General features: G+C 43.4%; 1 protein-coding gene and 1 long non-coding RNA gene across 6 annotated transcripts; one reads left to right on the top strand and one right to left on the bottom strand.

Annotated features, from left to right (window-relative positions):
• Positions 1-1,509: 1,509 nt before the first annotated feature.
• Positions 1,510-49,614, bottom strand: LOC140717395 (T-lymphocyte surface antigen Ly-9-like). Its single transcript, XM_073030944.1, has 6 exons — positions 49,463-49,614; positions 23,253-23,573; positions 20,832-21,134; positions 14,423-14,725; positions 2,695-2,844; positions 1,510-2,298 (listed from the first exon to the last, which is right to left on the bottom strand). Exons 1-6 carry the CDS (start codon positions 49,506-49,508, stop codon positions 2,243-2,245), a joined length of 1,179 nt encoding a protein of 392 aa, XP_072887045.1. The 5' UTR covers positions 49,509-49,614; the 3' UTR covers positions 1,510-2,242.
• Positions 49,615-49,619: 5 nt separating this feature from the next.
• Positions 49,620-103,808, top strand: LOC140717399 (uncharacterized). 5 transcript variants are annotated; one of them, XR_012096533.1, is made up of 5 exons: positions 49,761-49,916; positions 54,789-54,893; positions 55,914-56,079; positions 74,155-74,248; positions 78,172-79,013. It is a non-coding gene; the product is annotated as an uncharacterized lncRNA (long non-coding RNA). The 5 variants fall into 5 exon arrangements; XR_012096532.1 differs by having other exon boundaries at positions 74,155-74,276; XR_012096535.1 differs by lacking the exon at positions 74,155-74,248 and having other exon boundaries at positions 49,620-49,916; positions 78,172-79,012.
• Positions 103,809-121,896: the final 18,088 nt, after the last annotated feature.

The following is a 121,896-nucleotide window of genomic DNA, read 5'->3' as shown; positions in this document are numbered from 1 at the left end:
GCAGGTGAACGTTAATTTAGTTTTTTAATTTAATTTAAATTAAATTTGATTTTAAGGCACCATTAGGGTTTAGGGCAATGGATAACAGAGTGACTATCTACCATTACCAGTTACTGCCACAATACAGAGATTGCCCAAAAATGAACCTTCATGAAAATCTGCTGGCTAGATTGCATGACCTCAGCTTGTTGATGGAATCAGGCCTGCAGTCCTGGGAGTCGCCTGATGTCAGTGGCCGGAGGTGGGGACAGCGTAAGCTGTGTGCGAGGAAATGGAAGCTAGGCGAGCAGGCGGAGTCCATGCCAGGAAAAAAGCAAGTCCTAGCCAGCCAGCTCTCCCATCCATTCTGCTCTCCAATGGACATTAAATTGGACTACATCTGTGGCAACAATATACTCAACGTTGAGTACAGAAATGGACGGACTCCCGGATGTCGCCATTCAGCTGTTTATATTATGTAACAGATTTTCCCCCAAGCTATTGGACGACCAACCAACTGATCTCTGTTGTGCCTATTGTCTTATTATTTATTGTAATGCTTGCACTGTTCTGTATACTTTATGCAGTCCTGGGTAGGTCTGTAGTCTACTGTAGTTTTTGAGTTGGTTTACGTAGTTCAGTGTAGTTTTTGTATTGTTCATGTAGCACTGTGGTCCTGAAAAACATCTCATTTTTACTGTGTACTATACCAGCAGTTATGGTTGAAATGACAATAAAAAGCAACTTGACTTGACTAGAAGCAGCTCCTGGCTGCATGCAGTAAGCCCAGGAGAACAGTCAGATACAGGCTGTGAAGTGACAGGTAACATTCACACCACACAAGTACCAGGCAGTGACCATCTCCAATAAGAGAGAGTCTGACCACCTCCCTCTGACATCCCCATTGTCCAGTTCCCACCATGAACACACTGGGGTCACCACTGACCAGAGACTCAACTGGACCAGTCACAGCAACACCGAGTCTACAGAAGCAGGTCAGAGACCGGGGACCCTGTGGGGAGCGACTCACCTCCTCACACCCCAATGCCTCTCCCCCATCTGCAACTCAGAAGTGTCATGGAACACACTCCACTTACCTGGGCGAGGTCAACTCCAACAACACTTGTAAGGACTGAACCATCCTCCCTATCTTTGAAACCCACTCTGGTCCCTGGACCCCTCCGCCACTCTGTAACCCCTTACAGCTTCATGGACATCCAACAACAGAATAATTTTTTAGGCTACAATGACATTTAATGTCAGAGAACTGTATACAATATACATCCTGAAATTCTTTTTCTTCGCAAACATCCATGAAAACAGAGTGCCCCAAAGAATGACAGTTAAATGTTAGAAAGCGAACCCCCCCTCCTGCATCTCCCCCCCACACATAAACAGCAGCAAAACAATGATCACCCTCTCCCTGAGTAGCAAAAAGGCATTGGCACCCCCCCCCCCCCCACACCAACCGAGCACTTGAGCGTGCAGCAAAGCATTAGTAAAGACACAGACTTGCAGTACCCCAAAGACTGGTTTCAGAATGGTTCTTTAATGTTATTGTACATTTACATATTTAGAGCAGAGAGAGATGTAGACGAAGGGTGTGGAACCTGAAACATTAACTCTTCGTCTCTCTCCACAGACGCTGCCTGAGACACTCGATGTGTGACAGTGCACAGCTGAGTAATGTGCCCACTGCCTGAAACACCCATCAATAGACTCTCAGACTGTGCTTTCTCTGGTGAAACCTTAACTGGTTCATTTTGACCGAGAACATAAAATATCAGCAATAAATTATTTGCAATATGTAACCCTTCCCCAGCCCTGGGGTGTGGGGAGAGGAGCCCCAGGACTCTTCACCAAGTCTGACCTCCTGGGTGTGGGTCTCTCTGGATTTCCCATGGGCTCTTTGGTTGATTTCAATTTCAGGAATTTCCTCCAGGATGTTAACGGTTAAATGGGGCACGAGAACTGGGTGGATATCCCAGGAAAGACTGTAGGAAGATCACTGGAGATCCCATCAGTAACACAGAGCACATCACAGGTTCAGTTATAAACCTCAGTCTGGGAGACTGACCAGATCCAGGGGTGGGGTCACCACAGGTCACTGCAGAACCCTCGGTGTTTAAAGTGATTCCCCCCTCACCGGGATTGTGGTACAGGGACAGTGGTGCCAGTGGGATGCTCCGATGCTCTCAGTCTGTGCCATGGGTAGGCACCATTCCCCAGTATCGAACACACACTGCCCCGACGGAGTGAGTGTCTATGAGCTGTGTTCTCCACCAGATCGACTGTTCAAAGATTGAGTCACTGCTGGATCTGTGGGACAGAGAGCAGAGGTGAGGAGGCCCCGTCAGTGCCTTTCCTGATCAACACATACATCGCTCCAATCCGCTCCCTTAGCCCCTCCACTAGTCCTCCTCCCTGCTCCCACAGACCCTCCCCTCCTCCTCCCTACACCCCCAAGACCTCCCTTCCACCTCCCTGCTCCCTCCCCTCCTCCTCCCTATCACATGTATTCCTTTTTGATGCCTTTCCCATCTGGGTGGACTTGCATGAGTGGCAATGATGCCAGAGTATCCAGAGCAGAGATGACCCTGGATTATATGCAGCACGACACACGCAATAACCAGACTGAGTATCACAATAGGAATTGTACAACCAGTATGTGACGATCTGTAATCTGGTACTGGGGGGGTGGGGAGAGACACCTACCGTTAGATGTACCAGATTTCTTTCCCATATATTTGTCCCAGCGTGAGCGAAGATCATGCCGCTTTTTGTAGAGTATACCGCAACACAGAAGAATGAGTATAATGATGACGGGAATGATCCAAGCAATGTGTGATGTTCTGTCATCAGAATCTGGGGAGGAGAAAAGATTCTGTGATTAATCCCATTCTCACACTTCCCGTAACAAGGAATCGATGGATCTTCACCCTCTCACCACAGGCCAGAGAAAACTCCCCATCATGAATGGGGAAGGGGTGGAGAGAAGAGATTACAGAATTAATCCCATCCTCACACTCCCGGTTCCAATCATCCTCATATCACCCTCCTTAAATCACAGCCAACAATGTCAGCACCTAACACGAGGAAATCTGCAGATGCTGGAAATTTAAGCAACACACACAAAATGCTGGTGGAACACAGCAGCCCAGGCAGCATCTATAGCGAGAAGTGCTGTTGACATTTTGGGCAAAGACCCTTTGTCAGCACCTGGATTTCCACTGATGTTAAACAAGTTTCTTCGTACCGTCACTTGGTAACCACAGTGTCCTGTAACGCTGACTGTATCTCAATTGATGTTAATCCAACTCCCTCACATCATCCCACAGTCACCCCTCTCCCCCATTGTCCTATATTCCTGACTCTATCCCCAATTAAAGTTCAAAGTTGAAAGTACATTTTGTTATCAAAATATACATACATTATAGAACCTTGAGATTCATCTCCTGACAGGCAGCCACGAGACAAAGAAACACAAAATCAACCCCACAGATATGAAAAAAGACCGTTGAATACTCAATGTGCAATAGAAGCAATCCATCATGCAAACAGTAACTGCAAGCCAATCGTGCTTCTGAACTGAGATCTGCAAGAGAGCCCCATACTTCAGTGTAGAGCCATGTAAACTTTGTGGGGCAGCGATCTTAGTTGGCCCGTACTTCACCTCAGGCCCCGTCACCCAGACCTTTCTGACAGCCTGACGTTTCCAATCTGGCTCGGCGCCCAACTCTCCATCCCAACATCGGGTTCTGCCGCTTTGAGCAGCGATCTGAGGCAGCCCAAATCTCACCTTTTCTATCTGGCTCTCTGGTTAAATCTCCATCTGAACAACAGGCTCTGCCTCTTGGATACGCTTCACCACTTCAATTCAACCTGTAAATCTCCATCCGAGGATCATGCTTGGTTGTGTCTGGTGCCTGACCCTGCAGCATTGATTTCGTCTGTAAATCTCCACCTGTAGATCATGCTTAGTCGTGTCTGGCGCCTGGACCCCGTGGTTTTGATTCGGCCTATGCCCGATCTTTCATGTTTTTCACGCTCTCAGCAATGGGCCTGCGAACTCGCCTTGCCTCGGTTCTACCAGATCGAATTGCCTCCAACTAAAGGGAAGTTACAGACTATTGTGATGATTGCTTGCCAGAAGAAGTGTGGTTAACAAAGTATTTAAGTTGTTGTCATTGTTTCGTTAGCTGCCAGCCAGAAGCCACAGAGGGTCACCAGTGCCATCTTAACCAGAAGTCACGAGTAGAACACAGAGCCTTGTTCATTCTGCACTGTCCTACACACTCCTGAGATCGGAACAGAGAGGAGCTGTCTTGTTGAGCTGGGATTCGGGGAAGAAAACTGGAAAAGAACAGCTGAATGCAACACTGGAAAATGGGGGAGAGGAAATCTTGAGGGTTAATGAAAATGTGTGACCGCTGAATGTTTTGGTAGAAGGGAATGGAAAATGTCAAAAAGATAAAAGGGAGTGTGGAAAACCAAGTATTATTAAAACATGCCAGCAAGACGCTGAGCTAATTACTAACCACCCTACTCCAGCTGCAGGGCTTGTTGTAAAAAGGTACTTTTATTCAGTCTCACAAATGCTTGGATTGGTACATCTATTTACATTATCAGGAAATCTTGACTTGGAAGTCTGTAGCTGTCTGAAAAGGAAGAATTACAAATTGTATCGTTCAGAATCACCAATGTCTGAGAAGATTCTAAGGTGGCCACAGAAATAAGAGACAGTTGAATATCTGGGTCCGAGTGTTGTTTTGAATTCCCTGACAATATCAATATTTGAGTCCGAATGCTTCTTGATTTGCCAGGGCAAATATTGGTGACGAGATGGGATCCCTTTAAATGGGATATAGTGAACCCATGACAGAGAAATTAGTCCCTTGGAAGGGAAATGGACTGCCCATGAGTCTGTCCTGGAAGACGGGCTTCAAGACCAGGGACCTGGGACCGTGTCGGACAAGGCTGCATATGAGGATACCGGAAGAGAGAAAGGGGGCGACGATGAGGAAGGAAAGATGCTTGAAGTACAGGAGACCCCAGGGGATGTACCTTTCGTAAACAGGTTCACCTTCTTGGAAGCAGTCAGGACAGAAGATACTGCCAGTCTGAGAGGCAGACAGGTCTGCGAGCCGAAAATTGGCGCAGAAGCAGAGTCGAGGAGTCAGACATCAGGAAGAGTCGTGGTAGTAGGGGACTCCATAGTAAGAGGTACGGAAAGGCGTTTCTGCGGCAACAGGCGAGATTTAAGGATGGTGTGTTGCCTCCCTGGTGCTAGGATCCAGGACATCACGGACCGATTGCAGGGAATCCTCAAGGGTGAAGGTGAACAGCCAGAGGTGGTGGTGCATGTCAGCACAAGTGACATCGGGAAGAAGAGGAAGGACATTCTGCAGCGGGACTTCAGAGAACTCGGATGAAGGCTGAAAAGCAGGACTTCCAGGGTGGTTATCTCTGGTTTGCTTCCAGTTCCTCATGCTGGAGAGGGCAGGAACAGGGAGATAATGGATCTGAATGTGTGGCTGAGGAACTGGTGCAGGAAACAAGGATTTACATTCTTGGACCAGTGGGATCTGTTTTAGGGTAGGGATGAATTGTACAAAAGGGACGGGTTGCACCTTAATAGGTGGAGGACCAGCATTCTGGCAGACAGGTTTGCTACTGCAACACGGATGTGTTTAAACTAAGTAGTGGGGGGAGGGGATGAACTGGAAATATAAGGATGGAGTTAAAGGGAAAGTGAAAATAAGAAAAGTTAAAAAGGACAACAGAATCAACGGAGTAGAAAGCTCAAGAAGAGATCATACAGTATGGCCAAGTGAAATATTAATTGATATGAAAGGAGAGGGGAGTACCGAATTAAAAGTATTAAATATGAATGCACAAATTTATAGGGAATAAAGTAGATGAGCTTGAGGCTCAGTTGGAAATTGGCAAGTACGATGTTGTGGGAATAACTGAGACATGGCTTCAAGCGGACAGGGCCTGGGAAATGAATATTCAAGGCTATACATCTTATCGAAAGGACAGACTGACTGGCAGAGGGGCTGGGGTGGCTCTGTTGGTGAGGAATGATATTCAGTCCCTTGCGAGGGGGGACATAGAATCTGGGGATGTAGAGTCAGTATGGATAGAACTGAGAAATTCTAAGGGTAGAAAGACCCTAATGGGAGTTATCTACAGGCCCCCAAACAGCAGTCTGGATGTAGGGTGTAAGTTGAATGAAGAGTTAAAATTGGCATGTTGCAAAGGTAATGATACAGTTGTCATGGGGGATTTCAACATGCAGGTAGACTGGGAGAATCAGAATGGTACTGGCCCCCAAGAAAGGGAGTTTGTGGAGTGCCTCCGAGATGGATTCATAGAACAGCTTGTACTGGAGCCTACCAGGGAGAAGGCAATTCTAGATTTAGTGCTGTGCAATGAACCGGATTTGGTCAGGGACCTCGAGGTAAAAGAACCATTAGGAGGTAGTGACCATAATATGATATGTTTTAACCTACAATTTGAGAAGGAGAAGGGAAAATCAGATGTGTCAGTATTACAGGTGAACAGAGAGAACTATGGAGCTATGAGGGAGGAGCCGGCCAAAGTTCAATGGAACAATACCCTAGCAGGGAAGACAGTGGAAGAAAAATGGCAGGTATTTCTGGGAATAATGCAGAAGGTGCAGGATCGGTTCATTCCAAACAGGAAGATCCTAAGGGGAGTAAGGGGCGGCCATGGCTGACGAGGGAAGTAAAGGGCAGTATAAAAATAAAAGAGGAGAAGTATAACATAGCAAAGATGAGTGGGAAACCGGAGGACTGGGAAGCTTTTAAAGAGCAACAGAAGATAACAAAAAAGGCAATACGCCAAGAAAAAATGAGGTACGAAGGTAAACTAGCTAAGAATATAAAGGAGGATAGTTAAAAACTTCTTTAGGTATGTGAATAGCAAAAAAATAGTTACGACCAAAATTGGGCCATTGAAGACAGAAACGGGTGAATTTATTATGGGGAACAAGGAAATGGCAGATGAGTTGAACAGGTACTTTGGATCTGTCTTCACTAGGGAAGACACAAACAATCTCCCAGATGTAATAGTGGCCAAAGGAACTAGGGTAAAGGATGAACTGAAGGAAATTTATGTTAGGCAAGAAACAGTGTTGGATAGACTGTTGAGTCTGAAGGCTGATAAGTCCCCGGGACTTGATGGTCTGCATCCCAGGGTACTTAAAGAGGTGGCTCTAGAAATCGTGGACGCATTGGTAATCACTTTCCAATGTTCTATAGATTCAGGAACAATTCCTGCTGATTGGAGGGTGGCTAATGTTGTCCCACTTTTCAAGAAAGGAGGAAGAGAGCAAACAGGGAATTATTGACCGGTTGGCCTGACGTCAGTGGTGGGAAAGATGCTGCAGTCAATTATAAAAGAGGAAATTACGACACATTTGGATGGCAGTAGAAGGATCAGTCTGAGTCAGCATGGATTTATGAAGGGAAAATCATGCTTGACTAATCTTCTGGAGTTTTTTGAGGATGTAACTATGAAAGTGGACAAGCGAGAGCCAGTGGATGTAGTGTACCTGGACTTCCAGAAAGCTTTTGATAAAGTCCAATATAGGAGATTAGTGGGCAAAATTAGGGCACATGGTATTGGGGGCAGAGTACTGACATGGATTGAGAATTGGCTGGCTGACAGGAAACAAAGAGTAGCGATTAACGGGTCCCTTTCGGAATGGCAGGCTGTGACCAATGGGGTACCGCAAGGTTCGGTGCTGGGACTGCAGCTGTTTACAATATACATTAATGATTTAGATGAAGGGATTAAAAGTAACATTAGCAAATTTGCTGATGACACAAAGCTGGGTGGCAGTGTGAAATGTCAGGAGAATGTTATGAGAACGCAGGGTGACTTGGACAGGTTGGGTGAGTGGGCAAATGTATGGCAGATGCAGTTTAATGTGGATAAATGTGAGGTTATCCACTTTGGTGGCAAGAACAGGAAGGCAGATTACTATCTAAATGGAGTCAAGTTAGGGAAAAGGGGAAGTACAACGAGATCTAGGTGTTCTTGTACATAGTCAATGAAAACAAGCATGCAGGTCCAGCAGGCAGGGAAGAAAGCTAATGGCATGCTGGCTTTTATAACAATAGGAACTGAGTATAGGAGTAAAGAGGTCCTTCTGCAGCTGTACAGGGCCCTGGTGAGACCCCACCTGGAGTATTGTGTGTAGTTTTGGTCTCCAAATTTGAGGAAGGACATTCTTGCCATTGAGGGAGTGCAGCATAGGTTCACAAGGTTAATTCCCGGAATGGCGGGACTGTCATATGTTGAAAGACTGGAGCAACTGGGCTTGTATACACTGGAATTTAGAAGGATGAAAGGGGATCTGATTGAAACATATAAGATTATTAAGGGATTGGACACACTGACAGCAGGAAGCATGTTCCCGTTGATGGGTGAGTCCAGAACTAGAGGCCACAGTTTAAGAATAAGGGGTAGGCCATTTAGAACAGAGATACGGAAAAACTTTTTCACCTAGAGAGTGGTGGATATGTGGAATGCTCTGCCCCAGAAGGCAGTGGAGGCCAAGTCTCTGGATGCATTCAAGAGAGAGTTAGATAGAGCTCTTATAGATAGCGGGGTCAAGGGATATAGGGAGAGGGGAGGAACGGGGTACTGATTGTGTATGATCAGCCATGATCACAGTGAATGGTGGTGCTGGCTAGAAGGGCCAAAAGGCCTACTCCTGCACCTACTGTCTATTGTCTATTGTGAGATTGCCCTGAAATAAGGGAATTAAGACCGGGGACCAGGACTGTGTTAGACAACGTTGTTCCTTACCGGTGGTGACCAGTGTTCCCGAGTTCGAGTAAGAACAGGTCAGAAACTGGGAGAAGGGACAGGGAACACTGAAATTTTAAATTGAGTTAAAATAAATTGATCCTTTTTGGACCCAGATGTTCGTTGTCATAATTGGCTGATTATACAAGCCGATAACTGGGGTGTGGGAATATATTAACACCTGTTAAGTAAGATTTAAGATTGAAAAAGATGAGTAACCGCCCTGGTAGGCTGGCTGCCCCTTCGAAAGGTAAACAGTCGAGAATAGTGCCTCAGGAGCGATGCCTGAGTTGTCCAGAAAATCGTAAAATACAAGAGGGCAAATTTTTGGGTGACCCGCAGGTTCCCCCCGGGATCACTCGCTGATAAGGTTTTGTTGGAACCAGTGGACAGCAGGTATTTGGTTACATTTTCTAGTGATTTGTATGGTTGGAATTAAGGGGATTGGCCTTATGGAGGTTTTTGACCTGGTAAAAATAAAATATTGGAAGCAGACGACTGATTCAGGTAGTGGGGATCCCACTTGGTACCTTGATTATATGATGTGGTGTTTTAACAAATGGGAATAAGTGGCCAAACAGCACCAACAACCTAAAACCTCAGAAAGAAGCTACTTCTAACGAAAAACCCAGGACACAGACGGCTGCGGTTACAGGACCCGCCAACAGTCTGCACCCACAGTTACTGGCTCCTTTGGCTCCTAACACTCCTCCGTGTGATCTACCTCAAGACCTCTAGGAGGTCATTGAAGTAGCTGCAGCCACCCACCGATTCTACGTTGCCAATTGTTTCCACGCTAAGGGTCCGGAATGGAACTGTTCCCTGAATTAACACCTTTTAGAAGGCAACAGACAACAAAATCAAAGGAAATAAGAGCTGAGGCAACAGATAGCTCTACTGGGGAGATATTGGTCCATTTCCCCAAACAATGGTGGGAGAAATCCCAATTCTAAACCCTGGACCTCAGCTGAGGTACGGAACATGGTTCGCGCTGACTCTGACCTGTTAACAAAACCAGTGGCGTTCCATAATTGGCTCACACTGTCTTGCCAAATTTTCCAGCCCCTGGCAGTTCTGTGATATCTGTCTCTGTAGCTGACGTCAGACCATCTTTGCTGTACCTGGTAGGGCTCCCAAAACCTGTGTCAACCAACAGGTGGGAGTGTCAAGGACATCTTTAATCTCTCACTGCTGTAATCAAAGGTACCCAGCTGCTTCAAAAAGGCATCATTCATACTGGTGCCCAAGAATAAAAGAGTGAGCCGCCTCAGCAACCATCACTCACTTGCACTCACATCTACTCTGGTGAATAGCATGGAACGGTTAATGACTAGAATTGACTCCTGCCATCTCCCTGGCTCTCCACTCGGGTTTGGACCACCTGGACATCAGTGATACCCATGTCAGGCTGTCTATTGATTATAGCTCCATCATCTCCTCAGAACTAATCAACAAACTCCAAAACCCGGGCCTCTGCATCTCCCTCTGCAACCAGATCCTGGAGTTGCTCATCAGGAGATCACAGTCAGTGTGGAAAAGAAGCATCATCTCCTCTTTGTTCACAATCAATACTGGTACACCTCAAAAATGTGAGCTTAGCCCACTGTTCTAATTTCTCTAACCCTAACTGTAACCCTAACCCATGACTGTGTGGCTGGTAATAACTCAACTGCAATCTAAGATTTCACCAATGACACAACGGTTGTTGGCAGAATCTCAGACAGTGATGAGGAGGTGTACAGGAGTGGAGTGAGACAGATCAGCTGGTTGAATGATGTTGTCACAACAACCTTGCACTCAACATCAGTAAGACCAATAAATTGATTGTGGATTTCTGGAGGAGAAAGTCAAAGGAAGACACCCCAGTCTTCATTGAGGGATCAGCAATATAAAGTAGTGAGGAGTTACAATTTCCTGGGCATCAACATCTTTGAAGATCTATCCTAGGCCCAACAGCAAATTTCAAAGAGGGCATTAAAATGGCTCGATTTCATTGGGAGTTTGACAAAATTTGGTATGTCACCAAAAACTCAAGCAGATTTCTACAGATGAACTGTGGAGGGCATGATCAGCTGCATCATTGTCTGGTATGAAGGGGGAAAACATGCGAAAAATCTGCTGAGCATCGGAAACTCAGCCAGCTCCATCATGCGTACGAACCTCCCAGGCAATAACGACATCAAAAGAAGCTGCCTCAAAAAGGGGGCGGCGTTCATTCAGGATCCCCACCACCCAGAACATGCCCTCATCTCATTACTACCATCAAAGAGGTGGTATAGGAACCTGAAGACACATAACTCAATATCTTAGGAACAGCTTTCCCCCTCTGCCTTCAAATTTCTGAACAAATCATGAACTCTGAATTTTGAGGATGTAACGAAACACATTGATGAAGGTAGAGCAGTAGATGTAGAGCATATGGATTTCATCAAGGCATTTGATAAGGTACCCATGCAAGGCGTACTGAGAAAGTAAGGAGGCATGGGATTCAAGGGGACCTTGCTTTGTGGATCCAGAACTGAACTGCCTTCAGAAGGCAAAGAGTGGCTGTAGACGGGTTATATTCAGTATGGAGGTCGGTGACCAGTGGTGTGCCTCTGGGATCCGTTCTGGGACCCCTTCTCTTCATGATTTTTATAAATTACCCGGATGAGTGAGTGGAAGGATGGTCAGTTAATTTGCTGATGACACAAAGGTTGGAGGTGTTGTGGATAGTGTGGAGGGCTATCAGAGATTACAGCGGGACATCGATAGGATGCAAAACTGGTCTGAGAAGTGGCAGATGGAATTCAACCCAGAAAAGTGTGAGGTGGTTCATTTTGGTAGGTCAAATATGATGGCAGAATATAGTATTAATGGTAAGACTCTTGGCTGTGTGGAGGATCAGAGGAATCTTGGGGTCTGAGTCCATAGGCCACTCAAAGCTGCTGTGTGTTGACTCTGTGGTGAAGAAAGCATACGGTGTATTGGCCTTCGTCAGTCGTGCGATTGAGTTTAAGAGCCAAGAGGTGATGTCACAGCTTTATAGGATACAGGTCAGACCCGACTTGGAGTACTGTGCTCAGTTCTGGTCACCTCACTACAGGAAGGATATGGAAACTATAGAAAGGGTGCGGAGGAGATTTACAAGGATACACGTACAACAAGCTGGAGGAACTCAACAGATCGGGCAGCATCCGTGGAAACGAGCAGTCAACATTTCGGGCCGAGACCCTTCATCAGGATGTCAGGAGAGTTACAAGGTTGTTGCCTGGATTGGGGAGCATGCCTTATGAGAATAGGTTGAGTGAACTCGGCCTTTTCTCCTTGGAGCAACGGAGGATAAGAGGTGACCTGATAGAGGTGTATAAGATGATGAGAGGCATTGATCATGTGGATAGTCAGAGGCTTTTTCCCAGGCTGAAATGACTAACAGGTGAGGATACAGTTTTAAGGTCCTAAGGAGTAAGTACAGAGGAGATGTCAGGGGTAAATATTTTACTCAAAGAGTGGTGAGTGCATGAATTGGGCTCCCGGCAACAATGGTGGAGGTGGATAACGATAGGGTACTTTAAGAGACTCCTGGATAGGTACATGGAGCTCAGCAAATTGAGGGCTAAGCTTCCAAAGTAAGTACCTGCTTAGCACAGCATTGTGGGCTGAAGTGCCTGTATTGTGCTGTAGATTTTCTATGTTAACTCATAGAGTCAGTCCCCTTTCCAATCACCTATCACACATACCCATTACCGTCAGTCTCCTTTCCAAACACCTATCACACACACCCATTACTGTCAGTCCCCTTTCCAATCACTTCTCTCACACACTCATTACCGTCAGTCACATTTCCAACCACTTTCTCACACAATCATTACCATCAGTCCCCTCTCACACATGTCCATTACTGTCAGTCCCTTTTCCCAGTATTTCTTTTAGCCAAAGTTCTAGTCTCTATATCCCTGCTGTATTACAGAGTGGGAGCTCTGAACACAGTTGTTGTCTTCATATCCCTGGGAGACCATGCTGGGAGCACTGTGCACTGATCTGGTCTCCAAATCTCTGGACTGGACCTCACTGGGAACTCTACAGGTATACGTCACTTAACATCCATGATACGTTCTGTGAAATCGGACGTCATGTGATTTGGACGTTGTGCAAACACCGTATTATATACTTTGCCTCTTGATGCTGCTATCACTAGGACTGGTTTTGCTGCATTTGGAAGCTATGATGCACTTTAAAGTAATATTTTTGAAAGAAAATTAAACAGAGAGCTAACGCTACTACACCCAAGAGACGTGGGATACATGAGAATGGTTACGTCCGCTATGTCACTTTCTCCGATAGGGACTACAGACATATTTGCGATCGGACGTTTTCTGAATGGACGTTACACGGTGCACACCTGTATACAGTTCTGGTCCCTGCAACACTGAGAGCACCAGATACGTTTTGATGAGGGGTGCTGAGGGACCAAGGAATTCTAAAAATGGGGAGATGCCGACCTGGTGAAGCTGTTATACAGGATAATGTGTAAGCTCAACAGCAAGGTCAGAAGAAACTGAGCTGAGGGATCGCACCCCCCACAGATCAGAGCAGAGCTCTACAGTCCCCTCACATCTGGTCATGGACAACAGCTGATGGGAGGTGGAGTCTCCATGAACACCCTCACTGATGGTGTGACCCAGCATGTGAGTGCCAGAGATAAGACTAATCATTCACATCCATGTTCAGACAGAAGTGCTGAGTGGATTACCTCCCTCAGCTTCCTCCTGAGATCCTCCATCACGGAAACCGGTTTCCAGACAATTCAGTTCATTCCCTGTGATATCAAAGTACTGGATACAGCAACGGCTATGGGCCCAGACTACACCAAGGTGTGTTACTGAAGACCTGTGTTACAGAACTAGGTGGATCTCTGTCTGACCTGTTCCAGTACAGATACAGCATGCACCGAAATGAGGTTTTCTCATGTCCAGTCCTGTCCTCAACCGTGGTCTGATCCCAGAGAGACCACCTGCTTTTAGTCTTGGGGGAGCTGGACAGGAGGAAAAAGAGGTAGAGGTGGATGCAACATCTTTGACAGAATCTCTGCATCCCTCAAGGAAGGAGAAGGTGCCCTTTGTCCGAGGTGGAGGTTTTCCTGAGGTGCAGGGTCCACGTGTTGGGGGTATTGCCTATTGGAGGGTGCCGCCTTCTTCCCCTGTCATGGCCACAGTCCAAAGGAGGACACCGTCCCTAAGAGAAGGGACCGGGGAGACTCCCGGGATACAAACTCCTCTGTGGATCAGGGTGATGCAACCATGATTCATTTGAGAGGTGTCCACTATTTAAAGTTCCATCGACAATGGCAATTATCTCATCCTCCGGGGGAATTTCAGCTCCGCCACTGGTACACAGTGGCCGCTATGTGTACCTGTCAATGTCTCTGCAGATACTGACAGAATACTCCAACCAACACTCCCAAACTCTCCCCCTCTGTCCCCAAGAATGAATGTCTTGGACACCGACAAGCAGTCAGCGGGATTCAGTAAAGAGTGGAATGGCCAGGATCTACCGTCACCCATTAATTAGGGACATTTCAGGAACTGGTGAAACCCAGACCCCTTTGCAGTGTCTCACTTACCGTCCACCTCCAGTCGCACTGTCACCTTAGATTCAGCTCCAGAACCTACAGCGACATACACCTCATAATCACGGGCATCCTCTCTCCGCAGATCACGGATTTCCAGGCTGAAGTTCCCGGGATGAAGAGTTATCCGTTGCTTGTACTCCTCAGGACCGAAGTAGGAAATGTTGCCACTTACACTCTCTGCTATTCTGGTTCCGTTTGATCTCCACACCACCTGAGAAACACCCTGCCAAGGTGTGATCCCAACAGGTAAGAAGACCTTCATTCCCCGAGTTCCTTTCACAGTCCCCGCCCAGTCTGAGGAGACAAGAGGAGACAGTCAGCAGGTGCGCTTAGTAACTGGAGCAGGAATCAGAGTTGGGTGGGTTCTGAATGAGGACACAGTTTCAGAATAAAGGACCACCATTTCAGACAGAGATGAGGAATGATTTCCCTATCTCCAAAAGGACAGGAATCTATGCAATTTTCTCCCCAAAAGAGTTGTGGAGGCGGAGTCACTGTATTCAAGACTGAGACAGTGATTTGATGTGGAGAGGAGTTGGGGAAGGCATGGGAACAGGCAGGGAAGTGGAATTGAGATCAAGATCAGCCCAACCCTGATCTCAGTGAGCGGGAAGCAGGGTTGTGGGTCTTTAAGGCCTCTAACTGTTCTTTGGATAGAAATGTAGATGGGAAGGTTAGCCTGTTTGTAGATGAGATAAAGATTGGTGGTGCTGTGCCTGGTAGAAAGAAGTGCCAATAGATGCAATTAGACATGACTCAGATGGAGACAATAGTGGGGAAATGTCGCTGCATATTGATAGGGTGTTAAAGAAGAGCACTGGCTTAGTCAAGGTAATGAGCTCAAAAGTTAGGAAGTTATACTGCATCTTTAAAATCTCCAGCTTGGAGATCTGCAGTATTGCTTTCTGTTCCAGCCATTTCACTGTAGGAAGTATGTGAAGGCTCTGGAGAGGGCGCAGACATTTAACATCCAAGTGCCTGGTTTAGAGGGCGCATGCTATAAGGAAATTCTGGACAAACTTGGATTGTTTCCTCAGGAGTGGCAGAAGCTAAGGGAAGATCTGATAGAGGTTTATCAGATTATGTGAGGCATAGATAGACAGACAGTATCTATTTTCCCAGGTCTGGAATGTTCAAAACCACAGTACACACATTTAAGATGAGAGGGGCTAAGTTGAAAGGAGATGTGAGGCAAGTATTTTTACACTGAGGGTGGGAGGTGGGTGGTGGGTGCCAGGAACGTGCTGCCCGTGGTGGAGATGTTTAGATAGGCACATGAACATGAGGGAAATTGAAGGGTACGGACAACGTGTAAGCAGAAGGAACTAGTTTAGTTGGGCATTTGGTTACTAATTTAATTCGTTAAGCATAACATAATGGGACAAAGTGCCTGTCCCTGCGCTGTACTGTTTGCTGTTCTAAGATGTCTTAGATGACGAAGTCAGGAACAGGAAGGGAGCAGTTATTCTATTGGGGTATTCTATAGGCCCCTTGGTAGCAGCAGAGATCCCGAGGAGCAGATTGGGAGGCAGATTTTGGAAAGGTGCAAAAATAACACGGTTGTTATCATGGGTGATTTTAACTTCCCTAATATTGATTGGCACCTGATTAGTTCCAAGGGTTTAGATGGGCAGAGTTTGTTAAGTGTGTCGAGGACGGATTCCTGTCACAGTATGTTGACAGGCCGACTAGGGGTAATGTCTGACTTGGTAACGAACCAGGTCAGGTCACAGATCTCTCAGTGGGTGAGCATCTGGGGAACAGTGACAACTGCTCCCTGGCATTTAGCATTATCATGGAAAAGGTAGAATCAGAGAGGACAGGAAAATTTTTAATTGGGGAAGGGCAAATTATGAGGCTATAAGGCTAGAACTTGTGGGTGTAAATTGGGATGATATTTTTGCAGGGAAATGTACTATGGACATGTGGTTGATGTTTAAGGATCTCTTGCAGGATGATAGGATAAATTTGTCCAGGTGAGGAAGATAAAGAATGGTAGGGTGAAGGAACCATGGGTGACAGGGGAAGTGGAAAATCTAGTCAGGTGGAAGAAGGCAGCATACATGAGGTTTAGGAAACAAGGATCAGATGGGTTTATTGAGGAATATAAGGTAGCAAGAAAGGAGGTTAAGAAGGGGCTGAGAAGAGCAAGAAGGGGGCACGAGAAGGCCTGGGTGAGTAGGGTAAGGGAAAACCCCAAGTGATTCTTCAATTATGTGAAGAATAAAAGGATGACAGGAGTGGAGGTAGGACCGATTAGAGATAAAGGTGGGAAGATGTGCCTGGAGGTTGTGGAAGTGAGCGAGGTCCTCAATGAATACTTCTCTTTGTTCTTCACCAACAAGAGGGAACTTGATAACGGTGAGGACAATATGAGTGAAGTTGATGTTCTGGAGCATGTTGATATTAAAGGAGAGGAGGTGTCGGAGTTGTTAAAATACATTAGGACGGATAAGTCCCCGGGAACTGACTGAATATTCCCCAGGCTGCTCCACGAGGCGAGGGAACAAATTGCTGAGCCTCTGGCTAGGATCTTTATGTCCTCATTGTCTTTGGGAATGGTACCGGAGGATTGGAGGGAGGCAAATGTTGTCCCCTTGCTCAAAAAAGGTAGTAGGGATAGTCTGGGTAATTACAGACTAGTGAGCCTTACACCTGTGGTGGGAAAGCTGTTGGAAAAGATTCTTAGAGATAGGATCTATGGGCATTTAGAGAATCATGGTCTGATCAGGGACAGTCAGCATGGCTGTGCAAAGGGCAGATCGTGTCTAACAAGCCTGATAGAGTTCTTTGAGGAGGTGACCAGGCATATAGATGAGGGTACTGCAGTGGATGTGATCTACATGGATTTTAGTAAGGCATTTGACAAGGTTCCACACGACAGGCTTATTCAGAACGTCAGAAGGCATGGGATCCAGGGAAGTTTGGCCAGGTGGATTCAGAATTGGCTTGCTTGCAGAAGGCAGAGGGTCGTGGTGGAGGGAGTACATTCAGATTGGAGGGTTGTGACTAGTGGTGTCCCACAAGGATCTGTTCTGGGACCTCTACTTTTCGTGATTTTTACTAACGACCTGGATATGGGGGTAGAAGGGTGGGATGGCAAGTTTGCAGATGACAGAAAGGTTGGTGGTGTTGTAGATAGTGTAGAGGATTGTCGAAGATTGCAGAGAGACATTGATAGGATGCAGAAGTGGGCTGAGAAGTGGCAGATGGAGTTCAACCAGAATAAGTGTGAGGTGGTACACTTTGGAAGGACAAACTCCAAGGCAGAGTACAAAGTAAATGGTAGGATACTTGGTCGTGTGGAGGAGCAGAGGGATCTGGGGGTACATGTCCACAGATCCCTGTAAGTTGCCTCACAGGTAGATCGGGTAGTTAAGAAAGCTTATGGGGTGTTAGCTTTCATAAGTCGAGGGATAGAGTTTAAGAGTTGCGATGTAATGATGCAGCTCTATAAAACTCTAGTTAGGCCACACTTGGGGTACTGTGTCCAGTTCTGGTCGCCTCACTATAGGAAGGACGTGGAAGCATTGTAAAGGGGACAGAGATTTACCAGGATGCTGCCTGGTTTAGATAGTATGGATTATGATCAGAGATTAAGGGAGCTAGGGCTTTACTCTTTAGAGAGGAGGAGGATGAGAGGAGACATGATAGAGGTGTAAAAGATATTAAGAGGAATAGATAGAGTGGACAGCCAGCGCCTCTTCCCCAGGGCACCACTGCTCAGTACAAGAGGACATTGCTTTAAGGTAAGAGGAGGGAAGTTCAAGGGCGATATTAGAGGAAGACTTCTTTTTCACTCAGAGAGTGGTTGGTGCGTGGAATGCACTGCCTGAGCCAGTGCTGGACGGAGATACACTAGTGAAGTTTAAGAGACTAATAAGGTGTATGGAGGAATTTAAGGTGAGGGGAGGTTATATGGGAGGCAGGGTTTGAGGGTCGGCACAACATTGTGGGCCAAACGGCCTGTAATGTGCTGCACTATTCTATGTTCTGAGGCAACAAAGTAACAGAAGGCCAGGAGCAACTGGTTGAGGCTGGTGGGCATGATGAATGGACAAGGGCTGTGGAGGAGAGCTGCGATAAAATAAGAATACAAGTGAAGAATTGGAGAAGAAAGAAAGGTGCAGGCTTGCCACCTCTTACACATGCCCATTACAGTGAGTCCGCTTTCCAATCACCTCTCACACACACCCATTTTGTCAGTCCCCTTTGCAATCACCTCTTACACTTCCATTACTGTCAGTCCCCTTCCCAAACCTCTCACACACACCCATTACTGTCAATCCCCTTTCCAATCCTCTCACACACACCCATTACTGTCAATCACCTTTCCAATCCTCTCACACACTCCCATTATCGTCAGTCCCCTTTCCAAACCTCTCACACACATCCATTAACGTCAGTCCCCTTTCCGATCACTTCTCACACACCCATTACCATCCGTCCCCTTTCCAATCACCTCCTACTCACTCCGATTACTGTCAGTCCCCTTTCCAATCACCTCTTTCACACACACATTATCGTCAGTCCCCATTCCAATCACCTCTCGCACACCCATTACCATTAGTCCCCTTTCCAAACCTATCACACACACCCATTACCGTCAGTCCCCTTTCCAATCACTTCTCACACATACCCATTACTGTGAGTCCCATTCTGAGCATTTCTCACTTCCCACTGTCGTCAGTCCTCTTTCCCAGTATTTCCTACACAACCACGTTTTGGTCTCATTGCTGGATTTCACCAGGCTGGACTGATGGCAAGGCATCTGGGCTCTTGATTCTTCTGCAATGGCAGCACTCTTTTCATCTCCATCGATTATGGCAATTATCTCATCCTCTGGGGAAATTTCAGCTCCACCATTGGTACACAGTGGCCACTGGGTATACCTGTCATTGTCACTGCAGATAATCAGACAGTATACTCCAACCAACACTACCAAACTCTCCCCCTCTATTTCAAGAATGAATATCTTGGACATGGACAATCAGTCAGTGGGGTTCAGTAAAGAGTGGAATGACCAGGATCTGCCGTCACCCATTAATTAGGGATGTTTCAGGAACTGGTGAAACCCAGGCCCCTTTGCAGTGTCTCACTCACCGTACACTCCCAGTCGCACTCTTGCTTTACAATCGGGGAGAGGGTGGGAACAGGCAGGAATGTGTGCTGAGATAAAGGTCAGACCAACCATGATTTATGTGAGTGGGGAGTAGCCTCAAGTTGGGTTAAAGGCGTCTAACTGTTCCTTGGACAGAAATGTAGGTGGGAGTGTTGGCACATTTGTAGATGAGATAAAGATTGGTGGTGTTGTGGATGGTGTAGACGAGTGCCAATAGATGTAATTGGACATGGATCACTTGCAGACATGGGTGGGGAAACGTGGCTGCATGTTGATTGGATGGTAAAGAAGGGACTTTACATGCTTGCCCTCATCAGTCGAGACACTGAGTTCAAAACTCAGGAAGTTATGTTGCATCTTTAAAAACTCTGAATGGGCTGCATCTGGAGTATCGGAATCATTTACACACATGAATGTGGAGAGAATAAAGGCATATGGAGCATGAACAGTCAGAAGGGATTAGCTTAACTGGGTTCTATTAGCAATGAGTTTGGCAGCACATCATGAGCTGAGGATCTGTTCCATGAAGTTCCATTCCCCACGTTCTGACGTTCTCCTCCCTCCAATGGGAACCCGTTAAACCTGGGGTGGAGGGGATTTCTCAGCCGGACTTTGCTGAATGAGATTATTGTGAATGTTACGTTACTGTTAGAGTGAGTCAGGAACCATATTGCTGTGTGTGAGTGTGCTGTTGTGTCCGTATACTGTGTCACTCACTGGGACACTATATTCAGTGTAATGAATACACAGGGTCTCACTCACCACAGCACAGCATGAAGACTGAGGAATGAACACCTTGCTGAGCTCAGACCTCAGTCTGGGGAATAAAGAAGCAGTGTCCTGGCAAACAGACAGGACAACAGAGATCGCTGAACATGACAGACCAGGACTTTGAACTGGGGTTACAGAAGTCCCTGTGTAACTGCCCCACTGGTACAGACTGTTCGGCCATCCACCAGTCCCTCCCACTCCTTTGGCCCATCTCCCATACCTCCCTTCCCCATCTGCTCACTTCCTCCAGCCTCGGACAGACCAGGTTCCCCGTTGACAGTTCGATGGTTTACAGTCTCTGGTCCAGTCTCCGAGGATGTGGTGAGTGTGTCCTTCAGCCTCACACTGACTCAGTCACACTACACTGGGATCATGAGCCTAGCTCTGGACATGGGCAGTCAGTGGGGTTCAGAAAATAAAGAAACACACGTGATCTGCCTTAACGCATTAATTAGGGGTGTTTCAGGAACTGATGAAACCCGGGCCCCTCCGTAACGTCTCACTCACCGAACACCTCCAGTCGCATTTCCTTCTGAGTCTGTGCTTCTGAACTTGCTGTAACAGTCACCTCATATTCTTTAGCGTCCTCTCTCTGTAGATCACTGATTTCCAGACTGAAGCTCCTGGGATGAAGAGTTATCCGTCGCTTGTACTCCTCAGGACCAAAGTAGAAAATGGTGCCATTTACATATTCTGTTATTCTGGTTCCAACTGATCTCCATACCAAATGAGAAATGTCCAGCCCGGATGTGATCCCAGCAGGTAAGGAGATCCTCTGTCCCCAAGCTCCTTTCACAGTCCCCACTGGGTCTGAGGAGACAAGAGGAGGCAGTCAGCTGGTGACTCAGTGACTGGAGCAGGAATCGGAGTGAGGTGAGTGTAGGGAGGGTGTTTCGCTTCCCGTGGTATCTCGAACAAGGGCACAGTTTCTGAATAAGGAACTATAATTTCAAATGGAGATGAACATCTCCAAGGGTCAGGAATCTATGGAATTTTCTCCCCCAGAGAGCTGCGGAGGCTGAGTCAGTGTATTCAAGGCTGAGATAGAGTTTTGATCTGGAAAGGAGTTGGGGGGGGGGGTGGTGGGGGGAACAGGCAGGAAGGTGGAGCTGAGATCAAGGTCAGACCAACCCTAGTTTTACTGACTGGGAAGTAGGCTTCAGGGGGGCAGAAGCCCTCAAACTGATCCTGGGACAGAAATACAGATGTGAGGGTTAGCATGTTTGTAGATGAGATAAAGATTGCTGGTGTTGTGGATGGTGCAGAGGAGTGCCAGTAGATGAAATTGGCCATGGATCAGATGCAGACATGGGTGGGGAAACGTGGCTGCATGTTGATCGGGTGGTAAAGAAGGGACTTTACATGCTTGCCCTCATCAGTCGAGACACTGAGTTCAAAACTCAGGAAGTTATGTTGCATCTTTAAAAACTCTGAAAGGGCTGCATCTGGAGTATTGCAAGCATTTCCAGCCACCCCGTTAAAGGAAGATCATGGAGGCTTTGCAGAGGGAACAGACATTTACCATCAGGTGCCTGGATTACAGGGCATGTGTGGGAAGAAAAAGTTGGACAAATTTGGGTAGTTTCCTCTGAGTGTCGGAGGTGATACAAGCTTTTGACATTTTTAAGGACACAGATGAAGTAGACAGCCAGTACTTTTTCCCCAGGGGTGGCATAATAGCGTGGCTGTACAGTGCCAGTGAACGAGATTGAATTCCCGCTGCCCGTAAGGAGTTTGTACATTCTCCCCATGACCACATGGGATTCCTCTTTATGCTCTGGTTTCCTCTCACAGTCCAAAGACGTTCTGATTGATAGGTGAATTGGTTGTTATAAATTGTCCTGTGATTGGGCTGGGATTAAACTGGGGGCACAGCTCAAAGGCCCTGAAAGGTTTATTCCTGCTGTATCTCGATAAAATAAAAAAAATCAAATAAAATGTGTCTAATACCAGCGATTGTGCATTTATAGTGACAGGGGTAAATTCAGAGGTGATGTGCGGGACAAGGTTTTCTTTACACAAAGAGTGGTGGGTGACTGAAATGGGCTGCCGGGAGTGGTGGAAGAGGCAAAGGCCAGGGAGATTTTTGAGGGGCTGTCACATACACACATGAATGTGTTGAGAATAAAGGCATATGGAGCACGAACAATCAGAAGGGATTAGCTTAACTGGGTTCCATTAGCAATGAGTTTGGCAGCACATCATGAGCCGAGGATCTGTTCCCATGATGTTCCATTCCCCACGTTCCGACGTTCTCCTCCCTCCAATGGGAACCCGTTAAACCTGGGGTGGAGGGGATTTCTCAGCCGGACGTTGCTGAATGAGATTATTGTGAATGTTATATTACTGTTAGAGTGAGTCAGGAACCATATTGCTGTGTGTGAGTGTGCTGTTGTGTCCATGTACTGTGTCACTCACTGGGACACTATATTCAGTGTAATGAATACACAGGGTCTCACTCAGCACAGCACAGCATGAAGACTGAGGAATAAACACCTTGCTGAGCTCAGGTCTGAGGCTAGGTAATTAACAAGCAGTGTCTTGGCAAAATGGGATCCCTGAACATGACGGACCAGGCCTTTGACCTGGGAATACAGTGGGATCTAGTCATCAGTCTCTCCCACCAGGTCAGCCTATCTCCCGTTCCCCCTTCCCAATCTGCTCAATCCCTCCAGCCTCGGAGTCACAAGGCTCCCCATTGACAGTTTGATGCTTCAGCTCTGGGTCCAGCCTGCAGGATGTGGTGAGTGTGTCCCCTAGCCTCACACTGACTCAGCCACACTACACTGGGACCGTGAGCCCAGCTCTGGACATGGGGAGTCTGTGGGGTTCAGTAAACAGTGAACATGCAGGATCTGCTCTCACCCATTAATTGGGGATGTTTCAGGAACTGATGAAACCCGGGCCCCTCCGCAGCATCTCACTCACCGTCCACCTCCAGTCGCATTACTCTCTGAGTCTGTGCTCCTGAATTTGCTGTAACGGTCACCTCATAATCACCAGCGTCCTGTTTCTGTAGATAACGGATTTCCAGACTAAAGTTCCCGGGATGAAAAGTTATCCGTTGCTTGTAGTCCTCAGGTCCGTAATAGTCAATGTTCTTGTTTGAATATGTCACTAGCTTCTTTCTGGGTGATAACAGTCTCCACACAACCTCAGCAATGTCTGGTCCAGCCGGGATCCTAGAAGGTAAGGAGACCGAGCCTCCCTGAGCTCCGTTCACAGTTGTAGGGGAAGCCCCAGTCCCAGCTGAGGAGAGAAGAGGAGACAGTCAGCAGGTGAACTCAATGACTGTAGGTGAACCAGAACCGGGAGGATCGCAGTTACAGAAGCAGGCCATACGGCCCTTCAGCTAGCTTCTGACCCTGAGAGTGTCCCAGCACACAGTGGGGGGTGGGGGGAACAGAGTGAAGACTCTGTACACCTGGCCCTAAGGAAGGAAGCTGCAGCCTGCAGCCAGATATCGATGGTCATGACAGTGGGGCACAGACATGGCAAATGGGATCCAGTCCGGAGAAAAGGTGGTTATGATGTTTAGCGAGAGTGAACACAATGAGGGAATGCAGGAACCACTGTCTACACTGTCCGTTCACCCACTCCCAGTGCACAGGTCATGTACAGAATGGAGCTCGTCCACACTGTCCTTCTGCAGAGGTTGACCGTGGCACTGTTCCTTTCAGCTGACCCTGACAACTGTGAATCCAACAGTGACATTGTTGGATTAGTGTCTAAATTTGTTTCTTTTTATTGAGCTTTTCCTTGAGCTTTCAGCTTTATGTTCAAATAATCACCTCTTTGCGGACTTTTGGTAACTTGCAGTATGTTGGTACTGTATTAGCGTTCTGTAGTTTCTCGTCTGCGGAGCTGAATCGTGATTCAAGTAGTACTCTGCTCTTTCTGTCTGCCAGTATCTGCTCACAGGTTTCTGATGGAAAACCCATCTGACCGGCTTGCAGTATAAAAGAGGAGTTTGTGGTCATGTTACTTTGCAACACACAAAATTCTAGAGGAACTCAGCAAGTCAGACAGCATCGACATAAATGAATAATGGGAAATGAACCTGGCCAGGTGTCAGATCTCTCAGTGGGAGAGCATTTTGGAGATAGTGATCATAATTCTATCTCCTTTACAATCGCATTGGAGAGAGATAGGAACAGACAAGTTAGAAAACCGTTTAATTGGAGTAAGGGGAATTATGAGGCTATCATGCAGGAAATTGGAGGCTTAAATTGGAAACAGATGTTCTCAGGTAAAAGTACGGAAGAAATGTGGCAAATATTCAGGGGATATTTGTTTAGCTCTGTATAGGTATGTTCCAATGAGACAGGAAGTTATGGTAGGGTACAGGAACCGTGGTGTACAAAGGCTGCAATAAATCTAGTCAAGAAGAAAAGCTTACAAAAGGTTCAGAGATCTAGAAGATTATAAGGCTACTAGGAAGGAGCTTAAGAAGGAAATTAGGAGAACCAGAAGGGGCCATGAGAAGGCCTTGGCAGGCAGAATTAAGGAAAACCCCAAGGCATTCTACAAGTATATGAAGACTAAGAGGATCAGATGTGAAAGAATAGGACCTATCAAGTGTGACAGTGGGAAGTGTATATGGAACCGGAGGAAATAGCAGAGGTACTTAATAGTTTGCTTCGGTGTTCGCTATGGAAAAGGATCTTGGTGATTGTAGTGAACACTTGCAGCAGACTGAAAAGCTTGAGCATGTAGATATTAAGAAAGAGGATTTGCTGGAGCTTTTGGAAAGCATCAAGTTGGATAAGTTGATGGGTCCAGACAAAATGTACCCCAGGCTACTGTAGGAGGCGAGGGAGAAGATTGCTGAGCCTCTGGCGATGATCTTTGCATCATCAATGGGGACGGAAAAGGTTCCAGAGGATTGGAGGGTTGCGGATGTTGTTCTTTTATTCAAGAAAGGGAGTAGAGATAGCCCAAGAAATTATAGACCAATGAGTCTTACCTTAGTGGTTGGTAAGTCGATGGACATTGATAGGATGCAAAACTGGGCTGAGAAGTGACAGATGGAGTTCAACCCAGATAAGTGTAAAGTGGTTCATTTTAGTAGGTCAAATATGATGGCAGAATATAGTATTTATGGTAAGACTCTTGGCATTGTGGAGGATCAGAGGGATCTTGGGGTCCAAGTCCATACGACGCTCAAAGCAGCTGCGCAGGTTGACTCTGTGGTTAAGAAGTCGTATGGTGTAGTGGCCTTCACCAATCATGGAATTGAATTTAGGAGCCAAGAGATAATGTTGCAGCTATATAGGACCCTGGTCAAACCCTACTTGGAGTACTGTGCTTAGTTCTGGTCTCCTCACTACAGGAAGGATGTGGAAGCCGTAGAAAGGGTGCACAGGAGATTTACAAGGATGCTGCCTGGATTGGGGAGCATGCCTTATGAGAATAGGTTGAATGAACTCGGCCTTTTCCCCTTGGAGCGAAGGATGACGAGAGATGACCTGATAGAGGTGTACAAGATGATGAGAGGTATTGATCATGTGGATAGTCAGAGGCTTTTTCACAGGGCTGAAATGGTTGCCACAAGAGGACACAGGTTTAAGGTGCTGGGGAGTAGGTACAGAGGAGATGTCAGGGGTAAATTTTTTACTCAGAGAGTGGTGAGTGTGTGGAATGGGCTGTCAGCAACGGTGGTGGAGGCGGATACGATAGGGTCTTTTGAGAGACTTTTAGATAGGCACATGGAGCTCAGTAAAATAGAGGGCTATAGGTAAGCCTAGCAATTTCTAAGGTAGGGATATTTTCGGCACAACTTTGTGGGCCGAAGGGCCTGTATTGTGCTGTAGGTTTTCTATGTTTCTATAAAAAGTGAACATTTTGAGCCACTCTTCATCTTGGAAGGAAGGAGAAACATGTCTGAATAAAAAGGTTGGGGGAGGGGATGAAGAAATAGCCTGAAGATGATAGATGAAGTCAGGTGGGTGGCGAAAGGAAAAGGGCAGGCGAAGAAGGAATCTCATAGGAGAGAACAGAGGACAATGGGAGAAATGGTATGGGGGGGGGGGTATTTCTGTTCTGAAGGGATATCATTGTTTTCTGGGGCTGTGCCCTCTGGTCAAAGAGTCTCCCTGCTATAGGGAACATTCTCTCCATGTCCATCTATCTGGGTCTTTCAATATTCAATAGGCTTCAATGAGATTCCACCAACTCCCCCCCCCCCCCCCCCCACACATCATTCTCAAAATGTCTAGGCCCAGAGCCATCGAACATTAACCCTTTCATCTTCTTGGACCCTTGGCTTCAGGTGGAGCACAGGCCATCAATGACCTCCCATCTCCATCATCCTCCGTTCTGAGGCAGTTTCTCGAGGGTGGACCAACAATGTCCACATCATCTAATTTTGGCCTCGACCTCTCGCCTCCACATGTTAACATAATCAAGCGTCCAAAGGCAGATGGCGTATGAAACAATGAAAACTACATCCTGAATGTCTGTGGTCAGGAAGGTACTAAACAGAATTTTTCTGCAACACCTTCAGCAAGCTGTTGGCACAATATTAAGAGACCAGCAAGCAGGCTTCAGGAAAGATCACTCCTGCACAGACCAGATAGCTACCTTAAGAATAATGATTACAATTGAATGGAAGACTTCTCTCGACATCAACTTTGACAAAACCTTTGCTACCAAGACTGAAACACCAATGGAAACCAATGAAACACCATGGAAAACTGCAGAAATTTGTCAATATTTTTAGGAACTCCTACATGTCATGCAAAGTCATACATGTGGGAAAACTGGCAGAAAGCTTCAATGTCAACACTGGGGTGAAGCTGGGATGTTTGTGTCCTTTCTTGTTCCTGTTGGCAAGAAGCAGGATTGTGAAACAGACAAGTGAGAAATGAAATGGATCCACTGGACTATGTGGCAAATTGATGATTGAGGGTTCGCAGATAACATCACCCTACTGTCTCAATCTAACCAACAGATATAAGAGAGATCAGCACTCTTGACCGCTAACTCCACCATGCTGGGTCTAAGACCAAACATAGATAAAATGGAAGAGATGAAGATAAACTGCACCAGCAATAGACCCATAGTGATGAGAGGTAACACCCTGGAAGAATCATTTCATTCCCAAGATAATTCTCACAAACTTCCTCTGGACCCTCTCAATGCCAGCACATCTTTTATTCGATCAGGGGACCAAAACTCCTCACAGTACAGCAAGTGTGGTCTGACCAGTGATTTCCAAAGCCTCAGCTTTGCATTCTTGATTTTATTTTCTGGTTCTTAAAAAATGATTGCAAACATTGCATTTGTCTTCCTTACCAGCAACTGAACCTGCAAATTAAACATCTGATTTCATATTCTCCCTCACAAACTACAGGGTATGTACTATCAAATTGGAATCAGAATTGGGTATAAGATCACCAGAATATGTCGTGCAATTAGTTAACTCAGTGGCAGCAGGACAATGCGATACACAATAATAGAGAAAAAAAACTGAAATATATACAAAAAAGGATTAAGCTAAATAAGTAGTGCAAAAAAACAAATAAATAGTGAGGTAATGTTCATGGATTCAGTGTCTACTCAGAAATCTGACCGCAGAGGGGAAATAGCTGTTCCTGAATGGTTGAAGGTGTGCCTTTAGGCTTCTGCACCTCCTTCCTCATAGTAACAATGAGAACAGGGCATGTCCTAGGTAATGGGGACATTTCAAAATGGACACCAACTTTTTGATGCATTGCTCCTTTAAGATCTTCTGGATACTATGGAGGCTAGTGCACACAATGGAGCTAACTAAATTTACAACTCCCTGCAGCTTACTTCGATCCTGTCTGGTACAGGTGTCCTCCGCTTTTAAAACATTCGCTTTATGACACTTCGCTGTTACGAAAGACCTACATTAGTTACCTGTTTTCGCTAACACAAGGTATTTTGACTGTTACGAAAAAAGGCAGAGCGCGCCCCGAGCAGCCAAGCTCCTCCCTCGGAACTGCATTCTAGCCGCTATTGCTTAAACACGTGCCTGTGAGCATCTGTGCTTTACGTCAATTTATTTTGTGCATCCGTGAGCAAGATGAGTTCTAAGGTATCGGAAAAGCCTAAAAGAGTTCATAAGAGTGTTCCACTTAGCGTAAAACTAGACATAATTAAGCGTTTTGATCGTGGTAAATGAAGTATGGACGTAGTGAGTTTGGCTAAGGAGCCTGGGTTCACGGAAGTTGACGAAGATGATGTTGAAGAGGTTTTGGCATCCGATGACTAAGAACTGACAGATGAATAGCAGATGCAATTGCAAGAGGAAAGGATAACAATCGAAACCGAACGCAGTAGCGAACGGCCCAAAAGTGCAGTCATCCAGGAACTGAACGTGAAGCAACTGCGTGAGATTTTCGCTGCGTTTGACAACTCTGCAATGATTGCAGAAAAGTATGACTTTAATTTTGAAAGGGTACGTAGGTTTAGGGCAGGTTTGCAGGATGTTTTGAGTGCTTACAAAGAACTGTATGATAGAAAAATGCACGAGGCTAAGCAGTCAAGCATACTGTCGTTTTTCAAGCCTTCCACATCAGCTGATGAACCTCGACCTTTGACATCGAGGCAGGCAGACGTAGAAGTTATTAGTGACCTGCCTGCCCTGATGGAAACAGACAATGATAAGATGACACCCCAGTCTCCCACCACACCAACCTCCAACGGCTCAGCCTAACACACCATCATCAGTGTGCTCACTGTCTTCCTGATTCCGGTAAGTGAAACTACACTGTACATACATTATTTCTACTTTATATAGGCTGTGTATTTTTATGTGTTATTTGGTATAATTTGGCAGCTTCATAGCTTAAAGGTTACTGGAGTGAGTGCTTCTGCCAAGAAAGAGATTTTTGCTACGGTGGATAATGCTGCAATGATTACAGAAATGTACAGTAATTCTACTTTATATAGGCTGTGTATTTATCATATCATTCCTGTTTTTCCTATATGTTACTGTTATTTTAGGTTTTATATGTTATTTGGCATGATTTGGTAGGTTATTTTTTGGGTCTGCGAATGCTCACAAATTTTTCCCATATAAATACATGGTAGTTGCTTCTTCACTTTATGACATTCTGGCTTACGAACCGTTTCATAGAAACACTCTACCTTCGGATAGCGGGGGAAACCAGTAGCTCTCCGCACCCCCATACCGGTCAGTGATGCGGCCAGTTAGAATGCTCTCCAGAGTACACCTGCAGAAATTTGTGAGTGTTTTAGGTGACAAACCAAATTTCCTCAAACTCCTCATGAAATATTGCCACTGTCTTGCCCTCTTTACAACTGCATTGATATGCTGGTACCAGGTTAGATCCTCAGAGATAATGACACCCAGGAACTTGAAATTGTTCATCCTTTCCCCTTCAGATTCATCTCTGAGGGCTGATGTGTGTTTCTTTGTCTGATTCTTCCACAATCAGTTCTTTCATCTTACTGACATCGAGTGCAAGGTTGTTGCACTCAACTAGCTGGTATATCTCATTCTTGTATGCCCTGTCATCCTCATCTGAGATTCTGCCAACAATGGTTGTATCATCAGCAGATTTATAGATGGCATTTGAGCTGTGCTAGCCACAGTCATGGGTGTGGAGAGAGCACAACAGTGGACTGAGCACACATCCCTGAGGTGCACTAGTGTTGACTGTCAGCAAGGTGAGGATGTCATTTCCAATCTGCACAGACAGTGGTCTTCTGGTTAGGAAGCAGAAATCTGAGTTGCAGAGGGAGGTACAGAGGCCCACGCTCAGGAGCTATTTGATCAGAACTGCAACTATGAAGATCTCTGCTGCAGCTGGTTAAATGCTGAGCTGTACTCAATAAACAGCATCCTGACAAGGGTACCTGTACTTTCCAGAAGATCCAAGACCACCTGGTGAGCCAATGAGATCACCTCCACTGTAGACCAGTTGTGGCAACAGGCAAATTGCAGTGGGTCCAGATTCTTGCAGAGGCAGGCATTGATTCTGGCCATAACCAACCGTTCAAAGCACTGCAGATGTGAGTGAGTGCTACTGGATGATAGTCATTAAGGCAGATCACATTGCTCTTTTTGGGACTGGACTGCCCCTTTGAAGCAGGTGGGAACTTCTGACTGTAGCAATGAGAGATTGAAAGTGTCTTTGAACACACCTGCTAGTTGGTTGGCAGAAGTTTTCAGAATCCTGTCATGTACCCTATCAGGGCCTGTCTACCTGCGATGGTTCAAACTCTTGAAAGACAGCCTGACATCAGCCTCCAAGGCAGGGATCACAACTTCACCAGGTGATGCAGGGATCCTCGTAGCTGTAGTTTTTACTAGGATGTTACGAGGGCCGGAGTGCTCGAGTTATAATGAAAGACAAAACAACCTTTTTTTTTAGCCCGTTGGAGAAGTGGAGTCTGAAGGATGACATTATAGATATTTATCTATTTGAAAGCACACAAGATCAATTAGTTTACAGTGCAGATCAAAGCTGGTGGGTACAATGTCGTAAGCATCATGGAAACATGGCTGAGAGGATCAGAGGTGGGAGCAGAACATCTCAGGATATGCATCTCATTGAAAAGCCAGGAATATGGGCCGGGGTGGGGGGTAGACCTATTAGTTAAAGTTGTATTTAAATCAATAGTAAGAAACAACATAGGATCAGAGGATGTAGAATCCTTGTGGTCAGAGTTGAGGAACTGCAAAGGTAAAAACCCAATGAAAGTTGTGTACGAGCCTCTGAGTAGCAGCCTGGATGTGGTGTATAAAATACATCAGGACATAAGGCAGCACTATGGTGATCACGGGAGACAGAGGAAACCAAATTTAGCCATGACATTAATGTCCTAATTCTGCTTTGAAATAGTATGGAAAAGTCATGAGGAACACAGGATGAATAATCACATTCTTTTTCCCCAGGGTAGGGGAGTAAAAATCGAGAGGGCTGAGGTTTAAGGTGAAAGGAGAGTTATTCAGAGGCAGATTTTTCACACCATGAGTGATGGATGTATGGAACAAACTGTCAGAGAAAGCAGAAGGGGTGGGTACAGTTACAATATTTAAAACCATTTGGACAGGTACACGGACAGAAAAGGTTCAGAGGGATAGGACGAGCTCAGGGAGGAAGCAGACTTAAAGTGGACAAGTTGGGCTGTAGGGCTGTTTCCATGCAGTAAAGCTCCATGACTCTTTTTGCCAGTGTTTGCCCCGTGAGAAAGCATTCATAAGCAGTCCCGTCCAACACCCACACTGAGTGGTGACTTCTACCTCCTGGCAGTTTGCTGGTTAGGCTGCCTCAGCTGGATTCAGGGAGAGCCCCAGATAAAGGAGATTGCCGAAAAGGCCTCCGGGCACTTGTGCATTCACCGTCTATCAAAGAAGTCTCTGATCACGTGGAGCATGTCGTCAGTATAAGCTGAAAGGACCACCTCCACACTCGGCCTATGTAGGAGAGTGTAGAGGAGTTTCATTCTGGGTCTCTCTGTGCTATCTTTATTAACAAAAATAATACTTACTTGTCTAAGGAGTACTTTCACACAATGTAGTTCAAAGTGCTCTAAAATGGGGTAAACTGCAAACATGAATATAACATAAAATTAAAATTAACTAAGTAAAAATAAACATGAAGATAAAAGACAAGAAGATGTTAGTTAAAAGCAAGGTTAAATTGATAGGTTTTGAGCTGGCATTTAAAAGTGTCAACTGAGTCTGCATCCCTTGTTGTTTTAGGTGTTAAATTCTACAGTTTTGGAGCGCAGTTCAAAATGTAGGAGATAAAGTAGGTTTATGAAGTTTAATGCATTAAGTTCAAAGTAAATTTATTATCAAAGTATATATATGTCACCATATACTATCTTGCAAGCATACTCAATCAATCCATAATAGAATAATAACCATAATAGAATCAATGAAAGGCCGCACCAACTTGGGCATTCAACCAAAAGTCACCAAACTATGAAAATACAAAAATAAATCAATAATAATAATAAACAATAAATATCAAGAACGTGCAACAAAAAATCCTTGAAAGTGAGTCTATTGGTTGTGGGAACATTTCAACGATGGGGTGGTGAAGCAGGGCAGACATTCTGCTTGGACAGAAGCCTGGACTGCCTCCTGCCAAGACCGTGTATTCATGCCAGGAGCAAACCAATGAGGAGATACCTCAAATGACTAGTCTCCCTCCACACTCGCTGCCTAAATATCTGGAATTGAGGCTGAATTGTGACTGGACCTTGAGGAGCAGCCCTTGTAAAGAAGCAAATGGGGCTGTAACCTTTCACTCTCCACATCGGTACGAGGCACAGACACTTGAAAGTTGCAAAGATAACCCACAGCTGATGAGTCACAACATCAGCTGCAGAGTTCTACGGAGGACCAGCGGAGAACATTCTGCCTGGTTACATCATCCTCTGGTATAGAAGGTCAATTGTGTAGGATCGAAAGAATCTGCAGAGGACTGTAGACATAGCCAACTCCATCACAGACACAATCTTCCCCATCATCTAGAACAGACAAAGGGAACTATCATTAAGGACCCTCACCATCTGAAACACGACCTCTTTGAGTTACTACCTGAACACACGATCTTTGTTTCAGGAACAGTTTCTTCCCCTCCACCATTAGATTTCTGAACCATTCATGAACCCAGTAACAATACCTTGATATTCCTCTTTTACACAGTTTATTATTTGTAATTTAGTGTAATTGATGTTTCATGGCAGCAGTACACACCTTGCACAATGCTACTACCACTAAACAATAGATTTCACAACATTTGTCAGTGATAATAAACCTGATTGGCGGCGGATGGTTGTACGAGCAGCTGGTGTGTATCACAAGCTGTACTTTTGTGACCACTGACTCCAGGCAGACAAGCTCTGATGAGTATTGACAATGGCTGGGTTCACCAAACTTGTAAAGACACTGCGCAGCAGAAAGCAATGGCAAACCACCTCAGTAGAAAAATTTACCAGGAAAAATCATGTTCTTTGACCATGAGCGCCATGCCCATGATATGATACGGCACATAATGAATAAACCATAGTCGTAGAAAAGTACGAAACAGAAACAGGTTCTTCACCCATCTAGGCTGTACCAAACCATTTAAACTGCCTACTCCCATCACCCTGCACCCTCCATACCCCTACCAAGCATATACCTATACAAATTTCTCTTAAATGTTGAAAATGAGCCTGCATTCACCACTTGTGCTAGCAGCTCATTCCACACTCTCACAAACCTCTGAATGAAGAAGTTTCCCCTCATGTTCCTCTTAAACTTTTCACCTTTTACCCTGAACACATGACTTCTGGTTGTAGTCCCTCACAAACTCAGTGGAAAAAGACTGCTTATATTTACCCTCTCTATACTCTTCATAATTTTGTATACCTTTATCAAGTCCCTTCCCAATCTTCTACGTTCCATAGAATAAAGCCCTAACCTATGCAATCTTTCCTTACAACTCAGGTCCTCCAGAACCAGCAACATTCTTGTAAATTTTCTCTGTAGTCTTTCAACCTTACTTACATCTTTGCTGCAGGAGGGTGACCAAAGCTGCACACAATAATCCACTTAACCTAACCAATATCTTCTACAACTTCAGCATAACATCTCATCTCCAGCACTCAATCCTCTGATTTATGAAGGCCAATGTGCCAAAAGATTTCTTTACAACCCTATCTACCTGTGCTGCCATTCTCAATGAATTATAGACCTGTATTCCCAGATCCCTTTGTTCTACCACACTCCTCAGTGCCCGATCGTTCACTGTGTAAGACCTACCCTGGTTGGTCCTCCCAAAGCGCAATGCAATAATAAGGCATAGGAGTAGAATTTAGGCATTTGTCCCAACAAAATCTTCTCCGGCATTTCATCATGGCTGATCCAATTTTCCTCTCAGCCCCAATCTCCTGCCTTCTTCCCATATCCCTTCACACCCTGACTAATCAAGTATCTATCAACCGCTGCCTCAAATATTCATAAGACTTGGCCTTCACTGCTGCCTGTGGTAAAGAATTCTACAGATTCATCACTCTCCAACTAAAGAAATTCCTCCTCATCTCCATTCTAAAAGGACGCCTCTCTATTCTGTGGCTGTGTCCTCTGGTCTTAGACTCTCCCATCATAGGAAACATTCTCTTCATATCCACTCTATCAAGGGCTTTCACTATTTGATAGGTTTCAATGAGGTCACCCCTCATTCTTCTAAATTCCAGTGAATACAGGTCCAGAGTCACCAAATGCTCCTGATATGACAAACCGTCCAATACCAGAATCATTTTCATAAACTACTTTTGAACCCTCTCCAGTATCAGCACATCCTTTCTAAGATAAAGGGCCCAGAGCTGCTCTCAAAACTCCAGGTGAGACCTCACCAGTGCTTTATAAAGTCTCAACATTACATCCTTGCTTGTATATTCTAGTCCTCTTGAAATAAATGTTAACATCACATTTGCCTTCCTCACTACAGTCCAAACCTGCAAATTAATCTTTATGGAATCCTGCACAAGCATTCCCAAGTCCCTTTGCACCTCACTATTCTATATTTTCTCTCCATCTAGAAAATAGTCAGCCCTTTCATTTCTTCCACCAAAGTGCATGACCATGCACTTTCCGACACTGTATTCTATCTGCCACTTCTTTGCCCATTCTCCTGATCTTAGTCCTTCTGTAGCCTCTCTACTTCATCAAAACTAACTGCCCCTCCACTTATTTTCATATCGTCTGCAAACTTCGCAAAAAAAGCTATTAATTCCATCATCCAAATCATTGACAAGTAATTGAAAAAGAATCTGTCCAAACCGCATGGACTATCACTAGTCACTGATAGCTAAAAAGAAAAGGCTCCCTTTATTCTCACTCTCTGCCTACTGTCAATCAGCCACTGCATGGTAGAATCTTTTCTGTATTACCATGGGCTCACAGCTTGTTAAGCAGCCTCATGTGTGGCACCTTCTCAAAGGCTTTCTGAAAATCCAAGTACACAACATCAACTGATTCTCCTTTATCTAGGCTGCTTGTTACTTCTTCAAAGAATTCCAACAGAATTGTCAGGCAAGATTTTCCCTTGAGAAAACAATGCTGACTACAGCCTACCTTATCATATGCTCATAATTTCATTTCCTCTACCTCTCTCCCTTCTTGAAGAGTGGAGCTACACTTGCAATGTTTCAGTCTTCCGGAACCATTCCAGAATCCAGTGATTGTTGAAAGCTCATAATTTATGCTTCCACAATTTCTTCAGTCACCACTTTCAGATCACTGGGATGTACACCATGTGGTTCAAGTGACTTATCTACCTTCAGACCATTCAGTTTCCCAAGAACATTCTCTCTCGTAATGGTAACTTCACCCAATTCATGATCCCTGACACCTGGAACTTCCACCATACTGCTAGTGTCTTCAATAGTGAAGACTGATGCAAAATATTTATTCAGTTTGTCCACTATTTCCTTGTCCCCCATTACTGCCTCTCCAACATTGTTTTCCAGCAGTCTGATATCCACTTTCACTTCTCTTTTACACTTTATGAACCTGAAGAAACTTCTGGTATCCTCTTTAATTTATTACCTAGCTTATTTTCCTATTTCATCTTTACCTTCTTAACGGCTTTTTTAGTTGTCTTCTGTTGGTTTTTAATAACTTCCCAATCCTCTAAGTTCCTACTAATCTTTACTCTTTTATATGCCTTCTCTTTGGATTTTATGTTGGCTTTGACTTCCCTTGTTAACTATGATTATATCATCTTGCCTTTAGAATACTTGTTCCTCTTTGGGATGTACATATTCTGTGCCTTCTGAATTGCTCCGGAAATTCCAGCTATTGCTGCTCTGTCAGTGTTCTTTTCCAATCAATTTGGACAACTCCTCTCTCATGCCTCTGGAATTCATTTTACTCCACTGTAAAACTGATATATCTGACTTCGGCTTCTGCTTCTCAGATTTCAGGGTGAATTCAATCACTTGCTCCAAATGGCTCTTATACCTTAAGCTCTCTCTTCCATTCTAATTCATTACACAACACCTCACACTTGTCTGCATTAAATTCCATCTGCCATTTTTCAGCCCAGTTTTCCAGCTAGTCTAAATCCCACTGCAAACCATGATAGCCTTCCTTGCTGTCCATACACATCCAATCTTGATGTCATCCACTAATTTGCTGATCCAGGTTAGATACAACACTGAGCCTTGTCTTCTGCAAAAATTCTCTGATGACTCAGCAGTAGTTGGGTGTATAAAGGGAGGATGGGAGGGTGAATAGAAGGCCCTGATGGAGGACTCTGTCAAATGGTGCAAGCTGAAAGGACGTGGTGATGGACTTTAGGAAGACTAAGCCTGCATTCCTCCCTGTTACTATTGATAGTAAGGACCTACAAGTACTTGGCAGTGCCCCTGGATGACAGACCTGAGTGTAGCACCAACACAGAGGCTGTGAACAAGAAGGGCCAGAGTCACCTCTACTTCCTGAGCAGGCCTCTCCTTCACGTGTTCTACCAGTCTGTTGTCATTAGTACAATCTTCAATGCAGTGATGCACTGGGGCAATGGCATCAACAGGGGTGATGCCAACAGGCTCAATAAACTGATTAGAAAGGCTGGCTCTGTTACAGAAATCAAACTGGTCACACTTGAGGCTAAGGTAGGACAAAGGACCCTACAGAAAATCCTGGCAATTCTAGACAATGTTTTTCACCCTCTGCATGCCACCTTGGCTGAACAGAGGAGCACATTTAGTAATAGACTAAGACAATTGTGCAGCTCCAAAGAATGTTATATGAGGTCATTCTTACCCTTGGCCATTAGGCTCTATAATGAATCAACCTATAGCAGGGAAGTGATGATTCCCCTCCTGTTAATCTGTTGAGGGAACTTAGTTTTTATTCTTTCTTACTTCTTTTCTAATATTTGTATATCTGTGCACTTGTAATGCTATTGTGACTCTGCCATTTCCTTTGAGATCGATAAAGTATCTATCTAACCACATTATCATTCAGATTCTTGATACAGGTGCCAAACAACAAAGGACCCAGCACCGATCCCTGCAGTACTCTACAAGTTACAAGTCTCCAGACAGAGAGGCAACCATCTACTACCACTCTTTGACTTCTCCAGTGTCTTTTCTTTTCAAATCTTTTTATTATTATTATTATTATTCAAAAATAGCACAAGTACATCGAAGTAACAACACTTGCAATGCCTCAAAAAAGAAATTATCTTAAGGACTGAAAATCTTCGTGAATTAAAAAAAAACCTTACTAAGCAAGAAAAGTGAGGAAAAAAAAAGAAACCCATTGGAGGTCCAACCCCGGAGCCATGCATTATACAAAAAGCTTCTAAAAATAAACATCAAACCGCCAACAAGAAAAAAAGATACATAAAAAAAAATTACATTTAGATCGTGGAGGAAATCTATCAGTTAACTGAAATGATAATAACCAGCAAATGAGCCCCATCTCCTCTCAAAATCAAATAAAGGTTCAAAGGTTCGACCTCTAATTTTCTCCAAGGTAAGATACAGCATCACTTGAGAGAACCATTGTGACAAAACAGGAGCTGATATACCCTTCCATTTCAACAAGATGGCTCTCCTAGCTATCAATGTAACAAACGCAATAACATGTTGGTCAGACACAGAAATACCATGAATATTTTGAGGAATTATTCCAAAAAGCACAGTCAATTTATTAGGTTGTAAATTGATTCTGAGTGCTTTAGAATTCTCGAAAACACTGATTTCCAAAACTGTTTTAATACAGAACATGACCAGAACATATGTGTCAGTGCAGCTATCTCAGTTTTACATCTATCACAATACTTGTCAACATCGGGAAATATTTTAGAAAGTCGCTTCTTCGTCAAATGGTAATGATGTACAATTTTAAATTGAATCAGTGAATGACTAGCACAGATCAAAGAAGAGTTGACCAGCTTCAGAATCTGTGTCCAATCCTCCCATATAAAGTCAAATCAAGTTCCTTCTCCCAATCCTGTTTAATCTTAAGTAAAGGACACTTATCCCATTGTAATAATAAATTATAGATTCTTCCAATAGAACCTTTCAACGAGGGGTTCATATTCATAATAGTATCTAACAAGTCAGCCTCCAATATGCAAGGAAAATTACTTAAATATTTTTGTAAAAAATGTCTAACTTGAAGATATTGTAAAAAGTGTGAATATGAGAGAGAATACTTATCGACTAATTGTTCAAGACACCAATCTGCCTTCTTTTAATAAATCCAAAAAATAATTAATACCTTTATTTTTTCAAAGTAAAAAAAATTGGATCACTCCGAGAAGGTTTAAAAAATTACGATGAATTATACTACAAAGTTTAAATTTTTTAAGATTAAAAAAATTGTGGAACTGGAGCCAAATTTATAAAGAGTAATTAACCACAGGATGTAGGTTTAAATTAGCAACTTTAGCTAATTGTATAGGTAGAGTAACTCCTAATAACGAAGTTAAATAAGACTGTTTCACAGCTCTCAGTTCCAGGTCTACCTAAACTGGCCGATCATTCCTATCACCCCAATATAACCAAAATGACATATACCGCAAATTAACAGCCCAATAATACATTCTTAGATTAGGCAAAGCGAGACCTCTGTCCTTTTTCAACTTTTGCAAAGGACATTTACCAATTCTTGGTCTTTTATTATCCCAAATAAAAGATAGAATAATAGAATCAATCCGATCAAAAAACTTCTTAGTCAAAAAAACAGGAATATTCTGAAATAAATATAAAAGTTTTGGTAAAATCATCATTTTAAGTACATGAATACGACCAACAAGTGAAAATGTAAGTGGGCTCCATCCTACAGAAGGAATACTTCATAGAGTCCACTAAAGGAGGAAAACTAGCTTTATAAAGATCCTTATATTTTTTAGTAATTATAACACCTAAATATCTAAAAGAATCAGTAACTTTAAAAGGAATATTATCATATATAGAGACAGATTCATTTAAAGGAAGTAATTCACTTTTACTAAAATTTATTTTATATCCTGAAAAGTCTCCAAATTTGTCAAATAATTTTAGCAAAGCAGGAATAGATCTTCAGGCTTAGATATATATACACCAATAAATCATCAGCGTAAAGAGAGATCTTGTGCATGGTCTCATTCACAAAAATCCCATGAATATTTTCGGCTTCATGAAGAGCAATATCAAGGGGTTCTAATATTAAGTTAAATAACAAAGGACTTAATGGACAACCTTGTCTTGTCCCCCGTGATTGCTGGAAAAAAAGGAGACCTACAGTTATTAGTGACAACAGTAGCAATAGAAGCTTTATATATCACTTTAATCCAATTATTAAAATGAAAACCAAAACCAAATTTTTCTAAAACATTAAATAAATATTTCCATTCAACTCAATCAAATGTTTTTTCAGCATCCATAGATATACCAGATTGTGGAGTTTTAGAAGAAGGCGAATATATAATGTTGAATAATCTCTGAACATTTGAGAAAGAATAACGACCCTTTATAAAGCCTGTTTGATCTTTAAAAATGATTTTACCCAAAAAACTCTCCAACCGATTGGCAATTATCTTTGAGAGAATCTTAGCATCCACATTCAATAATGAAATAGGTCTGTATGAGGCACAATCAGTAGGATCTTTATCCTTTTTGAGAATTAAAGAAATAGAAGCGTCATAAAAACTAGAGGGTAAATCACTTATCACAAAAGAATCTTTAAACATCTCCAACATATACGGAGAAAACAACTTCCCAAATTTTTAAATAAAATTCTATAGGATAACCATCAAGTCCTGGGGCCTTACCAGATTACATTGAAAAAATAGTTTTATGAATTTCGGATTCAGTAATTTGGGCATCAAGAGTTTTTTGATCATCAGCAGAAATTTTAGGGAAAGCAATCTTTCATAAAAAAAAGCATTCATTTCAGAAGAGTCTACTGCAAATTGAGATTTATAAAGTTCAGTATAAAAATCTTGAAAAACCTTATTAAGTTTTTCATAATCCCGAGCCTTTTCTACGAATTTTCAAAATTTGCCTCTTGGCTCCAGCCGATTTTAATTGAGATGCAAGTAGTTTATTATTTTTATCTCCAAACATGTAAAATTGGCTCTTTAACTTAAGTAGATAACCTTGGAAGTCGCATAGATATTATATAAATCTTTAATATGTTTTGAAATTTTATCCAGTTGTGCTTTAGTCTATTTTTTAAGTTTAGCTGAATAATAATCTGACCACGTAAAAATGCTTTGAATGTATCCCATATAATTAATTTAGACATACCTCCTATATCATTAAAAAGAAAAAAATCTTTTATTTGGCTTTCGATAAAACTGATAAAGTCAGAGTTTTGCAATAAAGTCTGAGACATGGCGGACGGCCAAAAACGACATCATCAAATTCTAAGGACAAACCCAAAGGCTCATGATCAAATATAGCAATAGCGTCATATTCACAGTTTTTAACATTAGGCAAAAGACGGGGATCAACTATAATATAATCAATCCTCGAATATATTTTATAAACATGTGAAAAAAAGGAATATTTTCTGTTATCAGGGTGTAAATGCCTCCATAATTGGATCAACCCAAAATCCGTCAAAAATGAGTTAATAACTGACGCAGAACGATTTTGAAGTCGCTGATTAGTTGAACTCTTGTCAATCATAGGATTTAAACAACAGTTAAAATCCCCACCCATTATCAACATATACTCATTTAAATCTGGCAGTAAAGCAAATTTTTTTTTTAAAAAAAGGATCATCCAAATTAGGACCATACAAATTAACCAAAACAATCTTTCTATTACAAATCATTTCTTTAACAATTAAAAATCTACCATTAGAATCTGATTCAATATCCTCTTGAGTAAATATATTAAATTTAATAAAGATAGACACGCCCCTAGTTTTGCTCTGAAAAGTAGCAAGGAGCTGTATTCCATTTCACCAGTGAAAAAATCTATTTTGATCTCCCGCCCTGATATGCATCTCCTGAGCAAAAATTATATCAGGTTGGAATCGATTAATAGTTTTAAAAGTCTTTTTTCGTTTAATAGGATGATTCCAACCACGTACATTCCAACTTGTTACATTAATCCGTTTAACTGCCATACTATAATTTTATTCCAATTTACTTTATACGTGCACAGAACACATAACAATACGGGATTATCAAAGATGGCGGTGATGAAGAATACAGCCATATAGAAAACACGCATGCTCTGAAACCACCTAATGGGGAAAAAACTCCTAACTCTAAACCCACCCACACTCCCAAAAGCCCGAAACAAACGAACTGAGATAGATGCAAAGCCGTGGGCTGCTCTGTCGGTCTCGTCTCTCCCTCCCCCCAGCCAGTACACAAAAAAAATAAAATGACCTTGCAAGAAAGACTGTAACGTCTCGACAAAGGAGAGTGTTTACATTCCATCATGTATTAAACAGAAAAAGAACCAAAATAATATAATCTCTTAGAGAGAAAAACCAGCGCCATCTCAAGTTTAGCTTTAAATCCCTAAGAGAACTTTAAATTCGGTTATAGGGCGCTATAATAAAACAGATTTAAAAAGGTTAATAGTATATTTAACCGAACTAAATTTACGAAAATATTATTTAGTAATATCATAGTAACTGAACCCTCCCAAATATATATATAAAATAAACCCTATTGGTAGGAAAAAAAACTGCGGCACTCCACAAGTTACGAGTCTGCAGTCAGAGAGTCAACCATCTACTACCACTCTGGCTTCTCCCACAAAGCCAGTGTCTTAAACAATTTACTAGCTCAGCTTAAATGCTGAGCGACAGAACCATCTTGAACAATCTCCTATGTTAGCCCTGACGAAGGGTCTCGGCCCGAAACGTCGACAGTGCTTCTCCTTATAGATGCTGCCTGGACTGCTGTGTTCCACTAGCATTTTGTGTCTGTTGCTCCTATGTGAGACCTTGTCAATGAGTAAACCTGAATTTGTTTCTGTGCTACACTCTCCACTCCAGGTCACTGCACAGAAAACTTCACTGGGAATCTCCTCTCCTGCCAGATGGCACAACAGATCACCGGGGCACACATCATTGGCAGACAAAGATAAGGAAGTGTAGAGTGCAGGAGCAGTCCATACAATAACTAATAGCACACATCACAGAATGGTAAAGAGGGTACCTCCAAGGAACGGCTCACGTTGTGTGGGATTGGTTCCCAAGAGAGGTTTCAGCGCTTAGGTCTGTTGATTCATTCGGTCCAGCCAGGAAAATTCCACACTCATGAGCCCCCTTGCCAGCCACAGGGACAGGATGAGGGCCAGTTCACTCCCACAGGCAAAGTATCTCCCTCCTCTGACCACAGGCAACTACATTCCAGGCTCTTAATAGGTCTGGGTTAAAACTTGATAACTCTCACAGAGTAGCAGAACTGACACTTACCAAACATTGCATGTCCTCCTGATGGCAATGACCCCAGCTGAGAAAATTTAAGACCAGTGTACACTGTCTGGGAGGGTGTTCAGTGTACAGCTGTTTCTGCAGGGTTCTGAGGTGGAGAGCCATCAGCTGGGGACGTACATACAACAGTGACTTCTCAATTGGGAGGCTCAGAACCGAAGCAGAGACCTAGTGTTTTCTGCTACCCCTTCCTCTACGATCAATGCTGTCCTCAAAGAGATCTCCTCCATTTTGTGGACATCTCTCCCTCACCCCATCTTCCTGCCACCATAAGAGAGATACTTCCTGTTGTCCTTATTACCACCCCTCGAGCCTCTACATCCAGCAGATCATTCTCGATAACTACAAGAAAGTCTGCAAATGCTGGAAATCCAAAGCAACAAATACCAACACCGGAGACATTCTCCATAACTTTTTCTGCCACTTTCAACATGATCTTACCAACAGTCACATCTTTCCCTCTCAACTTTCCATTTTCTGCAGTGACTGCATTCTCCAAGACTATTGTCCATTCATCCCTCTTTACTGATCTCCCTGCTGGCACTTACCCCTATCCCTTCACCTCCTTCCTCATCACCATTCAGGGCCTGAAATACTGGTGAGGCAACACTTTACCTGCAAGGCTTTCAGGGTTTTATACTGTATCCTGTTGTGGCCTCCTCAACATCAGTGAGACGTGATGTAGGTTGCTCAACCACTTCATCGAGCACCTTCACTTCGTCCACCACAAAAGGTGAACTTTCCTGGAGGCCATTGATGTTAATCCTATTTGCCATATATAATCCAACACTTTGGTCCAATGGCTCCTCTGTTGTCACGATGAGGCCACCTCAGGGTGGTGCAGCAATATCGCAAATTCCATCTGGGTAGCCTCCAACCTGACAACATGAACATTGATTTCTCCAACTTCTGGTACTTTCTCCCCCTCTGCTTCCCCTTTTCCATTTCTGGCCACCCCTTCCCTTCCTTCCTTTCTCCTCACTTGTCCATCATCTTCCTCTGGCACGCTTCCTCCTTCCCTTTCTCCCATGCTCCTCTCTCCTCTCCTATCAGATTCCATCTTCTTCAACCCTTGACCTTTCATCTCATGTTCGCAACATTTATTGCCTAATTATTTATTATTGTTGTTTCTTTTTTTGCAGTTTGTTGTTATTTGCAAATTGGTTGTTTCTACATCCTGTTTGGTATGATCTTTCATTGATTCTATTATGTTTCTTGGATTTTTAAAGAGTATACCCACAAGAAAACAAATCTCAGGGTTGTATATGGTGATGTATACATACTGAGATAATAAATTTACTTTGAAACTTGAGAACCATCTATATATTTCTTCAGAAGGCTTTACGGGATACATTGAACTAATTCCATCCCATTCAATACCCTGGCACTGTGGAAGTCCCAGTCTCCATCAGGGGTCAATAACAACCCTATTATTCCTATAGCTATCTGCAACTTCTCTAATTCACACTGATTACTGGAGAACGACAGCACAGGACACAATACACAGTACAAAGGAGCAGCACTGTCAGTAAAAAAAAATAAATTAAACCCATAGCACTGAGTGATGATAGGATCAGAAGATGTAGAATCTTTGTGGCAAGAGTTGAGGAACTTCAAGGGTTACAAGACGCTGAAGGGACTTATGTATAGGGTGTAGAATAGCAGCCAGGATGAGGGTACAAAAGGCATGTGAGAAACACTGCCTTTCTCACATGCTTTTTCTCCCAGAAGATAGAAAAGGAACATGAGAAAAGTAATGTTACAATGATCATGGAGGACTTCCACAAAAGTACACTGGGTAAAATCAGGCTGGCAGAAGACTCCAGGAAAACAAATTTGTGGCTTTCCACAGCAACATAAGGTAGATCGCACAAGGGAACAGGCATGTCTAGGTCTGGATATTGCGTAAAGAGGTAGACTATCAGGGAGCTAAAGCAGATGGAACCCTTAGTAAGCAGAGATCACTATCTGACAGACCTCACCATGCAGTTTGAAGGAAACTGAAATTTAATGTTATGATATTAGTTATCGAGTCATTCAGCACAGACAGGGGACACTTTGATCCAACTGGTTCAAGCCAACCAAAATGCCTCATCCCAATTGTCAGTGTTTGGCCATTAACCTTTCCAACCCATGTACCTGTTCAACTGACTTTTAAAAGTTGCTATTTTATCTGCCTCAGCCACTTTCTCTGGCAGCTGATTCCACATAAATACTTCCCATTGTGTACATAAATTTCATCCAAGATGTCAGCACGACGCAGCTTGCAGCGGCCACTCCAGAGCTGAATATCTGTTACTTCTGAAGCAGGGTGCCCTGTGCAATCATAATCTAATAATAAACGGACATGGGAGCATGGAGGAACATCTGAAAATCTCCAGGAAGACCTTCTTCGTTGCTGCTGCTGCTGTGAGGTCCGGGTCTTGGCTGGGAAAAACAGGCCCCCGGTCCTCGGGGTCACGTTGCCGATGGCCGTTGGCAGGGCCGTCTTAATATGCTCGGTGGAGGATGGTGCTCAGAGAAGCTGTGCCTGAGGGGATGGTCGGAGGCTCGGAGGTTCGACGGACTCAGAGTCCGCTGCGATCAGGTTGCTTTCACTGTGTGCTGTGTCTGCGAGGCTGGGTCCGGCGGCACGTTCATTGTGTATTGCGTCTTCGAGGCTGAGTCGGGCGGCGCAGTGGAAGTCCATAGCGGGGGTATTCCTTTCTGCCGCCGGCCTGAGATGACGAGTCTATTGGGACCCTGAGGGCTTCTGGAAACTGTGTGGTGGTTTCTTTCCAACTTATAGTCTTTTAACATTTTAACATCTTTGGACTATTTTTACTGTGCCCATGGTCTGTTTTTTAAATCAATTATGCTATTGTTTGCACTGTTGTAACTATATGTTGCAACTATGTGGTTTTGTGCAGGACTTGCAGCTTTAGTTTTTGGTCTTGTTTGTCTGGTGCGATTGGAGCTCCTTTCCGGGGAACGCGCAAAGATGGTAGCGCGATATTAATACGCAGCAGCCTCTCCGGACTCTGGATTGGGGATTGCCAAACGTTATGTGGATTTTCTGGTGTAGTCTGTTTTGTCATGCATTTTTGCGATAACATTCTGGAGGAACGTTGTCTCATTTTTTAAACTGCATTGCATTTGTGGTTTGTAAATGACAACAAACTGAATCTGAATCTGATAAATTGCCCCTTGAGGGTTTCTTCAATCACTCCCCACAGACTTTAAACTTATGCCTCTAGTTCTTGATTCTCCAGAAGTGAGAAAAAAAGACCGTGTGTTCACCCTATCAATGCCCCTTGTGATTTCATACACCTCTCTGAAAACTCTCAGTCTCCTATGCACCAAGTAAAGTTCTAACTTCTACAACATCTCCTTGTGATGATCAAGAATAACTGCAGAGGCATGAGAAAGTCGTGGCCACAGTTGATTGGAAGGGGTCCCGGTACAGAAGAGAGTGCAGCAGCAATTGCAGGGGTTTCTGGAAGAAAGCAGAATTTCATCCCAAGGAAGAAGACACTAAAGGCAGGATGAGGAACTGGTGGCTGACAAGGGAAGTCATGGGCAGTAGAAAAGCAAAAGAGAAGGCATACAATATGGTAAAGATTTCTGGGAAGCCAGAGGTTTGGGAAAAGGATAAAACCCAACAGAGGATAATATCTGTAAGAGAGAAGATGAAAAACCACAGTAGTCAATAACAAAAGTTTCTAAAAGGTTTTATTTGGGGGGTATATAAAGGTTAAGAAAAAGGCAAGAAAGGTCACTGGACTACTGGAAAATGACACCAAAAATGTCGTAATAGAGAACAAGGAAATGGTGAAGAATTTTCTACCATTTAAGACCATAAAACCAAAAGTGAGAATGGCTCCAGGGGCAATATTTTGTTCTATATGTGGGGAGTTTGGGAGACCTCCAGTCTCCCAGATAAATACATCTGCACCAGGTGTACTGAGTTGCAGGTCCTGAATGTATTAGGGAAATGGAACTGCAGCTCAATGACCTTCATTTCATACAGGAGAATGAGGAGGTGATAAACAGGAGTGACAGGGAGGTAGTCACCTCTAGGTTGCAAGAGACAGGTAACAGGGTGACTGTCAGTAGAAGAAGCCGAAGTGAACACAGTGCAGAGTACACCTGTGGCCGTTCAGTTCAATAATAAGTACATAGCTTTAGAGTCTCTTGAAGGACAATGACCTACCGGAGAGGAGCCACAGTGATTGGGTGTCTGGCACTGTATCTGGTGCTTTGGCTCAGAAGACCAGAGAGGTGAAAAGGACTGTCTTTTACTGATTGATTGTCTCTCAGCTCAGAGAAACTGTCACAAAACTCTGCCTTTGAAATCTTGATTGCCGCCCTGATTACAAAGTAGCTCTTTTCATGCACCCTTGGTGTGGACTGTCCAAGAAGTGGCTCGAAGCTCGCTTTTCAAATCTTCAACATGGACCTGACTGAAAGGTAGCTCTTTTTCTGCAATGCTTCTTACTGACTGGTTGCTCCTGAATACAGAGAAACTGCTGCAAAACTCTGCATTAGAAATTTCAGTTATCACACAGAGTAGCTCTTTCCACGCACCCCTAGTGCATTTCCGGAACTGCTTCAGCCAGATGGTGGTAAATCTGTGGAAATTGTTAACATGGAGGTCTGTGGTGTATTTAAGTGAGAGATCAATAGGTTCTTGATTGGTAAGGGGTTGAGTTGCAGTGTGAAGACAGGAGAAACGTAATTGAATGACAGTGCAGACTCGACAGGCCAAATGGCCTAATTCAGCTCCTGAAGCTTATGCATTTTCACAATGTTCTTCCTAATCCATATTACATCTCTTGTTCCTCTCTTACCTCTACCACAATCATACCTGTGGCGTCGGTACCCTGGAACACTGAGCTGCCAGTCAGCCAGGTAATCGTAATATCACAATCCTGTGCAGTGTGCACCATCTGCAAAATGTACTGCAGTCACTCACCCAAGCTACTGTGACAAGACCTTGCAAACCTGTCACCTCTCCCATCAGGAAAGATAAGAGCAGTACAAGAGAACACCACTATCTGCAGGCTCCCCTCCAAGTCCCACAGCCTCTCTGGCCAGCTGGACAAACCATCTCCTTCTCCCCGCTGTGTGGACTTCTCCCCCTCACTGTGGTCCACAGAAACAATGCTTGTACCATCTACAGGGCATCTTCACCCTATCCCCTCATTTGACTCCACATCCAGTTAAGACACCTGCCTCCCTTTGCAACTGGATCTTTAACCTCCTGACTCGTAGACCACAATCAGTAAGGAAAGGCAGTGACGCCCAAGCACGATTATTCTCAGAATGTTTGCCCCATCTGCAACACTTCTCTCCAACCCTACAGTTACCTGTAAATCATTACTGTCATCATTAGATTACTCATGGAGGAAGAGAGAGTGAAAGGGAAAAGAGGAGGTTGAGACTAAGTTTATGGAGAGAGACACAGAGCTCTCTTAACTCGAGAAAGAGGAGAGTCTGATAATCCAATGCTTCTCAGCAAAAATAAGGAGGGGAGGAGGATGCTTTGTGTCTGCTTTTAATGGTGGTCTGGCAGACCCAGAGAATGACACAATGGGCAGAAAAGTCTTCTGCCTGCAGTGAACACCTAACACACTCACTGCTCCACAAGCAGAGCTGATCACTTAAACTAAACCTTGCAAATGGTGGAGAGAAAGTGAGCACACAAACACGAGGAAATCTGAAGATGATGGAAATTCAAGCAACACACACAAAATGCTGTTGGAACGCAGCAGGCCTGGCAGCATCTATAGGAAGAAGTACAGTCGACGTTTTGGGCCGAGACCCTTCGTCAGGACTAACTGAAAGAAAAGATAGTAAGAGATTTGAAAGTGGGAGGGGGAGGGGGAGATCAGAAATGATAGGAGAAGCCAGGAGGGGGAGGAATGAAGCTAAGAGTTGGAAAGTTGATTGGCAAAAGGGATACAGAGCTGGAGAAGGGAAAGGACCTTGGGACAGGAGGATTAGGGAGAAAGAAAGAGGGAGGGGATCATCAGAGGGAGATGGAAAACAGGCAGAGTGATGGGCAGAAAGAGAGGAATAAAAAGGAAGAGGGGGAAAAAACTATTATCGGATGGGGTAAGAAGGGGAGGAGGGAAATTAACGGAAGTTAGAGAAGTCAGTGTTCATGCCATCAGGTTGGAGGCTACCCAGCCGGTATATAAGTTGTGGCTTCATCTTGACAGTAGTGGGGGCCATGGATAGACATATCAGAATGGGACGTGGAATTAAAATGTGTAGCCACTGGGAGATCCTGCTTTCTCTGGCTGACAGAGAGTAGGTGTTCAGAGAAACGGTCTCCCAGTCTGCGTCAGGTCTCACCAATATTTATAAAAGGCCACACCGGGAGCACCGTACGCAGTGTTTCACACCAGCCGACGCACAGGTGAAGTGTCGCCTCAGCTGGAAGGACTGTCTGGGGCCCTGAATGGTGGTGAGGGAGGAATGGTAAGGACAGTTGTAAGCTGAACAAGTGCTACAAGGATAAGTGCCAGGAGGGAGATCGGTGGGAAGGGATTGGGGGGGGGGGGGGACGAATGGACAAGGGAGTCGCGTAGGGAGAAAATGAGACTGAGATTGCTGGGGCTCGGGGTGGCTGAGGAGGGAGGGCGCGGTCAATCGTTCCTCTCAGATCACAATGCGTTGAAAAGCAATCACTGTAAAATGCCTCGCCGCTGTACAACCAGTTCTCTAACCACTATCGGTGACCGCAATCTGACCTTACCCACACAGGCGACCCAGGCAGTAACACAGAGCACGGACCAGACCATCCTGACGAGAGCCCCGCAGCTTGAGGGCCTTCAGGCGACCTGGATTCTCGGGGAACGTCGGGAGAAACACCAGGAAGAGACTTCCGGTAAGGGCTGGCCGGCAGGGATTCAGTGAGACTGCGGCTTCCGTCTGGCGCCGCCCTGTCACTGCCCGCAGCCCTTGTCCTGTCTGTTCCATAATGCCACCCCCACACCGCTCAATCTTTCACTACCTCACTCTCACAGTCGGCCTCCGGCAGCCTCAGGACAAGCTCCGTGAGGTGAGTAGGAAATCGCAGCCACCGCTACAACCTGGTCACCTCTGAAGCTGAGGGCCGTAGATGTTTCCATTAAGTGGCTCGTCTCAAGGCTGCAGGACCGGACGGCATCCCAGGGCGGGTACTCAGAATTTACTCAGCACAACTGCAGGTGTGTTTACCGACATTTTTAATCTCTCCCTTTCCCAGTGTGGAGCGCCCTCCTGTTTCAAATTATCCACCATCGTCCCTGTACCAAAACAGGCCAAGGTAACGTGTCTGAACAACTGATGTCTTGACCCTTTTTCCTCCAAACATAACGGTGGTCATTATGGCCAAAAATTTCTCCAAAAAGTAAGATCTTTGCCCCATATGCATTTGCAAACTGTAGTGTGGCTTTTTATGGCGGTTTTGGAGCAGTGGCTTCCTCCTTGCTCCATATTAGTTTCTACATAGAATAATAGAGTACAAGAAGATATGTAAGTAAAAAGAAAAAAATAATAATAGCAAATACATTGTGTTAAAAATAGTTACAATCACAAAACCCTGCATTCATAAAAATTAGATCATAATATTGAAATATAATTTTGGTATAAAAAATCTAAACCCACTACCAAAATCAGAGCTGTTAGGAAAAGCAAGAAAAAAGGGGGAAAAGCCCTAATCATATTATAAAATACATTATTAGCCACCATCTGTACTTTTACAACAAATCAGAGGTTTTGCAAATAATTCAAGGATTGTCCTCTTGATGTATAAAAGTCTTGGCTAGATACAAAAAATGAACAACGGATCTTTTCTAAATTTAAGCATGACCTAACATCCCGTAACCATTGAGCATGAGTAGGCGGAACAGTGTCCTTTCATTTAAGCAAGAGTGCCCTCCTAGCTATAAGAGAAATAAAAGCCAAAATATGCAAATCAGGTGTCTCCAAAATAAAATCTTTTCCTCCAACAATGCCAAATAATGTGGTCAAAGGGTTAGGTTTAAAGTTTACCTTGAATAGTACCGAGAAAGTTTGGAATACTTTCTTCTAGTATCTTCCAAGACTTGGACATGTCCAAAACATGTGAATTAATGGAGCTTCTCCATTATTGCATCTATCACAGAAAGGAGATATATCCGAATAAAAGTGACATAGCTTATCTCTGGACATGTGAGCCCTATGAACCACTTTAAATTGTAAGAAGGAATGATGGGTACATAATGATGAAGTGTTAACCAATTTAAAAATTTCATTCCAAGTTTCCTCAGAAATTGAAGTCTTTAAATCTTGTTCCCAAAGATTTTTAATTTTGTCTGTAGGAGTGTTTCTCATTCCTAGCAACGTACCATAAATATTGGATATTGAACCATTATAAAAAGGTTTCAAATTAAAAATTACATCTAATAAGTCCTTATCGGAACTTATGGGAAATGTATATAGTTGAGAACGCAGAAAGTCTCTAATTCATAAATAACAAAACAAATGAGTTTTGGGTAAACTGTATTTAGCTGACATTTGCTCAAACGAAAGAAGACTTCCTCCAACAAACAAATCCTGGAAGCATTCATTACCCAATCTATCCCATTCTTTGATAACTGCATTGGTCATCAAAGGCTCACCAGCACCTTTACTTCCTGAGAAAGCTGAAGAAATTTGGCCTGTTCCCTAAAACCCTCACTAATTTTTATAGATGCACCGTAGAAAGTATTCTTCTACGGTGCATCACAACCTGGTATGGAAGACCGGAAGAAGCTGCAGAAGATCATGAACATAGCCCTGCACATCACACAAACCAATCTTCCATCCTTGGACTCACTTTACATCGCACTCTGTCGGAGCAGTGCTGCCAGGATAATCAAGGACACGATCCACCCAGCCAACAGACTATTTGTCCCTCTAGCCTCTCTGGGAGAAGGTTCAGGAGCTTGAAGACTTGTACGGCCAGATTTGGGAACAGCTTCTTTCCAACTGTGATAGACTACTGAACGGATCCTGACCCAGATCTGGGCTGTACCTTCCAAATATCCGGACCTGTCACTTGGTTTTTTTTTGCATTACCTTACTTTCCCTTTTCTATTTCTAATTATGATTTATAATTTAAATTTTATTATATTTACTTCGATTTGTACTCTAGGGAGTGTGAAGTGCAGAATCAAATATCTCTGTGATGATTGTACGCTCTAGTATCAATTGTTCGCTGACAAAGTAAAGGTTTAAAAAAATAGTTAGAACAACTGGGACTAGATAAAGAAAATCTCAACAGACCAAATAATTTCCTAAATTGTACCCAGATCCTCAAAGTATGTTTAACTACCAAATTTTCAGTTAGTTTACTAAAAGATAAAGCAAGTGAGGATCTGAGAAGAGAAATTATAGAAAATTTATTAACAGAATTAGCTTCCAAAGAAACCCATATCGGACAGTGCTCACGGATAATATAATATGTCCAAAACGTAAGATTTCGTATATTGACTGCCCAATAATAAAGCCTAAAATTTGGTAAAGCTAAACCTTCATTCTTCTTAGATTTTTGAAGATGAATTTTATTTAGTCGAGAATGTTTTTCTATATATAAGAAGATATAATAGAATTGAGAGTCAAAAAAAGATTTAGGAATAAAAACAGGTAATGTCTGAAAAAGGTATATAAATTTAGGTAAAATGTTCATTTTAATAGAGTTGATTCGGCCAATCAAGGATAACGAAAAAGGCAACCAGTTTGATAATGTAATTTTTACAAAATTCAGTAAGGTAAGAAAATTTTCATTAAATAGATACTTATAATTCTTGGTTATTGTTACACCCAAGTAGGTAAGTAGATTTCTTACAAATTTAAAAGGATGGTTAGTATTAATTGGTAACAATTTATTCAGTGGAACACCTACGCTCGGTCCGCCAGAGAAAGCAGGATCTCAAAGTGGCCAGACATTTTAATTCCACGTCCCATTCCCATTCTGATGTCTCTTTCCATGTCTCTACTGTCAATGTGAATCCAAACTCAGGTTGGAAGAACAAAACCTTATATACCGGCTGGGTAGCGTCCAACCTGATGGCATGAACTTTGACCTCTCTAACTTCCGTTAATGCCCCTCGTGTCCTTCTTACCCCATCCCTGACATATTTAGTTGTTTGTTTTTTTTCTCTCTCTCTGCCCATCACTCTGCCTGTTCTCCATCTCCCGCTGGTGCTTCTCCCCCCCCCCCCCCCCCCCTCTTTCTCTCGAGGCCTCCCGTCCCATGATCATTTCCCTTCTCCAGCTCTGTATCACTTTCGCCAATCACCTTTCCGGCTCTTAGCTTCATCCCACCCCCTTCGGTCTTCTCCTATCATTTTGCATTCCCCCCTCCCCCCACTAATTAAAATCTCTTACTATCTTTCCTTTCAGTTAGTCCTGATGAAGGGTCTCGGCCTGAAACGTCGACAGTGCTCCTCCTTATAGATGCTGCCTGGCCTGCTGTGTTCCACCAGCATTTTGTGTTTGTGGTTTGAATTTCCAGCATCTGCAGATTTCCTCGTGTTTGCTCTTTAAATTCAGTGGAAAAAGTTCACTTTATGTAAATTCAGTTTTTATCCTGAAAACTGGCTAAAACAAGAAAGTAGAGAAAGCACAGGAGGTAGTGAAGTCTCGACATTAGAAATAAAAAGCAAGAGGTAATCAGCATAAAGCGAAACTTCATGAATAGTCCCTCTCATTAGAATACCAGTAACATCATTAGATTCTCAAAAAGCAATGGCTAAGGGTTCTAAAGCCAAATTAAAGAGCAAAGGGCTCAGGGGACATCCTTGTCTAGTTCCATATTGAAGTTTAAAAGGTTTGGAATACTCAAAATTAGTAAGGACTCTAGCAGAAGGAGATAGATAAAGTAATTTAATCCATTGAATAAAATGGGGCCCAAAATTAAATAATTCCATTCAACCCGATCAAAAGCCTTCTCAGTATCCAATGAAATCGCACATTCTGCCATCTCCTTAGAAGGGGAATAAATAACATTTAATAAATGATGAATATTAAAGTGGGAATATCGATTTTTAATAAATCCCATCTGATCATCAGAGATGATAGATGGTAAAATATTTTCAATCCTTCGAGCCAGAACTTTAGTATCAACAGTAAGTAAAGAAATTGGTCTGCATGAAGAGTGTGGGTTCTTATTCTTTTTAAGGATAAGTGAAATAGAAGCTTTATAAAAAATATTGTTGCAACCTACCCAACTTAAAGGAGTCCAAAAAACTGCACATAAATGAGGTATAAACAGTGAGGAAAAAGCTTTATAAAATTCTGCAGAAAATCCATCAAGATCCGGAGTTTTCCCTGAGTGCAAGGAACGTACAGCCTCGGCAATTTCCTCATACAAAATAGGTTGATCCAACTGTTTTTGGTTACTAACAGAAACTGTAGGAATGTTTTATTGATCTAAAAAATTATTTATTACAGTGTTATCTTTGGGAGGGTCAGAACTATAAAGTTTAGAATAAAATTCTTTAAAAATATTGTTTATTTCTAAATGGTCAGTTGTCCTATCACCATTGGCTTTACAAATCTCTTTAATTTGTCTTTTAGCTATAAAGATTTTTAATTGGTTAGCCAATAATTTACCTGTTTTGTCTCTCTGGATATAAAGTTGACTTCTATCTTTTAAAAGTTGAGTTTCAATTGAATATGTTAAAAGAAGATTATATTCAGTTTCAATTTCAACATGCCTTTTATATAAAGCAGGATCTGGAGCCAAGGTATATTTTTGGTCTGATTGTTTTAACTGATTAGCCAACTCAGTTCCCTCTTTATTAGCTTTTTTCTTGACACTTGCAGTATAGGAGATAATTTGACCTCGAATAAAAGCCGTAAAGGCATCCCATATAATAAGACTAGAAGTCTCTTCCAAAGTATTCTCTTCAAAAAAAAGAATGATTTGTCTCTCCAGAAATTTTAAGAAATCTTTATCAGATAACAAAGTTAAATTAAAATGCCAAGATCTATTTATTTGAGGAAGACCAGAGGGATTTAAAGATAAAACTACTGGAGCATATTCTGAAACAGCAATTTCTTTGTATTCACAGAATCGAACTAAAGGACTCATTTGACTATCAATAAAAAAGTAATGAATCCTGGAATACGTATGATGGGCATGAGAAGAAAAAATGAATACTCCCTATCTAGTGGATGTAAGAAACAACATTACCTCAACGATAGTGCATTTCATTAAATAAGATTGAATAAATAAAGCTGATTTGTTAAGTGTAGCTGTTTTAAAGGATGACCTACCTAAAACTGGATCTAACCAACAATTAAAATCTCCCATCACCAATGAGTAAAGGCTCAAATCTGGCAGAAACAAAAAAAACTCAAAAAATCCCGGATCATATGTATTTGGAGCATACAGATTGGCAAATACTATTAATTTATTATCTAATTTTCCTGACACTATGACAAAACGCCCATTAGTATTAGACACTATGTTGGACAAAGGGAACTGTATTATCCATAAAAATTGAAACACCTCTAGACTTAGCCTGGAAAGAGGAGTAAAAATGTAGTCCTTTCCATCTACTGAAAGGACATCAGTTGTCATAATTGCGTATGTGTGTTTCTTGTAAAACAAAATAATTGGGGCCTTAAGTTTTTTTAATCTAGGCAAAAATCTTATTCTGCTTCACAGGGTGATTTAATCTTTTCACGTTAGGACTGAGTAAGTTAATAGTATGACCCATTATTAATACTTTTTAATAGAGAAATTAAAGTAATAACCAGTAAAATGAGCATTAAAACCAAACAATAAGCCTTGAAATAGGGTATCCAAGCAACAGATTTGGCTAACATCACAAAACAGCTCCCAGAAAAAGACACCCCCCCTCCCCTCCCAAAGTCAGAAAGCCAGCCAAAAGAAAGCTGGCAGCTACCGCTAATGACATCACCCTCCCAAAGCAACCTGCTGATTTGACTTCTAATTAATTCCGAGGTCAACTGTATTCTCGCCAGACTAAGTAACGGCCAACAAAAAAATTTAACCCTCATAACAAGAGCACAAATAGATTAATTATTACAGTTTCAAAACAATGGAACGAAAGATAGCCAAATTGAAGAAAAAAGCCTCGAGAAAAGTGTATGAAATAATAAAAAACTTACCAAAATTCATAACATATAATCACACTCGGTATTAACTCATTAAAACCTTATTCTCTAAGATTCATCGAAGTTTGGAAATTCCGAAGGATCGGGAAAGTTGGTGTTGATGGTGAAACCAGTTCGACCTTTACTTAATCTTCGAGGAATTAGTAATGTGTGTCCATGTTAACTCCTGCTTTGCCAAAAGAGCAGAAAGAGTTGGATGCAGAGTTTCACCAAGGAAAGGTCAGTGCCTTTAAGCCGTTTCATTTTCTTCATCGTAAATCCTTTGATCAAAGCATACTTCGACTGGGATCAGTAGTAATGCCATGAAGGAGAACTTAAATTATTTCAAGAAAAGTCTCCCAAGCGACTGTGTAAACTTTGGATTTTCGCATTAATACTTCTAAGAATTGTTTTTGCATTATCGCTTTAAGAACTGTTCAAGCTGCCGCACAGCAGCCGACTTCCAGTTAAGTTAGTCATTTGTCTACTTTGGGGTTTTTTGTAGCAGTGTTTAATAAATGTTTTATTTGTTATAAAAACTTGTCTCAATTATATATTTATTGTTGCTGGATCATAACAATGTAAACTTCTGACTTCAAATGTACATACTATCAAACACACACACACAATGCTGGAGGAACTCATGGACCAGGCAGCACCTATGGAAAGGAGTACAGTTGATGTTTCGGGCTGAGACCCTTATGCACCAGTACTGCTGATGGGTCTGGGCCCGAAAGATCGATTGTACTCTATTCCATAGATGCTGCCTGGCCTGCTGAGTTTCTCCAGTACTTTGTGTGTGTTACTTGGATTTCCAGCATCTGCAGATTTTCTCATTTGTGTACATACGATCAAAATCAGGTTTGATATCACTGGCATCTGTCATGAAATTTGGTATGCGGCAGTACAATGCAATACATAATGATATCAAACCTAAATTACAATAAGTATTTATAAAAAAATAAATTAAAACATTAAAAAAGTAGTGAATTCATAGATTCATCAGAATCAGCTTTATTATTACCGGCATTTGACGTGAAATTTGTTAACTTAGCAGCAGCTGTTCAATGCAATACATAATATAGCAGAGAGAGAGAAAAAATATTAATAAACAAGTAAATCAATTACATATATTGAATAGATTATTTAAAAATGTGCAAAAACAGAAATACTGTATATTAAAACAAGTGAGGCAGTGTCCAAAGCTTCAATGTCCATTTAGGAATTGGATGGCAGAGGGGGAGAAGCTGTTCCTGAATCGCTGAGTATGTGCCTTCAGGCTTCTATATCTCCTACCTGATGGTAATTGTCCATTTAGAAGTCTGATGTGGGAGAGGAAGAAGCTGTTCACGAAACTTCAGGTTCCTGTATCTCCTCCGTCATGGTAGCAATGAAAAGATATAGGAATTTGTAATAAATAATATGTACAACAGGACAGTCAATATAACATAGAAATACAATCATATCAGCGTGAATTAATGTCTGATGGCCTGGTGGTAGAAGCTATCCCAGAGCCTGTTGGTCCTGGCTTTAGTGCTGCGGTAACATGTCCCAGATGGTAGTAGCTGGAACAGTTTGTGGTTCGGGTGACTTGGGTCCCCAATTATCCTTTGGGCGCTTTTTATGCACCTGTCTCTGTAAACGTCCTAAATAGTGGGATGTTCACATCTACAGGTGTGCTAGGTTGTTCGAACCACTCTCTGCAGAGTCCTGCGATTGAGTGAAGTACAGTTCCCATACGAGGCAGTGATGCAGCCAGTCAGGATGCTCTCAATTGACGTGTCATGTCAACCAAGTCAAATACAAGAGGTCCAGTTACCACTTCCTGGAAAGCTGTCTCACATGCGAAGTGGCTATTTCAGACCAGACTGCTATGGCAGGGCTTGACTGCCATCACCACCTACAAAGTAAAACCAAGCGACGTATATGACTAAATTTCACTCCCAGATGAGTTCAGTGCCTGTTATGATAAATTTGACCGACGAAACATGGAGGACTTTCACAAGCTCCCAATGACCCTGTGATTTCAGTCTTTGAGGCCAACATGACAGCAACCTTCAGGAGATTGAACCCCTGGAAAGCGTCTGGCCCAGATGTGGTAACTGGCCAAGTACTGATCAACTGGCTGGAGTGTTCACTGATACCTTTGAGCTCTCGCTTCGGCAATCTGAGGTACCCACCTTTTACAAGCAGGCTTGACTTATACCGGTGGCCGACATGGTTAGAACTTGGTAACCTGCCTCAATGACTATCGTCCAGTAGCAGTTACATCCACAGGATGGTGAAGAAGGAACTGTAACATGAGGTTTCATCAGTCAGGTATTGAGTACTAGAGTTGGGATGTGATGATATGACTGTACAAGTCAGTAGTAAGATAACTCTTGGAGCACTGTGCACAGTTCTGATCCTGTCACTGTCGGAAGGGTGTCTGAAGCTAGAAACGGTGCAGAAAAGATTTGCAATGATGTTACCAGGCTTGGAGAGCTTGAGTTGTAAAAACAGACTGGATAGCCTATGTCTATTTTCCCTGGAGCACTGAGGTTGAGGGCTGACCCTGTAGAAGAATATATAATCATTAAAGATATGGATAACACGGATGGTCAGTTTTCTTTTCCCCAGGGAATGGCATTTTAACAATACACTGTACAGGTTTAAGGTGAGAGAGAAAAGTTTTAAAAGGAACCTCAAGAACAACTTTTTTCATGGAGACTGTTGGGTACATGAAACAAGCTGCTTGAAGCTGTATTACAATATTTAGCAAGTAATTGTACAAGTACACGATTAGAAAAAATATAGAGAAATATGGGCCATTGTTGGTAAGTATTGAGGATGAAGGAATCATGATTGATTAAAGTGATGGAACATTTAGCCAAGAGGAAGAAAAAAAAGCTTACTTAAGGTTTGGGAAGCAATGATCAGTTAGTGCTCTAGAGAGTTACAGGGTATCCATGAAGGAGCTAAAGAATGGACATAGCAGAACTAGTACGAGCTTCACTCCAGCTGAGGTATGGCCGGGAAAGCTCCTTTAATTAATCTAATTAGCTTAGGAGTAGGTAATGGAGGCAGCAGTTAGGGCAGTTGAGTGCTCTGTTTGCAGTATGTGGGAAGTCAGCGCAAGACAATTGTCCCTGATGATTACACCTGCAGAAGGTGCATCCAGCTGCAGCTCCTGACAAACCGTGTTAGGGAACTGCAGCTAGTAAAATAGTGCAGATCAACACGTGGCTGAAGACATGGTGCAGGAGGGAGGGCTTCAGATTTATAGATAATTGGCCAGTTTTCCAGGGAAAGTGGGACCTGTACCGACGGGACGGTTTACATCTGAACTGGAGGGGGACAAATATTCTTGCAAGTAGGTTTGCTAGAGAGGCTCCAGTGGATTTAAACCAGATATGGGGTGGGTGGTGGTGGTGGGAGGGGAACCAGAGTGTAGGAACAGATGTATGGAGGAAGGAAAAAAAAAGAAGACAGTAAAGTTCTTTGTACTGTTCGAGATAAACAGAGAGGAAGAGGTGGACAATTTCTTAAATGCATTTATAGTAATGCTAGGAGCATTGTAAGAAAGGTGGATAAGCTTAGAGCATGGATTGATACCTGGAAATATGATGTTGTAGCTATTAGTGAAACATGATTGCAGGAGGGGTGTGATTGCCAACTAAATATTCCTGGATTTCGTTGCTTCAGGTGTGATGGAATCGGAGGGACAAGAAGGGGAGCTGTTGCGTTGCTTGTCAGAGAAAATATTACAGCGGCACTCTGGCTGGATAGATTAGAGGGCTCGTCCAGGGAGGCTATTTGGGTGGAATTGAGGAATGGGAAAGGTGTAGTAACACTTATAGGGCTGTATTATAGACCACCTAATGGGGAGTGAGAATTGGAGGAGCAAATTTACAAGGAGATAGCAGATATTTGTAGTAAGCACATGGTTGTGATTGTGGGAGATTTTAATTTTCCACACATAGACTGGGAAGCCCATACTGTAAAAGGGATGGATGGTTTGGAGTTTGTAAAATGTGTGCAGGATAGTTTTTTTGAGCAATGCATAGAGGTGCCGACTAGAGAAGGGGCAGTGTTGGATCTCCTGTTAGGGAATGAGATAGGTCAGGTGATGGAGGTATGTGTTGGGGAGCACTTTGGGTCCAGTGATCACAATGTTATTAGTTTCAATATAATTATGGAGAAGGATAGGACTGGACCCAGGGTTGAGATTTTTGATTGAAGAAAGGCTAAGTTTGAGGAGGTGCAAAAGGATTTAGAAAGAGTGGATTGGGACAATTTGTTTTATGGGAAGGATGTAATAGAGAAATGGAGGTCACTTAAAGGTGAAATTTTGAGGGTACAGAATCTTTATGTTCCTGTTAGGTTGAAAGGAAAGGTTAAAAGTTTGAGAGCCATGGTTTTCAAGGGATATTGGAAATTTGATTAGGAAAAAGAGATATCTACAATAAATATAGGCAGCATGGAGTAAATGAGGTGCTCGAGGAATATAAAGAATGTAAGAAGAATCTTAAGAAAGAAATTAGAAAAGCTAAAAGAAGATACAAGGTTGCTTTGGCAAGTAAAGTGAAAATAAATCCGAAGGGTTTCTACAGTTATATTAATAGCAAAAGGATAGTTAGGGATAAAATTGGTTCCTTAAAGAATCAGAGTGGACAGCTATGTGTGGAGCCATAAGAGAAGGGGGAGATTTTGAACAATTTCTTTTCTTTGGTATTCACTAAGGAGAAGGATATTGAATTGTGTAAGGTAATGGAAACAAGTAGGGAAGTTATGGAAACTAGGACAATTAAAGAGGAGGAAGTACTGGCACTTTTAAGGAATATAAAAGTGGATAAATCTCCAGATCCTGACAGGATATTACCGAGGACCTTGAGGGAAGTTGGTGTAGAAATAGCAGGGGCTCTGACAGAAATATCCCTGTCATTGGAAACAGGGATGGTGCCAGAGGATTGGCGTATTACTCATGTGGTTCCATTGTTTAAAAAGGGTTCTAAGAGTAAACCTAGCAATTATAGGCCTGACAGTTTGACATCAGTGGTGGGTAAATTAATGGAAAGTATTCTTAGAGATGGTATATATAAATTATCTGGATAGACAGGATCTGAATAAGTCAACATGGATTTGTGTGTGGAAGGTCATGTTTGACAAATCTTATTGAATTTTTTTGAAAAGTTGACGAGGGTAAAGCAGTGAAGGTTGTCTTTTTGGACTTAAGTAAGGCCTTTGACAAGGCTCCGCACGGAAGGTTAATTAGGAAGGTTCAATCGTTGGGTATTAATATTGAAGTAGTAAAATGGATTCAACAGTGGCTGGATGGGAGATGCTAGAGAGTAGTTGTGGATAACTGTTTGTCAGGTTGGAGGCCGGTGACTAGTGGTGTGCCTCAGGGATCTGTACTGGTTACAATGTTGTTTATATACATTAATGATCTGGATGATGGGGTGGTAAATTGGATTAGTAAGTACACAGATGATACTAAGGTAGGTGGTGTTGTGGATAATCAAGTAGGTTTTCAAAGCTTGCAGAGAGATTTAGGCCAGTTAGAAGAGTGGGCTGAATGATGGCAGATGGAGTTTAATGCTGATAAGTATGAGGTGCTACATTTTGGTCAGAATAATCCAAATAGGACATACATGGTAAATGGTAGGGCATTGAAGAATGCAGTAGAACAGAGTGATCTAGGAATAATGTTGCACAGTTCCCTGAAGGTGGAATCTCATGTGGATAGGGTGGTGAAGAAAGCTTTTGGTATGCTGGTATTTATAAATCAGAGCATTGAGTATAGGAGTTGGGATGTAATGTTAAGATTGTACAAGGCATTGGTAAGGCCAAATTTGGAGTATTGTGTACATTTCTGGTCACCGAATTATAGGAAAGATGTCAACAAAATAGAGAGAGTACAGAGAAGATTTACTAGAATGTTAGCTGGGTTTCAGCACCTAAGTTACAGGGAAAGGTTGAACAAGTTTGGTCTTTATTCTTTGGAGCATAGAAGGTTGAGGGGGGACTTGATAGAGGTATTTAAAATTATGAGGGGGATAGATAGAGTTGACGTGCACAGGCTTTTTCCATTGAGAATAGGGGAAATTCAAACAAGAGAACATGAGTTGAGAGTTAGGGGCAAAAGTTTAAGGGTAACACTTAAACTACACACAGAGAGTGGTAGCCGTGTGGAAAGAGCTTCCAGTAGAAGTGGTAGAGGCAGGTTCAGTATTGTCATTTAAAGTAAAATTGGATAGGTATATGGACAGGAAAGGAATGGAGGGTTATGGGCTGAGTGCGGGCCAGTGGGAATAGGTGAGAGTAAGTGTTCGGCATGCACTAGAAGGGCTGAGATGGCCTGTTTCCGTGCTGTAATTGTTACATAGTTATATGATTAATTGGGGTAGGTTTGGGGTGGGCAGGTGAAGGCCCTGATACGTAGGATTAAGAAAACTCCCAAGTCCTACGCATGTTGTATGTAAAGAACAGGGAAATGGCTAAAGTGAGGGTAGGACTGACCAGGTATGAAAGAGAATAGTGCTTATAGTGGTAGGAGGTGGAGGAGGTCCTTGATAAGTGATTTGCTTTAAAATTCACCAGTGAGAAGGACCTTGACAAATGTGAGTTTCAGCATAAACCAGACAAGATATTGTGGAACATGTTAATGTTAAGTCAGAGGATGTGCTGAAACTTTTGAAAAAGTTAGGATAAATAAGTCTTCAGGTCGGGACAGGATACACCCCTGTGGGAAGTGAGAGAAAGATTGCTGCACATCTAGCAATGATCTTGTTCCCTAAACAAGACAGTGTAACAACTACTGTACAGGTATTACAAGTTTTACTTGTTTGATCATTGTTCATCTCGCGTCTCATTCGTTCGCTGCTGTATTGTGAGTGAGAGGAACATGTACATTTTTTTTTCTTGTCAATATTTCCTAAACAAGACAGTGTAACAACTATTTACATAGCATTTCCATTGTATTAGGTGTTATAAGCCTCTGTAATCTAGAGTTAATTTAAAGTTTTACTCATTGTTTGATCATTGTTCGCTTCGCATCTCGTTCATTCGCTGCTTGTGTTGTGAGCGAGAGGAACATGTACAGTTTTTTTTCTTGTCAATATTCCGTAAACAAGACAGTGTAACAACTACTGTACAGGTATTACAAGTTTTACTCATTGATCATTGTTCACCTTGTGTCTCGTTCGTTAGCCGCTTGTGTTATGAGTGAGAGGAACATGTACAGGTTTTTTTTTCTCTTGTCAATATTCCCTAAACAAGACAGTGTAACAACTATTTACATAGCATTTCCATTGTATTAGGTGTTATAAGTTCTGTAATCTAGAGATGATTAAAAGTTTTACTCGTTGTTTGAACATTGTTCGCCTCTCGTCTTGCTTGTTTGCTGCTTGTGTTATGAGCAAGAGGAACATGTACAATTTTTTTTCCTTGCCAATATTCCCTAAACAGTACAGTATGACAACTATTTACATAGAATTTACATTGTATTAGGTGTCATAAGTAATCTAGTGATGATTTAAAGTATATGGGAGGATGTGCGTAGGTTATATGCAAATACTATGCCATTTTATAAATGGGACTTGAGCATCTGTGTTTTTTGGTATCTGCATGGTGTCCCAGAACCAATCCCTTGCGGATAAGTAGGGCCAACTGTATATGGATTTTAATAAGGTACCCCATGGTAGGCTTATTCAGAAAATCAGGAAGTATGTGATCCAGGGAAACTTGCCTGTGTGGATTCAGAATTGGCAGAACGTGGTTGTTGATGGTGTGTATTCTGCCTGAAGGTCGGTGATTAGTGCTGTTCTGCAGGATCTATTCTAGGAGCCCTACTCTTTGATCTGAATAAATGACTTGGATCAGGAAGTGGAAGGGTGGGTTAGTAAGTTTTCAGGTGTGATTAAGGTTGGTAGTGTTGTGGACAGTGTACAAGGTTGTTATAGGTTACAATAGGACATTGACAGGTTGCAGAGCTAGGTTGAGAGGTGGCAGATAGAATCCAACCTGGAAATAGATGGATAATTGATCCTAAAGGACATTACAGTGTCATTGTAGCACTACAAATGCACAGATATACTAATATTAGAAAAAAAGAAAGAAAGAGTAAAAAATAAGTTACCTCAAACAGTTTAACAAGGGGGAGTTATCAATTCCCTGGCTATAGGTTGACACATGACGGCATGACTTCAGGATTGAAGGACGTCCCTTTAGAACTGAGATGCAGAGATATTACTTTCGTCAGAGTGTGTCAGATCTGTGGAATTTGTTGCCACGAGTAGCCGTGGAGGCCAAGTCATTGGGTGTATTTAAGGCAGAGATAGGTTCTTGATTAGCCAGGGCATCAAAGGGTTTGAGGTGAAAGCAGAGGAGTGGGGATGACTGGATGAAGTAGAACAGCCCATGATTGAATGGCCTACTTCTGCTCCTATAGCTTATGGTTAAGTACATGAATGGGAAGGGTATCGAGATTTACAAATTAAATGATTCTTTGTTTGAAATTCATGTAAACAAATTATAACTGTCTGGGCTTGGCTCCCAGAGGTGGTCTCGGGACGGGTGATCTATGACCCGTCCAAAGCTAGGTGTAGGAAATAATTGTACCAAAATGCTTGCAAAGAATTCAATAGGCTGATCACCTTTCATTAACTCTTCAAGACCCAGAATTCATAGGTTATTTCTTCTTCTGTTTTCTAAATAGATAATCTTCTGTCTTAATTTCTCATTAGATTTAGATTTCTTTTTACAAAGCTTTTTCAGGTCATCCAATCTTGCATCCAAAAATTGTCAGAGGTTCTTCATTGTCTTCTATTTGTTTACCATGCTCGGTTAAGGTTTTTTGAATAGATTCCAGTTTGGCGTCCATTAGTTTAAATTCAGATCTAAGTTGTTGGAACTCGTCAAAGATTCTTTTCTGTGCTTTCAAAACAAATCCATTATAGAATCCAAAGAATCAGGCGCATCTTCTTTTTTAGTACGTTTGGCAGTCCTCGTACTCATAGTAAAAAATATCACGTTTAAAAGTAAGGTTTCAAAACAGATTGGAAATAGTAAAGTAAGTAAGATGGGAGTGACTACAAGAAGCTGTTACTCCATTCACAACCAGCAGGGACTATATATCTATAATAAATTCCTGATTGGCCTTTTGCATACCATTCTGTTGTCAGATGTCTGTGAGACTATAGGGGCCAGAGGGGGTTACAGAGAGATGGATGGATAAGGACTGGAGCTGGTTATAGAGAAATCGATGGAAATCGGAGCTGGAGGGGGTTATAGAGAGATGGATAGGAGTGTGATGTACTGCTGACCAAACAGATGAGGAGAGGCCAGATTGGTCGCTGGTGGTTATCACGGTGACGGTGACAGCGAGGTGGCACCATTGAGCTGGCAGTGATGCTTCTTAAGTTTACCACGTGAGTGGGTGAAAGTCCTGGGATGAGGGGCTGTAGCAATATCCCTCCTCCCATCTTTCTCCGTATTTCACTTTTTATTTTGATGTATGTGATAAAACAATGAATGTGAATCTGTTTGCATAAATAAAATGTATCTTACAATCCTCCATAGATTTTCCTCCTCTCACCTTAAAGCAGAGCCCTCTTGAATTTGACATTTCTACCTTCACAAAAAGACTCCATCTACCCTGACTGTGCATCTCATATTTTTATCAACTTCCTTCAGGTAATCTCAATCAGTCTTTGGTGCTTCAGGGAAAACAATCGAAGTGTGTCAAACCTCTTCTTATAACACATGCTCTTTAGTCCAAGCACCTTCTCCACAGCCTCCGCATTCCTCTTGTAATGGGGAACCAGAATGGTGCGAGATATTCCACATGTGGCTGAAACAAAGCTTTATATTACTAAAACGTAACTTCCTGACCCTTACGATCAACACCCCAACCAATGAAAACAAGCATGCTGTATGCCTTCTTTACCATCGAATCAACTGTATTTGCACTATCCTAGCTATGGACTTGCACCCCAAGATCCCACTGAACATCAATGCTGCTAAAAGCCCTACCATTTATTATATATTTTCCTTTAACATTTGACCTCCTGAAGTGCATCATCTCACACTTGGCTGAATTAAATTCCATTTACCATGTCTCTGCCCAAATTCCTATCTGCTCTACATCCTGTTGTATCCCTCCATAATATTCACAACCTTCCACAATATTCACAGCTCAACCCATTTTTGTGTTGTCTGCAAAGTTACCAATCAGCCCATCTACATTTTAATCCTAATCATTTATATGTATCACAGACAGCAGTGTGGGAGTGGGATGGAACGAACGCGGCAGCAAGAAGATGCTCAGGGTTGTCCACAAAGTGATCACCCAGTCTGTGTCTGATATTATCAAGATAGAGATCACTGTTTTGAAATGGGCCTTTGCAGGGGAATAGGAAAATACACAAAGACTGAGAAGAGAGAGAAGCAGGGCTGGAATATGGAAAGCAGAAATATCCTGATAATGATTGGAGGTCAGGGATAAGAAATTATGGAAAACAGACTGGCTGTGTGGAATGGCAGGAAGCTCAGTGCAGGAGTCCAGTGAACCAGGTAATGGAACTGAGGGTACTGATACAAATGAAGGCTCAGTACAGTGACAGACAAGGTGTCAACAGAGATGAGACTTAAGGTCCGGATACTGAATGTTCCCAGTGATAGGTTTCTGACACAATATGGTGAAGAGGGAAGAAAGTTGGGGAACAGATTAGTTAATGGACCAGTTACAGTGTGGGAAGGGAAACTGTACAAATGTATGCCATGAGTGCAGGAGACCACTCAAGCCCCTCCAGTTATGCCCACCACTCCATGTGATCCCAGCCGTTGCAATGACAATCTTAACCCCACAGCCCCACCTCTTATTTCTGACCTTTCACCCCTTACCAAAATGTTCCAAGTGCCTGCTTCCAATGCCCTTTGAGGAAGAACGTTCCAAACACTCACCATCCTCCGAGAAAAATACTGCCTTATTTCTACCTTAAATTGGCCACACCTAATTTTCATCTAGTGATTCTTTGTTCCTCAGCAAGAGAAACACCTTGTCTGCACCCACCTGATACAAAACCCTCAGCATCTGACAGGTCTCTGTTGTCTTCTCTCACTCTTCCAAGCTGCAATGATGCATGCCAAACCTACCCAAGGGCAGCATGTTCCTGTTAGAGTGAAGGGCAAACCTGGCAAGCTTAAGGAACCCTGGCTGATGAGAGATATTGAGGCTTTGGTCAAGAAAAAGAAGGAAGCAAGATTGGTGGATTCGAAAATTGGCTCAGATGTAGAAAGCAGAATGCGATGGTTGAAGGTTGTTTCTGGGAACGGAGGCTGGTTATAGTGGTGTGCCACAGAGGTGTTGATTATGAAGTATGTTAGCATTGATTCGGGGGTGGCGGGTTGCTTTTGGTAATTTAAGGAAGTGGGGTGAAAAGCAGCAAATGGACTTCATTGCAAATAAGTGTGAGGGGATGCATTTTGGAAAGTCAGACTGGCTTAGAACTTATTCTGTGAATGGTGGGACAGTAGGAAGGTTATTGGCACAATTAAGCCTAGGAATACAAGTGTATAGTTGCTTGAAAGCAACATCACATAGCGAGGCTACTGATACATTTATTTTGCACATTGGCCTTCATCATTCAGGGCATTGAATTGTGACATTATGTTGCAATTATATTATTCATTGTTAAGGCTGTACTTCAAGTAATCTGTTCTGTTTTGGCTACCCTTTTATAGGAAAGATAAGTTTATACTGGAGAGGGTGCAGTAAAGATTTGTGATTATGTTGCCAGGACCAGAGGACCTGAGTAAAGGAAGAGTTTAGCCAGTCTAGGGCATTATTTCTTGGATTGTAGGAGAATAAGAGGTGACATTATAGAAATCTTTAAATTGTTAAGAGCTATAATAGATTATAGATCTTATAATCTTTGTATTTAACAAATCTATTAGAGTTTTTTGAGGAGATTAAAAGGAAAGTGGATGAAGGGAAGGCAGTGAATGTTGTCTACATGGACTTCAGTAAGGCCTTTGACAAGGTCCCACATGGGAGCTTAGTTAGGAAGATTCAGTTGCTAGTTATACATGGTGAGGTAGTAAATTGGATTAGACATTGGCTCAATGGGAGAAGTCAGAGAGTGGTAGTGGAGGATTGCTTCTCTGAGTGGAGGCCTGTGACTAGTGGTGTGCCACAGGGATCAGCGCTGGGTCCATTTTTATTGGTCATCTATATTAATGATCTGGATGATAATGTAAATTGGGTCAGCAAATTTGCTGATGATACAAAGATTGGAGATGTAGTGGACAGTGAGGAAGGTTTTCAAAGCTTGCAGAGGGATTTGGACCAGCTGGAAAAATGGGCTGAAAAAATGGCAGATGAAGTTTAATATAGACAAGTGTGAGGTATTGCACTTTGGAAGGAAAAACCAAGGTAGAACATACAAGGTAAATGCTAGGGCACTGAGGAGTGCAGTGGAACAGAGGGATCTGGGAATACAGGTACAAAATTCCCTAAAGCTGGCAGCACAGGTAGATAGGGTAGTAAAGAGAGCTTTTGGTACATTGGCTTTTATAAATCAAAGTATTGAGTATAAGAGTTGGAATGTTATGGTGAGGTTGTATAAGGCATTGGTAAGGCTGAATTTGGAGTATTGTGGGGAGTTTTGGACACCAAATTGCAGGAAGGATATTAATAAGGTCGAAAGAGTGCTGAGAAGGTTTACAAGGATGTTGCCAGGACTTGAGAAACTGAGTTACATAGAAAGGTTGAATAGGTTAGGACTTTATTTCCTGGAGCGTAGAAGAATGAGGGGAGACTTGATAGAGGTATATAAAAATTATGATGGGTATAGATAGAGCGAATGCAAGCAGGCTTTTTCCACCGAAGTTAGGGGGAAAAAAACCCAGAGGACATGGGTTAAGGGTGAAGGGGGAAAAGTTTAAAGGGAACATTAGGGGGCTTCATCACACAGAGAGTGGTGGGAGTGTGGAATGAGCTGCCAGATGAAGTGGTAAACACGGGCTCACTTTTAACATTTAAGAAAAACTTGGACAGGTACATGAATGAGAGGGGTATGGAGGGATATGGTCTAGGTGCAGGTCAGTGGGACTAGGCAGAAAAATGGTTCGGCACAGCCAAGAAGGGCCAAATGGCCTGTTTCTGTGCTGTAATGTTCTATGGTTTTATGAATAAGGTGAGGAAGTGGTATGGATCAGTCTTTCCCCAGGGTAAGGGAGATCAAAACTTGGGGGCATAGATTTAGGGTGAGTTTTAAAAGGGACTTGAGGCTGGTACAATTACTTAAGCAACATTTGGATAGATCCTTGGAAAGTTGGAGCTTTGAAGTACATGGGCCACATGCAGGAAATTGGGACAGGTTTTCTGGGCACTGTGGTCAGCATGGACTGGTTGGGCTAAAGGGCCTCACTCTCTGCTGCATTGCCCTAACTCCATGAGTCTTCACTTTTTACACCAAACAAATGGTTTTTAAACAATTCCAGGCTTTCACCTTGTACTACTGCACCTGGAAGCACCATTCAGATGTTGATCACTCTCCTTGTGACTGTCATATGTGACCCAGATTTGTCCTGCAGTTGATGCTGGAGTTATTCTTTGACAGAGATCTATTCCCATTCCTTTCCTCCTTGGAGCTATCCATCTGATAACTTCTCTTGAAATTAGGAAGTCTGGATAGTGTCAATCTTTCTTCATCTCTTTGGGATTCTCAAGGCAGAGAAAGATGTGTAGTGGTGGGGCAGCAATATTAGGAATCTGAGATGACTCAGAATGTGGTGAAACAGTTCATTACCTCCTCCTCCAACCCCTGATTTCCAAATCCCAGTAACATGCTGGTGCTGGAAACTCACAAATGAGTTTGTTAATGGTGGAAGGAGTGAAATGAGTGAAAGGAGAACTTTTGTGATGAAGAATACGTTGCAGGGTGCAGAGAAATAGGAAGGAAGGTTAAGAGAAGTTGGATTGTCCCCTAAGAACTGATTTGGACTCAGTGGGCTAACTGGGCTCTTTCAGAGCTGTTAAGTAAACAATAATATGATTGACTAGGGATGCCAGTAATAGTCTCTCTTTAATCAGAGAATACAATGAAGACTGTCGTCTTTGACTCAAATGACCAAAAGTGTAAAAACAGAATAAGGTTTAATATCACTGGCATATGTCCTCAAATTTGTTAACTTTGTGGCAGTACAATGTAATACATGATAATAGAGAGAAAAAACTGAGTATACAGTACCGTATAAAAGACCTATCCGTAGATTGCCAAGATTAGTTAGTTATTCCAAGGCAGTAATCTTGTGCAGGGATGATACTTTTGGGAAGCTGTTGAACAATGAATGTGGTATGGAGGATCATTTTGCACTTGTCTTGGTTAAAACAATGCACGTTAACTGTGTACAGCAAGCTTTTAAATCAAAGTCAGTGCAGATTGAGATGCAATGTAATTCCTGGTTATTTGGTAGGACAAACAGTCCAAGGTTTGGATGCTATAGCAGACGGGTAATATTTAGTGAGATGCCAATACGGTGTTTTGAGAATCCACTGTTTAATAACAATTGCACAAATTCTGTAGCCAGAACAAAGTATTCCATTTGTATGGATGACACTAGATTAGTGGAGGAGTAGGAAAAGCAAGCTGAATGTAGCGAGATCTTATGTCGTGAAATTTATTCTAGTTTTTGCAAGTACAGGGGTATACACCCCTCCCTGTCTGTGTACCCCTCTGGCCCCTATACCCCTCCCTGTCTGTGTAAATCCCTCTGGCCCTTACACCTCTCCCTGTCTGTGTAAACCCTTCCGGTCCCTCCACCCCTCCCTGTCTGTGTAAACCTGTCCAGTCCCAACTCCCTTCCCTGACTGTGCAAACTCCCCTTTCTCTCTGACATCCCCTCTGGGCTCTACACCCCTCCAGTTCTTGCAACTGTACCTTTCTCTGAAACACCCTTCAATCCCTGCTCCCCTCTCTGTCTCTGTCACCCTCTGCACACTCTTTCTCTGTAACCCCCTTCCAGCCCCTGTCTCCCTCTGTCTCTTTTATCCTTTCCAAGCCTTGTATTACTCCCTGTCTCTGTAATCCTTTCCAAGCCTTGTATTACTCCCTGTCTCTGTAATCCCATCCAGCCCCCACACCCTCCCTGTCTCTGTCATCCTCTGCAGCCTCTACAACCCTTACTATCTCTGTAATGCCTTCCATTCCCTGTACCCCTGCTTGCCTTTGTAAACCCTTCACCGCATCCAGCTCATAGTTCTCTTCCTGTCTATGAAAACCCCTTGCAGCTCTCCCAAATTACATATCTCCCTCAATAACTTTACTGAGGGTAAAGCTGAGGGAGTGCAAAGAATCCTACAAGGGGAAGTTGGAGTGCAAGCCAGCAAAATAGCATAAGGGACTTGTGTTCGGGCATGAAGCAGATCACTGGCTTCAAGGTTAAGGAAAGGAAGATTGAGGGCTGCCTGATTAGGTCCAATGAATTGAACTTGTTTTTCAACAGGTTCAACATGGGACCTCCTGCTGTCCCCTCCCCCATGCCCAAGCCACACACCCTCCCTGCCCCCAAAGCCTTCTCCCTCTGCTCTTCCTCCCCTCTGGTTAATGCTTGTGTTCCAAACTCCCCAACTTTGGAGTATGCTGCTTCCATGGGGATGACCACCTTCCCCCGCCTGACTGACTGCTGGAGAGATACCAAGGCAAGGCTGCTGGATTGGCCTGTGTCAGCCCCAGGGTACTGAAGGCCTGTGCGAGCCAGCTGTCTGGTATTTTGCAGCACCTTTACAATCTGAGTCTGAGTCAGGAAAAGGTACCGGTGTTATGGAAAACATACTGCCTGGTTCCAGTACCCAAGAAGGCGACTCCATCTGAACTTAATGTCTTGAGACCAATTGCCTTCATATCTCAAGTGATGGAGAGGCTGGTCCTGACTTACCTTGGACCGCAGGTGAGATGTTTATTGGACCCTTTGCATTTTGTTTACCGACGTCATGTGGGAGTGGATGATGCCATCATCTTATCTGTGGCAGAGAGCTCACTCCCACCTGGATATTGCTGGTGGCATGTTGAGAATCACATTTTTTGATTTCTCTAGTGCCTGCAACATAATCCAGATATTTCTGAGTGAGAAGTTGCAAAGCATGGGTGTAGACAAATCCACTATCGCCTGGATTGCTGACCACCTGACAGACACTAGTTTGTACAGCTGGTGAATGGCAATGGAGCACCACAAGGAATTGTCCTATCTCCATTTCTGTTCACCCTCAACTCAGTACAAATCTGAGTTTTGTCATTTACAGAAGTTCTGCGGTGGTTGGGTGTATCAGAGATGTGCAGGAGCTGGATTACAGAGGAATGGTGGACAAGTTTGTTGGGTGGTGCGGAAGGAATCACCTGCTCCTGAATGTGGCCAAAACCAGGGAGATGATGATTGATTTTACGAGGAAGAGGACTGTGACGAGTCCTGGATACATTCTGGGAAAAGTTGTTGCGGCGGCGGAGGAGTACAAATACTTGGGTGTTCACCTCGACAACAGACTTGACTGGGAAACTAACATCAAGAGTGTTTACAAGAAGGGGATGAGCAGACTCTATTTTCTAAGGAAGCTGAGATCCTTCAACGTGTCCAGTAGGATGCTGGAGTTCTTTTACCAGTCTTTGTAGTGAGTGCAGTCTTCTTTGCGGCTTTATGCTGGGGAGCAGCATCAGTGCTGGTGATGCAAAAAGACTAGATAAACTCAATAAAACTCAATCCATCCTTGGCTCCAAACTGGACTCTTTCGAATTAGTGGTGGAGAGGAGTTCACTAAACAAACAGAGATCCAGATTATGGACAATCTGGCACATCCTCTCCATGACCGACTGAATAAGTAGTGGAGCATCCTTTCTAACAGGCTCATTCAGCTCCACTGTCACAAAGATCCTACAGAAGTAGATCAGTTACAGAAAATCTTTCTTACCAAATGCAATAAGCATACACAAGCTTATCTCTGTGTGACAGGAGAACACACATCAGATTACAATAGCCTCTGTTTTATTATTTCATACATTATTACTGCACAGTATTGCATATTGGTAAATTATATTGTGTATATTATTATTCATTACTTTATCATTAGTTAATGTTATATTTATTATTATTTATTATTGCTAAGTGTGTTTTTAAATGTTGCCTCTAATGAAGTAATTTTGCATTTGGGATTAATAAAGTAATAATAATTTTCATTATTGCATCTCTAAATGTTTTTCTTGCCTTCTATTCTAACAGAAACATACAAATTTCTACTTTCAGTATTTCAACTTTGAAGGCCTCCCACTTAACAAATACCCCTTTGCCAGAAAATAAACTCTCCCAATCCACACCTGGCAGATTCATACTGATACCATCAAAATAGGCCTGTCTCCAATTTAAGATCTCAGCCCAAGGACTAGTCCTATCCTTCTCAATGCCACCTTATAAACAGTGGATTTCTGTTCACCATATCCGAAATATTCCTTTACACACAGTTCAATCAACTCGTGACTTATTTTCTAATAGGAGATCCAATATCGCACTCTCTCTCAGGAGCTTTCCCGAGTACGGTTGACAAACTCTATCCCATCCATTCCTTTCACAGTATGAATTCCTAGTCCATATGCAAAAAATTAAAATCACCTACAATCATAACCTTGCATTTCCTGCAACTGTCTGCTATCTCTCTGCAATATTACTGTTCCTAATTCCACGGACTATTTGGTAGTCTATACCATAATCCCTTTAATGTGGTCATCCCTTTCTTATGCTCTATTTCCACCCATATAGCTTCAGTAGCTGATTCCTCCAGTCTGCCCTTTTTGAGGACTGCTGCGACATTTTCCCTGGCTAGTAATATCATCCTCCGCCTAATATCTGCCCCTCGCCATCAATGTCTATAATAGTCATGCCCTGGGACATTGAGTTGGCAGTCCTGACTGATCTGTAACCAAATCGTACTAATAGCTAGGATATCATGATTCCAAGTGCTGATCCATGCTGTAAGCTCATCTGCCTCACCTGCTTTTTGTGGATGAAGTGAAGGTGCTTGACAAGGCGGACCTCTAGTCTATATTGGGTCTCACAAACGTAGAGGAGGCTGCATCAAGAACACCAGAGACAATAGACAACGCCAGTAGATTCACAGACGAAGTCTTACCTCACTTGGGAAGACTGTTCAGAGCCCTGAAAGGAGGAGATTAATGTGTGGGTGTAGCATTTCTTCTGCTTACAGGATGTGCCAGGAAGATGATTTGTACAAAAAGCAGGATTTCCTGGTGGCCAACCATTCTAATTCCAATCTCCATTCCCATTCAGACATGTCAGTCTCTGGCCTCTTCTGTCACGATGAGACGATTCACAGTTTGGATGAGCATCACTTCATATTCCGTCATTGGCCTCCATCTTGATAGTATGAACATCGATCTCTCCAATTTTTGGTAATTTTACCCCCTCACACTTCCTCCTCTTTCAATTCTCTACTCTGCCCGCCCATTAACACTTCTCCTCGCCTGTATATCACCTTCTGCTGGTGCCATGTCCCTTTCCCTTTTTCCAATGGTCCACTCTCCTCTCCTATCAGATTCATTCTTCTCCAGCCCTTTATCTTTTCCACCAATCACCTCCTACTTTCTTACTGCGTCCCCTTGACATCCAAGTGGCCTCGCCTATCACCTTCCAGCTTGAACTCTTTCCCTTCCCCCACATGAGACTGGAAAGGATACACAGCAGAAGGCAACGTTCCCTCTAATTTGTAGTGACCAGTATGCGCAAAAATCTTCTGGTATGCAATTTTGTTTTGCCCAGTGACAACAAATGTGCACACTGATTTTTTTTCCCAATAAAAATAGCATAAATAAGCCAGTTCTAATTCTGCAGACTAACCATTGCAAATTCCACGTTGTCAACACTGTCTGCATCAGAAACCTTAAAAGGACATGTGATTGTGTACAACTGTGAAATATACTTAACATGTCGATGAGTTAGAGGGTGACAATATGTGCACAGTTTAAATTCATTTGTGTGCTAGTAGCACAAGATGTGTGTGCGCACACCTTTCGGGGAACATTGGTAAGAGAAGATTTAGTACAAATTGACTTCAGTTTCGGCATAACACCTTGGGATGAATGGCTTGTCTAATATTGTACTTCTCTATGTTTTATGTTCTCTGGTCTCTGTTGAGTACATTCACCACCCAAACACCATCCCATTATGTATGAGTGCCTGGCTTACATACACACACCTTCATATCATGGCCCCTTGTGTATTGGTGGTAAGTGCGTACTTTCATCACCTAACACCCACCCCGGTGTACTGGTATCTGGGGTATACACACAATCTCCCAAAACCAAACCCGTTTACTGATCTCTAGTGTATACACACACCTACCAACACAGTTGCCTGTGTGCTGGTGTATACACACAGCTACCAACACCACCCACCTGTGTATCTGCGGACTGTCTATTTTTGAAGTATGTGATACCACATGCAGGGTACCAGCTCTTTGCCTTTGTTACTCCACTATGCGCTCGTCTATGTGTGTGCACTATGTCTGTCAAGTCAAGAAGGAACAGTGGTGACTGGGCAAACATCTGTCACTAATGCCTAAATGCCGGGTGATGTATCCTCCTCCCCTTCTCTTGCCAAAACATTCCTCCTTCTTTGCCCTCCTCTCCCACTCCCTCTCATTCCTTCCCCATCACACCGTTCTTTTTTGCCATCAACTCTTAATCTGCACCCCTATCTTTGTCTCCTCAACAGGTGAATTATATACAGTACAATAATCAGAAAGGCCTCCAGGAACATTTCTCCCCAGTTAGATAATACTCCACACCATTGTTCCTCTTACCAAAATGCATTATCATACATTTCCCAACAGTATATTCCATTTGCCACTTTTCAAATCCATTCTTTCAATTTGCCTCGATTTGTCCTGCTTCAATAACATAGCTTCCTCAGCACTACCTACACCTCCCACACAAAATGATGGTGGAACACAGCAGGCCAAGCCGCATCTATAAGGAGAAACACTGTCGACATTTCGGGCTGAGACCCTTCGTCAGGACTGACTGAAAGGAAAGATAGTAAGAGATTTGAAAGTAGTGGGGGTAGGGGGAAATGTGAAATGATAGGAGAAGACCGGAGGGGGTCTTGACAGTAAACAAATCCAAACTCAGGTTGGAGGAACAACACCTTATATACTGGCTGGGTAGCCTCCAACCTGATGGCATGGACATTGACTTCTCTAACTTCCATTAATGCCCCTCCTCACCTTCTTACCCCATCCCTGACATATTTAGTTGTTTTCCTGTTCTCCATCTCCCTCTGGTGCTCCCCCCCCCCCCCCACTTTCTTTCTGCAGAGGCCTCCCGTCCCATGATCCTTTCCCTTCTCCAGCTCTGTATCACTTTTGCCAATCACCTTTCCAGCTCTTAGCTTCATCCCACCCCCTCCAGTCTTCTCCTATCATTTTGCATTCCCCCCTCTCCCCACTACTTTCAAATCTCTTAGTATCTTTCCTTTCAGTCAGTCCTGATGAAGGGTCTCGGCCAGAAACGTCGACATTACTTCTCCTTGTAGATGCTGCATGGCCTGCTGTATTCCACCAGCATTTTGTGTGTGTTGTTTGAACTTACAGCATCTGCAGATTTCCTCATGTTTGCACCTACACCTCCGCCTATTTTCGTATAATCTGCATACGTTGCCAGAAAGCCATCAATTCCATTATCCAAATCATTGGCAAACAATGCGAAAATCAATGGTCGCAATACTGATTCCCGAAGAACACCACATGTCACCAGCAACTGACCAGACAAGGCTCCTTTTATTACTACTCACTGCCTCTTGCGTGTTGGCCTTTCTGCTATCCATGCCAGCATCTTTCCTGTAATGCCATCAGATTTTATCTTGTTAAGCAACCTCATGTGTGGCACCTTATCAAATGCCTTCTAGAAATCCATGTAAATGACTTTCACTGCCTTTTCTTTGTCCATCCTGCTTGATACTTCCTATAAGAACTGTAACAGATTTGTCAGGCAAGATTCCCCTTTACAGAAATCATGCTGAGTTTGATTAATTTTATTATTATGTTGGCCAGAAGAAATTGATCAAGGACGGGGAAGCAGATAAGCCAGTTGACTTTGTGTCCCACCATTTTGGACTCTGAACTGATCCTTGCTCTTGGATAATCTAATCAGAGCAACTGATTAATGTGCACACAGGAAACTTCCAAGTAATGATCTGCTAAACCTGAGACTACTCTCAAACAAGTAGCCATTTGTTATATAAAGGTAGTGGACTCTGATTATTGACTACAGGACAATCTAATCAGAGCAATAAAGCTGGGACCATTCTCGGAGGTGTCGCTACTTGTTATGTAAAATGCCAGACCTACCAAAGAAGCAATCTAATCTCGTTAGACTCTGTCTGGGTTGCCTCATTTAACTGGTTTGGACCAGTCGGTGTAAAGATGCAAATACGCAGGCTGGGGTGGACAGAACCATGAAACAATGTTGGTTGTGGCCCTATACAATGACCAGTAAGTATGTGACCCAGGTAGGTCAGGTGACCTTGAGACAGTGGGATGGCGATCCAATCAGGCGCTGCAAATACGTAGAGGCAATAACTCTCCAGCAGCCAGAGACCAACTATTGCCGATAGGGGGACCCCATGGACACGTGGATATTGGGACCATGAGGTACGCCTGGCCAGCGTTGACTCCTTTCCTGGGTAATACCCTTTCTCTTCATTGACTGTTCATGGAATGTCAGGCGATTCTAGTAGGGTGCACACAGGGAGATAAATGTGAACCCACATGCTTTTTAGTTGAAACAATAAGAGGTGCATGTTGGTAAATACAGATTCTCCGTAACTCACTGATCATTATTATAAGGGATGATTCTTGTAACAATTAGTCTCCAAGAACCTTGAAACATCATCCTTAGTAGTAGACTCCAACACTTACCCAACCGCTAAGGTTAGGCTAATTGGCCTATCATTTCCTTTCATTTGCCTTCCTCCCTTCTTAAGTGACGTTTGCAATCTTCCAGTCCCCTTGGACCATGCCAGAATCAAGTGATTCTATAACAATTACAGCACGGAAACAGGCCATCTCGGCCCTTCTAGTCCATGCCGACATGGACACATTCTTGAAAGATCGTGTCCAATGCATTTATTATCTCTTCAGCAGCCTCTCTCAGGATGCTGGGATGCAGTCCATCTGTCATGGTTCTAATCAGTGATTCCCTGGTTCCTTTAAATTTCCTTTGTTTGTGTCACGATCGGGACCGTTGACTCTTTGTTTTCCTTTATTTATTGTTTTCCTGTGTTTCTCAGGCTCTTTAATTAAACGCACTTGATTCGCAGCTGAACGGGCAGTATTTAGTGTCGGGCTTACAGCTACTCAGTGCTAGATCGTTAGCAAGCACGTCATGTCGCTGGAGCAAGTCAAGTCTTCTCCCCGAAGTGAGTGCCAGTAAGTTGCCTCTCCTCGCTGGAGCCAGCCCGTTAAGTTACCTCGCCGGAGCGGGTCTGTCAAGTTCACCCACCAGAGTGAGACAAGAGCCGATGTCTGTAGTTCCTGGGCGGCATCGTGAGCTTGCTGCTACTTGGAGCCATTTGGTGTCAAGATAAGGAACTGTCTATTGTTGTGTGGTTTTGTCTATCTGTGTCCCACGTCCAAGGAGAGAGTTCCGGCTCTGTGTCCCGTGTCTAAGGAAGAATCCTGGCTTCATGCCCTGATGTCCCAAGACCCAGGTCCAAGTCCAAGCCCAATTCCTGAGTCCGAGTCCAGCTACATTTATTCCCGCTTCTGTTTTGCTCCCTCCCTGATTTCCCTCTGAACAATCCTTGTTTACTGGCTTTCCTTGTAAATATTAATAAACTCTATTTCGTTAACGCTGCAAAACGTGTTTGTGTTCTGCATTTGTGTCCACCCGCGCCTCACACTTGTGACACGATCTGGCCTGGATGACTTATCCATTTTAACACCTTTGAGTTTGCCTAGCACTTTTTTGTTTGTAATAGTAATGGCATTCACTCCTGTTCTCTGATGTGCACAGACCTCCAGCACACTGGTAGTGTCTTCCACAGATAGGAGAGATTTGCAAAGTACCCATTAAGTTCATCTAACATTTCTTTGCCCCCTATTACTACCTCACCAGCATCATTTTCCCATGGTCCAATGTCAACTCTCACCTCCCTTTTATTTTTTATATAACTGAAAAAAAATATAATTTCCTGCTTTATATTATTGGCTTGTCTGCCCTCATATTTCAACTTTTCCCTTATAGTTTTTAGTTACCTTCTTTTAGATTTTAAAAGCTTCCCAATCATCCAACTTCCCATTCACTTTTGCTACTTTATATGCCCTTTCCTTGGCTGTTATGCAGTCTTTAACTTGCTTTGTCAGCCATGGTTGCCTACCATGAACTTCTTCCACTAGGGGACATATCTATCCTGCACCTTGTGAACTATCCCCAGAAACTTCATCCATCTTTGTTCTGCCATCATCCTTGCCAATATCCTCTTCCAATCCACCTGTGCAAGCTCATTTTCTTTTGGGAATATTCAAAAAATCTATAGAATAATGGCTATAACAGAATCAATGAAAGACTATACAACTAGGGTGTTCAACCAGAATGCAGGCAGCGACAAACTGGGCAAATATAAAGAAGAAACAATAATAATAATTGCATAACCAATAACTATCGATAATGTGAGATGACGAGTCCTTGAAATTGAGTCCATTGGTTATGTGAACATTTCTATGTTGAGGCAAGTGAAGATGAGTGAAGGTATCATGTATAATTCAAGATCCTGCTGGTTGAGGGGCAGTAACTATATTTGAAACTGGTGCTCTTTTACCTTCTTCCAGATGATAGCAGCACAAAGAGAGCATACCCCCTGGGTGGTGGGGCCCTGATGATTTATGCTGATTTCCTATGGTTTATGTAGAGGGTTTTACACATGCTGGATTGGGCAGATCCACTACCTTTTGTAGGATTTTTTGTTCAAGGGTATTGGTGCTCCCATAACAGCCAGTGATGCAGCCAGTAAATACACTCTCCACTACACATCTATAGAAGTTTGTTAAAGTTTTAGATGTCATGCCGAATCTCTGCAAACTCCTAAGGAAGCCGAGGCCCTACCATGCTATCTTTGTAATTGCACTTATATGGTGGGCCCAGGACAGAATAATGACACCTAGGAATTTAAAGTTGCTAACCACCTCCAATGAAGACTAGCTCACGAAGCTCTAGTTTCCTTCACAGCTCCCTGGACTATACCTCCTCACACTCTGTCAATCGTAAGAACACCATCCTCTTCTCTCAATTCCTCCATCTATGCTGCATCTGCTCTCAGGATCAGGGTTCATCCAAGAGGGAAGGAGCTGTCCTCCTCCTTCAAAGAAAGGGGCTTCCCTTCCTTCATCATCAACGCTGCCCTCAACCTCATCTCTTCCATTTCATGCACGTCTGCTCTCACTCCAGCTTCCTGTCACCTTACCAGGGATAGGGTTCCTCTTGTCCCCATCTACCACCTCACCAGCCTCTGCGTCTAACACATAATTCTCTGCAACTTCTGCAATTTCCAACGGGATCCCACCACCAAACACAACTTTCCCTCCTCCCTCCCCAACACCCCCACATTCAACTTCCTGCAGGCATTGCTCCCTACGTGGCTTCCTTGTCCATTTGCCCCTCCCCACTGATTTTCTTCCTGACATTTACGTGTAGGGGCTAAACCTGCCCCTACACCTCCTCCCTCACTACCATTCAGAGCTCCAAACAGTCCTTTCAGGTGAGGCGACACTTTAGCTGTTAACCTGTTGGGGTCATACTGTGTCCGGTGCTCCTGGTGTGGCCTCCTGTATATCTGGGATTCGAGCTGGGTTGGTGGGGAGCGGGGAAGGTATAGTGGTGTAGAGAGTTGGTGGTGTCAGGGGAGGTGGAGCGTTGGAGTATTTAGGGACGGTATGGGAGGAAGATGTGGGCTCTGATGACCCAACAGGTGACGGGGAGCCTGAGATATCCAGGATTGTTGGTGGGGAAGGAGATATCGGAGACTCAGCAGTAGAGAGGAAGGTCTCACCATTGTGTCACCAGGGTCGTTGAGCTGGAATCGGTGCCAATTATATACCAGGTTTTGAGGTGTCCAGGGCTAACGGAAGCGGGGTTCGTGTTGCTAGAATCTATAGTCTGGGACGTCTGATCAAATTGAGATTAGAGTGGGAGGCGGCAGGGACCGCAGTCTTGCGGCGTCCGGGGCTATTGGAACTGGAGTTGGATCCGGCGAGTTCCACTGTCTGGAGACAATAAATATTCTGATCCTTCCTGGAGGTGAGGAAGGCGAAGAGCTGGCGGTTCAAGGTGTGGATCCGGCGGAGGATGAAGTGCATGATGGTTGGAGCTGTGGCAGACACTGAAACAGGGCCTGTCAGTATCTCCTTTTAGAGCAGGGGTGGCCAGCCTTTTACATTCCATGCGTCAATTGTTTTCACTCACGAGCTCAGATGCGCCATACAACTCTTGTACCCCCATTCAATTCTTGTAAAAATGTGTTAATATGTAACTCGTGCGTGAGAGAAGCAGCGGTAGATAACAATTAAATTATGAGGAAAGAAACAGAAAGTTTGGAAGAAGGATGAATGGATGGAAAATATGAAGGAAGACAATGAAATGTAAAAAGAAAAATTAAAATGAAGGAAAGGTAGAAATGATGAATAGATGGACAGACAAAGAGACAGATAGATAGATGGATATGCTCTTGGAGTATTTGATTTGTGCCACTGTCAGTGCAGGAAACATTCTAAGTCTTGTGGCACAAGAGGTACTGCAGACGCTGGAGGAGCTCAGCAGGCTAGGCAGCTTCTATGGATGCGAATATACAGTCGACGTTTCGAGCTGAGACCTTTTACCAGGATCGGAGCGGATGGGGGAAAAAGTCAGAGTAAGAAGATGGGGAGGGGGAGAAGAAGTACAAGGTAGCAGGTGATAGTAGAAAACGGGAGGAAGGAGAGGTTGAAGTAAAGAGCTGGAAAGCTGTTTGGTGGGAGACAAAGGGCCGGAGAAAGGGGAATCTGATAGAAGAGGACAGAAGACCATGGAAGAAAGGAAAGGTGGTGCAGAACCAGAGGGAGGCGATACGCAGGTAAGAAAAGAAAGCGTGAGAGAGAAACAAGATGGGGAATGGCATAGAAGAAGGGGGTGGGGTAATAACCAGAAGTTCGAAAAATCGATGTTCATGTCATCAGGTTGGAGTATATCCAAAGGGAATATAAGGAGTTGCTTCTCCATCTTGAGTATGGCCTCGTCATGGCAGTAGAGGAACTATGGACTGCAATGTCGGAATGCGAACAGGAAATAGAATTGAAATGGGTAGCCACCGAGAGATTCCACTTTTTGTGTCAGGCGGAGGAAATGTGCTTTGATGATGCGGTCTCCCAATGGGTCTAGCCGATATACAGAAAGCTACATCAGGAGCATGGGATATAGTGGATGAACCGAATAGATTCTCGGTCGAACTGTCGCCTCATCTGGAAGGACTGTTTGGGGCCCTGAATGGTGGTGAGGGAGCTGCTATAGGGGAATATGTGGCACTTGTTTCGCTTTTAATATGCGCCTGGACGGAGATCGATGGGGAGGGATGTACGGAGCGATCCCTGTGGGAAGTGGCGGTGTGAGAGATGTGCTTGTTGGTGAGATTCTGTTGTCCAATGAGGTTACGGAGAAGTATATGTTGAATGCGGAGACTTGTGGGGTGGTAGGTGAGCACGAGGAGCCCGAACCCTGGTCTGGCGGCGGGATGATGGAGTGAAGGCAGGTTTGTGCGAAATAGAAGAGATGCAGGTGACGGCACTGTTGATAGCGGAAGAAGAGAAGCCCCTTTCTTTGTAGGGGTAGGACTTATCAGTTGCTCTGGAATAAAAAGTCTCACCCTGAGGGAAGATGCGCAGAGACGGAGGTTTCTTTTTACAAGTGACAGGTTGGGAAGAGGTATAGTCAAGATCATTGTGAGTCAGTGATTTTATATGATATCAGTAAATGGAGAAGAGGCACGAGTCTGCAGTTTCGTGAAATCTGATTAGCTTCACATTGAATAGATTCCGCAAATATGGCTCCTGTGGTCATTACCGTCTGACTGACTGGACCTTTTGACTTTGTGACGCTGTTTGATGGAAAGCTATGGTTGCCATTGCCATGTTTCCATCCGTAGTTGCAAAAAGCAGACAACACATCCTTCCTTTGGAATTTTGCTGGGATAAAGAAGTCGTTCTCTGAAGGGGCGTGTATCTTGCCTTTGTGTTCTTACAATACATATTTCCTGCGGCAACTGCGACTCAGCATATATAAATGAGCAAATTAATTCAGATAGTAATGGACGGCATTGTTTGATGGAATTAAGTGAGTTGCTGATCAGTGAATTGCCATGGCGAATGTTCGTGAAACACATTCCACTGAAAAGGAGTTTTGCATTTGAATTAGCTATCACACGAATAATTACCCACAAGGTATTCATATCGGCCGTGTGGGACTGTGGCTTATTTGCCGATCGAAAGTCGCTTCCGCCATTTCGGCTGTTGTTTGGTGCGTTTGAGATCTGTAGCGGCTCTTTCTCATTGGTTGCCGCATGTGCCACAGCTTTGATGTACAGTTACAAACACCTAGAGTATAAGATTAGACCGTGCAGGAGGCTTTCTTTTTCACCTTTGTCCCCAGAGCACAACTCACAGAACCATTGGGAAGGTTTACTCCGCGCGCACTTTTAGCTTGAGTTTCTGTCCGTTGAACATTTAATTTTGCAGTTTGTGTAACTTGAACTTAAGTGTTTGTTCAAATCTTTTTCTGTTTGTAAATAAACGATTAATATGCTTATTCGTAGTCAGTGTTTACTGCCTCACTCACCAAAACCATAAACACGCTTCTGTGATACAATATCTGAGACCAGATTTGCTGGAGAATGGAAGAAAAGCAAGAGCCGGAGGCCACGGTTTAATGTTGCTAAGGGTCCATTAGATTGGTGCGGTTACCATCTGGAAATAGGAGCGGTGTGGCGACCCACTTTCTACGCAGGCGAACTGGCTCACAAAATGGCGCGCGCGTCGGCAGAGAGGCCAGCCCCAAAATGGTGCCGGGTCTTCTGTATTAGCAGAAGAGACTTTTGTAATACACCTCTGGCGTCATTTCCGCCCGGAGGGGGCGGGAACAGAACTGCGTAAAAGCCGGTGCTGCGAAGTTTGAATAAACTAGTCTGGAGTGCAACTCACAGAATGCGTGTCGTTATTTCTAGCTCTGTGTGTCGCACATCGCTACAGCGGTAGATATGTTATCGTTGTCGAAAATTGTAAACGTCCTTTAATGTCCAAGCTCAGTCACCCAAAAGAGCTATTTTTCGGATTGATTCCGTGAATCAGCACATAACCAACCCGGTGTTATTCCTGTAAATTTGCCGTGGGCTGTGCGGAGTCGTGTCGGGACGTAAGCATTCACCTCATACCGATAGGGCGAGCCCGACTACAGGAGGGATGTGGATATGAAAGGGAGAGTATTGAGGAGTTGCCTGGATTGGAGAGCATTACTCTTAGGTTGAGTGAACTTGACCTTTTCTCGTAGGGGCGACGGAGGTTGAGAGATGACCTGATAGAGGTGTATAAGATGATTAGAGACAGTGATCGTGTGGATAGCCAGAGGCTTTTTCCCATGGCTGAAATGGCGAACACGAGGGGACTTAGCTTTAAGGTGCTTGGAAGTAGGTAAAAGAGGATTGCCAGAGGTAAGTTTTTACACTTAAAATGGTGGGTGCATGGAATGCACCGCCAGCGACAGTGGTAAGGCGGATACAATAGAGTCTTTTAAGAGACTCCTAGGTGCATGGAGCTTAGAGGGCTATGCGATAGGGTAATTCCAGGCAGTTTCTAGAGTAGGTAACATGGTCGGCCCCATTGTGGGCCGAAGGGCTGTAGATTTCTATGATACTATGATTCATCTTTTCCACTATTCCTGATTATTGTGGTTGGTAGGACACATCCCACTCCAAGGAGAAACCCAGAGCTTGCCACTAAGTTTTAGTTAATTTCCCCGTAAAGTGTGTTCCTCTGTCCCTATTAAACTTGCAAGGAACCCCAATCAGGGAATAATCTCCTTCATTAGTAATTTAATTACTGCCCTGGTGTCATTATTTCACGAGGGAAAGGCCTGCATCCATTTAGAAAACCTACCTAATATTATTAAAATATATTTATATACCCCCGCGTGCTGGCACATGTAGAAAGTCTATCTACAGATTCATAAGTAGCGCCTCTGGGGTGGGCAGATTATCAAATTTAACAGGGGACTCTCCCCAACTGTTTCTTTGATAACTTTCACAAGTTCTAACCAGCTGTTCTGCTGCTACTGTCAGCCCTGGCGCAAACCAGTGCTGTTGTATTTGGTGTCTCACTCCTCATTTTTTCCTGCATGTCCTTGGCCAGTCTAACAAGGGCACTACGCGAGACTACGGGGACGATCTGGGCGCCCACCAGGGTGCGACTATGGTTCACCAGCATCACGGGCACAGCGTTTATTTTTCCAAACTGCTTTCCTCTGCGCTGTCCGCTTGCTGCGCAGCCTGTAAGGAACCTATGGTAGCGGGTCCAGGTGCAGATTGATCATTGAAACCCTCCCCAGAAAGGCTGGAAGACTCAGCGGCTGCATGTGCTACAGGATTACCCTGCGCCGCAAGGCCGGAGCTATGCATATGGGCTTCAAATTTCATCACAACATTCTGCTGGGGCAATAAAACATCCTTTCGCAAATTCTCAACAAATTGAGCATGCTGTATAGGTTAACCAGAACAAGTAAATCCTCTGCCGTACGCTGCCACAGGGTATCGAAATCCTGTACTACCCTCAAGCATATCGCGAATCGGTATAGATGTTTACAGTTTCACCCTTAGCTAAGATGCAAGCTCTAGTGGGAGAAAATAGCACAGCGGCCTGCGCTGATCTTTCTATGAGAGAGATCCCTACATCTAATACCTCATGAGGAATTACTCAGCCACTATCTTGTAATCATTAGGTTTACACGATGGACCATCAGTTAAAAGAATTAGATTTGGATTATTTAGAGGGCCATTTCCATTATTTAAACTCAAATCGGGACGCACGGCGTCACTGTGAATAAGAACAAATGTGGTCGGATTAAGGGCCGGTGCTCTTTTAAAAGTCAGATTTGGTTTTGATAATAGCATGACCTCATATCCCGTCCACCTTGCTGCAGGAAAGTGTTGAGTCGCCTCTGAACTGAGGAGTAGCATTACTGCATGAGGAGTCAATACTGTGCAGGAATGGCCCAATATTATAGGCGCTGCCTCTTTGACCATCACTGCTGTCGGCAACACAGCTTGTAGGCAGCCCGACAGACCACGTAACGTGGGTGTTAACTGAGTGGAGTAATATGCCATCAGTCTTTTCAAGCCGAGTCAACAAGGCGCTCACAAATTTCTCCTTTTTGTTAGGACACAACTGGAAGGATCTAGAGTGGTCAGGAATGGCCAAGGCTGGGACATGGAGCAACTCATTATTTAGAGTCTCTTATGCCTATTCCATTTCAGGGTCCATTGGATTTGAAACGCTACATCCTGTAGTATTGCTGTCCGTAGCACAGCATCATAAGTTCTGTATTCAGGAACCCAGTGTCGACAGTAATTTGTCATTCTGAGGCATGAAAGCATCCGTTAATTTTAATTTCTGGTCTAAGAGATCGTGCGATTGCCGACAGGCGTTCAGGTTCAAGTCTCTACCGCCTTGCTGCAGAACATAGCCCAAATTGGTGACCGTTGTTTGGCAAAACTGTACCTCAGATAATGAGGCTCGGTGGCCATGGGCTGCTAGGTGGTTTATCAATGCTACAGGTTTTTCTGGAAATCCAACAATGTCTTAGAGGCCAGCCGCAGATCATCAGCATATTGTAGAATGACACCATTTCCTGGTAACAGTAATGATTTCAAATCACCTCTTACAGCAGCTGCATATACCGCTGGTCTCTCAGTATTGCCCTCAGGCAACCTCGTCCAGGTAAATGGTTGTCCATGAGCTCAGCAGGTCGGGTAGCATCCGTTGAAATGAGCAGTCAATGTTTCGGGCCGAGACCCTTCGTCAGGGCTGGTCGTAGCCGAGACCCGAAACATTGACTGCTCATTTCAACGGATGCTAGCCGACCTGCTGAGTTCATCCAGCTTGTTTTACGTGTTGATTTGACCACAGCATCTGCAGTGTACTTTGTGTTTACAGATGGTTGTCCATTATATGTAAAAGCGAACAGATATTGACTGTTCTCGTACAGAGGGACCGAGAAGAAGGCGGAGCAGAGGTCAACAATATTGTACCATCAATATGCAGATGGTAGAGAGATGAAAATAAGTTTTGTGTGCGGTAGAATCGGAAAAATGGGACAGTATTATCTGGTTGACAGCCTGCAAATCTTGCACAAACCGCCATTCGTCCGGCCTGCCTGGTTTCGTGATTGGCAATATGGGAGGCACTCCTTCCTGTAAACGAGCTTCGTTAACAAGTTTAGTACCATTAGAGCCTCAGGAGGTAAACGGTACCGGCGAATGGAAGAGAGTCTCGTGTTTTCTTAAATGTGATTTAGTGGGGTGCTGCAGAGTCAACTAGACCCACATGATTTTTGTGCGATGCCCACAAGGATAGGTCCACTGCTTTAAATCAAAGTCGAGGGTCATACTGGGGAGAAGGGGGCGTGTTTTCTAGTCTAAAGATACAAGGAACCCCGAAGGGAGAGTCTTAAGAGGATTGTTACTATCACTCCAGTATCAGGACCTAACTAGGTTACGCCAATTACGCCTGAATTTGCTCGTTAACCGTTTCATATCGGACCCAGACACTTAGGAGGTTTATTCCCAGGGATACATGAGTACAGAGTGGTCTCCTTTGAGGAAGTAAATTATCTGAGAAGGATATAGAGTGGCAAGCAAAAGTCTGGGCACCCCTGGTCAAAATTTTTGTTACTGTGAATACTTAAGTGAGAAGATCTCTAAAAGTCATAAAGTTAAAAATGAAACATTCTTTTCAACGGTTTAAGCAAGATTAGTATATTATTTTTGTTTTGTACAATTTTAGAGTGAGAAAAAGGGAAGGAGCTCCATGCAAACGTTTAGGCACCCCAAGAGATTTGAGCTCGCAGATAACCTTTACGAAGGTCTCACACCTTAATTAGCTTGATAGGGCTATGGCTTGTTCACAATCATCGTTAGGAAAGGCCTGGTGATGCACATTTCAAAGCCTGATAAATATCCTGACTTCTCAAACCTTATCTCAACAATCAGCAGCCATAGGCTCTTCTAAACAGCTGCCTAGTACTCTGAAAATTAAAATAAATTATGCCCACAAAGCAGGAGAAGGCAATAAGAAGATAGTAATGCGTTTTCAGGTAGCTGTTTCCTCAGTTCATAATGTAATTAAGAAATGGCAGTTAATAGGAATGGTGGAGATCAAGTTGAGGTCTGGAAGACCAAGAAAACTTTCCGAGAGAACTGCTCGTAGGATTGCTAGAAAGGCAAATCAAAACCCCCATTTGACTGCAAAAGACCTTCAGGAAGATTTAGCAGACTCTGGAGTGGTGGTGCACTGTTCTACTGTTCAGCGACACCTGCATGAATATGACCTTCATGGAAGTGTCATCAGAAGAAAACCTTTCCTGCATCCTCAGCACAAAATGCAGCGTCAGAAGTTTGCAAAGGAACATCTAAACAAGCCTGATGCATTTTGGAAACAGGTCCTTTGGACTGATGAAGTTAAAATAAAACTTTTTGGCCACAATGAGCAAATGTATGTTTGGAGAAAAAGCGTGCAGAATTACACGAAAAGAACACCTCTCCAACTGTTAAGCACGGGGGTGGATCGATCATGCTTTGGGCTTGTGTTGCAGCCAGTGTCACGGGGAACATTTCACTGGTAGAAGAAAGATTGAATTCAATTAAATACCAGCAAATTCTGGACGCAAACATCGCAGCGTCTGTAAAAAGCTAAAGGTGAAAAGAGGATAGCTTCTACAACAGTATAATGATCCTAAGCCACCTCAAAGTCCACAATGGACTACCTCAAGAGGCGCAATCTGCAGGTTTTGCCATGGCCCTCACAGTCCCCCGACCTAAACATCATCGAAAATCTGTGAATAGACCTCAAAAGAGCAGTGCATGCAAGACGGTCCAAGATCCTCACAGAACTAGAAGCCTTTTCAAGAAGAATGGGCGAAAATCCCCCAAACACGAATTGAAAGGCTCTTAGCTGGCTACAGAAAACATTTACTCGGTGTGATACTTGCCAAACGGGGTGTTACTAAATACTGACCATGCAGGGTGCCCAAACTTTTGCTTCGGGCCCTTTTCCTTTCTTTCTTATTTTGAAGCTGTAAAAGATGGAAATAAAACAGAGAACTTGCTGAAAATACTAAAGAAATGTCTCATCTTTAACTTTATGCCTTTTGGAAATCAGGTCATCTTTTACTCGCTTAGCTACTCACAGTAACAGAAATTTTGACCAGGGGTGCCCAGACTTGTGCATGCCACTGTAGCTGTGTTTCGACGGCAATCCCTTCAGGGCTGAAAAGTATTTGACGCTTAAAGCACCTCCTTTAACGCTCTCCACAGTGGGCCTCGGCATTCTTCTTATATCCATCCTCAATTTGAATGAGTGTGCTACTTCGGGTCGCAAGCAATTTAAACTATTTTCCCATGCACCTTTATACATGGAAATTAAATCCGTTACAGGCACACTCTTTTTTATGTTGGCATCTCATGTCCTCCCCAAAATCAGTTTGCTGCCTGGCCCCTGTTCAGATTGTCTCTTTGGTCTGTTCTAACCATGTCTGCATTCTGAAGTTGCCTTTACTTTTAGCTGCATTCGTGGCCCAATCGCCATTTGTTCCCTGAGGTACAGTGAATCGTTGTTTGAGGGTGGATTAGGCACTGTCATTATTAACCTGCAGGAGTCGCTGCACATTTTCGGGTAATGGATTAAAATTTAACAAGTTTCTACGAACCAATTGTGGAGCGCGACAGCTTTCCTAATTGGGTTAGGGCATCAGTAATCATACTCCGAACCTCTGCAGGGATCCAGGGCTTGAGGATCGGTATCTCACCTACCATTATTCGGGGTATCTGCATATAGGTTGGACTATCAGGTAGCTTACTCTCCCCATGGCTTATCGCTAGGTCCTGCTACCTGCTCTGCAGACTGTACCCTTTTGGCCTGTAACCGCATTTTCACCCGTACACCATGTGGAACTTTCACAGGTTGCGACTGTTCCTGATCCATGGGAGCAGAAGGATGCCCTGTGCTCGAGGCACCGGATTGGGAAATCTGTTGATACGAGGGAAGCTGATTCCTGGAATGGGACTGTGACAATTGGACTTGTCATTGCAGCCGCTGGACTCGATGCAGCGGCCATGACAATCATTACATCACTATTTCCATAATAATGGTTACTGGTAGACGTCATCTCGGATTTTAGGATACAGTCCCGCAGAGGACGAAAGAGGGGGAGGGGAGGAGGGGGTCATAAGAAACTTAGAAACATAGAAAGCCTTCAGCGCAATACAGGCACTTCGGCCCACACGGTTGTGCAATACATGTCCCTACCTTAGAAATTACTAAGCTTACCTATAGCCCACAACTTTTCTAAGCTCCAAGTACTTATCCAAAAGTCCTTAAAAGATCTTATCGTATCCGCCTCCACCACATTTGCCAGCAGCCCATTCCATGTACTCACCACTCTGAGTAAAAAACTACTCCTGACATCTCTTCCGTACCTACTCTCCAGCACCATAAACCTGTGTACTCCTGTGGCAACAATTTCAGCCCTGGGAAAAGGACTCTGACTATCCATATGATCAACCACTCTCAACATCTTATACACCTCTATCAGGTAACTTCTCGTCCTCCGTCGCTCCAAGGAGAAAAGGTTGAGTTCATTCAACCTATCCTCAGAAGGCATGCTCCCCAATCCAGGCAACATCCTTGTAAATCTTCTCTGCACCCTTTCTAAGGCTTCCACATCTTTCCTGTAGTGAGGCGACCAGAACTAAGCACAGTACTCCAAATGGGGTCTGTCAAGGGTCCTATAAAGCTGCAACATTACCTCTCGGTTCCTAAATTCAATTCCACAATTGATGAAGGCCAATACATCGTACGGCTTCTTAACCACTGAGTCAACTTGTGCAGCTGCTTTGAGCATCCCATGGACTCAGACCCCAAGATCCCTCTGATCCTCCACATTGCCAAGAGTCTTACCATTAATACTATATTCTGCTATCATATTTGAGCTACCAAAATGAACCACTTCACACCTACCTGGGTTGAACTCCATCTGCCACTGCTCAGAGCGAACACGAGGAAATCTGCAGATGCTGGAAATTCAAACAACAACACAAACAAAATGCTGGTGGGACACAGCAGGCCAAGCAGCATCTATAGGGAGAAGCGCTGTTGACGTTTCGTCAGTCCTGACGAAGGGTCTTGGCTCGAAATGTCGACAGCGCTTCTCCCTGTAGATGCTGCCTGGCCTGCTGTGTTCCACCAGCATTTTGTGTGTGTTGTTGCCACTGCTCAGCCCAGTTTTGCATGCTATCAATGTCCCGCTGTAACCTCTGACAGCCCTCCACACTATCCACAACACCACCAACCTTTGTGTCATCAGCAAACTTACTAATCCATCCCTTCACTTCCTCATCCAGGCCATTTATAAAAATCAAAAAACATGTGGGTCCCAGAACAGATCCCTGAGGCACTCCACTGGTAACCGACCATGCAGAATATGACCCGTCTACAACCACTCTTTGCCTTCTGTGGGCAAACCACTTCTTGATGCACAAAGCAATGTCCCCTTGGATCCCATGCCTCCTTACTTTCTCAATAAGCCTTGCATGGGGTACCTTATCAAATGCCTTGCTGAGATCCATATACACTACATCTACTGCTCTTCCTTCATCAATATGTTTAGTCACATCCTCAAAAAATTCAATCAGGCTCATAAGGCATGACCTGCCCTTGACAAAGCCGTGCTGACTATTCCTAATCATATTATACCTCTCCGAATGTCCATAAATCCTACCTCTGAGGATCTTCTCCATCAACTTACCAACCGCTGAGGTAAGACTCACTGGTCTATAATACTCTGGGCTATCTCTACTCTCTTTCCTGAATAAAGGAACAATATTCGCAACCCTCCAATCCTCTAGAACCTCTCCCGTCCTTACTGATGATGCAAAGTTCATAGCCAGAGGCTCAGAAACCTTCTCTCTCACCTCCCACAGTAGCCTAGAGAACATCCCATTTGGGCCCGGAGACTTAACCAACTTGATGCTTTCCAAAAGCTCCAGCACATCCTCTTACTTAAATCTACGTGCTCAAGCTTTTCAGTCTGCTGCAAGTCATCACCATTATCACCAAAAGCCTTTTCCATAATGAATACTGGAGTAAAGTATTCATTAAGTACCTCTGCTATTTCCTCCGGTTCCATACACACTTTCCCACTGTCATATTTGATAGGTCCTGTTCTTTCATGTCTTATCCTCCTGTTCTTCACATACTTGAAGAATGACTTGGGGTTTTCCTTAATCCTGCCCGCCAAGGCCTTCTTATGTCCCCTTCTTGTTTTATGGTCCCTTCTGGCACCTTGCTATTTTCCTCAGGAATTGGACCTCAATCACCTCGTTTAGTTCCCAATCATTCCCAGGTTCCACTAACTACAAACACCTGCTTTCCATCAGTAAATGCAGTATAAAAATTCTGTGACAACAAGAAGGAGCTGCCAGTTCGCTTGCCGACTCGTGTACGGGTAATCCTGTTCCATGGTTCTTAGGACTATCAGTTCTAAGTCTAGCATCATTCCTGAGTTCTCTACTAAAACCAAGACTCTGGATAAAGGCTCCATTGACGCCAATTCCACGCTCGCTACCACTGTTATGCCTCCCGACTTGGCCTCCGTGCCCGTGTTCAGCTTTTGGGTTCGTTCCACTGCCACGTCCTTTTAACACTTCTGGCTCTCCTAATTTCCTTCTTAAGCTCCTTCCTGTTAGCCTTATAATTTTCTAGATCTCTAAGATTACCTAGATCTCTGAACCTTTTGTAAGCTTTTCTTTTCTTGTTGACCAGATTTATTACAGCCTTTGTACACCACAGTTCCAGCACCCTACCATAACCTCCCTGTTTCATTGGAACGTTCCTATGCAGAACTTCACACAAATATTCCCTGAACGTTTGCCACATTTCTTTCATAATTTTCCTTGAGAACATCTGTTTCCAATTTAAGCTTCCAATTTCCTGCCTGATTGCCTCACAATTCCTTTTACTCCAATTAAACACTTTTATATCTTGTCTGTTCCTATCGCTCTCCAATGCTATGGTAAAGGAGATAGAATTATGATCACTATCTCCAACATGCTCTCCCACTGAGAGATCTGACATCTGATCAGGTTCATTTCCCAATACCAGATCAAGTACAGCCTCTCCTCTTGTAGGCTTATCTACATATTGTGTCAAGAAACCTTCCTGAACATACCTAACAAACTCCACCCCATCTAAACACCTTGCTCTAGAGAGATGCCAATCCATATTTGGGCAATTAAAATCTCCTATCATGACAACTTTGTTATTATTACACTTTACCAGGATCTGTTTCCCTATCTCCTCATCGGTATCCTTGCTATTGGGCGGCCTATAAAAGCACCCAGTAAAGTTATTGACCCCTTCCTCTTCCTAATCTCCACACACAAAGACTCCGTAAACAATCCCTTCATGACGTCCACCTTTTCTGCAGCCGTGACACTATCTCTGATCAACAGTGCCACGCCCCCACCTGTTTTGCCTCCCTCCCTGTCCTTTCTGAAACATCTAAAACCCGGCACTTGAAGTAACTATTCCTGTCCCTGAGCCATCCAAATGTCGGTAATGGCCACCACATCATATCTCCAAGTACTGTTCCACGCTCTAAGCTCATCTGCTTTTTTCAAAACACTCCTTGCGTTAAAATAGATACATCCGAAACCTTCGGTCTCAGCGTGTCCCTTCTCTATCACCTGCCTAACCTCCCTCACTCGCTGTCTCCTCTCTTCATCTATTTGAGAGCTAGACACCTCTTTCTCAGTCTCTTCAGTTTGGCACCCGAGAACATTTCTATCACATACAAACCTTTGATTTCTGTCTGTACATGCAGTCCTTGCATGACCTTTATCCTCCTCCACCTCACCATCTGCTCTGGTTCCTCTCCCCCTGCAAATCTAGTTTAAACCCCCCGGAGCAGCAGTAGCAAACTGACCTGCAAGGATGTTAGTCCCCCTCCAGTTCAGGTGCAAACTATCCCGTCGGAACAGGTCCCATCTTCCCTGGAACAAGGCCTAATTGTCCAGAAACACGAAGCCCTCACTCCTGCACCATCTCCTTAGCCACGTATTTAGCTGCATTATCTTCCTAGTTCTAGCCTCGCTAGTACGTGGCACGGGGAGCAATCCTGAGAGTGCAACCCTGGAGGTCCTGTCCTTCAATTTTGCACCCAATTCCCTAAACTCTCCTTGCAAGACCTCCTCCTTCTTCCTATCCATGTCGTTGATCCCTACATGGATCACAACATCTAGCTGCTCACCCTCTGTCCTGAGAATACTAAGAGCTTGAATCGAGATATTGCGGACCCTGGCACCAAGGAGGCAACAGACCATCCGAGATTCTCGATCTCCCCCACAGAACCTCTTATCTGTCCCCCTAACTATCAAATCCCCTATCACTACTGCTCTCCTCTTTTCCCTCTTTCCTTTCTGAGCTGAGGGTCCAGTTTCGGTGCCAGAGACACGACCACTACAACTTGTCCCTGGTAGGTCGTCCTCACCAACAATATCCAAAACGGTATACTTATTGTTGATGGGAACGGCCACAGGGGTGCTCTGCTCTTCCTGTCTCCCCTTACTTCTCCTGACAGTCACCCAACTACCTGTCTCCTGACTCCTAGGGGTGACTATCTCCCTGAAACTCCTGTCTACTTCTGCCTCTGTCTCACGAGTGATCCGAAGTTCATCTAGCTGCAGCTCCAGTTCCCTAACTCGGTTTGCCAGGAGCTGCAGCAGGATGCACCTTTTGCAGGTGTAGTCATCAGGGACAATTGTGCTGTCCCTGACTTCCCACATCCTGCATACGGAGAACTCGACTGCTCTAACTGCTGCCTCCATTACTTACTCCTAAGTTAATTAAAGGAACTTACCCAGCCTTGCCTCACTTGGAGCAAGCTCGTCCTCAGCCTCTGCTCACCAAAGCCTCTCGAGCCAAAACCTCAAAGCTCCGCTCCTACCCTGTGCCGCTCACATCACTGGCCGCTCCTCTTCGGTTACCTGTATTTTTATTTGTGCACGCCAATTCAAGCCTTTCACTCCTCCTCTTCCTGTTACAACGGTTTCTCGATCACACTGTCCCGAGTACCCGCTGCGTGCGCCTTTTTAAAGCACGCTCACCTCAGCTGCTTCCCAGCACTCAGCGCTCTGACAAGCCCTTTGCTCCTCCCCTTCCTGCTGGAACAGTTTCTGATCACACTGTCGGACTCCGAGGCACATTCCTTATAAATAGGTAGAAAAAGTAAAATCATGCTTGCTTTCTCCAGTTTCTAGCAATACCTTGTCCGGAGAGGAGCCTGGAGACACTGGGGTCCACCCGGAAGTTGCTTAGTCTGTTTATTCATGGAGCCTTTGTCAGTGGATCAGCAGGCTTCGAGGTCGTGTATTTTCTATTCAGTATAGCCCATGTGGTTTTGACACATTTGCTTTCACTGTTATCCATTTCTGACCTGGTAGTTTTAGGTCAACCTGTAATCAAATTTAATTTGTTTTCAATCATGAAACCCGTACACTTTTCTGGCCGGAATTTATCTAAAGTCTTCCAGGTCCCTGTTGTCTTTTAATTTGACTTTTCATTGGACCCCTGTGAGTTTTGGACCCTATCTTCCATCTACCATCTTTTGGATCTCAAGGAGCTTATTGTCTTATGGTCTTATCATTACCAATACCTCCATCTGGTCCAGGTGACTAATCTACCTTTAGACCTTACAGTGTCCCAAGAACCTTCTCTCTAGTTATGATAACTGCGCACAATTCATGGCCCGTGACAGCTAGATCTTCCACAATGCTACTAGTGTCTTCCAGAGTAATGGCTGAAGGAAAATACTTTTTCAGTTCATCCGTCACTTTGTGTTCCCCCATTACTACCCCTTCAGCATCGTTTTCCAATGGGCCAATACCATTGAGAAGTAATACCAATACCAAGGAAAGATATCAATAAATTAGAGAGAGTGCGGAGACGATTTACTAGGATGTTACCTGGGTTTCAGCACTTAAGTTACAGAGAAAGGTTGAATAAGTTAGGTCTCTATTCATTGGAGCGTAGAAGGTTGAGGGGGGATTTGATCGAGGTATTTAAAATTTTGAGAGGGATAGACAGAGTTGACGTGAATAGGCTGTTTCCATTGAGAGTAGGGGAGATTCAAACGAGAGGACATGATTTGAGCGTTAGAGGGCAAAAGTTTAAGGGAAACACAAGGGGGTATTTCTTTACTCAGAGAGGGATAGCTGTGTGGAATGAGCTTCCTGTAGAAGTAGTAGAGGCCAGTTCAGTTGTGTCATTTAAAGTAAAATTGGATAGGTATATGGACAGGAAAGGAGTGAAGGGTTATGGGCTGAGTGCGGGTAGGTGGGACTAGGTGAGATTAAGAGTTCGGCATGGACTAGGAGGGCCGAGATGGCCTGTTTCTGTGCTGTGATTGTTATATGGTTATATGGTTAACACCCACTCTCGCCTCTCTTTTACACTTTATGTATGTGAAGAAACTGTTGGTATCCTCTTTAATATTATTGGCTAACTTACTTTTGAATTCCATCTTTACCTTGTTTATGATGTTTAACTGTCTTCTGTTGATTTTTGAAAATGACCCACTATTCTAACTTCCCACTCATATTTGGTCATTATATGCCTTCTCTTTCACTTTTATGTTGGCATTGACTTATCTTGTTAGCCATGGTTATGTCATCTTTCCTTCAGAATACTTCTTCCTCTTAGGAATTTGTATATTCTGTGCCTTCCGAATTGCTTCCAGAAATTCTAACGATTTTTGCTTTGCCATTATCCCTGCCAGTGTTCTTTTGCAATCAATTACTGCATTGCAAAACTGTTACATATCTTTAGCTTCTGCTTCTCAAATTTCAGGGTGAATTCAATCATATTATGACCACACTCTCCCAAGGCTTATTTAACCTTAAGCTCTCTAATCAATTCTGCTTTGTTGCACAATAACCTATCCAGAATAGCGAATTCCCTGGTGGGCTCAACCATCTCGTAGGTACTCTAGAAATCCCCACTCCTGGAATCCAGCACCAACCTGATTTCCCCAGTCTACCTGCAAATTGAAGATCCCATGGACTATTGTAACGTTACCCTTTTGGCATGCATTTTTTCTCTCAGTTTGTAATTTGTAGGCCACATCCTTACTACTGTTCGGGGGCCTGTATAGAACTCTCAACAGGGTAGCTTCTCCTTCTCAAATTCCATGGTGAATTCTGTTACATTGTCATCACTGTGTCCAGTGTTCCTTTGCCTTAAGCTTAAGTAAATAACGCCCAATCTAGATTTGCCCTTTTCCTCCTGGACTCAGCCACAAGCTTACTTTAAAAAACTATATCGTAAGCATTTTACAAGTTACTTCTCTTGCATTTCAGTACCGACTTGTTTTGCCTAACCTTCCTGCATATTGAAATCCCCATGGGTATCATAAATTGCCCTTTCTCATGTCATTTCTATCTTCCATTGTTATGTGCACCCCACATCACGGCTGCTGTTCGGAGATCTGTACATAACTCGTACCTTGGTCTTTTTATTCCTTTTCAACTCTACCTACAAGGAATATCCATTGTCCAGTCCTATTTCACCTCTTTCCAACCCAGAGGTCCTCTGTAGTTCTACCCACAAGCATGATGTGGAGGTGGATTTCCAAGTTTGTTGATGACTAGAGAACAGGTGGGAGGGCAAGTCCCACATCCACAGTGAACGTCGTCCTGCAGATACTTCAGCTCAGCTCATTACTAGGATGAATGTTTTTTTTTTCCCTGTCACGAATCCCGAAGATTTTAGAATGGTGATGGGTTGATTGATCCCGACAGGACCCTAAGGTGCACAATAGCGTAGGTGTTGATGGAGAGGCAGAGAGATAAACAGAATGGAAGCAGGCCGTTCAGTCCATTGACTACATGCTGACCATCAATCACCATTTTAAAACTAATTCTGGCCTATTTCTGCCATACCTGCAGTAGCTGTAAACAAGGCCGTTTTGACACTCAGCTTAACATATGCAGAAAAGGTTTACAGAGGCATTCTAACACAGAATATGGTTTCAGTATTATGTAGATAAGGAGCTGAATCACGAAGTCCAGTGAATCAGCTTGCTGAAGATCGGCCTTCATTTTGTGTAAAAGCCGATGGGCTGAACGAGCTATTTCTGCTTTGCATCAGTCCAGATATATGGTTCCAATGTACCCAGCAACATTCAAGCTTGTATCGTCTATCATGCAAATTACGTACTACTGGTTGTGTGATCACTTAAGTCAAGTATTCTGCTCTCCCAAGGGGTTATTCCATCAATAGAATCAGAGTCAGAATCAGATTTAATATCATAGAAACATAAAAATGTAGAAAACCTACAGCACAATACAGGACCTTCGGCCCACAAGGTTGTGCCGAACACGTCCGTACCCTAGAAATTACTAGGCTTATCTATAGCCCACTAATTTTCTAAGCTCCATGTACCTATCCAAAAGTCTCTTAAAAGATCCCATTGTATCCGCCTCCACCACCGTTGCCAACAACCCATTCCACGGACTCACCACTCTCTGAGTGAAAAACTTACCCCTGACATCTCCTCTGTACCTACTCCCCAGCACCTTAAACCTCTGTCCTCTTGTGGCAACCATTTCAGCCCTGGGAAAATACCTTTGACTATCCACACGATCAACGCCTCCCAATATCTTATACACCTCTATCAGGTCACCTCTCATCCTCTGTCGCTCCAAGGAGAAAAGGCCGAGTTCAGTCAACCTATCCTCATAAGGCATGCTCCCCAATTCAGAAAACGTCCTTGTAAGTCTCATCTGCACCTTTTCCATTGCTTCCACATCCTTCCTGTAGTGAGGCGACCAAAACTAAGCACAACACTCTAAGTGGGGTTTGACGAAGGTCCTATACAGCTGCAAGATTACCTCTCAGCTTCTAAATTCAGCTCCACGATTGATGAAAGCCAATACTCCATACGCCTTCTTAACCACTGATTCAACCTGGCAGCTGCTTTGAGCGTCCTATGGACTCTGACCCCAAGATCCCTCTGATCCTCCACACTGCCAAGAGTCTTCCCATTAATCTTATATTCTGCCATTATATTTGACCTACCAAAACGAACCACTACACACTTATCTGGGTTGAATTCCATCTGCCACTTCTCAGCCCAGTTTTGCATCCTATCAACGTCCCGCTGTAACCTCTGACAGCCCTCCACACTATCCATAACACCCCCAACCTTTGTGTCATCAACAAACCTACCTACCCACCCCTCCACTTCCTCATCCAGGTCATCTATAGAAATCACGAAGAGTAAGGGTCACAGAATAGATCCCTGAGGCACACCACTGGTGACTGACCTCCATGCAGAATATGACCCGTGTACAACCATTCTTTGCCTTCTGCGGGCAAGCCAGTTCTCGATGCACAAAGCAATGTCCCCTTGGATCCCATGCCTCCTTACTTTATCAATAAGCCTGCATGGGGTTCATTATTAAATGCTTTGCTGGAATCCATATACACTACATCTACTGCTCTTCTTTCATCAATACGTTCAGTCACATCTTCAAAAAATTCAATCAGGCTCGTAAGGCACGGCCTGCCCTTGACAAAGCCATGCTGACTATTCCTAATCATATTATACCTCTCCAAATGTTTATAAATCCTGCCTCTCAGGATCTTCTCCATCAACTTACCAACCACTGAGGTAAGACTCACTTGCGAAAATTTCCTGGTCTATCTCTTCTCCCTTTTTTGAATAAAGGAACAACATTCGCAACCCTCCAATCCTCTGGAACCTCTCCGGTCCCCATTGATGATGCAAAGATCATTGCCAGATGCTCAGCAATCTCTTCCCTCGCCTTCCACAGTAGCCTGGGGTACATCTCATCCCGTACTGGTGACTTATCCAACTTGATGTTTTCCAAAAGCTCCAGAGCATCTTTGTTCATAATATTTACATGCTCAAGCTTTTAAATCTGCTGCAAGTCATAACTATTATCACCAAGAGCCTTTTTCATAGTGAATACTGAAGTAAAGTATTCATTAAGTACCTTTGCTATTTCCTCCGGTTCCATACACACTTTCCCACTTTCACATTTGATAGGTCCTATTCTTTCACGTTCTATCCTCTTGCTCTTCACATACTTGTAGAATGCCTTGGGGGTTCCTTAATTCTGCCCGACAAGGCCTTCTCATGGCCCCTTCTAGCTCTCCTTATTTCCTTCTTAAGCTACTTCCTAGTAACCTTATAATCTTATAGATCTCTTAGATAACCTAGCTCTCTGAACCTTTTGTAAGCTTTTCTTCTCTTCTTGACCTGATTTATTACAGCCTTTATACACCACGGTTCCTGCACCCTACCATAACTTTCCTTTCGCATTGGAAAGTACCTATGCAGAACTTCACACAAATATTCTCTGAACATTTGCCACATTTTTTCCATACTTTTCCTTGAGAACATCTGTTTCCAATTTAAGCATCCAATTTCCTGCCTGATAGACTCATAATTCCTCTTACTCCAGTTAAACGCTTTTCTATCTTATCTGTTCCTATCTCTCTCCAACGCTATGGTAAAGGAAATAGAATTATGATTACTATCTCCGAAATATTCTCCCACTGAGGTGACGGAGGGGAAGAAGCTATTACTGAATCACTGAGTGTGTGCATTCAGACTTCTGTAATTACTTCCTTATGGTAACAATAAGAAAATAACCTAAGTCGTGGAGCTCCTTAACGATGGACGCTGCCTTTTTGAGGCACCACACCTTCAAGATGTCTTGCATGCTATGGAGGCTAGTACCCATAATAGAGATAACTAACTTTACAGCAATCTCCGGCTTAATAAGACCATAAGACATAGGAGCAAAATTGGGCTTTTGGACCCATCGAGTCAGCTCTGCCATTTAATCATGACTGATGCTTTTTGTCCCCTCCTCATCCCCACTCCCCAACTTCTCCCCAATACCGTCAAGAACCTATCAATCTCTGTCTTAAATGCTTTCAACGACCTGGCCTCCACAGTTGCCTGTGGTAACAAATTCAACAAATTCATCTAGCTAAAGAAAATTGTCCGCATCTCTGTGTTAAAAGGACGCCCCTCTATCCTGAGGCTGTACCCTCATGGCCTAGACTCCCTGACCATGGGAAACATCAGTTTTACATCTGCTCTGTCTAGACCTTTCAACATTCCAAAGGTTACAATCATCCTTCTAAATTCCAGCGAGTACAGGACCAGAGCCATTAAATGTTCCTTATACAATAACCTTCCATTCCCTTCTGAACCCTCTCCAATGCCAGCACATCTTTTTCTTAGATAACGAGCCCAAAACTGATTACATTACTGATGGTGAGACCTCACCAGTGGTCTGCAAAGCCTCAGCATCATAAGGCTGCTCTTACATTCTACACCTCTAGAAATGAATGCAAACATTTCATTTGCCTTCTTCACCACTGTCTCAACATGAAGTTAACCTTTAGGGCATTCTATACAAGGATTCCCAAGTCCCTTTGCAGCTCAGATTTTTGGATTATTGGCACTAATGTTATTAGCATGAAAAGTGCTGAAGTCCTGAAGAGAGAATTTATGGAGCTAGGTAGAAAGCTGAAAAGCAGGACCTTCAGGGTAGCAATCTCTGGATTGTTGCCTGTACCACACGCTAGTGAGGGTAAGAATAGGATAATTTAACACATGTGTTAAATGTGTGGCTAAGAAACTGGATCAGGCATCCAAGTTTCAGATTTTTGGATGTTTGGGATCTCTTCTGCGGGAAGTATGGCCTGTACAAAATGTAGAGATTACACCTGACCCAAGGGGAACCAATATCCAGGCAGGTTTTAATGAGCTGTTGAGCAGGCTTTAAACTATTTTGCCTGGGGTATGGGAATCGGAGCGACAGAGCTAAGGATAGGGCAGTTTATTTACAAGCAGAGTCAGTGTAGTGTTAAATCAGATAGTAGGGCAAAATTGCAGTTTGTAGGATGAATTACGGTGTTTTTATTTGGGGGGGGGGAAGGGTGCTGAACCTGCTAACTTTGAATACAGGTAGTATCCTGTAGCGCATTTAGATATTGTCAAGTATGTCGATGTGCGAATCACTGAGTCATGGCTGAAAGATGAATATAGTTGGGAGCTTGACATCCAAGGATGCACATTGTATCGAAAGGAGAAGCAGGGAGGCAGAAGCGTCACTCTTTTGGTAACAAAGGAAATCAAATCTTTGGAAAGAAGTGACATAAGATTGCAAGGTGTAGAATCCTTGTGGGCAGAGTGAAGAAACTGCAAGGGTAAAAAGAAACTAATGGAAGTTATATACCCTGACCAGTAGCCAAGATATGGGCTACAAATTATGACTGGGGGTAGAAAAGGCACTTCAAAACAGTAATGGTACGATAATCATTGGGTATTTCAAGTTTCAGGCAGATTGGGAAAATTAGGTTTGTGCTGGATCCCAAGAGAGAATTTATAGAACGCTGACAAGATAGCCTTTTAGAGTAGCGCATAGTTGAGCACACTATGAGATCAGGTATTCTGGATTGTGTGTTGCGATTGGGCCGTGGCCCTGGAAAGGCTGCTGTTATCTTGCCAAAGTAGAACCCCACATGCGACACTTGGCATCACTACCTCACCACCTCCTGGTCCAGTGACACCGTACGTCCATAAAAGAGATCGAGAAACTCTGCATCATTGCTTTTCTGGGATATAGGTCTGCTTGCCTGTCCTGGAACTGATTAGTATTGCATTGATTTCGGGAAAAAAATAGCGAATGAGACCGGAAATGTCTTTGATGAAATCAAACAAACATTATCCAATTTGTCGGCAGAACTGATGGTTGTTCGTACAGTAACATTTCAGGACAGCATGGCTTTGGATTTTATTATATCATAAAAAGGGGCACTTTTGTTCCTGTACTTACATATTTGACAAATTAGAAAATATGACTAACTTGGCAGACCACATCTGAGAAGTTACCAAATAGATTAAGATAGTAAGGGATCAGTATCACAAATATTACTCTCCGGGTGGAGAATTGTGGCCATTAAGGATGCTGGAAGTGTGGGCAAATATTGTGCATTATAGTATAACTATTGGTCTTACAATAATAGCTGATAACCTTTTATGTTTTTTCTGTGAAATAACAGGTCGAAGGAGAGGATATTAAGAAAAGGAATGGATAATTATTGAAGTGGACTAATTAAAAGGGATTTCAGGATCGGCTTTGAAACTACATCATTGCTTTAAAATACATATTTCAATAACTAGGTAAAATGTCGTGTTGTCATGAAACTGCAAAAGGAAGGTAATGTGGAAATGCTTTTCACGGAATAGCAAAAATGAATTTTGTCTGTAACAAAATGGAACCTGTATTGTTCCAGATTTCTTTGCTAATAGTGCTTTTGCAAAATTATGCCAGTGGACCATGAGTACATGACAAACTGCAGAAAGCCAAACGGATTCGGTTGCTGGAAAATTTCCAAGTACACTTAATAAATACCCTAATAGAATGCACCATGTCTTTGAACTGACGCGTGTGGATAACACTTGTGTGTAAAGGTGTTACTATACAGCCTGATTTTCTCGAAGCTATCACTGATCTTGTGTGGTGCTAGCCTTTCTTTGCTGCAAGTAAAATAAATGCTCTAATGGTTGATCCACTAAATGCTAATTGTTGTTTGTTTATAAGACACAGGGAAAAGATGCTTGATAGAACCGATAGAAGGCAGTGATCATAAAATGACAGAATACATCTTGTAGTTTGAGAGAGAGAAGACAAAGTCATATATATCAGTATTACTCAACCTGCAAATTTACCTGTAGGGAACAAATCCTGCACAAGGACTCCCAAGGCCCTTTGCACCTCAGGTTTTTGCATTTTCTCTCTATTTCGAAAATAGTCAACTCTTTCAGTTTTTCTACCAAAGTGGATTATTATACACTTCATGACACTGTTCTATCTGCTACTTCTTTGCCAATTCTCCTAATTTGTCCATGTACTTCTATCATGTCTCTACTTCCTCGCACCTATCTTGTTTTTCCTTAGTCAAATATTAATTTACATCAGGGAAAAGTTAATTTACTTATTAGACGGACATTAATCCATCATCTACTTTTGTGGTTAAGAAAATGCTTAAGGGGATCCCGATGATGACGATACATATTATGATTATTATTTTATTATTATCATCATCATTATTACATGTAACAAGAAGAAAATGTATAAATAACTTATAAATCGTGGAGAACCAGATCAAGAACCTTTAACAATAGACAATAGACAATAGACAATAGGTGCAGAAGTAGACCATTCGGCCCTTCGAGCCTGCACCGCCATTTTGAGATCATGGCTGATCAATTCCTATCAATACCCGGTTCCTGCCTTGTCCCCATATCCCTTGATTCCCCTATCCATAAGATACCTATCTAGCTCCTTCTTGAAAGCATCCAGAGAATTGGCCTCCACTACCTTCCGAGGCAGTGCATACCAAACCCCCACAACTCTCTGGGAGAAGAAGATTTTCCTTAACTCTGTCCTAAATGACCTACCCCTTATTCTCAAACCATGCCCTCTGGTACTGGACTCTCCCAGCATCTGGAACATATTTCCTGCCTCTATCTTGTCCAATCCCTTAATAATCTTATATGTTTCAATCAGATCCCCTCTCAATCTCCTTAACTCCAGCGTGTACAAGCCCAGTCTCTCTAACCTCTCTGCGTAAGACAGTCCAGACATCCCAGGAATTAACCTCGTGAATCTACGCGGCACTTCCTCTACAGCCAGGATGTCCTTCCTTAACCCTGGAGACCAAAACTGTACACAATACTCCAGGTGTGGTCTCACCAGGGCTCTGTACAAATGCAAGAGGATTTCCTTGCTCTTGTACTCAATTCCCTTTGTAATAAAGGCCAACATTCCATTAGCCTTCTTCACTGCCTGCTGCACTTGCTCATTCACCTTCAGTGACTGATGAACAAGGACTCCGAGATCTCTTTGTATTACTCCCTTACCCAACTCTACACCGTTCAGATAATAATCTACCTTCCTGTTCTTACTCACAAAGTGGATAACCTCACAGTTATTCACATTAAACGCCATCTGCCATGTATCTGCCCACTCACCCAGCCTATCCAAGTCACCCTGAATTCTCCTAACATCCTCATCACATGTCACACTGCCACCCAGCTTAGTATCATCAGCAAAATTTGCTGATGTTATTTTCTATGCCTTCATCCAAATCGTTAACGTAAATGGTAAACAGCTGTGGTCCCAATACCGAGCCCTGTGGCACCCCACTAGTCACCACCTGCCATTCCGAGAAACACCCATTCACCGCTACCCTTTGCTTTCTATCTTCCAACCAGTTTTCTATTCATGTCAATGCCTTCCCCCCGATGCCCTGAGCTTTGATTTTACCCACCAATCTTCTATGTGGGACCTTATCAAATGCCTTCTGAAAATCGAGGTACACTACATCCACTGGATCTCCCCCGTCTAACTTCCTGGTTACATCCTCGAAAAACTCCAACAGATTAGTCAAGCATGATTTACCCTTGGTAAATGCATGCTGGCTCAGCCCAATCCTATCACTGCTATCTAGATATGCCACTATTTCATCCTTAATAATGGACTCTAGCATCTTTCCCACCACCGATGTCAGGCTGACAGGTCGATAGTTCTCTGTTTTCTCCCTCCCTCCTTTCTTAAAAAGTGGGATAACATTAGCCATTCTCCAATCTTCAGGAACTGATCCTGAATCTAAGGAACATTGGAAAATGATTGCCGATGCATCCGCAATTTCCAGGGCCACCTCCTTTAGTACCCTAGAGTGCAGACCATCTGGACCTGGGGATTTGTCAGCCTTCAGTCCCATCAGTCTTCTCATCACCGTTTCCTTCCGAATGTCAATCTGTTTCATTTCCTCTGTTACCCTATGTCCTTGGCCCATCCATACATCTGGGAGATTGCTTGTGTCTTCCTTAGTGAAAACAGATCTAAAGTACTCATTAAATTCTTCTGCCATTTCTCTGTTTCCCATAACAATTTACGTCTGAGTTCATTTTCTAGATATACCAATAGAATCAAAGGGCCGGTGTTCGGCATTCTGTTTGGTAATGAAACATTAACTTCTTCATGGCCTCACTTTTCTCAAAAAGGTTCTGGCTATCATCCACTCCTCGTCATGCTGCAACTTCCTAGAAAGAATTCTTGTTTGCATTCACAAATATGAAGGTTATGGCATATTTATTAAAATCGTTTACAGATATATTTGTATTTCATCTGCATAGCCATCCATTTATAGTAAACAGATATTTCATGCCTCTCACCAGCTCTTCTCTGAATTTCCTCTGTGTCAGTACATAGATGCAGGTGTTTGTGCAGGTACTGAGAAGCCTCAGCATAAATCCAAATTGTTGCAAGATATATATTGGGGTGTTCAAATATTTATCTGTGTAGAAATAATTTTGGACTTGCCAGTTAACAGAATGAACTGCATACGGCACCCACAATAATATGAAATTGGCTGATAGAGCAAAGAGCAAAATCATTGACTTTCTCCGGTTCTCCATCTCTGGGTCTTTCTGATTTTCATGGTTGTTCCGCAGTACGCGACGGACTCTATTTGCCGCTATTATATGTCTAACGGTTATGAAGTTGAACAACAAAATTAAGCAGATTGGTAAAAATGGCGTTGTGATACTGTCCAGTAACTCGTAGCCTTTCCACATTGGTGACGTTAAATATTCAGCGTTAGGGACACAGCGCCAAGGCACTTGATCAACGATGACGTAAGGGCCTACTGACAAATAAAACGGAATGCATCTGGCACAGCTGCCCGCAAACACCGCAACGTTAACTACGCTGGCTGTTCTCTTGGTGCAGTATTTTACTCGCATCTTTTGCCAGCAAATAGCAATGCAGCGATCAAAAGTGAACGCGACCGTCAGCCAAACGGAACAGTCCATGGATATAAATTTCATGATTAAAGTCGCAGTGCACACCGGGGTTAGGAGCAAGAAATTAGCAAACACATAAATGTTATTAATTTGCTCCACTACAACAGCAATGAAAACCACCATTAGATCTGCAGCCGCCATAGCCACCAGGTTGCGAGTGACGCATTTGGAGAGACCGCATTTTCCACGGGATAGGATCACAATGGCGGTTAAATTAACTGCAACGAATGAGAAAAAAAAAACAAAGAATTATTTTCAAACACGTAAAATCTCAATTTTAAATGCTCATTTGCATACGCTACGTTAACCCTGCTTCCTGATATCAGAAAAGGCCGCTCACTGTATCCGTTACTGTCACTTTTATTAATTGGATGCAGATGATCGATATGTAGATCAGCAGTACCCTGTATTCCATTGAATGGACTCAGTGCGGGTTAGACAGGACACACCTGTATCGTGTCCTACTTTGCTCGATATTACTTGCAATATGAAAACTTGTTACAAGTGCTTCAGTGATTTTAAAACGTTTCACAATCAAAAAATAAATTGGTAAAGTGGTAAATGTGACAGTGAAATATTGATGATAAACAACAAAATCGAAGAGAATGAAGGATAAGTATTCACCTCCCTATTCTCTTGGAGTTGTATTCTAGAGGAGATTTCCCAGCGTAAATCTGGAGGATCTCAGTCTTGATAGACTCCGCCATTGCAGAGCAGGTGGAGGCCAGCAAGAGAATGAAGGGTAAGATGTGGAAGAAGTTGTTCAGTGCATGGTCAATGTATTTCATGGTCACCAAGATACACAACGGACTACGGTTCAGTGCACCGGGTTGAGAAATCAATTGAGTTACAGATTAGCGACCACAGGCAACAATGTGAGAAAGTGAATTACGAGCAGGATCTGGGCTTAATGTTTACGCCAGGTAGAGTTTACACATGCGGCGCTGCAGGTTTGGTTTCAACGGCGTTTCGGACCTATTGGAATAGGACTTCAAACTGAGTAATAAGTACATTTGAACAAGATTTACATAATTATAGACTTCAATGTAATTCAATTGGAAAAGTCACAAAGTGACAACTAAGGAACATTTTATCTTAGCATCTTAAAGTTTTCTATAGACAAACGTGTGTAGTTTGTGAGGTGATGCAAGAGCCTGTGTATCGGCAGAAGAACGAAAGTCGCCATGAGATGTGAGACTGTTTGCAGTGTGAGAGTGCTTTTCCGCCCACTGACCGCTCCGAGTAGTGAACAAGCTCATCACAAATTCGCCGACGATGCGTGGAAGCGGAGAGTCACAGGATGCTAACGCTGTGTTGGTGCTGAATGACGATTACTGTATGATCCCTCATGATTAATGTCCTTAGTTGGATTTAAAGTATTCAATTAAAAAACTAAAGCAAAGTAAAAACAGTAAGAAAAATAACTCGTACAGTGTCTGTAAACATATTACTGGAGTGAGAAGAAAGCAGTGATTAAGCGCAGGCACCGAAATGGACAGTTCTTTAATAATACATACATACTGCATTGTCTGTTCCCACAAGCGGAAAGAAAGCTGAACTTTGCACCCAAGGGACAAAGCTACAACGGCGGCGAAATTCCTGACGACAGTTTTCCTGTTATTTCTCACGGTGAATGACAAATAATTATGGTGTATGCAGCAAGAGCTTGTTAAATCAAGTGATTTATCACATCGAGTTGAGGCAGTAAATGAACTGAAAACGGAGATCACACAATAAATGTGTGTAGAGAGACTGGAGACGGCAGATGCTGTAATCCGTACTAAACACATAGACCTATAGATAAATAGAGTCAGAGAGGCAGACAGACGGATAGAGACATAGAAAGACAGACAAGCAGATAGATAGACAAATACACAGAGAGGACACAAACAAACACATGCTGGCCGATATCTGCGCTTCAGCCAGCGCCTGTGGATACAAAGATTAGGACTGAAGTTTCGATTCGAGATCGAACGTCAGGACTGCAAGTTTCGAACAGAAACGTCGACAATCCTCTTGTTCCCACGGTCGTGCTGCACCCCTTGAGTTCTCAAGCAATTCGTTTTCTGCAAATTACTTTTGAGTGGGAAATGCATATCAGAAAGTAATTTCTGTCAGGAACTTGCAAGAAATAATACTCATCACTTGACATGCAATTAAAACGGGATTATGAGACTTAGGCCGGAAACTTTGCACGTTCCTTTATTTTCTTTCTCATGGTCAATATACAGTCAGGTAATTTCACGGACACTAAGTATTTGGTTACTGTACTTTTCCCTCTTACTATCAAACGACAGATGTAGAGACAATACAATTCTGACTGTTTAATATTAGTAAGGTTTTTATTGGATACCACGTATTGGACAGCGGTGGCCTGAAGTGGTAGGTCCGCCAGCAACTTCCATGGAACATACCCGCATCTAAATCGGCGAAGTCTTACGCCATGTCATTACCTGCATAGGAATTCCGGGACAAGCGTTCATGGGGAGGAAACTGCGGCAGGGAATTTTCTTTGTTTGTTGAAAAGGTGGGCGTTTCTCCATAGACACAAACTGAATCACAATTCATGACGATTACGTCTGAGGACCACACTAAGTTAAGTCGTAAGTATAAATCACTATTACTTAAACATCACTACGAAGGAAACCGATACACATGACTAGACTCCTCACGCCAACCTGATCACGTTCATGGATCCAGCTGCAGCAGAAAGAAGGATCGTTAAATTACTAGGTAGATCCATATCTTACCGGGAACGCCAACTGCCGCAAGTACGGGGTAGTAAATTCTTGCTATGTAATAAATTGCCGGATATGCCATTGCCTCTGTACAGAAGAGATGAGCTAAACAAAACTTTTCAACCGCTCACGTGTTGGCAAATGTGCCAACAAGTTTTTATATAGCAGAGCAGAGACCTTCTTAGCCAATTACTGGGATAATTCTTAGCCAATTACATTAGTCACACCCCACTGCGCAAATACACACAAGTATTATTTGTTTTCTTATCATTGCGTAATTCATTTCGCTCGTCGGTGGATGTTGCAAACATTCGGCAAGCAATATCTCAAATTCCCTTTCTCTCCCCGGGCCTCTGTACCTCGAAATCTCCATATTCTAGTGATCAATATTGTTTAGGACACAAAAAATCTCCTTCAAAGAATTATAATATTGGACGTAACACCTGGGTTCACAATTTTTAGGAAGTGTCTGAACTTCACGGTGTTAGCCGAGGAAGCTTAGCGCCGCCCAATTTTTTTTATTGTGTCATTGTGTCGGGCAGGTGATTGCTGGACTGTCAATCTTTCCCCGCTGTCCGTGTAGATTATGGTTGGCACATTACCCTCTTTTTCGCAGATCTTCTGGCAAATCTTCAACCAGTAGTTTATCTTTGTCTTTTCACACCTAAACTTGGTGAATGTTTCCAGCCATTTATCTTGTTATCCCTTGCCAGTCGCTGACCTCTCCCTCTCCTAAAGTCACCCTTCACTTTCGTTATAATCAACATGATCCAAATCATTTGTCATATGTTGTACTCTCTCGCTCTCTGTCTGTCTTTCTCTCTGATTCACTGCAAATCTCTCGCACACTATAATCCAATATCTTTCCTTTCGCTGTTTGAAATTATCCGTTAACCACAATATCCTTATACTGTTAACTTCCCGAAACCGCGTCATGAGTTGTTTTTGTAAGCAGCCTTGTTACTTTATTTGAAGATTCCGACATCACTTTTCCCTTAAATTTGATCTCTGACGCATTAACGCTCTATCTGCATGTTCCCCTTATTGCTTTAATTTTTGACTTAATTAACGACTTTCCTTTTTGCAACATGGCTCTTTGACGGTTTGAATTCCTGCTTTTTGCTCTCTACACTTTAGCCCAACATCCGAGGATTTGCAGAAGACCCTTCATTGCGGAAGGAGAGTGAAGTGGAGAGTGCAAATATAAACAATCAAACCTACTTGTGCTCGGCTGGGAGCAGGTGGCGCACACTGTGCTAGAGAAACAGAGCGAGTGAGGTGTGTGTGTGTGTGTGTGTGTGTGTGTGTGTGTGTGTGTGTGTGTGTGTGTGTGTGTGTGTGTGTGTGTGTGTGTGTGTGTGTGTGTGTGTGTGTGTGTGTGTGTGTGTGTTTGAGAGGAAGAGAGAGAGAGAGAGAGACAGCCACGGACTCTGCCATCAGTTCTACACGCCCGCGCAGCCGGATGGTAGAACTTGTTCAGCAATCGCGCCCGTGAGTATGCACGTTCAAGCTAATTAGTTGTTTCATTATACTGGTATTTAACTCCTTTCTTTTTGTCCTAGTCTTGTCCACATTGGACCAAAACCACATTCAACGTCTACGCTCCTACTTGCCGTCTTCCTTTTCAGTGAAAAAGGACTAACGTTTCGACAGACACCCTATAGGAGCGGTATTCATTTAGTATTTAGTAAGCAGTGTTGGCGTTAACTTTCAGCTTGAGAGTTTTAGTTGTAACCCTCAGGTTCTCTCGACTCCCGTCCCCACTCCTTTCTGGTGTCTACGACCTCTCCTTTCTGGTCTCTTCTCTCTCCATCCGCAGTGCTGGCGGCAACTTTCAGTTTGAGATTTTTAGTTAACCGCCATGTTGACCTCGCGTTTAGTTTTTTTTTCTTTTTCTTTAAATTCTGCAACAGTTCTCATTTAAGCTGGCGAACTGTTGACCCACTTCAGTCGTTTATGGTAATAAATTTCTACATAATCACAACCGACTGGCCTAAAGGAACTGCTCCTCAGCTTTGTCCAAAAGGGGCGTCTCTCTATTCTGAGGATGTGCCCTCTGACTCCCTCAATATAAGAAACACACTCTCCACATCGACTCTATCTTGGCCGCTCGGTATTGGATAGGTATAGGGTTCAATGTGATCCCTCTCATTCCTCTAAACTACACAGAGTACATTGCCCAGAACCAGAAAATGCTAATCAAACATTCCCTGTATACGCAGAATCATAGACAAATAATACCACATAATCAACAATCACGAGAAACGCAAACTAAGCGTAATTTATACAAAAAGTTTACAAAGACGCAATTAAACAAAAGAAAAAAAAAGCGCTTCGCAGTACAAAGCGGTCAAAGTTATGAAGTTGCAAAACTATAGTGACGATTGGTTTCCTGATTGGCTCAAGAATCTTTTTGTTGAAACGAAGCAGATGTTCTTGAACGTCATGTCGTCATGAAAATTTGCTTGTGTCTACTCTTTCTGCTTGACTCCCGGATGGAACATGAAGTCCAATTTATCTTTTTATTTGTCTTAATCTCGTGTACAAACAGTAAGATGAGAAATAGGAAGATGGACAGCTATAGATGGCGTAAGATCTTCTCTGCGTAACTGTTCCCAAATCTCCCACACTGTAATGTGTTGAGATAACAAAATTGAAGGTCTTATCATCGGAACCATTCCGACATCCAGACTGTCTGAGGTTCTTGTTTCCAACAACGACAAGGGTAAGTAAGTAATGCTGAAACAGGGCTGCCTATTCAGATATCATTGACTGCTTCCGAATCAGGAGGCACCACAGTTACTCTCTGAACACACCATTATGTGGGGTTTGTGCTGCTTCTGGAGCCAGTGATCATTAATGGAGAATGTGTGGAGCAGGTTAAGACCTACAAGTATCTGGGAGTACAGTTAGACGAGAAGCTAGACTGGACTGCCAACACAGATGCCTTGTGCAGGAAGGCACAGAGTCGACTGTACTTCCTTAGAAGGTTGGCGTCATTCAATGTCTGTAGTGAGATGCTGAAGATGTTCTATAGGTCAGTTGTGGAGAGCGCCCTCTTCTTTGTGGTGGCGTGTTGGGGAGGAAGCATTAAGAAGAGGGACGCCTCACGTCTTAATAAGCTGGTAAGGAAGGCGGGCTCTGTCGTGGGCAAAGTGCTGAAGAGTTTAACATCGGTAGCTGAGCGAAGGGCGCTGAGTAGGCTACGGTCAATTTTGGAAAACTCTGAACATCCTCTACATAGCACCATCCAGAGACAGAGAAGCAGTTTCAGCGACAGGTTACTATCGATGCAATGATCCTCAGACAGGATGAAGAGGTCAATACTCCCCAATGCCATTAGGCTTTACAATTCAACCGCCAGGACTTAAGAACTTTTTAAAAGCTATTATTAATGCTTTTTGAGATAGTGATTTAGATGCATATCATATTTTTTACTGAGTTAAGTATTGTATGTAATTAGTTTTGCTACAACAAGTGTATGAGACATTGGAAAAAAAGTTGACTTTCCCCATGGGGATGAATAAAGTATCTATCTATCTATCTATCTATCTATCTATCTATCTATCTATCTATCTATCTATCTATCTATCTATCTATCTATCTATCTATCTTTACCGGAGTCAAATCGAATCATTGTTGCATCTCGGATTGGAGAATAATCAGCCGAAAAAACTGCAGACCTGAACCATAGTTTTCAATGAATAACTACAATAATCTTGTTACCTCGAGGTGAAGTCTCTATCTCCTCTTTTCCACTTCAGGTTGTTCTGAGGGGCGTTTGAAATATACTCCCTGGGCTGCTCTGCTCTCTCGCTTTCTTGCTCTCTTGTATATCCCGGTCTTAAATCCCAAATCGAAAGACTTCTGAACTTTCAGAAGGGTCAATTTCTAAAGCCCCGCCTGCCATGGCCAGTTACTGAGGCAATAAGGAGCAACGTAGGATCTTGTTATCCGTCACGTGTTTCAGACCGGTAACCGGGTCCATACGCCATTTTCTGCCAAGCTATTCTTGTATGGACCCGTCGGTACAAACATAATGAAAAATGCACAGAAGAGACATGATACATAAGACCGTGAGGGTGGATCCTGCTATACAAAGTGATAATCCTCCTCTTGCTTTTATTTACAAATCCCCGTGAGGCCGACTAGCCCTGTATCCATGGAGCATCCAACTCCATGATCCCGGTCCTCTGCTTCCTTTCCATGCTCCGTTATCCTGTTCTCACATGTTTGCATTTTCTTGGTTATTATTCGTGTGTTAAGTACTCAGTTCAGTGGGATTTAATTCCTCACACAAGATGCTGGATGATCTCAGCAGGCTGAGAAGCATCTGTGGTCGGAACTGAGTTGTTGATGTTGCCAGAGAGGGCGCATGGGAGATTGTTGGCTGCACTGACAGGTATTATACATTTTAACTCCAGAAATTAATCTGAAGAAAAAGAAAAAAAAGACACAGGAGCCCGGATACTAGTTTATGTAGTATTCTTTTTTATCCTTTTACGTAAGACGCTCACATATTACATAGCAGCGCAATGATGTACTGTATGCCATTCATGTACTTCTTACATATAACTCTGAATGATTTATGTAAACAAAAAACTTACAATATATTTACAATAGAACTCTAATATTACCGAAATAATACACTACACACCTCCCCACTTAGCTATAAACTTCAATTCATTGCCCATCACAATTGTCCCATTCAGGCCTAAACTTTTAAGGATTATTACTCGTGTGAGATATTATTTTTCTTGACAAGGGGCTCACTCTGCTTGGTAGGTAAGACTTGCGGCTGTGAAACAATCTCAGATTCTGGATCCTCCTTCATGATGGTTGTAGGAGTGGGCTCTGGAACCGCAGGAAGTGTTTCTGATAACTTATGACACCTTTCATCTGTAGCAACTGATCGATCTGTCGTCTCTAGATGACCTCAGACGCAGCTTTCACTGTGGAGGAGAGTGGTCCAGTCCTGTCCTTAATCTTCCCAGGCACCCATTTTTATCATCTCTGTCAGTCAGCGCCAGGACTGTTTGTTCAGGGGTGAAGCATCGAAACTCATTGTTTGAGGAGTCCACAATCTATATCAGCTGTTTGTCCAGCGTACTCCTTCTGAGATTGGGTTTGAGGATATCAAATTGTAAGCACCAGATATGCCCCAGAAACAGTATAGCTGGTGAGGTGTTGGTTGTGGAGTGCGCTGCATTGCGATATGCAATGGGAAAATTGAAGAATTCCTGATTCAGTGTTTGTGTAGTGTGTTCTGCTGACATTCCTCGCAGAGCAGTTTTAATACTCTGGACAAATCTTTTCGTCAAGCCATTTGTAGCTGGCTGGTACAGTGCAGATATACTGTCTACAGGAATCACCATAGTTGTTGTGCAACGAATGGTTATCCATTGTCACTGACTAGGTGTTCTGGAATACCAGTCCTTGAAAAGAGGCGTCTAGACAGATCAATTGTGTACGAGACTGTAGTGGGGGCTATGGGGAACACTTCTGGCCACTTTATAGCTGCATCGACTACTGGAAAGAAATTTGAAACCGTGAATGGACAGGCAAAATCTACATGAATCCCCCACCAAGACACTGCAGGACATTCCCAGTGATAGAAAGACGTTGTTTATGACATCGTCTGGACTTGTCATTGACAATTGATGCAAGAGGCAGAGAGTGAAGAAGTAAAGGCATCTCGGAGAGAAGCCAATTTTTTAACTGATCGGGGAAAAGAGGCTAGACTGTGCAGGCGCTTGACGTAGCGCGGCAAAAGCTTAAAAAAAGACCGCCATCGTCGTAGCGGCCAACTAGATTTGCAGGGGGTTGGGATCCAGAGTACCAGAGTAGATAGTGGACCGAGGCTGAAAATAAATTATGTTAAAGTTTCATGCAAAGTCACAAATAGAAGGGTCGTGTGTGGTGGCAATAATCTTCTGAGGTAATGCCTTTGACAAGGTCCGCATGGGAGGTTAGTTAGGAAGATTCAGTCGCTAGGTATACATGGTGAGGTAGCAAATGATTAGACATTGGCTCAATGGGAGAAGTCAGGAAGTGGTAGTGGAGGATTGCTTCTCTGAGTGGAGGCCTGTGACTAGTGGTGTGCCACAGGGATCAGTGCTGGGTCCATTGCTATTTGTCATCTATAATCAATGATCTGGATGATAATGTGATAAATTGGATCAGCAGATTTGCTGATGATACAAAGATTGGAGGTGTAGTGGACAGTGAGGAAGGTTTTCAAAGCTTGCAGATGGATCTGGACTAGCTGGAAAAGTAGGCTGAAAAATGGCAGATGGAGTTTAATACAGACAAGTGTGAAGTATTGCGCTTTGGAAGGAAAAAAAAACCATGGTAGAACATGCAAGGTAAATGGTAGGGCATTGAGGAGTGCAGTAGAACAGCGGGATTTAGAAACACAGATAAAAAAATCCCTAAAAGTGGCATCACAGGTAGATATGGTAGTAAAGAGACCTTTTGGTACATTGGCCCGTATAAATCAAAGTACTGAGTATAAGAGTTGGAATGTTATGGTGAGGTTGTAGAAGGTATTGGTGAGGCCGAATTTGGAGTATTGTGTGCAGTTTTGGTCACCGAATTAAAGGAAGGATATTAATACGTTTGAAAGAGTGCAGAGAAGGTTTACAAGGATGTTGCCTGGACTTGAGAAACTGAGTTACAGAGAAAGGTTGAATAGGTTAGCACTTTATTTCCTGGAGCGTAGAAGAATGAGGGGAGACTTGATAGAGGTATATAAAATTATGGTGGGTATAGATAAAGTGAATGTAGGGACGCTTTTTCCACGTAGGCCGTGGGAGAAAGAAAAACAGAGGACATGGTTTAAGGGTGAAGCGGGAAAAGTTTAAAGGGAACATTAGTGGGGCTTCTTCACACAGAGAGTGGTGGGAGTGTGGACTGACCTGCCAGATGAAGTGGTAAATGCGGGCTCACTTTTAACATTTAAGAAATATTTGGACAGGGACATGGATGAGAGGTGTATGGGGGGATATGGGCCGGGTGTGGGTCAGTGGGACTAGTCAGAAAAATGGTTCAGCACCGCCAGGAAGGGCCAAAAGGCCTGTTTCTGTGCTGTAATGTTCTATCGTTCTGTGGTCTTATCCTGCACAGTGTTACATACCCCGTGTGTATCTTGTGATTGTCTTATGACCACGATGTAATTGAGTATCTGATGAGCATATCTTGTGATGGTGGGGTTATGTAATTTCCCGCCAGTGTGAGGTCACGTGATGTCAGGTTCCAACAGGTATAAAACAGGAAAGCCTGCTGTGATGCAGGAGTTTTTTTGTGTTAAGTCATCGTTTAATTTGTCAGTTACTCCGTTATGTTGCGTATTTGTCTCATGACGCAATTTTGTTTTAAACGAGTTTTACTTTCTACTGTAAGGTACAGAATCGTTGTGCCAGCAGTTTTGCCAATTGCTGCCAGTTGTTTTATTTATCTTTGATATAATTCTAAGTCTAAGTATTGGAGAGTGAAGACTTTACCAAAGTACGGGAACCTGAAGGATTGAGTAAATTTGGTGTTGTCGATGGTTTATTACAGGATCGACCTTACTGAATCTTCATTCAGGAAATAGCGATCTGCATCTGAGATAACCCTTACCTGTAAGAGTAGAAAGGGTTGTGCAGTGTTCATTCACTACGAAAGGGTCAGTTCCTTTGAGCCGTTTTTATTTTCTTCGTTGTGAATCCTTTAGACAAGCCATATTTTGGCTGGGATCAGCAGTAACGTCACGTCGTCTAGGAAATCATTACTTCAGGAAAGTCTCTTCTAATTGACTGTATAAATCACTTGGATTTCATAGTTATTACTTTTAAGACTGTGTTCGCCTTTACCACTTTAAGACTGTGTTCGCATTCACCATTTTAAGAACTGCTCCAGAGTTGCCGTATAGCAGCTAACTTCCGGTTAAGTTAGTCGTTTGTTTACTTTTCATTTTTGTTGAGCAAAGTTTAATAAATGTTTATTTGTTTATAAAAAAACCCGACTTAATTCTATATTCACTGTTGCCGGACACGTACCGTAACAACAGTGTATGTCAAGCTGCTCGATCTACTGGTCTGTCCTAGGCCAGCAGACAAAGATTCGAGCTAACTCTTTAGAGCTGGATGACCTTCGGCTTGCATGGGAAAAAGTAAGGAGATAATCGATCAGAGCTACTGGGAAGTAGTCACCCTAAAGCTGCCGGAAGCAAATAGCTGAGTGACTGTCAGGAGAAATGAAAATGTGAATAGGCATTAGCGCAGAGCACTCCTACGGCCATTCCCCCTCAATAATGAGTATACCATTTTCGATACTGTTGTGAGGGATTTCTTCCCTGGGGAATACTACGGAGACCAGGTTACTGGCATTGAGCATGAGTTCCCGGTGCAGGTGGGAAATGAGGTGAAGATGGGAGCGGTAGTGATAGGGGACTCAATAGTCGGAGGAACAGACAGGAGATTCTGTGGGCCATCCGGATGGTATGTTTCCTCCAGGTGCTAGGGTCAGGGACATCTTGGATCACGTCCACAGCATTTTGGAGGGGGAGGTAGATCGGCCAGATATCTTGGTATATATTGGTACCAATAACATAGGAAGGGAAATCTAAGAGGTTCTGAAGAGAGAATTTAGAGAGCTAGGTAGAAAGCTGAGAAGTAGGACATCCAGGTAGTAATTTCTGGATTGCCACATGTGCCACGCGCCGGCGAGGGTAGAAACAGGATGGTTGATCAAATAATCGTGTGGCTGAGAAGTGGTGCAAGGGTAGGGATTCAGGTTCTTGGATCATCGTGATCTTTTCTGGGGAGGTATGACCTGTACACAAGAGACGGGATGCAAGGGAGGCCAATATTCTCACGGGTAGGTTTGTTAGAGCTGTTGGGGAGGGTTTAAACTAATTTGGCACGGGTTGGGAACCGGAATGAAGAGACTCAGGCTAGGACGGATGGTAAAAGAACCAAAGATAGCGTACAGTCGTGTTGTCAGGAAGGACAGGCAAATGCTAGGACAAAATTGCAGCCAGCAGAGTGAGTATCAGTACATTAGAGATGCAGGAAAAAAAGGGTAGCAAATACAGTACTTGAAAGCATAATATCTCAATGCATGGAGTATAGGAAATAGGGTGGATGATCTTGTTGCAGTATTACAAATTGTCAGGTACGATGTTGGGGCCAGCACTGATCGTTGGTGGCAGCTGAATGTCGAAGGTTACACGTTGATTGGGAGGGATAGGAAGGTAAGCAAACTGGGTGGCATGGCTCTGCTGGTAAAGAATGGGATGCAATCTGCAGAAAGATGTGATATAGGCTCTGAAGATGTTGAACCCTAGTGGGTTGTGTTAAGAATCTGCAAGGGTAAAAGAAACTGGATGGCAGTTAAATACAGGCCACCCAACAGTAGCTGTAACCTGGACCACAGATTACAACGGGAAATAGGCAAGACGTGTCAAATGAGCAATGTTTTGATAGTCATGGGTGATTTTAATATGCTGGTTGATGGGGAAATTCAGGTTGCTAATGACGCTCCAGAGAGTGAGTTTGGTGAATGCCTATGGGATGGTTTTTAGAGCAGTTTGTTGTGGCCCTACTAGGGAATCAGATGTACCGGACTGCGAGTGATGTATTGATTTTCCCTACTGTTAATAGCTGAAATGTAGGTGCAGGGTGATGTTTGTAATCCAAAATTTGGTCCCGCCCTCGCGCACTGGATATTAAGTAACAATATCGATATTAGGCAATCATTTCAACAGCTGCAGTTGATCGGTTGGAAACGCCGACATTGCGAGAAGGGGTGACTCAGTTTGTGAATGGCCGTTGGAAATTCGTATTATGCGAGTGCTCCGCCTTTCTTTCTCCTCCTCTTCCCTCCCCTATGGTCATGCGGAGTTTAACGATCTGATGTTGCCGGTGGTTCCCTTCATTTATGTACAGAAGGACGAGCGCACTTTCCCTTTCGACGACCCGGTGGGTCTGCCCCAAGTAGAAGTTTTGTGTGGGTGCTGTGTAAGTGCCCAATTTGGTCACGGGAGAGAAAGCGGGGTGGTCTCCTCGGGGAGTGAGGTTTGGTAATAAAGGAAACGACTACAACTCCCAGAAGGGCGCATGCACCTACCACTCGGTATCTGCCTATGGTCGACCGTGGCTCATCACAAGAGTTGTAGTTCACGCGCCGAGTGGGAAGCCATTTGATGTGAGCGTTGCAACGCGGGTTTTGCTAGGAGTCTAGGTAGTGGCTATCGCCCGTGATGAGCTCGATTGGGTCTACATTATCGGATAGGCGCCTGGATAGGGCGCTGCAGCTGCAGAATCCGGTTGATCTCCACAGATTGGGCGCGCTGGGGTCGGTGAGGAGGAGCTGCAACCACCACAGTGCTGGGATAATTACAAAGATACTGTAGGGAAGGAATTCGTGTATATTTTCCCTGGTTTTCCGATCGGTGCATAGTTATTGCAGGCTTTAGTGGCGGGGAGGGCAATGTTGCATTGTCCACACTCTGGGATTAGTGCACATTCATTATCCAGTATCTTTTTGAACCGACCCATAATTTCTTCCAGCAACCAGTGCCCATAATTTCCTGTCTTTTGCCTTACATCCTTCTTAAAGAGTGGAGTGACATTTTCAATCGTTCACTCCTCCAGGACCACGACAGAATCAAGTGATTTTGACAAAGCATGACCTTTGCTTCTGTTATCTCCTCCGCAACCCCCCTCAGGACTCCGGGATGAATATCAATGGCACTCAATGCCGCTCCTTGACACTCAACGGAATATCTAGCACACTGCTTGTGTCTTTCGCAATGAAGACCATGCACAGTACCCATTAAGTTCACCTACCATTTCCTTGTCCCCCATTACTGCTTCACCAGCCTCATTTTACAGTCGTCCAATATCAATTGTTACCGCCCCATTACTCTCCATATAACTGAAAAAAAAATTTGGTATCCTGCTTTATAGTGTTCTTTAGTTTGCCCTCATATTTCATATTTTCCCTTCTTATTGCTTTTTAGCTTTTTTTTGTTGGATTTTAAAAGCTTCCTAATCATCCATCTTCACACTCACTTTTGCTACTGAATGTGCCTTTCTCTTGGTTTTTATGCAGTCCTTTACTTCCCTTATCAGCCACGGTTACCTACCACTGCCATTTCATAACTTCTTCTTCTGTGGGAAATATCTATTCTACACCTAGTGAACCATTCCCAGAAACCTTAGCCATCTCTACTCTGCCGTTCTCCTTGCCAGTATCCTCCTCCAATCCACCTGGGCAAGCTCCCACCCAATTCTCTGTAACTCCCTTTCGTCCATTGCAAAATTGATACATGTGATCTACGCTTTCCACCCTGAAACTGCAGTATGAATTTAATCATTGTACTGCACAGTACTCCAATCAATGATTTTTAACAGTACCTGGAATCTTTCATCACCAGTATCCCGGCAGTGCATTCCCCCCTGCATGTAAAATATCTTAGCCCGCATATTTCTTTTAAATATTCATAATCAGGCTTACATGTGATGAAAATAGTTGTTATACAGCCAAGAATATTACAAAACAAACAGTGCAAGGATAATGATTACTGTCGTGATGTGCACCCTTTATGTTGACCAGAGCCCATAACACTGAAATGTAACATTTGTACCAGTAAGGAATGATTATAAAATAAGGCGCTATAAATGCAAGGCAGCAGTAACTCTGCAACCAGCCGAGCCCCTCCATCGCGGATGTGGAGTACTCCATGGACACGTGGAGATCAGAGCGGGACCACAAGCGATACATTGTCAGCATAAACTCGTTTTGCTGGTATTACCTTATCTGTTTCTTGACTGTTCATGGGGTGGGGCGTCAGTAAAACAGCAGATATGCATCCAGATATTCGGTTGTGTAAATTATCGTGCTCTGCCGTTGAGACAATGAAGATACTTGTCAGTAATTACAGATTCTCCTTGTGCTTCTCTGATTATCATTATAACCATATAATCATATATAACCATATAACAATACAGCACAGAAACAGGCCATCTCGG

The sequence above is a fragment of the Hemitrygon akajei genome, chromosome 27, assembly GCF_048418815.1.
Source record: "Hemitrygon akajei chromosome 27, sHemAka1.3, whole genome shotgun sequence".
Taxonomy (NCBI): Eukaryota; Metazoa; Chordata; class Chondrichthyes; order Myliobatiformes; family Dasyatidae; genus Hemitrygon; species Hemitrygon akajei.
The sequence above is the reverse complement of the archived record's forward strand: the minus strand, read 5'-3'. Positions and strand labels throughout refer to the sequence as shown.

Coding starts and splice junctions, on each gene's coding strand:
- LOC140717395 (XM_073030944.1), bottom strand. CDS start 49,508: ATGGTCTGGTCCGTGCTCTGTGTTACTGCCTGGGTCGCCTGTGTGG. Junction 14,726..20,831: donor AATGCGACTGGAGGTGTTCG/GTGAGTGAGACG, acceptor TTGTCTCCTCAG/ACTGGGCGGGGACTGTGAAA. Junction 2,299..2,694: donor GAAATCTGGTACATCTAACG/GTAGGTGTCTCT, acceptor TCTGTCCCACAG/ATCCAGCAGTGACTCAATCT.